A 144,179-nucleotide genomic window follows, 5' to 3' on the forward strand; every position below is an offset into this window, starting at 1 on the left:
GATCAGGAGCATTTAGAAATTAATCACCAATGATACATGGCTCAAATTCTCAACTCTTGAGAATATGTATCATCATCTTATTAATTTCTTGGACGATTCATAGACACATAAACAATATGAATGAAAAGATGCCCATTTATTATTCAATAATAATAAAGTCAAGTACAAATTTATGTCCCAGAATAAATAATGTGTCTGCCAGATTGGCTTCTAGGGCATACATCTAACAATCTCCCACTTGCACTAAAGCCAATCAGCCATATATCTAAGTCCCATCTTCTTAAGGTGGGCTTCAGTCTTCTGCTGACTTAGCTGTTTAGTGAGCGGGTCTGCCATGTTGTCCGCGGAGTCTACTCTCTGGACCTCGACATATTTCTTCTCAAGATAGTCGCGTATAAGGTGGAAACGCCGCTCTATGTGCTTGGACTTCTGATGAGACCTTGGCTCCTTAGCGAGAGCTATGGCGCCATTATTATCGCAGTAGAGTGTGATGGCATCTGATGGCATTACATCTAGCTCTGCAATGAATTTCTTGAACCAGAAGGCTTCCTTTGCAGCTTCAGAGGCGGCGATATACTCAGCTTCCATGGTAGAATCAGCAATGATCGGTTGTTTGAAACTCTTCCAATTTACCGTACCACCATTGCACAAGAACACATATCCAGATGTAGACTTTCTATCATCAATATCAGTCATAAAGTCTGAATTTGTGTATCCTTCTACCTTTAACTCCGATGCTCCTCCAAAAACCAAGAACAAATCTTTAGTTCTTCTTAAGTACTTAAGAATGTTCTTCACAGCTGTCCAGTGCTCTTCGCTTGGATTCGACTGATATCTGCTAGTGACACTCACAGCAAGGGCTATATCAGGTCGTGTATACAGCATGGCATACATGAGGCTCCCTATTGCAGAAGCATAAGGGATCCTGCTCATACGTTGAATCTCTTCAGATGTGTTGGGGCACATCTTCTTGGAGAGATGAATCCCATGCCTTAGGGGTAATATACCCCTCTTGGAGTTTTCCATACTGAACCTCTTCAGTACCTCCTCTATGTACATCTTCTGTGATAGGCCAAGCAACCTCTTAGATCTATCTCTATAGATCTTAATCCCCAAAATGTAGGATGCTTCTCCAAGGTTTTTCATGGAGAACTCTTTTAACAACCAGACCTTGACCAAGGTTAGCATGGGAACATCATTCCCAATCAAGAGGATGTCATCCACGTACAGTACGAAGAACACGACAGCACTCCCACTAACCTTCTTGTAAACACACGGTTCCTCTTCGTTCTTGATGAAATCAAACGATTTGATTGCATCATTGAAACGAGTATTCCAGCTCCAAGATGCTTGCTTTAGTCCATAGATGGACCTTTGCAACTTGTAGACCTTGTGATCTCCATCACTGAAAGTGAAACCCAAAGGCTGCTCCATATAGATATCTTCATCAAGATATCCATTCAGAAAAGCAGTTTTCATATCCATCTGCCATATTTCATAATCATGAAACGCTGCAATGGCAAGCAATGTTCGAATGGATTTTAGCATGGCTACAGATGAAAAAGTCTCCTGATAGTCAATGCCTTCGCGCTGACTATACCCTTTCGCCACTAGCCTTGCCTTATAGGTCTCTACCTTTCCATCCGAACCTATCTTCCTTTTATAGATCCATTTGCATCCAATAGGTACTATACCTTTTGGTGGATCTACTAAGGTCCAGACTTGGTTAGAATATATGGAGTCTATCTCTGACTTCATGGCTTCCAGCCATTTCTCGGAATCGATATCTGATATCGCCTCATTGTAGGTATTGGGATCCTTTACATGTTCCCTATCTCCCATGAGGAACATTTCCTCGGTGTCCTCTACTAGTATACCTAAGTATCTATCGGGAGGATGGGAGACCCTACTAGATCTACGAGGTGGAGGAGGTACTACGTGTACTGGCTCGGTATGAATAGGTTCTATAGGATCCATGACTCGTTGCTTTTCAGAGACTCTCTCTTCAAGCTCAATTTTTCTCCCACTACCTCTATCAAGGATAAACTGTTTTTCTAAGAAGACGGTATGTCGGCTCACAAATACATTGTGATCATCTGAGACGTAAAAATTGTATCCTAATGACTCTTTAGGATATCCAATAAAACGAGTACTTATGGTCCTAGACTCTAACTTGTCCGCCTGTAGTCGCTTGACGTAGGCCGGACATCCCCAAATCTTGAGATGACCAAGACTCGGCTTGTTACCATGCCATATCTCATACGGTGTGGTAGGAACGGATTTAGAGGAAACTCTATTCAATAAATAAATTGCGGATAATAAGGCATCTCCTCAAAGAAACATAGGTAGATCAGTGAAGCTCATCATGGATCGGACCATATCCAATAGAGTCCGATTCCTCCTTTCTGACACCCCGTTGAGTTGAGGTGTACCTGGAGGCGTCCATTGTGAGACTATGCCATTTTTCTTGAGATAATCCCGGAATTCTCCACTAAGGTATTCTCCTCCTCGATCTGATTGAAGAACCTTAAGGGTTTTTCCAGTCTGTTTTTCTACTTCATTTCTGAACTCTTTGAACTTTTCAAAAGACTCAGATTTGTATCTCATAAGATACGCATACCCATATCGTGAATAGTCATCGATAAAGGTAATGAAGTATGAATAACGACCCCTGGCTGACACATCAAATGGGCCACACACATCAGTGTGTACTAGGGTAAGTATTTTAGTGGTCCTCTCCCCATGTCCTACAAAAGATAATCTAGCCATTTTTCCTTGAAGACAGGATTCACAAAATGGATATGACTCAGAAGTCAATGGGCCGAGAAGCCCATCTTTCTCCATTTTGTTCATTCTGTCCTCTCCAATATCGCCAAGCCTGAGGTGCCACAAATACTTCTGATTTATCTCATCTCTGGATCTTTTAGATCCTATGGCATTCACCACTTGCTCAGACATATTTACAGACACATCAATATGCAAGTGATAGAGACTGTCAATCATGAAACCACGTGCAACTAATTTATTTTTGAAATAAATAGAACAGCAGTCTTTATCAAATGTCATAACATGACCATCCTGTGCTAAACATGAAACAAAAATCAAATTTCTGCTAGCAGCAGGGACATAATAATAGTCTCTAAGTAATAAACTAAATCCAGACGGTAATCGCAAAGGATAGGTGCCCACAGCTACAGCAGCAACTCTTGCCCCGTTGCCAACCCGAAGGGTCACTGCACCTTCCGCCAGCCTCCTACTTTCCTTTAGACCCTGCATAGTAGTGCACAAATGAGCACTAGAACCAGAATCTATAATCCAACTAGAAGTAGAAGAAATCGTAAGGTTAGTTTCAATTACGAGCAAGTCTAACATACCTTCAGAAGGTGTGTCCTTTTTGTTCTTCAGGCTCTCGAGGTATGAAGGGCAGTTCCTTTTTCAGTGGCCGTTGACGTTGCAGTGGAAACATTTTCCTTTTTCATCAGCCTTTTTCTTATGAACTTCCTTCTTAGGCTTTTTGTCTTTCTTGTGCTTCTTTGCAGGCTTCTTTTTCTTCCAAGTAGACTTTCTCTTGGAACCAGAAGTCAGCTCAGCAGCCAGAACAGAGCCCCTTGAACCTTTCAAGGCCCCTTCAGTAGTTACCAACATATTCAACAATTCGGTCTTAGTGCATTCAATTTTATTCATATGGTAGTTTACTATAAACTGACCAAATGAATCAGGAAGGGATTGCAGAATTAGATCTATCTGCAGTTCCTTATGCATGGACATACCGAGCTTCTCAAGCTCCTCGAGGTCCTTGATCATAGTAAAACAGTGATCGTGGACAGACTGCCCCTCGCGCATCTTTGCCTTGAAGAGCCTCTTGGACACTTCAAAGCGTGCAGTGCGGCTCTGCTCACCATACAACTCTTACAGGTGAGCCAGTATTTTCCTAGCAGTCTTTATGTTCTCATGCTGGCATTGAAGTTCGTTAGTCATGGATGCCATGATATAGCACTTGACCGTAATGTCGTCATCAGTCCACTTCTGATGCATCTCACGCTGATCATCAGTAGGACGTGCTGGTAGCCTAGGAATATCATTCTCGAGCACATACCCTATTTTCTCACAACTCAAAATAATTTTCAGGTTTCTAAGCCAGTCTTTATAGTTGGTTCCGGTCAGTCTGTTGGTCTCAAGGATTCGGATCAAAGGGTTTGAAGCTGACATTGTGATCTGTAGAGAGTAAAGATTCTAGTTAGACTTTATACTTGAACTTAATTTATTCTAGGGACTTTTAGAATAAATGTGCTCCCACTATTTTTTCGAATCCCTCATACTCTCCTGATGGAGAAACGAAAATCCTACGCGACTAGAATTTCTAGTGGGTACTGTGGTCTCACCGATTTACATGCCGCCTCACCTAACAGTTATTGGTGACATATAAATGGATGTGTGTACAACTCTTGTACAATGCTTCTCAAGCATATTGCAGTGGCACTTGGTCTCTAAGTGATGAAGACCTCACCTAACAGTTATTGGCCCCATTACTTAGTTAAGTCGGACCCACCGTATAACCGCAGAAATAAAGTCGTCATTGGGTCCTCACCTAACAGTTATCGGTGCCCAACCCCACCTTTACCCCACAAATCTCATGTCTAATAGAGAGGTTCAGTCCCCCGATGCAACTTGCCCACTGTGTCCAGCCGAGACAAATCAACACTGAAAAGACCTTAGCAGCTCTACTACGGTGGAAGACCTATGGATTTAATATTGCATAATCAAGTCTTAGTGTTTGCAACTTGAGTTCTTCATAAGAGGTAATCGAACAATTGGCCAGGTAAGCAGGTGGGAGGCTCCCCTTACTCAGAGAGTAAGGTCCTAATTAAGTAACCACCTTATAGGCTTGCCTAGACACCAATTAGATCAATTAATCAAATATGACTAACTCATGTTGGTTCACCCTCGACTGATTAGGGAGGTTTCGATTTAGGTCTCACTCGATCGCGTATTCACATCTCATGCAAATATAAATCTACCCGCATAAACATAAGCATTAAACATCCAGGCATTTATCAAAAATAAAATTAAATGGTGATGATCATGGATCCAGGATGGGGTCATTTTACAAGCACATGCACGTCAATTGGTTTGATCGTCTTCAACTCTTGACTCGATCTTGATCCTCTAGGTCCAATTGTGATCAACTCCTTGATCCATCTTCAATCAACCCTTGATCTCGATCCGTGCATGTTGAGCTTGTTGATGTACATATCGATCAACCATCGACGTGCAACACACATCACAGATTACATCCCAGATTGCTTTAAAAATTAAAATAAAATAAAAGAATAAATTACAACCCTTTTTTATGAGACACGCAGGTCTCTAATATATGAATTTAATATGCATGCAGGCATCTAAAAATTAAAATTACATGCATCACAGAACATCGCAGAACATTTCAGCACATTCAAAAGGGTTCATCCATGATCATCACTATACGCATCACATGCATAAAAATTATTTTCAGATCTGATATTTAACTGATTATTTCATCTCATGACTTGCTGATTATGCAAGATATGATTCTAAATAATTGTAATCACATTATCAAAGCATTAGAATCATTAAATTAAGCATCCAAAAATCAGCATGCAGAAAAATCAGCAAGCTGAAAATTCTGCATGCAGAAATTTTCAGCAAGCATAATCATTTAATTTTCAGATCTAAAATGCCTTTAAAAATTTAATTCTAATCTTAATCTACATAAACATGGCTCTGATACCACTGTTAGAATCCCTCATATACCATGAAAATTTCGAAATAATTTTCAGATTGCAGCGGAAAAACATATGCGGGATCCGTTAATCGCATGAACGTATTTTAAAATCTTTCGTTTGTAGATAGATTAGAATTAAATTATTTTAAACCATTTTAAAATTATTAAGAAGATCAGATCTTCACCTTGTGTGGGTAGATGATCTCCGCAAATCTGATTTACGTGGTATTTGATCAAGGCTCAGTGGAAGCCGCACACGCATCCGGCCTCTACGGGTATCCACGCGAGGTAATGATTCGATCGAAGCCTTTGGATCTCCCCGGGGTGCTAGCTCTCTTGCAGAGATGGCTTTAGATGGCTGATATCCTCTCCTTTGAATCAACCTTTAATTGGCTTGAGAGGAAGAAGAAGAAGGAAATGAGAGGGGGATGTTGCTGCCGTGATGCACAAGAAGAAAGGATAAGAGGAGGGGCCGAACCCCTCCTCCTTTTAGCTTTACATGAGATAAGGATGAGCTCCTATTTTTAAGGAGCTCATCCTTATCATCTAAATACGGCAGCAAGGAGGGGCTTACGCCCCTCCTTTTTCTTCCACGCTCTTCCCAAAGGGAGGGGCGTGGGCCCCTCCCTCTAGTCCATTTAAATCAGCCCCCACTTAATCAAATTAAGTGGGGAGGATTGGGTTCAATACTTGGGTTCAATTCTATTCCAAATAGAATTAGGTGCATGCATTTCCTTTTATTCCAAATCCTAATCCAATTAGGATTTAATTGAACCATGACTCTATTGAACTCTTCAATTCTAATCCAATTAGGAGTCATGAAATTAATTAGATTAAATTTAAAATTAATTAGGACTTAAGAAAATCCTAATCTAATCAGGACTTGTTCAAATTTCAGCCCTAAGACAATTAGGACTTTAGAAATCCTATTCCAAGTAGGACTCTAATTTAATTTGAAATCCTAATCCAATTAGGACTTCATGAATTCCACTCCAAGTAGGACTCATGATCAAGTCCGATTAATTAAATCTAATTAATTAAATTAAATTGCAATTCGACTGCAATTATTTCTTCTTCTAACCACTAACTCTTAGCGGGTTATCCATTTATCAATCTAATTGATTATTTGTGATTTCTAATCACATTCAACCATCGGATCGGTCAATACCTTTAATGTGTGTGACCCCATAGGTTCTATTCTGACTGGTAGTGAGACATATTGCGATCTCTATCATAATATCATTGAAAACTCCTTTCAATGGGTTGAAACAATTCCAACTCAACTCATCAGGGTTCATCGACCATAAGATGATCCCTGTGAGTCTCACCATCCACTAGTGACACCTAGCAGTATGTAGTAGCTACCCAGCAGAATAGAATGATGAACCTCTAGGTGCAGTTATCGTATGATACAGTCCTTCTATCGTGGATCCCTACAGACCGGAGGTCATGGATAACCCGTCAAACCCCGTCGTCTGTCATATATCTAGATTTATTCGACTTGAGTTCGATAGTGGAAAACTCTTTCTCCACTATATATTATTGCCCTGGCCAAGGTCTTAAAACTCTGTCTAATAAATCACATAGGATCACTCCTCTTCTATCAAGGTCGATAGATTCCATGTAAGTGCATACCCTACTCTTACAGTGAACCTACTGCAGCCAATCTACACAACAAGGACCCATATGACTAGAGACCATGTATATGTGCAGTCAAACTACAATAACCTCACTGTGAGTAGCCGAAGCACCGCAGGTCAAAGGACCAGTCACACTACTGCAACATCAAGTAAGTCACTGACGAGTGGATAGACATCCAAGTGACTTCTTGTCTTGGTCACGCTCAGTATCCTTATTCTCTAACAAGCACCTGCACTCTCACTTCAGTGTCCCTACACTGTGGACTCAAGTCTCGTCCATCCATAAGGAAAGCGATCTGTGCACTGATTGGATCGATCACCGTCCTCGTGATGATCCATTGATCAGGAGCATTTAGAAATTAATCACCAATGATACATGGCTCAAATTCTCAACTCTTAAGAATATGTATCATCATCTTATTAATTTCTTGGACGATTCATAGACACATAAACAATATGAATGAAAAGATGCCCATTTATTATTCAATAATAATAAAGTCAAGTACAAATTTATGTCCCAGAATAAATAATGTGTCTGCCAGATTGGCTTCTAGGGCATACATCTAACACCGGTCCATGATGAGCTTCACTGATTTACCTATGTTTCTTTGGGAAGATGCCTTACTTACCGCAGTATATCTACTGAATAGAGTTTCCTCTAAATCTGTTCCTACCACACCGTATGAGATATGGCATGGTAAGAAACCAAGTCTTGGTCATCTCAAGATTTGGGGATGTCCGGCCCACGTCAAAAGACTACAGGCGGACAAGCTAGAGGCTAGGACCATAAGTGCTCATTTTATAGGATATCCTAAAGAGTCATTAGGATACAATTTTTACGTCTCAGAGGATCACAATGTGTTTGTGAGCCGACACGCCATCTTCTTGGAAAAACCAGTTTATCCTTGATAGAGGCAGTGGGAGCAAAATTGAGCTTGAAGAGAAAGTCTCTAAAAAGCAACGAGTCATGGATCCTATCGAACCCATTCATACAGAGCCAGTACACGATGTCCCTCAACCACCTCGCAGATCTAGTAGGATCTCCCATCCTTCCGATAGATACTTAGGTATACTAGAAGAGAATACCGAGGAAATGTTCCTAGTGGGAGATAGGGATCACATACAGGATCCCAAAACCTACAACGAGGCGATATATGATATCGATTCCGAAAAATGGTTGGAAGCTATGAAATCAGAGTTAGACTCCATGCATTCCAACTAAGTCTGGACCTTAGTAGATCCACCAGAAGGTATTGTACCTATTGGATACAAATGGATCTACAAAAGAAAGATAGGTTCGGATGGAAAGGTAGAGACCTATAAAGCAAGACTAGTGGCGAAAGGATATAGTCAATGCGAAGGCATTGACTATCAGGAGAACTTTTCACCTGTAGTCGTGCTAAAATCCATCCGAACATTGCTTGCCATTGCAGCATTTCATGATTATGAAATCTGGCAGATGGATGTGAAAACTGTTTTCCTGAATGGATATCTTGATGAAGATATCTATATGGAACAGCCTTTGGGTTTTACTTCCAGTGATGGAGATCACAAGGTCTGCAAGCTGCAAAGATCCATCTATGGACTAAAGCAAGCATCTCGGAGTTGGAACACTCGTTTCGATGACGCAATCAAAACGTTTGATTTCATCAAAAACGAAGAGAAATCGTGTGTTTACAAAAAGGTTAGTGGGAGTGCTGTCGTATTTCTCGTACTGTATGTGAACGACATCCTCCTGATAGGGAATGATATTTCCATGCTAACCTCGGTCAAGGTCTGGTTGTCAAAAGAGTTCTCCATGAAAGACCTTGGGGAAGCATCCTATATTTTGGGAATAAAGGTCTATAGAGATAGATCTAAAAGGATGCTTGGCCTATCACAGAAGATGTACATAGAGGAAGTGCTGAAAAGGTTCAGCATGTAAAACTCTAAAAGGGGTCTCTTACCCCTAAGGCATGGAATTCATCTCTCCAAGAAGATGTGCCCCAACACATCTGAAGAGATTCAACGCATGAGCAAGATCCCCTATGCATCAGCAATAGGGAGCCTCATGTATGCCATGCTATGTACACGACCTGATATAGCCCTTGCTGTGAGTGTCACAAGCAGATATCAGTCGAATCCAGGTGAAGAATACTGGACAGCTGTGAAGAATATTCTTAAGTACTTGAAAAGAACTAAAAATTTATTCTTGGTCTTTGGAGGATCATCAGGGTTAAAGGTAGAAGGGTACACAGATTCAGACTTCATGACTGATGTCGATGATAGGAAGTCAACATCTGGATATGTGTTCTTGTGCAATGGTGGTACGGTGAATTAGAAAAGTTATAAACAACCGATCATTGCTGATTCTACTATGGAAGCTGAATACATCGCCGTCTCTGAAGCTGCTAAAGAAGGCTTCTGGTTCAAGAAATTCATTGCAGAGTTGGACGTGATGACATCAGATGCCATAACACTCTACTGCGATAATAATGGCGCCATAGCTCTTGCTAAGGAGCCAAGGTCTCATCAGAAGTCCAAGCACATAGAGCGGTGCTTCCACCTCATACGCGACTATGTTGAGAAGAAGTATGTCGAGGTGCAGAGAGTAGACTCCGCGGACAACGTAGCAGACCCATTCACTAAGCAGCTGAGTCAGTAGTACGAAGGGGGAATTGGCCCAAAAATTGGATAGGGGTAAAGACGCAGCCGGGCGCCGGCGGCTTATTCAAGTGCCCCCGAACCGCGCGAAATGGTCGCCTATTACACGGCTCACAAACTTCGCTCAAAGCGAAGCGAGAAGCTCCTGTATAGTATAGTAAGGGCTCGCCTCTTGCTTTTCGCACGTACTCACCTTTATCAGCTCCCTTGCTTTTGCTCCACCTCTATTTACCACGGACTAGGTCAGGTTCCGTTCCTTAGCATCAAATGAAGCAAGCAGATGAACCAAACGCAGTTTAGTTTCAAAAGCGCTAAAAGTCCGTCAAGAAAACGAACTTGATTGAGCTATGTCAGCAGGGGGGAAGATTGGCTTGATATATGACCAATTGGCTTTAGTGCAAGTGGGAGATTGTTAGATGTATGCCCTAGAAGCCAATCTGGCTGACACATTGTAAATTCTAGGGACATAATTTTGTACTTGACTATTTATTATTGAATAAATGAAAGGCATCTTTTTCATTCATATTGTTATTGTGTCTATGAATCGTCCAAGGAATTAATAAGATGATGATGCATATTCTCAAGAGTTGAGAATTTGAGCCATGTATTATTAGTGATTAATTTCTAAACGCTCCTGATCGATGGATCATCACGAGGACGATGATCGATCCGATGAAATCAGTGCACACATTACTTTCTCTATGGATGGACGAGACTCGAGTCCACGGTGTGGAGACACTGAGGTAATAGTGCAGGTGCTTGTTAGAGAACAAGGGTACTGAGCGTGACCAAGACAAGAAGTCACTTGAATGTCTATCCACTCGTCAGTGACTTGCTTGATGTTGCAGTAGTGTGACTTGTCCTTTGACCTGCGATGCTTCGGCTACTCACAGTGAGGTTATTGTAGTTTGACTGCACAAATATATGGTCTCTAGCCATATGGGTCCATGCAGTGTAGATTAGCTGCAGTAGGTTCACTGTAGGAGTAGGGTATGCATCTACAAGGAACCTATCGACCTTGATAGATAAGGAGAGATCTTATGTGATTTATAAGACTGAGTTCGTAAGACCTCGGCCGGGGCAGATTGCACAGTGGAGAAAGAGTTCTCCACTCTCGAACTTAAGTTGAATAAATCTTGACATATGACAGACGAAGGAGTTTGATGAGTTATCCATGACCTCCGTCTTGTTCGGATCCACAATTGAAGGACTATATCACATGATAACTGCACCTAGAGGTTCATCATTCTATTCTGCTGGGTAGCCACTATATGCTGCTAGGTGTCACTGGCGGATGGTGAGACTCATAGGGATTATCTCGATGATCGATAAACCCTGATGAGTAGAGTTGGAATCGTTCCAACCCATTGAAAGGAGTTTTCAATGGTATTGTGATAGAGATCATATTATATCTCACTACCAGTCAGAATACAACCTATGGAGTCACACACATTAAAAGCACTGACCGATCCGATGATTGAATCGTGATTAGGAATCACAAGTAATCAACTCGATTGATAAACAGTTGAAGAAGGAACAAAGGAAATTAATTAATTAGACTTAAATACGATTCCTACTTGGAATAGGATTCCTAGAGTCCTAATTGGATTAGGACTAGAAATCCTATTTGGAGTAGGACTGGGATTCTTACTTGGAATAGGATTCTTACTTGGAATAGGATTCCTAGAGTTCTAATTGGATTAGGACTGAAAATTCTATTTGGAGTAGGACTAGGATTCCTACTTAGAGTAGGATTCCTAGAGTCCTAATTGGATTAGGACTGGAAATCCTATCAGAGTCCTAATTAGATTAGGACCAAAATTAAATAAGTCCTAATTAGATTAGGATTTCTTAACTCCTAATTAATTATTAATCTAATGAATCAATAAGACTCCTAATTGGATTAGGATTGAAGGGTTCAATTGAGTCATGGTTCATTAAGTTCTAATTGGATTAGGACTTACCCAGATTAAACCCAAATTGGTTCACCCTTGGTCCAAGCCTAATTAGATTAGGATCTAACCATGAGTGACCTTCCTAATCCTCCTTAAAGGAGGATTAGGTTAACCATGAAGGAGGGGCACACGCCCCTCCTCCTTTTCCTTGCTTGGTGCGGCAAAGAAGAGGGGTCGGCGCCCCTCTTGGAAGTTTATCAAGGAGCTCCTACAAAGTAGGAGCTCCACATGCTATTTAAGAGGAGGCGTGGGGGCTGACCTAGGGCATCATTGAAGCCCTCTCCCTCTCCAATTCGTGCCCCCTCTCCTCCCCTTTCCTTGGTTCAGCCGCAAACAAAGGAAGAAAAAGAAAGGTGGCCTCTTCATCCTCCCTTCCTCCTTCCAACGCAAGGAAAAGAAAGAAGGCTGCAGGGGTTTTGTTCCTTTACTATTCTTCATCCTTCTTCTTCCTCCACCCAAGCACAATCAAGGGTTGATTAAGAGGGAGGACATCAGCTATCAAAAGTTATCTCTGCAAGGGAGCTAGCACCCCAAGGAGATAGAGAGCTTGGATCGGTTCCTACTTCGTGTGGATACCCGTAGAGGCCGGGCACTTGAACAGCTTCAAGCGAACCTTCATCCAAAACCACGATAATCAGTTTGCGGTGATCATCTATCCGCACGAGGTGAAGATCTGATCTTCTAATGTTTTTAAAAGTTTTTAATCCTTATCTATCTACGAACGATTTTAAACAACGTTCATGCGATGAACGGTTGATCCCGCGCATGCCTCTTCCGCTGGCATCTGAAATTTTTAAATTTTTCTGCGGCATGGGCGGGTTCCTAACAATACTTATATCCAATAACTTAAATACGCTTATCCTTCTGAGGTTTTTATCCAACACTTAAACCCATAACTTAATAGAGAGTTAGCTAAATTGTTAACTTAAATGGGACTAAATGTTATATTAGAAAAAATAAAAAAATGACCAAACTAGCTTTAAATGATATAACATTCATCTAAGGAGAAGAACAGCCGCGAAGCACCATGGGTCTGAGCTTGATCTTGATGAATTATCAGACGAGCCATGTGCTAAGAAAAAAACAATCTAGATCTCTCAAACAAATGGATGCCTCTAAAATTTTCTGCTGCCGAAAATTAACGTCAATAATTTTGTCGCTTGAACCAACCTATCCATGGTCCAAGCCAAGCTATGGAACCATAATTGATGCACCCTCTAAAAATAAGAGTTTTCACGCATGTATTAATTTGGATCTTTTTGATGATAGGCTGCTAGAGCTATTATAGCTCCATATGCAGATATATGAATTCTCATTCACAACGACAATATTAAGAAATCATGTCTACAATATTGAATAAGTAGAACTCAAAATTAGCAAATAATATACTAACATTTTCAATCTCTATGATGTGGTGGATGGGGTAGCGAAAATAAAATCTGATCAGAAAGATGGAGGCTAATCAAAAAGGATGCTTGTCAACAGATGTTGGTTGGAAAGAAGCTTGTTGTTGGTCGCTCGTCGGAAAGGGATGCTCGTGGTAGGGTGGCAAAGCAAAAAAGAACCTCTAGCCACTTAATCTCAAAAGAAGAAGACACTTGAAGATATAATACTTCGAAGAGTTTCGAGAGTCAAAAAAGTGAAAGAGGAGCCTTATTTTCTTGTAGAGGTAATTTTAATTTTTTACAACAAATTAACGGTTTTACTAACACGGTCGATTTAAATGGGCGAAGTGTAGATTTTTATAAAATATTGGATGTAAGTGTAATAAACATATACCTTAGAAAGATTTTTGTAAGGTTATTTTGGTCATTTTCAACAAAAAAAAATTGATGTAGCATTTGTGTCTTATTAAAAGTTAGCGGTTTGACTAACATTCTATTTAGTTATGGATTGAAGTATTGGATAAAAGTAAACCTTAGAAGGATAAATGTAGGTTTTTCATACTGTTGGGTGTAAGTGTAATTATCCCTAATATCAGGATAGTTTTTCTAATTTACTCTTTTTTCTAGGGTGGGCAGGTGTGGAGGTTTGGTGGTGATTGTGTGTTTTTTAAAAAAGAAACCAAACTAACCAAATATTGGTGCCCACTTAGGACTTGAACATGGATTTCAATTGGATCCTTACGCAATTCAATCCTAATTTATAGAACAGGATAATGGGCATACCATATTCATATTGATCCTAGGTCCGGTGGACTTTATAAATCCTTCCTACTGTTTGATTCTTGAATGTGTAAGTTTTGTCAAAGTTTAGACCCAAGCTCTCTAATGATGGCTTAAATTCGACATGAAAAGTATCCGGATTCAACGTCTTAGCACTACTACCTTAAAGCATTTTTAGAACTTCTGTTTAAAGAAGATAATAACCCACTGGGTGCAACATGCACTCAAGGAGAAAAGATACCGATCATGCCAAATCACAACATATAAAGTTGGATAACATGCAACCATACTAAGCAGAACATTATAAGATCTTTAGATGTTAAACAAACTCTCAAGTGAGACTTAATGTGAATAACCAAGTTTTAAAATTGAAAAAAAATTGAGAGTTTGAAAAGATCAATGATGGATAAATTTTACCAGCAACACATGAGATTCCTCGACAACAAAAAGACCCAGACAAGATTCCTACATTCATGTTTATTGCATCTGCCTTTGTCTACTATTGAATAGTACAACATTGCTATGATTTTTCTTTTTTTTAAAAAAAACACAAGGTGAGTCTTAGAACTTTCATTTTATTCCCCAATTTTCTAGTTTTTACATAAAAAATATTAAATACTATTAGTATGTATTATATGAAGATAACTTATTTTCTATATCTTTATTGTTAAGAAGTATTGCAAGGACACTACCACCATATTCAAATCAAAAACTATTCTCAATCGAAGAGAGTGCTAACCAATCGAACTAAAGATAATTGATCATCAACTCCACTTAACTAGAGGAGATATGAACTAATGACCTCCAGCAAAACAAAGCTCTAATATATACTATATTAACTAATCAATTAAAAAGCTTAAGGCTCCATTTGGTATTGTAGTTGGAGGACGAAAAGCTCTTTTGAATAATTTGAGATGTTTGGATGATTCTCTTACTCCACTAGTAAAGGAGCCACTAATAGCCACCAAATAAGCTCAAATAGATCTCAATTAAATCCTGAAAGAGAACCCTTCAAAACAATATTTAATAAATAGCATCCAAAATTTTCTACTGTATCTAACTTAAACTAACTAGCTTTACCATTTTATAGCAAAGTTCCTCTTCATGACAACCTTTAATGAAGGCTTTCCATGGTCCAATAGTAATTTTATTAGAACCCATACAATCTTTATGCTTCCCCTCATTCAATGCATAAATTAAAAATGATTAAATCTATCATTTCTACTACTGTGCTATTGCTGTGAAGAAAAAAAATTTGCTTCAAAATTTAGAAGTAGAATTTTTTTTGCTAGAACTAATTATATGACTTTAGCGATAAAAATTTGGATTCAAAATTCTTTGTCTAGCTTGGCTAAAAGTTTCTAACTTAGCCTTTATGCATGCTACCTTATTTAATAGCTATTCCAATAAATAAAAGATAACATAGAACTAAATCTTGATAAAATTCCAGATTTAAAAAATTCACCGTTTGATCTAATACTTGCATAAATTCATAGAAAAATTCAAAATCTAGGTCAAGCAACACAAAGGTTTAATTTTTAACATTGCCTATAATAGGGCACTAGTCTAATTTTTAAACCCCCATTCTTTAGACTTTTTAGAAGAATGATCTCTTAAATGACTTGTGAAATGATGTGTACCTTAATTAGCAAACTTTCCATAGGATTTTCTTCTTCCAAAATCCAAGATTTGAGGGTGGGAATAACTTTAATCATATTTTTTCCCTCAAAGACTTTGCAATCTTTATTTGTTCTTCTTTCAACTTTTTGAGGAATGATGAATTCTTTTTCTTTAGTCATTTTAAAAGTTTCTCTTGAAGAGTTGGCTAACAAAGGAAGGAGTCACCTCCAAAAGATCAAAAATCATCTCCAATCTTAGTAGCCGTCCAACTTTATTTGAGGAGTCATCCTCAAAAAGTAAGGAGATGATCCCCAAAATTGAGCAAATTGAACAAAGGTTGAGTCATCTCCAAAAGATCAGGAGCACAGTGTGTGAGGGCCCGTGCAGGCGTGTGTTTAGTCCCACATCGGTTATTTGCTGGGTAGATCTTGGGTACTTATACAGGATCAAAGAACCCAAACAATACCTTCCGGCTAGCCATTTTGGGTGAGGTCCTAGGTTGTTACAAATGGTATCAGAGCGGAACCCGGCCTAATAACCTATGTGGACTAGGGAGTACTGCAGCACGGATCTATTGGGGCTGACCACGGACTGATCGTGGTACTTGTGATTAGATTTGAATGAATTTAAACCTTAGCCTGACGAGGACGTCAGGGCTTGAACGGGGAAAGTATGTGAGGGCCCGTGCAGGCGTGTGTTTAGTCTCACATCGGTTATTTGCTGGGTAGATCTTGGGTACTTATACAGGATCAAAGAACCCAAACAATACCTTTCGGCTAGCCATTTTGGGTGAGGTCCTAGGTTGTTACACAGTGGAGCCGTTCAACTAAAGGATCAAGTATCACCTCTAGGTCACTAGAAATCGTCTCTTGGAATTGAGCAAAGTGACTAACGTGAAGGGTCGATATCACTGCTCTCAAGTCATTTCTAGCCATTCAATATTTAACTTTAAATACCTTCCGACAACCATGAGTCGACCCCTCTATGAAGGAGTCATCTCTTCACCAGCAAACTGAATGGTGTAACGGCTAGATACAACCAACCTGCACTCCATATTAGCTACATTAATGAGTGGTTAGAAGCTTCGAACGACTACAAGCGGCAATTCCAAGCTCTCCAATTTAAATGTCAAGCTTGCTCAACTTAATGACAACATGAAAGAATGTCATAAATAAGTGAGAACAATAAAAAAAGTCTAAGAGCACAAAAATACTTGCAAGAGCACTAAAAGCCAAGAAAAAGGATAAGTATTTGTTGTAGATCTCAACTCCTCTTTGATAGAAAAAGTATTCATTGAAAACTACAATAGTGCAACTAACCTCTAGAGAGGTTTTTCTATGTCGCAAAAAGTATTGTTACTGGATTATATTTTGTAAGATCCGGGAACGAACTCGAGGGATAGGCTAGGCTAATATCCATAAGTTAGCTCGTGTAATGAAGAGTTTCAGGGAGGAAACTCTACTGCAAAAAGATTAGCCATATCCAAAAGTTGGCTAGCTGTGTAATCATGGATATTATATAGTGAACTTCTCAGGGAGAGGATTAGGAAATGGATGTCGGAGTGGATTGCTTCAAACCACTATAAAAACATATATTCTTTATGTGTGGTCCTTTTCTTTTCTCTTCCTTCTATTGTTCTATTGGTTTGTGATTGTTTAATAGTTTATTGCTTATTACCTTCACTATACTACGCTCATGGTACCCAAGATAATCTAAGTTTAAGTTAATTTTTTTAAAGAAACCCTATTCATCCCCTTCCAGGGTTGCTAGCTTGGGAACAACATATTTTCTATAGGCCTACAATTTGGGTCAGGTTATATGCAATTCCACTCAGCTTACCAAAATAGGTTAGATTTATACTAACTTAAAAAGGTCTCATTATCAGGGATGCCACAGAGCCCAGCCACTATCGCCCCATTAGCCTAATGTACCACCCTCTACAAGATTATAGCCAAAATTCTAGTAAGGAGAGTTAGGGGGGTACTAGTTGAGTTGGTTAGCCTTGAGCCCCAGTGTATCTCTGATAATGTATTGATCGCCCAGGATTTTATGTGTGATCTCAGGCAGGCCTCAACGTAAGAGGGGATTGATGGGTATCAAGTTGGACATAGAGAGAGCATATGACAGAATGGACTGACACTTTGTAACATACTTCCTGAAGATTTTTGGTTTTCATCATCAGTGGATTTAGATGGGTTTTGAGCTATATCTGGGCACCCTCCTTTGCCATTCTAGTGAATGGCACGCCTATGAGTTTCTTCGAGTCCTCAGTGGGTCTGTGGAAGGGCTACCTGTTGTCACCATTGCTATTCATCCTGTGCTCGGATGCTCTATCACGAGCCCTTCATAGCACCGCCAAGACCCATGAGCTAGAGCCTTACACACCAAGGATAGGTACATTCCAGATTTCTCATTTATTGTTTGCTGACGACTGCTTCTTGATACCTCGCACGAGTAGGAGGTCGGCACGGACACTCTGGAGGATACTTATGGAGTATTGTAGTGCATCCGAGCAGCAGGTCAACTTGGCCAAATTGACCATATCTTACAGTCCGAAGATTGAAGCTCAGGTGAAAGGTGCCATCTCGAAGATTTTAGGTATTGATGAGCAGTACGGTACCATGCGACACTTGGGGGTTTCCATTATCGGGTCGGGTGATTGCGCAGGGCAGACTACTCCGAGTTGGAACTGACTTTTCGACAGCGCTTGGAGGGGTGGCAGGCGAGCTCTCTTTTCGTGATGGGTAGGATTATTTTGGTCAGGTCAGTGCTGAGCTCTATCCCCTTGTACATGCTTTCAAGCACCATTGTCTCAATTGCTTTTCTAAGGCAATTGGAGCAATTGCTTTCGAAGCTTTGTCTAGGGGGGAGGGGGCGAGCGCATGGAGGCGGTATCCATCTGCTTGCGTGGGAGGTTCTTTGTCAGCCGATGAGCATCCGGGGTTTGGGCATTCACTCTCTCCTTACTAGGTGAGAGGCTTTGGCATCGAGGCATGTGGTCAGATTTCTTTTGGAGCCGGATGGGCGATCTTTTTGCTCCGAAAGAGAGCAGATGGGATGCTGATCAGATCCATATCCTCTTCGGCGACGACTTAGCTGTGTGGGTCTGTTGGAAACCCTGGTGGTCGCATGCATATATTTTTAAAAAATTTACAGCGGAAGCAATGAATTAAACTATTTAATTCCTATGCATGCTAGAGATTCATATCTCTATAACAAAAATAGATCTAGAACTTTAAACATTTATTCTAAACAAGTAGGCATGATTCTATGTCTAACATGTAGTCATGCAGAATTTCAGCAACCCAGTTGATTTCTAATTTTAATTTTAATGAGATTAGATCTCATACCTTTTTGCTTTGAGAACTTTGATGATGCCTTGATCACCTTGTATAGCCGCACATGTGTCCGGCCTCTACGGATAGTCCACGCAAAGCTCTAGGAAGATTCACAACTGCAGGAGTGCTAGCTCGTGCAGAGGTGCTGCAGTGGCTGAAGTTTTCTTCGTCGAAGCACTCAACTTTTGATTCTTCTTCGAGAGGATGAAGGATGGAGATGAAGGAGAAGAAGGAGGAGAGAAGGGGGCTGGCTCTCATAATTTTTCCAGAATTTAGAACCCTTTCTAAAGACCATCTTTTTTCAACCCTAGGCATGGGGGTCCTTTTATAGCCAAAAGACCCCCCACGCCTCACACCTCTTTTGGCCAATGAATTTGGCTGATAAAATTTCCAAAAAATTCTGATGAATCGGCAGCTAAGAGATGAACAAATTCTCTTTAATCTTGTTCCAAGAATCCCAAAAAATTAGATGGTTATTTCACCCCAAACTTCAGCTGCATGCCACCCTGCTTGATGCGCCATGCCGTCCCTACAAATTAGGGATTTGATTCTTATCTTTTTAGGAAGATTTGAGGAGCCATATTTTTCTAAAAAATAGCCCTACACCTTCTATTTTCTCATGCCAAAAATTGGACAAAAATAAAGAGGATAGGAACTACTGCTTTTAGGGATAAGGATGAGGTGTCTTTCTTCTCCAAGAAAGAAAGCTAGGATCCTAAATTTTAGAAATTTTTCTCAATAATAAATTCTGATTATTTGGATTAATCCTCATCAAATAAGGACTCTTAATTGACTTGAGTCAAGCCCAATCCAATTGGGTCAAGTCCGATCAATTAGGTTATGCCCAATCGGCTCGGATCGAACCCGATCGAATTAGGTCAAACCCTAATTTATCCTAAATTGAATCTAATTCAATTTTGCTTAATTAAAGTCCAATAATTCAATCAAATTAAATTTATTAGTAATTGAATTACTAATTAATCCTCCAATAATTCAATAATTATTTTAATGCAACTTTTGCTTAGGATAATTTGTCAATCGAATTGACCAAATTATCCTTGAATGATTTCTAATCATCAATCAGCCATTGATCAACCTAGAAACTTCTATGCGTGTGACCCCATAGGTTCGAACCTATGGCCGGCAGCACAAGAACAACTTCTTGTACTAATCGAAATGACCATCTAGCAATGGTATCCAACGTCCGGATAGGCCGAATATATGCGAAGTAAATATTCTGAAATCCTGGACTATGGTTACCGTATAATTCATCCCTTTGACTCCTAATGCCAGGATAACTTAGAGCTCACTGTCAATCCTATAATTAGTACATCCATTGTGTGATTAACTTTAGATATTTCGTGACTCCTCACTGAGATTATCTTGGCCAAAATTTTGCTAAATTAATCACAAGACATTATCTTCTGTTTTCAGGAGGGGTTAATTCCATCTTGACTCACAACTGACTACGCAAGTACTTGACTGCACCCAGTGACCTTCCATCACTGAATTAGAAATTCAGATAGTCTGGTACCAAAGTACAGTGAGTTGCTTGCTAATCACTGTGGTGATCTCAGGTCTGAGTGATACTTATATCCATATCCACTCGGAAAATCTCTCGACAGTAGAGTGTTCCGAAATTGGTCATGTTTAGTGAAATGTACTCCTGCACTTCACCTGTGTGATATATCAGTGTCTCCACACTCCTTGGTTAAGAGGACAACCAACGTATATGTCACACAATGACCTAATCTTGATAATGCTATCGTCCTAGTAACAGCATATCATTTGATCGTCGAACAGTTTTAAGGAGTTGAAGATAAATCCTTCTTTATCATAAAATAAGTTCTAAGGACTTCATCATATAAGAGTTCATTTGAAGATGTACAATGAAATGATGAATAATGCCAAATAACACTTTATTAATTGTCATTTATTTACAAAATTCAATCATCAACATACTGACGATTGACATTTAGGATACAATTCCCAACAACTCCCACTTAGCCTAAAGCCATTGACATAGTATCTAATACCCATCTTCGACTTGTGTTCGTTGAATCTTTGATGTCGAGGATTTTTGGTAAATGGGTCAGCCAAATTTTCTTTTGTATCAATCTTCTGAAAATCAATGTCACCTCATTCGACGATCTCTCGAACTAGGTGTAGCGATGTAGAATATGCTTGGTCCGCTGATGTGATTTGGGTTCTCTTGCTTGAGATATGGCTCCAGTGTTGTCACAAAATACAGTCACTGGACCATCAATGGAGGGTGTCACTCCAAGCTCAGTGATGAACTTCCGCAACCATACAGCTTCCTTGGCGGCATCAGATGCTGCGATGTATTCTGCTTCACATGTAGAATCTGCCACTGTATGCTGCTTGGAACTCTTCCAGCAGATGGCCCCACCCTTAAGAGTAAAGATATATCCCGACACGCTCTTGCTATCATCTTGATCTGACTGAAAACTTGAATCGGTATATCCCTCAAGTTTTAAGTCAGAATCACCGTAGACAAGCCACTGGTCTTTAGTATTTCTCAAATACTTAAGGATGATTTTTACAACCTTCCAGTGGTTGCTACCTGGATCAGACTGGTATCTCTCTCACTACTCCTAGTGAGTATGCCACGTCTGGTCTAGTACATGTCATGGCATACATTATAGATCCCACTGCCGAAGCATATGGAATTCTATCCATACTCTCTCTTTCTTGAGGGTTGTCGGACAATCCCTCTTAGAGAGGTTAATTCCATGGCCATCGGAAGATAGCTGTCTTAGAATTAATCATACTGAACCTCTTGGATTGGGATAATCCAAGCAATCTTCTAGATCTATCTCTATAAATCTTCATTCCTAGAATGTAAGATGCTTCTCCAAATCCTTCATGGCAAATTGAGATGATAGCCAAACCTTTATTTCTTATAATGCAGGAATGTCATTTCCGATTAGAAATGTCATCCACATATAAATAAGAAATATAATAACTGAACTATTTGCCCATTTATAAATGCAAAGTTCCTCTTCATTCTTAATGAAGCCATATGATTTGATCACCTTATCAAATCGTATGCTCCAACTACGTGAAACTTGCTTTAATCCATAAATGGATTTTTGAAGCTTGCACACCTTAGACTCATCTGTAGATATAAAACCTTCAGGTTGCATCATATACACCTTCTCTTCTAAATCTCCATTTAGAAAAGCGGTCTTTATATCCATTTGTCAGATTTCATAATCTAAGTGTGCTGCTATCGCAAGCATAATCCGAATGGATTGACCATTGCCACAGGAGAAACGTCTCGTCATAGTCAATACCATAACGCTGACGATATCCTTTGGCAACCAGACGGACATTATAGGTCTCTACCTTTCCGTCTGCGCCCCATTTTCTTTTGAAAATCCACTTACACCCTATGGGTTTAATCCTTCGGGTGGGTCAACTAATGTCCATACATCATGACCTTTATAGATTTCATTTCGGATTGCATGACTCCAAGCCATGCATCAGAGTCATACCTCTACATTGCATCCATGTAGATGATTGGATCCTCATCGTTTTCATCAGTTTGATAGGATCCCCGTCCCGGACAAGAAACATAGTATCTGTCCGGCTAACGTGGTACTCTACCTGATCGCTTTAATGGTGCATCTAAGATGAGTGCTGGTTTGATCTAATCAAATCCGACTCAATTGGTTCAGTGGATGGTGTCGGATCTTCTACATGTTGAACTTCCTAAGTTCAATATTAGAGCTATTAGTTCCTTCACTAAGGAATTCTTTCTCTAAGAAAACAGCTCTATTGCTTACGAACACTTTTGTTCTTCAGCAAGATAGAAATAATATCTTTTAGTTCTTTAGGGTAACCGATAAAGAACATTTGTCAGACTTGGGTTCAAGTTTGTCTGTCTTCAAACGTTGACGTACGCCGGACACCCCCAAATCCTAAGGTAGAGAGTACCGGTTTCCGTCCCGTCCACATCTCATGTGGTATTTTATTCACAGATTACTTGGAACCTTATTAAGTATATAACAGGCTGACTCAAGTGCATATCCCCAAAAGGATATGGGCAGATCAGCAAACCACATCATGGATCGAACCATATCTAATAGTTCGATTTCTCCTTTCTGACACGCCGTTATACTGCGGTATACCAGAAGGAGTCTATTGGAAAAAAATTCCATTCTCTTCCAGATATGTCAAAACTCATTGGAAAGGTATTCACCCCCTCAATCTGATCGAAGAGTTTTAATACTCTTTCCAATTTGTTTCTACTTCATTACGATACAATTTTAACATTTCAAATGCTTCAGATTTATGTCTCATTAAATAGACATAACCATACCTCGAAAGGTCGTTGTGAAAGTAATGAAATATGCATATCCGCCTCTAGCATTTGTGCTCATTGGCCCACATACATCAGAATGTACTAGGGTCAATAAGTCATTGGCTCGTTCACCTTTTTCAGTAAAAGGTGACTTGGTCATCTTACCAAGAAGGCATGATTCACAGGTTGTTAATGATTCACAATCATTAACATTGAGGATTCCTCTTTATTTAACCTGTTCATCCTGTTCTTGTTAATATGACCTAGCCTATGATGCCAAAGGTAGACATCCGTGACATTATCTATTCTAGGGCGCTTATTGGACTTGTACATTACATGAACAGGCTGTGACAAAATGTAAATCCATTACTCAGAATTCCATTCATTACAGCAACACCATTCCAAATGATATTGCAATAATCTTTTTATTGATATTTCATAACCATTTTGGCCAAAAGGCCTACAGAAATGACATTCAATAAAAAACTTGGACACTAGTGACAATCACTAAGGACATTTACATGAGAGCTGAATACAAGTTTAAGAATTCTTAAAGCTAGAACTGGAACAGGTCTTCCATCTCCAACATTCAGGAATCTTTTTCCTTCTTCAAACCTCTCACTAACCTGAAGTCCCTGCAACGAATTGCAAATATTAAAGGACTACCGGTATCCAATACCCAAGTCGAATTATCACAAATAAAAAATTACAAGGCGTTATATATAAATATCTTGATTGCAACTGATTTTCCACTTTTTCTTAGGCCTGTTCGGATCAAGATGTAATGAAGAGACAATTCCTCTTCCAATGCCCCTGCTTCTTACAGTAGAAGACTCTGCTACTTGATCAGCCTTCTTCTTCTTAGGCTGACTCGCTCAGCATGATGTACCTTCCTTGATTTATTTTTTTCTTTCCTTTCTTAAAGGGACGACGACTCTTGGACGAACTTCACTAATTACTACCCTTTTAGGAGTTAGCATCCTTCTCAAAAGTTTTTAGTAAACCCAACAATTGTTGATAATTTACTACCGGTTTGTCATACGAAAATTGGTGAGAAATGGGCGGTACGAACCAGGAAGAGAGTTCAGTATAGCATCTTCCCCAATTGATCATGAAGAGAAAACCGAGAGTGCTCAGGCGGCTCGATCAACTCAATCATGTACAATACATGATCAGTCCTCGATGCCCTATCCTTCATCCGTCGCTGCTGAAAATAGCAAACTAGTTTGTACCTTTCAACATCGTCGAGAGTGCCAAAAGATTCGTTCAACACTTGAACATTTCTTCGGCTGGGCATTCTCGAACCGGCGACTGAACTCGTCGCTCATTGCAGCAGCATAATGCATCGACAGTGATACGGTCATGAGCCACTTCTGATAAGTTCTCTAATGTACCCCATGTATTACCAGTGGCTGCTCAGGTGCCGGATCGTTATCACATAAAGGATCCATTCATGCTCTAGCACAATCTTAAGTTTCCTAAGCCAGTTATTGAAATTGGATCCAGTCAACTTGTTATTATCCAACAATGAACGAAGTGAATAAACTAGTGGCATTTCTGCATAAAAAAAAATCGGCTATCATATATGAATTGACAATACCCTAAAGACTTGGACTTTAGTCTAAAGGTCCTCCCACTATTTTATACAAATTTGTAGCCTCTACCTCAAATTCGAAGAATTACACTTAAATCTTTAATGAGCACTAAAACCCAATTGATCGCATATGGCCCGAGTATGGCTCGGCCAACCCATATGCACCTATTGGTAGGTTCTGAACCAATTGTTTCACCAAACAATTTCTAGTGATAATTTTGTCCCAGTCTCTTTGGCAGGCGTGTGCGCCTCCACCGAAGATTCTGGTTAGGTCCAACATTAAATGATAGGGTTCCGTGTAATCAACTAATAGATGACCAAGCCCGAGTATGGCTCGGCCCACCTGACCACCTATTGAAGGTACACTCGACTCATTATATATCAAATGACAATTCCAATGCCCGATAAGCACTAGACGCGTGGGCCTCCAATGATTATCGAAACATTGGACTCATTATCATCTAACTTAATGGGAGGCTATGACCTAGTTATCCCCATAACTATTTCATTTTAAGGACCTAATAATTTTAGAGGATTAAATTAGGATAGATAAGAAGATCCGGTTAACCTAAATTCTCCCACTACTTCACCAAGTCAGATTATAAAGAATTAATTCAAACCGGTTAAGGAGGCACCTAAATCAGTCAAACTGATTTTTCTTACAGGCATGGGTTAACTCGAATCATTAAATGATCCAATCAAAAATGATTGACCAAATCGGCCAGGTAAGTGAGATCAGTGGAAGGAATATGCCATTAACTCGACAAAGACGCATCAGTGCAAGTAGCTTCCAATTAAAAACCACCGGTCGAGTCTGCCAAACTTACCTTAGACACCAATTGGTTAATCAATTTTGATTTTGACCATCCTAATGACTCGGGCTCAACCACGAGCCTAAATCTAGTTCCATCTTGGTCTGATCAAAGACATGGAATTGATCAATCTACAACTATTGTATTTGACCTAGAGTTTTCTTGACCTAATCTAGTTACTACTTAATTAGATTTGATCAATTAACTCTAATTAGACCATATTTGATTCTAACCCTAGGTTAACCCAATCTTAAGAACTTGATTTGAGCTAACCCAAATACCCCATGAATTATGCAATGTCATTGAATTGAGTTCACAATTCTAGATCTAAGTTTTCATCATCACTTAATTCTTAATTAAGTGTAAGTTTATGAAAATTCAGATCATTGCATTATTCTTAATTACATACTAACTACAAAGTTTCAGTTCTCAAAACTTATTTTTCAAATATGAGATTTGTAATTAATCATGTTAAAATTCAGATTTAATTCATGTTTAAATCTTAGATGATTTATGTCCATATATCACATATACAAACTCATATGAATTAACTTAAACAGCATACATCATATGCATTTGTTTTCAGATTTGATTTGTCATACAAAATTAGAAAATAAATGAATTATAAATTTTATTTAGATCTAATCTAAATAAATTTATGATTTCAGATTTATTCAGAATTTTTCAGAATTTAGAACCCTTTCTAAAGACCATCTCTACAAACCCTAGGTGTGGGGGTCCTTTTATAGCCAAAAGACCTCCCACACCTCACACCTCTTTTGGCCAACGAATTTGGCTGATAAAATTTCTAAAAAATTCTAGTGAATCAGCAGCTAAGAGATGAACAAATTCTCTTGTAATCTTGTGCCAACAATCCCTAAAAATTAGGGGGTTATTGCACCCCAAACTTCAGCTGCATGCCACCCTGCTTGATGCGTCATGCAGTCTCTACAAATTAGGAATTTGAATTCTATCTTATTAGGAAGATTTGAGGCACCATATTTTTTTTGAAAAATAGCCCCACGCCTCCTCTTTTCTCATGCCAAAAATTGGCCAAAAATAAAGAGGATAGCCACCACTGCTTTTAGGGATAAGAACGAGGTGTCTTTCTTCTCCAAGAAAGAAAGGTAGGATCCTAAATTTTAGAAATTCTTCTCCATAATAAATTTTGATTATTTGGACTCTTAATCCTCATCAAATAAGGACTCTTAATCCTTATAAAATAAGGACTCTTAATTGACTTGAGACAATCTCAATCCAATTGGATCAAGTCCGATCAATTAGGTTATGCCCAATCGGCTCGGGTCGAACCCGATCGAATTAAGTCAAACCCTAATTTAGCCCAAATTGAATCTAATTCAATTTGGCTTAATTAAAGTCCAATAATTCAATCAAATTAAATTTATTAGTAATTCAATTACTAATTAACCCTCCAATAATTCAATAATTATTTTAATGTAACTTTTGCTTAGGATAATTTGTCAATCGAATTGACCAAATTATTTCTGAATGATTCTTAATCATCAATCAACCATTTGATCAACCTAGAAACTTCTATGCGTGTGACCCCATAGGTTCGAACCTAAGCCGGTAGCACAAGAACAACTTCTTGTACTAATCGAAATGGCCATCTAGCAATGGTACCCACGTCCGGATAGGCCAAATGATTACAAAGCAACATTCAAGAGCCCTTGGACTATGGTTACCGTATAATTTATCCTTATGACTCCTAAATGCCAGGATGACTTCAGAGTTCTGTCAACTCTGTAATAAGTGCATTCATGATGTGATTCAACTTTAGAAATCCTGTGACTCCTCACAAGGATCACCCTGGCCAAGGTTTTGCTAAATTGAACACAAGGCATTATCTCATGTTTTCAGAAGGGGTTAATTCCATCTTGACTCACAACTGACTACGCAAGTACTTGACTGTACCCAGTGACCTTCCGTCACTGAATTAGAAATTTAGGTAGTCTGGTACCAAAGTACAGTGAGTTGCTTGCTAGTCACAGGTTGCGGTCTCAGGTCAAAGGGCTTATACCCATATCCACTCAGAACATCTCTTGACAGTAGAGCGTTCCAGAATTGGTCACGTTCAGTGAAATATACTCCTACACTTCACCTATGTGACATATCAGTGTCTCTACACTCCTTGGTTAAGAGGACAACCAACGTATATGTCACACAACGACCTAATCTCGATAATGCTGTCATCTTAGTAACAGCATATTATTTGATTGCGAACAGTTTTAAGGACTTGAAGATAAATCCTCCTTATCATAAAACAAGTCCTAAGGACTTCATCATATAAAAGTTCATTTGAAGATGTACAATGAAATGATGAATAATGCTAAATAACACTTTATTAATTTGTCAATTCATTTACAAAATTCAATCATCAACATGCTGACGATTGACATTTAGGATACAATTCCCAACAGGGTTTTGACCACACCTCCACCTCTCGAAGGGATGGTAGACAGGATGGTATGAAGCCAGACCAGGAGGGCGAGAGTTACAGTCAGTGATCTCCAAGTGATAGTGGACCCAGGGTCTGCCCGCTGGCTGGAGGGGCGCTGGATTCGGCGGTTATGTGTCCTTCCACATGTGGCTTTATTTTTGTGGAGGGTGGCATGGGGCATCCTACCTACCAGAGGGATCTTGGCTAGGGGGGTCGGGATACCAGCCGACTGTGAGAGATGCTCAGGGGAGGAGGAGACTAGCAACCACGTCTAGTTTACATGTCCACAGGCGCTTCAAGTTTGGGGCCTTGCCTTGGCTCACCGACACACCTTCACTTCTACAGAGATATTTTTGAGCCAATTGAGGGACTCAGCTTGGAGACCTGGGATGGCAGAGAGGGGAGTTGTATAGGTATATGTGGCATACCATATCTAGCTGGATAGGAATACGAGGATCTTCAAGGGCAAAGGATACTACCTGAGATTAGTGGTTGATAGAGCTTTTGTACATACAGCCGAGTTGGTGAGCGCTGCAGCGGAGATCTCACCTAGAGATGATAGGAACACCTGAGGTTCCTCTTTGGCTTTTGCAGCGCCTAGGTATACGACGGTATCGATGGTATTCTGGGAGCCCCCACCTCCTGGTTTCTTTAAGATGAACTTCGACGGTAGTGTATCAGAGGGCGGTAGCAGAGACAGCGTGGGTTTTGTGATCAGAGACCAGTACTCCAAGCTGATTGCAGCTGGAGGTCGGCACATTTTTGATGGGTCTATTCTTATGGCGAAGTTACGCACGGCATGGGAGGGCCTCGTCCATACCAGAGTGCACCTGGGTGCTACGCGGGTACTGCTTGAGGGCGACTCGACCACAGTGATCGGCTGGATCCAGAGTCGGCAGGCTAGGTCTGAGCTGCCCCCACTACTCCGAGATATTTGGCACCTTGTGGAGGAGTTAGAGTCATTTCAGACCTCGCATATATTTCGGAAGGCGAACAGTGCAGCAGACTGGGTTGCCTTCTTTACAGCCCACTACTTCAGGAGTGTATTTTGGAGTATTTCTGATCTTGGGCTGCAGGCATTAGATCATGTTTTATATTGTGGCTGGTCTGGACCTTCTCACGGCTGAGTGTAGTGAGAGGCCGACTTACCAAAAAGAAAAGTCTCAGTCTTATTACGTGGAAATAGTTCGCTCAAAAATTCAAAATAGTTTAAAAATTATTGTTACTCGAAGGTAAAAGAAACTTTGCCCCTGCATGTTTCACTAGACTCGTGGGCTCCAATTTTCTACAACTATTGCTTGCTTGTAATTTTATTAAGTGCAACACAAGAAGTAGCAAATAGTATATAATAAAACATAAAATTAGACCTAAGCATGTTAAGAATGTTATAGACCCATGCTCTATATTGCCCTCTCATTCTTGTACTTAGAACTTGGTATCCATGCGATGGTTCAGAGCTCAGTTGTAAATCAAAGTGAACAATTTTTGCCTCTAAAGAAAAGAAGTTTAAAGCCTAGCAGCGGATCAAAGGTGCATCCTTGGTCTCATAAGGAAAAAGAAAAAGAGCATCACATATAAGTTCCTACAATTTGTTGATTTAGGCACAGTCTCGATGGGAGAGTATTTTGGGCAAGGGGATACTTTAGCAATTAGCAGAAAGAAGGGGATATTTCAAGAACAAAATGGTAAAAGGTTTCAAATCGGAATATAAAGCTTTTATGTGTACAAGTTAAACTGCACGTGCATGTGCACGCGAAACTAATTTGCAGTAGAAGGAAAATTAGTTTTGTGATTAAAAAGGCTAACTCCAAACATATCTCAACGTAGTTTAAATCTAAATAAATAGTTATACCCATATTTATTTTATTTTGCTAAATTATGATAATGAATATTAATAGCCTCAAATTATATTTATAAGAGGCCAAGCCTCGAATGCCATCTAATTTTGCCTTAGGAATCCTATATCGAATGGTATACTGAGATCCCAATCCATGATCGGGATAAGGCCCAAAACGGTTGGTGAAGTGAGTGAAGGCTTGGCCAATTTACATGACATCGATATGGATGCAAGTAGAAAGCCCAATATCTTCATGGCAAACTGCATGAATCCACATGAGAATGTCTAAGAGCTAAAAAGCCACCATATTGGTAGAGATTTTAGAATTTGACAGCAATGTTCGATAGTGAGAAGCCTACAAATCAAAAAGCCTTTGTTCTTATCTTTACAGTCAATCTGGAGTTCAACTGATTAGGATACTATTCATTGAGACTGATAATCATTGACAAAATTTAGAATTATGGTTTATTCGGGGTTAAAGGATATATTGTTATGAAAACATTTTGGAAGAAGGATATTTTGAGATATATATTGGCACACTTATATAGTCTTTATAAGATTGGGGCATTTTCTTCTATCTAGGGGCATTTTGAGAAAGAAAAAAAGTTGTTTAGTATGTTAGAAAATTCAAATATTATAATTTACGAGATAGATCATTTTGAGAATAAGAAAGTTTTCATATACTTATTTCTACAAAATAGTTCTTAGGGCAAATGTCCTTATTCATATGTACGTAATAAACAATGGTTTATTTTTAAAACATAAAATATGTATTTTTAAGATAGTATTTATTAATGATATTTAAGATAGTAAGATTTAGGATTTTGGTTTTGTTTGAATTTGCCGTTGGTAAAAGAGCTTTTATAGCTTTTAGAAATAATACTTTTGAAAAATTAAATATTTATAAAAAATTGTTTGTTATTTAGTAATTATATTTTTGAAATACTTTCCATCACTTTTGATACCTCCACTATTTTTCCACTGCTGAAACCTAAGATTGACACAAGATGGGGGCAACTATGATGGGAGCCTCAAATCATGCTGGGAATGGTCGACAAAATACCAAGCTTGGATAATTAAAGGTTCAAAATATAGGATTCTAAACAATACACTTTCATTGCATATTTGAATAGACTAGGACAAAAAACATGCTCGAGTCTACCATATATTTTATAATTAGATGCTTAGCATGCATGAAAACTGTTATTTATCCATGCTAAACTTCTACGAAGAACACTGTCACTGGTAAGCTCTTAAGGTGTCCAAGAGAGAAATTCTCAGTATTAACATGTGTTGCTAGAAATTGGACCCGGGGGTGACCACCGGCCGAGGAGGAGGAGCTCCGGTGCGGGCGGTACGTCGGCGGGCGGCGTCCTCCGGGAGACCTGCAAAAGCGGTGGCGGGATTTCCGGCTCCGACCCTCCGATACTTAAGTCAGAGGGGGGTTTAATTTTGGAGAAAGAGATGAACTGTATGTAGAAGTCACAGCCAGAAGTTTGCCTCCTCCCCAGGGGGAGAAGTTCTCCTTTTATAGGAGGGGTGTCTGGGTTACCTGTGATGTGACGAGGCGAATTTAATGAGTTACCGTCATGATTGGGCGTGATCGTGTGAATTTTTTTTAATCAATGAATTACCATGGGTGACTAGACGAAGTTGAGTAAGTCGGCGAGTTGCCGTGGATGGCCAAAGGTTTTGAATAAGCTGGAGGTCCGTGGAAATCGTGCGCATTTAATGGTTGACAGTCGTAGCAGGGTTTGGTCTCTGGTTGATATGTCGTGCGTGGCTGGCAAGCAAAGTATGGTGTGGTGAGACTGTTGCAGGGCATGGCCGCAGTGCGTGGACGACGAGCTCAGCCTTCTAGGCTCGGCCTGCATGAGCTCGCCTGCATGGGCTCGGCCTGCATGAGCTCGGCTGTATGAGCTTGACCTTCGGAGCTCGGCTGCATGAAGCTCAGCCTGCATGAGCTCGGCCTTCTGAGCTCGGCTGCATGAGCTCGGCCTTCTGAGCTCGGCTCGGCCTGCATGAGCTTGGCCTACTTGCATGAGCTCGGCCGCTGTCGGATTTGGGTGCTTTAATTGTACTTGTGGTGTGGTCCATTTTTTCCAACACTATCCTCCGACTTTCGAGTTCCAGCTGCTTTTTGGCTCAAGCGAAGGAAGTAGTCCAGTCATCAATCATCTTGTAATATAGCCAAATGTCTATAGAGATGTATGTGCTAAGTAGGATGTACCTCTCGTGCAGTCGGAGATAAAGGTCTTAAGCCGAGCTATCCAAGTCGAGATAAACGACTCGCTCCGAGGTCGACTTCAGTGAACTTCTTTGGCTTGTGGTCGACTCAGCAGGTGCCCCCACTCAGATCAGGATTGTTGTCGTAGGAGGCGTCGAATGGCATTGAAAGTCGTCGAATGTCGTCGAAAGTCGTCGAATGTCGTCGAAAGCCGTCGAAGTGGCATCGAAATGGCGTTGAAATGGCGTCGAAGTGGCTGTTAGATGTATGCCCTAGAAGCCAATTTGGCTGACACATTGTTGATTCTAGGGACATAATTTTGTACTTGACTATTTATTATTGAATAAATAAAAGGCATCTTTTCATTCATATTGTTTATGTGTCTATGAATCGTCCAAGAATTAATAAGATATGATACATATTCTCAAGAGTTGAGAATTTGAGCCATGTATCATTGGTGATTAATTTCTAAATGCTCCTGATCAATGGATCATCACGAGGACGGTGATCGATCCGATCAGTGCACAGATCACTTTCCTTCTGGATGGACGAGACTTGAGTCCACAGTGTAGGACACTGAAGTGATAGTGCAGGTGCTTGTTAGAGAACAAGGGTACTGAGCGTGACCAAGACAAGAAGTCACTTGGATGTCTATCCACTCGTCAGTGACTTGCTTGATGTTGCAGTAGTGTGACTGGTCCTTTGACCTGCGGTGCTTCGGCTACTCACAGTGAGTTATTGTAGTTTGACTGCACACATACATGGTCTCTAGCCATATGGGTCCATGCAGTGTAGATTGGCTGCAGTAGTTCACTGTAGGAGTAGGTATGCACCTATAAGGAATCTATCGACCTTGATAGAAGAGGAGTGATCCTATGTGATTTGTTAGACTGAGTTCTAAGACCTTGGCCAGGCAGTAATATAAAGTGGAAAAAGAGTTTTCCATTAGCGAACTCAAGTCGAATAAATCTGACATATGACAGACGATGGGGTTTGACGAGTTGTCCATGACCTCCGTCCTGTAGGATCCACGATAGTAGGACTGTATCACACGTTAACTGCACCTAGAGGTCATCTTTCTATTCTACTGGGTAGCCACTACATGCTGCTAGGTGTCACTGGTGGATGTGGACTCATAGGATATCTTGATGATCGATAAACCCTAATGAGTGAGTTGGAATCGTTCCAACCCATTGAAAGGAGTTTCAATGATATTGAGATAGAGATCACAATATATCTCACTACCAGTCAGATAGAACCTATGGGTCACACACACTAGAAGTATTGACCGATCCATGTTGAAATCTGATTAGGAATCACAAGTAATCAATTGATTGATAAGAAGTTGAAGAAGGAAAGGAATTAATTAATTGGACTGAAACAAGAATCCTACTTGGGTAGGATTCCTAGAGTCCTAATTGGATTAGGACTGGAATCCTAGTTGGAGTAGGACTGGATTCCTACTTGGAATAGGATTCCTACAATCCTAATGAGATTAGGAACTTTGAATTAAAATTGGATTCCTACTTGGAGTAGGATTCCTAGAATCCTAATTGGATTAGGACTTCGAATTCAAATAAAGTCCTAATTGGATTAGGACTAAAATTAAACAAATCCTAATTGGATTAGGATTCCTTAAGTCTAAATTAATTATTAATCTAATGAATCAACATGACTCCTAATTGGATTAGGATTGAAAGTTCAATTAAGTCATGATTCATTCAAGTCCTAATTGGATTAGACTAGCGTAGATTGAACCCAATTGGCTAATCCTAATTAGATTAGGATTAAACCATGAGAGAGCACCTAATCCTTTTGGAAAGGATTGGGTTAACCAAGTAAGAGGGCATCAGCCCCTCTTCACTAGTTGGTGCGACATGAAGAGAGAAAGGGGCCGGCGCCCCCTCTTGGAAAGTAGTCAAGGGCTCCTAACTTGTAGGAGCCCTTCATCCTTATTAAAGGAGGACTAGGGCCGCGCCCTAGATGGACCTTTCTCCTCTTCATCACGTGCCACCCCTCTCCATCTCTCCTTGGTTCAGCCCCATCAGCAAAGGGAAAAGAAGAGGAGCGTCTCCCTCCTCTTGGTCTTCTTCCTTGGCTCCAACGCATGGAAAAAGAAGAAGGCTGCAGGGCTTTTGATCTTCTTCCCATCTTCATCCTTCTTCTTCCTCCTCTCAAGCACAATCAAGGGTTGATTGAAAGAGAGGAGATCAGCCATCAAAGCTATCTCTGCAAGGAGCTAGCACCCCGGTGAGATAGAGAGCTTGGATCGGATCCTGCTTCGTGTGGATACCCGTAGAGGCCGGACGTTTGAACGGCTTCAAGCGACCCTCTTCCAAAACCACGAATTCAGATTTGCCGGTGATCAATCTACCGCCGCAAGGTGAAGATTTGATCTTCCTAATAGTTTTAAAAGTTTAATTCTTACCCTAATACGAAAGGTCTAGAACAACGTTCATGCGATGAACGCGAACCCGTGCATGCCGATTCCGCTGCCATCTGATTTTTGTTTTTGAAATATCAGCGGCAATGGGCGGGTCCAACAGTGGTATCAGAGCCTAGGCTTCGTAGATTAAGGTAAGAATTAAATATCTAAAGGCATATTAGATCTGAAAATTGAATGATCATGCATGCGAAGAATTCTGCATGCAGATTTTTCAGGGTGCGTTTTTTGCATGCTGATTTTATGTGATAAAAAGATGATTCTAAATGCATTGTTAATGGGATTACAAAGTTTTAGAATCATGATTAGCATGAATCAGCGACCTATGTCAATGATACAATCAGTTAGTTTTCAGATTGAAATTATAATTGTTGCATACGGGTGATGATCATAGGATTCAACCCTTTTGGTATCAAATGTAATGACCTGCGATGTGATCTGCGATGTCATGTAATTTTTCAGATGCTTGCATGCATCTTATTTGATGTTTTGAGAGGCCTGCGTGCCTCCTAAAAGAGATGTAATTTATTTTTATTTTTATTTACATCTGGTTGTATTTCTGTGATGTGATGTACATCAACGATCAAGTTGAAGCAAAGGCATGAGATGAAAGGTGATCTAAGCGGTTGATGGCGATGGGATCAAGAGTTGATCAAGGATCGAATCAAGGTGCTTAGAACCAATTCAAGAGTTGAAGACCACTTGATCGATTGATGTGCATGTGCTTGTAATACGACCTAATTAGAATCCATGATCATCACCTATTTAAAGTTTACTTTATTTGATGCTGCGATTATAACTGCCTGTGATGTACCGTTTGCATGAGATGTGAATGCGAGTCGGGTAGATAGGTTTACATGTGATGTAGCAAACCCAATTGAGACCATAATCAAAACTCCTCAATCAGTTGAGAGTGAATCCGACATGAGCAAGGTCATATTAGATTAATTGATCTAATTGGTGTCTAGGAAAGCATGAAAGGTGGTTACTTAATTAGGACCTTACTCTCTGAGTAAGGGGGAGCCTCCCACCTGCTTACCCTGGCCATTGTTCGATTACCTCTTATGAAGGGCTCAAGTTGCAAACACTAAGACCTGATTAACCAATATTAAGTCAATAGGTCTTCCACTGTAGTAGAGCTGCTAAGGCCTTTCTGATGTTGATTTGTCTCGGCTGGACACAGTGGTCAAGTTGCATCGGGAGGCTGGACCTCTCTATAGACATGAGATGTTGTAGGGTAAAGGTGGGGTTGGGCACCAATAACTGTTAGGTGAGGACCCAATGACGACTTTATTCCTACGGTTATACGGTGGTCTGACTTAACTAAGAAATGGGACCAATAACTGTTAGGGTGAGGTCTTCATGGCTTAGAGACCAAGTTACAACTGGCAACATGCTTGAGAAGCATTGTACAAGAGTTGTACACTCATCCATCTATGTGTCACCAATAACTGTTAGGTGAGGTGGCATGTAAATTGGTGGGACCGCAGTACCCACTAGAAACCCTAGTCGTGTAGGATTTCCCGTTTCCCTACCAGGGGAGTGTGAGGGATTCGAGAAAATAGTGGGAGTTACATTTGTTCTAAAAGACCTTAGAACAGATTAAGGATCAAGTACAAAAGTCTAACTAGAATCTTTACTCTCTGCAGATACAATGTCGGCTTCAAACCTCTGACCCGTATTCTTGAGACCAACCGACTGACCGGCAACCAATTACAAAGACTGACTTAGAAATCTCAAAATAGTTTTGGACTGTGAGAAGATAGGCTACATACTCGATTCAGATATCCCCACACTACAGCACGTCCTACTGATGTTCAGCGTGAGTTGCATAAAAAGTGGTTGGATGATGACATTAGAGTAAAATGCTATATGATGGCATCCATGTCTAATGAACTCCAATGCCAGCATGAAAATATAAAGACTGCTAGGGACATACTGGCACAACCTGCAAGAGTTGTATGGTGAGCAGAGTCGCACAGCTCGTTTTGAAGTGTCCAAGAGGCTTTTCAAAGCGAAGATGCGCGAGGGCAGTCTGTCCATGATCACGGTCTGACCATGATCAAGGACCTAGAGGAGCTTGAGAAGCTCGGTATGGACATGCACAAGGAATTGCAAGTGGATTTGATCCTAACAGTCACTTCCTGATTCATTTGGTCAGTTTATAGTAAACACCACATGAATAAGATTGAATGCACTAAGACTGAACTAATCAACATGTTGGTAACTGCTGAGGGAGCCTTGAAAGGTTCAAGGGCAATGTCCTTACTGCTGAGTTGACTTCTGGTTCCAAGAGAAAGTCTACTTGGAAGAAAAAGAAGCCTGCTAAGAAGCAGAAGAAAAGACAAGAAGCAAAGAAGGAAGTTCAAAAGAAAAAGGCTAACGACAAAGGAAAATGTTTCCACTGCCATGTCGAAGGCCACTGGAAGAGAACTGTCCTTCATACCTAGAGAGCCTAAAGAACAAGAAAGGTGACATACCTTCAGAAGGTATAGACTTGCTCATAATTGAAACTAATCTAACGGTTTCTTCTACTTCTAGTTGGGTTTATAGATTCTGGTTCTAGTGCTCATTTGTGCACTACCATGCAGGGTCTAAAGGAAAGTAGAAGGCTGGCGGAAGGTGCGGTAACCCTTCGGGTTGGCAACGGGGCAAAAAGTTGCTGCTGTGGCTGTGGGCACCTACCATCTGCGACTACCATCTGGATTTAGTTTAATACTTAGAGACTGCTATTATGTACCTGTTGCTAGCAGAAATTTGATTTCTGTTTCATGTCTAGCACAGGAAGGTCATGTTTTTACATTTGACAAAGACTGCTGTTCTATTTATTTGAGAAATAAAATAGTCGCACGTGGTTTCATGATTGACAGTCTCTATCATTTACATATGGGATGTATCTGTGAATATTACCGAGCAAGATGTGAGTGCCAAAGGATCCAAAAGATCCAGAGATGAGATAAACCAAAGATATTTGTGGCAACTCAGGCTTGGCCATATTGGAGAGGACAGAATGAACAAATGGATAAAGATGGGCTTTTAGGCTCATTGACTTCCGAGTCATATCCAGTTTGCGAGTCCCTGTCTTCAAGAAAAATGGCAAGACTGCCCTTTGTAGGACATGGGGAGAGGACCACTGAATTACTTGCCCTAGTACATACAGATGTATGTGGCCCATTCGATGTGCTAGCCAGGGGACGTTATTCTTACTTCATTACCTTTACCGATGATTACTCACGGTATGGGTATGTGTATCTTATGAGACACAAGTCTGAGTCTTTTGAAAAGTTCAAAGAGTTCAAGAATGAAGTAGAAAAACAAACTGGAAAACCTCTTAAGGCTCTTCGATCAGATCGAGGAGGAGAATACCTTAGTAGGGAATCCGGGACTATCTCAAAGAAAACGGCATAGTCTCACAATGGACACCTCCGGGTACACCTCAACTCAACGGGATGTCAGAGAGGAGGAATCGGACCCTATTGGATATGGTCAGGTCCATGATGAGCTTCACTGATTTACCTATGTTCCTTTGGGGAGATGCCTTACTCACAGCGATTTATTTATTGAATAGAGTTCCCTCTAAATCCGTTCCTACCACACCGTATGAGATATGGCATGGTAAGAAACCAAGTCTGGGTCATCTCAAGATTTGGGGATGTCCGGCCCACGTCAAGAGACCTACAGGCGGACAAGTTAGAGGCTAGGACCATAAGTGCTCGTTTTATAGGATATCCTAAAGAGTCATTAGGATACAATTTTTACGTCTCAGAGGATCACAATGTGTTTGTGAGCCGTCATGCCATCTTCTTGGAAAATCAGTTTATCCTTGATAGAGGCAGTGGGAGGAAAATTGAGCTTGAAGAGAAAGTCTCTGAAAAGCAACGAGTCATGGATCCTATTGAACCCATTCATACAGAGCCAGTACACAATGTCCCTCGACCACCTCGTAGATCTAGTAGGGTCTCCCATCCTCCCGATAGATACTTAGGTATACTAGAAGAGGATACCGAGGAAATGTTCCTAGTGGGAGATAGGGATCACATACAGGATCCCAAAACCTACAACGAGGCGATATCTGATATCGATTCCGAGAAATGGCTGGAAGCAATGAAGTCAGAGTTAGACTCCATGCGTTCCAACCAAGTCTGGACCTTAGTAGAGCCACCAGAAGGTATTGTACCTATTGGATGCAAATGGATCTACAAAAGGAAGATAGGTTCGGATGGAGAGGTAGAGACCTATAAGGCAAGGCTTGTGGCGAAAGGGTTATAGTCAGCGCGAAGGCATTGACTATCAGGAGACCTTTTCACCTATAGCCATGCTAAAATCCATCCGAACATTGCTTGCCATTGCAGCATTTCATGATTATGAAATCTGGCAGATGGATGTGAAAACTGCTTTCCTGAATGGATATCTTGATGAAGATATCTATATGGAACAGCCTTTGGGTTTCACTTCCAGTGATGGAGATCACAAGGTCTGCAAGCTGCAAAGGTCCATCTATGGACTAAAGCAAGCATCTCGGAGTTGGAACACTCGTTTCGATGACGCAATCAAAACGTTTGATTTCATCAAAAACGAAGAGGAACCATGTGTTTACAAAAAGGTTAGTGGGAGTGCTGTAGTTTTTCTCGTACTGTACGTAGATGACATTCTCCTGATTGGGAATGATATTCCCATGCTAACCTCGGTCAAGGTCTGGTTGTCAAAAGAATTCTCCATGAAAGACCTTGGGAAAGCATCCTATATTTTGGGAATAAAGGTCTATAGAGATAGATCTAAAAGGATGCTTGGCCTTTCACAGAAAATGTACATAGAGGAGGTGCTGAAGAGGTTCAGCATGGAAAACTCCAAGAGGGGTCTCTTACCCCTAAGACATGGAATTCATCTCTCCAAGAAGATGTGCCCCAACACATCTGAAGAGATTCAACGCATGAGCAAGATCCCCTATGCATCAGCAATAGGGAGCCTCATGTATGCCATGCTATGTACACGACCTGATATAGCCCTTGCTGTGAGTGTCACAAGCAGATATCAGTCGAATCCAGGTGAAGAACACTGGACAGCTGTGAAGAATATTCTTAAGTACTTGAGAAGAACTAAAGATTTATTCTTGGTCTTCGGAGAAGATCAGAGTTGAAGGTAGAAGGATGCACACATATTGATGATAGAAAGTCTACATCAGAATATGTGCAATTGTGGTTCAGTAAATTGGAAGAGTTCCAAACAACCGATCATTATAGATCTACCTTAGAAGCTGAATGTTAAGCCGTATCTAAGGGTGCAGTGGAAACCTTATGATTAAAAGTTAATTGCAGAGTTAGGTGTAATGTCATTAGATGCCATAACACTTTACTGCGATAACATTGGCACCATAGCACTAGCTATGGAGCCATGGTCTCATCAGAAGTCCAAGCACATAGAGCGGCGCTTCCATTTCATACGCGACTATGATGTAGAGATGCAGAGAGTAGACTCCGCGGATAACGTGGCAGACCCGTTCACTAAGCAGCTGAGTCAGCAAAAGACTGAAGCCCACCTTGAGAAGATGGGCCTAAGATATATGACCAATTGGCTTTAGTGCAAGTGGGAGATTGTTAGATGTATGCCCTAGAAGCCAATTTGGCTGACACATTGTTGATTCTAGGGACATAATTTTGTACTTGACTATTTATTATTGAATAAATAAAAGGCATCTTTTCATTCATATTGTTTATGTGTCTATGAATCGTCCAAGAAATTAATAAGATGATGATACATATTCTCAAGAGTTGAGAATTTGAGCCATGTATCATTGGTGATTAATTTCTAAATGCTCCTGATCAATGGATCATCACGAGGACGGTGATCGATCCGATCAGTGCACAGATCACTTTCCTTCTGGATGGACGAGACTTGAGTCCACAGTGTAGGGACACTGAAGTGATAGTGCAGGTGCTTGTTAGAGAACAAGGGTACTGAGCATGACCAAGACAAGAAGTCACTTGGATGTCTATCCACTCGTCAGTGACTTGCTTGATGTTGCAGTAGTGTGACTGGTCCTTTGACCTGCGGTGCTTCGGCTACTCACAGTGAGGTTATTGTAGTTTGACTGCACACATACATGGTCTCTAGCCATATGGGTCCATGCAGTGTAGATTGGCTGCAGTAAGTTCACTATAGGAGTAGGGTATGCACCTATAAGGAATCTATCGACCTTGATAGAAGAGGAGTGATCCTATGTGATTTGTTAGACTGAGTTCTAAGACCTTGGCCAGGGCAGTAATATAAAGTGGAAAAAGAGTTTTCCATTAGCGAACTCAAGTCGAATAAATCTTGACATATGACAGACGATGGGGTTTGACGAGTTGTCCATGACCTCCATCCTGTAGGGATCCACGATAGTAGGACTGTATCACACGTTAACTGCACCTAGAGGTTCATCTTTCTATTCTACTGGGTAGCCACTACATGCTGCTGGGTGTCACTGGTGGATGGTGGGACTCATAGGGATTATCTTGATGATCGATAAACCCTAATGAGTTGAGTTGGAATCGTTCCAACCCATTGAAAGGAGTTTTCAATGATATTGAGATAGAGATCACAATATATCTCACTACCAGTCAGAGTAGAACCTATGGGGTCACACACACTAGAAGTATTGACCGATCCGATGGTTGAAATCGTGATTAGGAATCACAAGTAATCAATTTGATTGATAAGAAGTTGAAGAAGAAAAGGGAATTAATTAATTGAACTTGAAACAAGAATCCTACTTTGGGTAGGATTCCTAGAGTCCTAATTGGATTAGGACTGGGAATCCTAGTTGGAGTAGGACTGGGATTCCTACTTGGAATAGGATTCCTACAATCCTAATGAGATTAGGAACTTTGAATTAAAATTGGATTCCTACTTGGAGTAGGATTCCTAGAAATCCTAATTGGATTAGGACTTCGAATTCAAATAAAGTCCTAATTGGATTAGGACTAAAATTAAACAAATCCTAATTGGATTAGGATTCCTTAAGTCTAAATTAATTATTAATCTAATGAATCAACATGACTCCTAATTGGATTAGGATTGAAGAGTTCAATTAAGTCATGATTCATTCAAGTCCTAATTGGATTAGGACTAGCGTAGATTGAACCCAAATTTGGCTAATCCTAATTAGATTAGGATTAAACCATGAGAGAGGCACCTAATCCTTTTTGGAAGAGGATTGGGTTAACCAAGTAAGAGGGGCATCAGCCCCTCTTCACTTAGTTGGTGCGACATGAAGAGAGAAAGGGGGCCGGCGCCCCCTCTTGGAAAGTAGTCAAGGGCTCCTAACTTGTAGGAGCCCTTCATCCTTATTAAAGGAGGACTAGGGCCGGCGCCCTAGATGGACCTTTCTCCTCTTCATCACGTGGCCACCCCCTCTCCATCTCTCCTTGGTTCAGCCGCCATCAGCAAAGGGAAAAGAAGAGGAGGCGTCTCCCTCCTCTTGGTCTTCTTCCTTGGCTCCAATGCATGGAAAAAGAAGAAGGCTGCAGGGGCTTTTGATCTTCTTCCCATCTTCATCCTTCTTCTTCCTCCTCTCAAGCACAATCAAGGGTTGATTGAAAGAGAGGAGATCAGCCATCAAAAGCTATCTCTGCAAGGGAGCTAGCACCCCGGTGAGATAGAGAGCTTGGATCGGATCCTGCTTCGTGTGGATACCCGTAGAGGCCGGACGTTTGAACGGCTTCAAGCGAACCCTCTTCCAAAACCACGAATTCAGATTTGCGGTGATCATCTACCCGCGCAAGGTGAAGATTTGATCTTCCTAATAGTTTTTAAAAGTTTTAATTCTTACCTAATTACGAAAGGTCTAGAAACAACGTTCATGCGATGAACGTCGAACCCGTGCATGCCGATTTCGCTGCCATCTGATTTTTGTTTTGAAATATCAGCGGCATGGGCGGGTTCCCCAACAGTGGCATCGAATGCCGTCGAAATGTCGTCGAATATCGTCGAAGTGGCGTCGAAATGTCGTCGAAGTGTCGTCGAATGTCGTCGAAATGGCATTGAAATGGCGTCGAATGTTGCTGAAATGGCGTCAAAATAGCGTTGAAATGGCGTCGAATGTCGTCGAAATGACGTTGAAATGGCGTCGAAATGGCGTCGAAATGTCGTCGAGCACTTAGATGAGCATAACGGAAGAGCTCGATCACTTAGATGAGCTTGAGAGCGGAAGAGCTCGAGCACTTAGGTGAGCTCGAGTATGGAAGAGCTCGAGCACTTAGATGAGCTTGAGAACCGAAGGGCTCGAGCACTTAGATGAGCTCGAGTACGGAAGAGCTCGAGCACTTAGATGAGCTCGAGAACATAAGGGCTCGAGCACTTAGATGAGCCCGAGTACGGAAGAGCTCAGCTCGAAGGTAAGCATCAGCTCGAGAACATAGACGAGGGAGGGCGATGTCGGAGATGGAGGTACCTTTTAGAGACATTTTAACAGCTCCCAAGCTTTGAGGTCCCTCAGGACTTGGCTCAGCACCGGCTGGGAGTCGTTGGAGGCCGTTAAGCGGTACGCGTTGAGCTCTGGGCCGCGCCGCTTCCCCTCGAGGTCGAGGAGCTATGATTATGCATGATCCATGGCTACCCAAGAGCTTTTTTTTTCTGGATAGGCTGGACCCGATCTCATCGTTGCCTTGATTGGCCAAGAGTTGCGTTGTAGGCCGAGCTGACTCGGACCATGAGAAGATTTAACTTCATAGTACTTTCTTGGGATGGAATCTCTTGTGAATCTAGCTAGAGGAGTGCTCATCCTTTGGAAGGCATTACAAAATAAGGTGTCAGCCGGCTTCCATTATGTACTAAAATACTTTTTAAAGCCTTACAAAGATGAAGAAAATAGCTACAGCGTCGTCATAAAGAGGGCTCAACACCCTTTTGGTCTTCATCGGAAAAGGAAACAACTTTCGCAGTGCACGGATGCTTTGAGGAAGCTCTTCCTTCTGAGCTCGATGCTTCCGGTGTCCCTACTCGCCCGCCTTCTGATGGCATTGATGATGCCCGCGAGAGATCAGTTGTTGTTCCGCTCATCACGCGGCACTAGGTTTTGTTCCTCAGGCTCTCTCCTGTCGGCATGATCACGGACAAAACAACTCAACCGACCTCGGCGGACAAGTGCCTCGATCTTATCACGAAGCTCGTAGCAATTCTCCGTATCATGGCCGCGATCTTGATGGAAGTGGCAATACTTTTTCGAGTACTTCCGCGACTCTGTCGGTCGCATCCTCAATGGAGGTCGGAGGTAGCCCGGACCCTCAATCTCCATGAGGATCTCTGCTCGGATGGATGTGAGGGGAGTGTATGTCTGAAACTTTTGGAGGGAAGACCTCGGGCAAGCTAGGTTCTCGGGCCAAGGAGGCTCTTTCTCATGCCAGAGGAATCTACTGCTTGGTTGGGAGTGCTCCTCTTGGCGCTTCTTTTGCATCTTGGCAGGTCGTTCGGCTGCCTCCCGCCGAGAGGCCATGGCTTCCTCAGCCTTGGCGTACTTACGAGCTCGGGCCAACATTTCAAAAAAGTTGGCAGAGAAGCTCTTCTTGATGGAGAAGAGAAATTTGTAGGACTGAGCCCCAGTCTTCAATGCCGACATGGCGATTGACAGGTCGAGATCGCGAACCTCCCATGTGGCCGAGGTAAAGTGATTAATGTAGTCTTTTAAGGATTCTCCCTCCTTCTGCTTGATGGCAAAGAGGGAGTCCGAGGTCCGGCGCTTACGTCGGCTAGCAGCAAAATGGGTGGGGAGCTGCCTGCCCAACTGTTCAAAGGAGAGAATCGAGCTGGGCTTTAGTCCGGAGAACCAAAGACGAGCTGCCTTGCGGAGAGTTGCTGGAAAGGCTTTGCAGAGTAGAGCGTATGTGGCTCCTTGGAGTGTCATAAGGGTCTTGTAGCTCTCCAAATGATCCAGAGGATCGGATGAGCCATCATATGGCTCAATCTGTGGCATCTTGAACCTCTGGGGGATTGACTTATCCATGATCCATTGAGGGAATGGAGACTCTGTTGTAAAGTCAAGGTCGGCGTCTCGCTTCGGGCCTCGGTTTTGAAGCATCTATATCTGCCGCTCCAAGTCCTCGATTTTTCTGCCGAGCTCGGATGGGGCTCCTGTTGCAACTTGGCATGGGACAGACCCTGCCTCAGATGGGTGCTCCCGTACTCGAGGTGTCAGGCTTCGGCGCAAACTCTCAGGATAATGGATGCGCGACAAGCCCTTCCGGCTTGGGGGTCGAGCTCGGTGGGAGCTTCGGTGGTGGCGATGCTCTACAGAAAAATGACGTCGCAAGCGGCATCCCGAGGACCCATGCTCGTGAGGAGGGAGTAGAGGTTGATCTTCTACTTGCTGTAGGCCTTGGACGACCGTAGTGAGTGTTTGGACTTGTTGAACAAGCAGGTTGAACTGCTCTGGTTGGACTTGGGGGACTGGATTCGCCGGAGGTCTTGGTGGTGAGTTTTGGACAGAATGTCCAGGACTTGGTGGAGGACGCCGGGAGACGTTGGAGGCTCCTTTGCTTCTCAACTTCATGGCCACAACTCGGGCCCTTTCTCTAGCGCCAACTGTTGCTGGAAATTGGACTCGGGGTGACCATGGTCCGAGGAGAAGGAGCTCCGGTGCGGGCGGTACATCGCCGGGCGGCGTCCTCCGGGGGACCTGCAAAAAGCCGGTGGCCGGGGTTTCCGGCGCTGGCCCTCCAATGCTTAAGTCAGAGGGGGGCTTAATTTTGAAGAAGGAGATGGACTGTATGTAGAAGTCACAGCCAGAAGTTAGCCTTCTCCCCAGGGGGAGAAGTTCTCCTTTTATAGGAGGGACTGTTGCTGGTGGTCCAAACCGAGAACGATTGGCACGGCGGTGTGAACGGGGTTCCGTTTGAGTTGCCTTGGTTGGTGTTGAGTGCGCTCCACCTTCCACCGGGAAACCTGCAAGCAAGCCTCGCACCACCACTGGGGTAGTGGGGGCCCTCCGACGATCAAGTCAGAGGAGATTGGAGGATAAGGAGAGATAATAGTAGCAAGTAGGAGAATGCTCTGGAAGTTCTTGCTTACCCCCCCTCCTCCCCCAGCCGCATATATACCAGGCTGGGGGGTCTTTCAGGGGGGTTCGTCATCGTGGGGCACGATGGAGCTGCCACTGACACGGCCGTTACAGGGCGTCGTGGGGCAGCGCTGGGTACGGCCATGACAGGGCGTAGTGGAGCTCCGCCTTGTACGGCTGTTACAGGGGATCGTGGAGCAGCGCCAGATACAACCGTTGCAGGGAGTAGTGGAGCAGGAGGCTGCGGCGTGCCTCTGGGGAATAGCCTGTCGTTATCGAGAGATGTCCGACTCGGGGTCGGATTGCTGGATCAAGGGGCAGCCGACTCGGGGTCGGGCTGCGGAGACGAAGATATCCGACTCGGGGTCGGATCGCTGGATCAAGGGGCTGCCGACTCGGGGTCGGGCTGCGGAGCCGAAGATGTCCGACTCGGGGTCGGATTGCTGGATCAAGAGGCTGCCGTAGTCTTCCTGGGCGCGCGTGCCGGTCACGTGGGGCATGGTGGCTAAGTTCCCCCGTAACAGTAGCCCCCCACTTCCGAGCCCGGAACCAGAAGGGGAACGGGTGAAGGGAGTGATGCTTCGAGATTGCCGCCATCCCTCGGAGAGGCGCGCGCGCTTCGAGCTCCCCGCCTTCTTTATGGCGTATGGCGGTTGTTGCTGACCTGGCAGTCTGAGGATTTCGGCGGACATCCTTCCTTAATGCCGACTCTTGAAATTCTTCGGGCGCTAGGCCAGGCATCCGAGGGTTAGGCCTCAGGAAATTCTTCCGGCACTAGGCCAGGCATCCGAGGGTTAGGTCTCAGAAAATTCTTTCGGCACTAGGCCAGGCATCCGAGGGTTAGGCCTCAGGAAATTCTTCCGGCACTAGGCCAGGCATCCGAGGGTTAGGCCTCAGGAAATTCTTCCGGCACTAGGCCAGGCATCCGAGGGTTAGGCCTCAGGAAATTCTTCCGGCACTAGGCTAGGCATCCGAGGGTTAGGCCTCAGGAACTTCTTCCAGCGCTAAGCCGAGCATCCGAGGGTTAGGCCTCAGGAAATTCTTCCGGCACTAGGCCAGGCATCCGAGGGTTAGGCCTCAGAAAATTCTTCCGGCACTAGGCCAGGCATCCGAGGGTTAGGCCTCAGAAAATTCTTCCGGCACTAGGCCAGGCATCCGAGGGTTAGGCCTCAGGAACTTCTTCCGGCACTAGGCCAGGCATCCGAGGGTTAGGCCTCAGGAAATTCTTCCGGCACTAGGCCAGGCATCCGAGGGTTGGGCCTCAGGAAATTCTTCCGGCACTAGGCCAGGCATCCGAGGGTTAGGCCTCAGGAAATTCTTCCGGCACTAGGCCAGGCATCCGAGGGTTAGGCCTCAGGAAATTCTTCCGGTACTAGGCCAGGCATCCGAGGGTTAGGCCTCAGAAACTTCTTCCGGCGCTAAGCCGGGCATCCGAGGGTTAGGCCTCAGGAAATTCTTCCGGCACTAGGCCGGGCATCCGAGGGTTAGGCCTCAGGAAATTCTTCCGGCACTAGGCCAGGCATCCGAGGGTTAGGCCTCAGAAAATTCTTCCGGCACTAGGCCAGGCATCCGAGGGTTAGGCCTCAGGAACTTCTTCCGGCACTAGGCCAGGCATCCGAGGGTTAGGCCTCAGGAAATTCTTCCGGCACTAGGCCAGGCATCCGAGGGTTGGGCCTCAGAAAATTCTTCCGGCACTAGGCCAGGCATCCGAGGGTTCGGCCTCAGGAAATTCTTCCGGCACTAGGCCAGGCATCCGAGGGTTAGGCCTCAGGAACTTCTTCCGGCGCTAAGCCGGGCATCCGAGGGTTAGGCCTCAGGAAATTCTTCCGGCACTAGGCCAGGCATCCGAGGGTTAGGCCTCAGGAAATTCTTCCGGCACTAGGCCAGGCATCCGAGGGTTAGGCCTCAGGAACTTCTTCCGGCGCTAAGCCGGGCATCCGAGGGTTAGGCCTCAGGAACTTCTTCCGGCGCTAAGCCAGGCATCCGAGGGTTAGGCCTCAGGAACTTCTTCCGGCGCTAAGCCAGGCATCCGAGGGTTAGGCCTCAGGAAATTCCGCTCGTTGGTCGGCCAAGGCTGGCGCAAGCCGAGGCGACCGGTCGGGGCTTCAGGCTAGTCTGCTCCCGGGATGATCATCGGGTTAGCCTGGCATCCGAGGGTCGAGCCTCGGGAGATTCCGCTCGTTGGTCGGCCTAGGCTGGCGCAAGCCGAGGCGACCGGTCGGGGCTTCAGGCTAGTCTGCTCCCGGGATGACCATCGGGTTAGCCTGGCATCCGAGGGCCGAGCCTCGGGAGATTCCGCTCGTTGGTCGGCCAAGGCTGGCGCAAGCCGAGGCGACCGGTCGGGGCTTCAGGCTAGTCTGCTCCCGGGATGATCATCGGGTTAGCCTGGCATCCGAGGGCCGAGCCTCGGGAAATTCCGCTCGTTGGTCGGCCAAGGCTGGCGCAAGCCGAGGCGACCGGTCGGGGCTTCAGGCTAGTCTGCTCCCGGGATGATCATCGGGTTAGCCTGGCATCTGAGGGTTGTCAGGCCTCAGGAAATTCCGCTCGTTGGTCGGCCAAGGCTGGCGCAAGCCGAGGCGACCGGTCGGGGCTTTAGGCTAGTCTGCTCCCGGGATGATCATCGGGTTAGCCTGGCATCCGAGGGCCGAGCCTCGGGAGATTCCGCTCGTTGGTCGGCCAAGGCTGGCGCAAGCCGAGGCGACCGGTCGGGGCTTCAGGCTAGTCTGCTCCCGGGATGACCATCGGGTTAGCCTGGCATCCGAGGGCCGAGCCTCGGGAAATTCCGCTCGTTGGTCGGCCAAGGCTGGCGCAAGCCGAGGCGACCGGTCGGGGCTTCAGGCTAGTCTGCTCCCGGGATGATCATCGGGTTAGCCTGGCATCTGAGGGTTGTCAGGCCTCAGGAAATTCCGCTCGTTGGTCGGCCAAGGCTGGCGCAAGCCGAGGCGACCGGTCGGGGCTTCAGGCTAGTCTGCTCCCGGGATGATCATCGGGTTAGCGTGGCATCCGAGGGCCGAGCCTCGGGAAATTCCGCTCGTTGGTCGGCCAAGGCTGGCGCAAGCCGAGGCGACCGGTCGGGGCTTCAGGCTAGTCTGCTCCCGGGATGATCATCGGGTTAGCCTGGCATCCGAGGGCCGAGCCTCGGGAAATTCCGCTCGTTGGTCGGCCAAGGCTGGCGCAAGCCGAGGCGACCGGTCGGGGCTTCAGGCTAGTCTGCTCCCGGGATGATCATCGGGTTAGCCTGGCATCCGAGGGCCGAGCCTCGGGAAATTCCGCTCGTTGGTCGGCCAAGGCTGGCGCAAGCCGAGGCGACCGGTCGGGGTTTCAGGCTAGTCTGCTCCCGGGATGATCATCGGGTTAGCCTGGCATCCGAGGGTCGAGCCTCGGGAGATTCCGCTCGTTGGTCGGCCAAGACTGGCGCAAGCCGAGGCGACCGGTCGGGGCTTCAGGCTAGTCTGCTCCCGGGATGACCATCGGGTTAGCCTGGCATCCGAGGGCCGAGCCTCGGGAGATTCCGCTCGTTGGTCGGCCAAGGCTGGCGCAAGCCGAGGCGACCGGTCGGGGCTTCAGGCTAGTCTGCTCCCGGGATGATCATCGGGTTAGCCTGGCATCCGAGGGCCGAGCCTCGGGAAATTTCGCTCGTTGGTCGGCCAAGGCTGGCGCAAGCCGAGGCGACCGGTCGGAGCTTCAGGCTAGTCTGCTCCCGGGATGATCATCGGGTTAGCCTGGCATCCGAGGGCCGAGCCTCGGGAAATTTCGCTCGTTGGTCGGCCAAGGCTGGCGCAAGCCGAGGCGACCGGTCGGGGCTTCAGGCTAGTCTGCTCCCGGGATGATCATCGGGTTAGCCTGGCATCCGAGGGCCGAGCCTCGGGAAATTCCGCTCGCTGGTCGTGCGCCTGTCGCTTGCCGCCCGACGGGATTTCTCCGTGGCCAGCTGCGATCGTGTTTCTCCTCCTCTCCATGCGTCGCCTGGGGAACACCAGATGGGCATTAAATGCTAATTGAGGGGTTACCTGGGAAATCGGATCGCCAGTTGCTGCTTGCGAGGAGTGTCAGTTAAGCGGCCGCGATACGCGCGTTCTTCGAGGCGGATGCGGCCTGGGCGCGAGCGGAGATATGTGGACCTAGGGGTACAGGCCACCCGGAGTGTCCTGCACAAAGAATGCGATTAAGGAGAATAACGCTTAGGAAATCGCGGGAAGATATGCTTCGAGAGCCGGATCGGCTCCGGATTCAATGCGCCCGCATTTATTGGAGCCACCCGCATCGGAACGACCGGGGGGCCGCAGTTTGGCTATAAATATAGGTGCAGGTGCGATGGAGCCTGCCAAGCCGGAGCTGTTCAGGTTGCCATGGATCGTGGGCCTCCTCTCCGGCGCATGGTTGAAAGACCCCTACCGAAGGAACGGGAGGCGCGCCCTTCGCGACTTCCGCCAACTAGCCGTTTCATCTGGAATCAACAAGGAGGTTCTCCCCGGCGGAACTCCGCTCTAGGCGTTTCATCCGGAATCACGTCTCCCCTCCTTGAAGTTCGGCCTCCCGATTGAGCTCCGCACCAGGCGCTTGATCCGGGACCGCGCCTCTATATGCTCTTCTCCCTTGTATTCCTTCTCTCCCCTAACACTGGGGAGGACCGGAATATCCCTTGGAGGTGGCGTTCCCCTGGAGGCAGCGGGAGCTTCGTCTGCGGCGGCTCCTCGTCTTTTTCGTGAGGCGTGGATGGCGCCTCTGGGTAGGAGCAGTGTGGACTTCTCCTTCGTCCACTTCTTCTTCATCCGCGCTGGCTCTTCGTCTTTTTCGTGAGACGTCGATGGCGCCTCCGGTTGGAAGCACCCACTTCCGGTGGGATTGCAGCCGCTTCGGATGGAGGTTTCGGGATCCCAGATCTCCAGCTCCTCGGAGTCTCCACCTCTTCTTTACTTTCTTTACACCCTAATTCCCCTCTGGGAATTCCTTGTAATCACACGAGCACGCCGTTGTAACCAGAAATTATTGAAATGAAAAGTGTTACACATTTTTGAACCGTCTTTCCGGCATTGTCGTTCTACTGGTAATACATCCGCAGGTTAGCGGAATTCCAGCTCCTTGGAATTTCTCGACCATCTAGGGCCTCCAACTGGTAGGAGCCAGGTCGGTTTACCCAGCGAACCCTATACGGGCCTTCCCAATTTGGCGCTAGCTTCCCACCTTCCGCAGGTTGAGATGCTTTAGCTCGCCTTAGCACCAGATCTCCGATTCTGAAAAGCTTCGGTCGGGACCTTGGAGTTGTAATATCGGGCCACCCTCCGCTGATACATCGCCATCCGAACCTGCGCCATTTCCCTCGCTTCTTCCAAGAGATCCAGGTTCCCTCGGAGTTGCTCCGAATTGGCCTCGGGTCAGTGCGCGGCCACCAGTGAATCCTATGAGGGGGGTGGATGTTTTGTGCAACAATTGTCTGGACAAGCTCATCTTTTGGAAGGCCTCGTAAAACAAAATATCAGCTGAGCTTCCACTATCCACAAGAACACGCCTTACATCATAGTTTGCCATAGTGAGGGAGATCACCATGGCGTCATCGTGGGGGGTCTGAACCCCCTTTACATCTTCATCACAAAAAGTGATTACATTACCGACCCTCTGCCTCTTTGCGACGGCTGCCCCTGACGCTTCAGTCGAGCCCCCTGCGTTCCTCTCGGGCCGGGGGCAGCCCCCAGTGATAGTGTGGATCACGCCCGCGACGGGTCGATTCTGCTCCCGAGGCTCCTGAGGGGCCGGGTCGGCCGGACGCGGGTCTGCGGGGGGACGTCGGTCGTTCACATATCGACCGAGACGCCCTCGGCGGATGAGAGCCTCGATCTCGTCCCGAAGCTGGAAGCAGTCTTCGGTGTCGTGGCCGTGGTCCCGGTGGTACTCACAGTACGCCCGAGAGGGCCTCCTTCCAGGAATCTTCTTCATCTGTCTCGGGACCGGGAGGTCCTCCCGCCCCTTGATTTCCATGAGGATCTGGGCCCGGGGAGTCAGGAGAGGAGTGTACCGGTTGAAACGTCGGGGCGGAGAACAAGGGCGTAGGGCGTCGTGGTTCCTCGCCGGCGACAGGCTTCTGCGCCGACGTTGAGGCGTCGGGCTCCTCCTCTGGCGTGCCTCTTTTCGCCTTTTCTTCCCGAGCTTTGGAGGGATCTCGGCGGCCTCCTTGCTCCGGTGGGCGGCCGCCTCCTCGGCGTCCGCATACTGGTTCGCCCGGGACAACAGCTCCGGGAAGCTCCGCGGCAGGCGTTTGTCCAGGGAGAAGGTGAGTCTGCCCTTTCGGAAGCCACGCTTCAGGGCTGAAAGAGCCACCTCCTGGCTCAGGTTCCGGACTTCCAGCGTAGCCTTGTTGAAGCGGGTAAGATAATCCCGCAAGCTTTCTCCCTCGTTTTGCCGGACATCAAAGAGGGAGTCGGAGACCAGTCGCCGCCGGCTACTGACGGTGAAATGGGTGATGAAGAGGCGAGTAAACTGGTCGAAGGACTGGATTGAGTTAGCCTCCAAGTCGGCGAACCACGCCCTTGCCGGGCCACGGAGGGTCGCCGGGAAGGCCTTGCAGAGGAGAGGATCTGATGCTCCGTGGAGGAGCATAAGGGTCCTGAAACTCTCGACGTGATCCCGCGGGTCCGCCGCCCCGTCATAGGGCTCGATCGCCGGCATTTTAAACCCCGGCAGATTCGGGGTCCGCAGGATCCTCGAGGCAAGCGCCGGCTGGGAGGAGATCTCCAAGTCGGCGAAGGGATCTTTGGAGTGGCCCTTCAGGACCTGGAGTTGTCGGTGGAGATCGTCCACCCGCCGGTCCAGGGAGCGCGACCGATGGGTGGGAGACAAGGTGCACCGAGAGGGGGACCGACTGGAGCGCGGGTTCCTTGAGGACTGGGGGGTCTGGGAACGCGCCCGGGCCCGCCTCTCGTACCCCGCGCAGCTCCGATGGGAAGGTCCCGGCAGAATGGACCGTGCTCGAGAATCTTCCTCGCGCCGGCGCTCCTCCCCATGGGAGAGGAAGGTGCGCGGGTTGAGGAGGACAGGTGAGCGCTCAGGGAGCAGCGGCTCCTGGGCCCGCTGCGGCGCCCGAGACATCACACCCTGCAGGTTCTGCACTGCCTCCGCGAGGGTGCGAACCTGCTGGGCTAACTGGTCGAACTGAGCGGCTTCGACCATCTGAATGGGGGGTGGAACGGTGGAGTGTTGCTGAGAATGTGTTGGAGACGCAGCGGCCTCCCGGCCGGAGGCGCGAGAGGCCCCGCGACCGGAGGCATTGGAAGCTCCACGACCACCTCGCCGTGCCATTACGATCGCTCTGAGATTCGGGCCCTCCTTCTAGCGCCAACTGTTGCTGGTGGTCCAAACCGAGAACGATTGGCACGGCGGTGTGAACGGGGTTCCGTTTGAGTTGCCTTGGTTGGTGTTGAGTGCGCTCCACCTTCCACCGGGAAATCTGCAAGCAAGCCTCGCACCACCACTGGGGTAGTGGGGGCCCTCCGACGATCAAGTCAGAGGAGATTGGAGGATAAGGAGAGATAATAGTAGCAAGTAGGAGAATGCTCTGGAAGTTCTTGCTTACCCCCCCTCCTCCCCCAGCCGCATATATACCAGGCTGGGGGGTCTTTCAGGGGGGTTCGTCATCGTGGGGCACGATGGAGCTGCCACTGACACGGCCGTTACAGGGCGTCGTGGGGCAGCGCTGGGTACGGCCATGACAGGGCGTAGTGGAGCTCCGCCTTGTACGGCTGTTACAGGGGATCGTGGAGCAGCGCCAGATACAACCGTTGCAGGGAGTAGTGGAGCAGGAGGCTGCGGCGTGCCTCTGGGGAATAGCCTGTCGTTATCGAGAGATGTCCGACTCGGGGTCGGATTGCTGGATCAAGGGGCAGCCGACTCGGGGTCGGGCTGCGGAGCCGAAGATGTCCGACTCGGGGTCGGATTGCTGGATCAAGGGGCTGCCGTAGTCTTCCTGGGCGCGCGTGCCGGTCACGTGGGGCATGGTGGCTAAGTTCCCCCGTAACAGGAGGGGTTCCTGGGTTACCTGTGATGTGACCAGGCGAATTTAATGAGTTACCGTCATGATTGGGCGTGATTATGTGAATTAATGAGTTGCCGTGGATGACTAGACGAAGTTGAGTGAGTCAGCGAGTTGCCGTGGATGGCCTGAGGTTTTGAGTAAGCTGGAGGTCCATGGAGATCATGCGCATTTAATGGTTGATAATCGTAGCAGGGTATGGTCCCTCGTTGATATGTCGTGGCGTGGCGGGCAAGCAAAGTATGGTGCGGTGAGACTGCTGCAGGGCATGGCCGCAATGTGTGGACGACGAGCTCGGCCTTCTGGGCTCGGCCTGCATGAGCTCGGCCTGCATGGGCTCGGCCTGCATGAGCTCGGCTGCATGAGCTCGGCATTCTAAGCTCGGCTTGGCCTGCATGAGCTTGGCCTGCTTGCATGAGCTCGGGCTCGCTGTCGGATTTGGGTGCTTTAATTATACTTGTGAGGTGGTCCATTTTTTTTCCAACAACATGCATATTAAAAGTCCCACATCATGAATTTAGGATATGAACGGTTGAACTGGATAGGCTGAGAAAAGAGTTTCGAATAGTTTCTGATCGGGGTAAATATGGGGAAGCCGAGAGAGATCATATCTGGTGAAAATTTGACCAGGGGTATTTTTGGAATTGATGAAAAACAAGAAAATTTAGAGAAACAAAAAAAAAAAGAGTTTTAGCGTAAAAGAAATTGATATTTCTTTATATTTGTTAATATTCGAATTTCATCTATTTTTCCATTCATTTGGGGTTATAATTATGGCCAAAACTTAGAAAGTTAGATTGCGGAAAAAAAAACCCCAATATTTTGGGAGAAAAGATATAATCGAGTGTTATATAGTAAAAAAAATTTAACAATAGAATTTTTTTTTTCACATAGAATATTATCGCGCTTATATTGTTTTTACAATTTAGGAATAAGATTGAATTAAGATAAGATAGAAGAGACCGGCGGGCGAGCTCGGCCGCCCGGGCTCGCGCAAGCAGCAACTCATCGCTCCCGCTTAATCCCTGCCCACCCAAATAAACCCTCGCTATCTCCCAAGCCCCAGGATCTCCACTTCTAGTACCTCTGCTCGATTGAAAGGACGAAGCCGCTCCAATGGCGCTCGCGAACCCTTCTCTCCTCTCAACTCGCTCGATTTGTAGATTAAATCCTCTGTCACTCTCTTCTCGCACCCTCAGATTCGGATTCACGCCTTTCCGCAGGAAGCTAAATCGACCCAGTCGGAGGTTCTTCTCAGGCAAGTGATCTCCATTTTCTTCTTGCTAATTTTTTTCTTCTTCTTCTTATTTTCTTTTTAATTGTTTCTGTTCGTTGTCTCTCTTGAGCAGTTTTGGCATCCCAGAACGACATTTTCAGCTCTCCAGATACGGCAAAATCGTTTGATTTTTCATCGGAGGAACGGATATATAACTGGTAATCTATCTCTATACAAGCACTCTTTTGCGATTTCTTTTCTGTCCTTTTTTTTGTTTGAAACAATCTCGATTGGTAAGTCAGCTTAAGAGTTTCTCTTTTCCTTTCCGTGGGAAGGGGTTTGATCAAAGCTCGGTTAGTTTAAATGATTATAAACGTTTTGGTAAAATTGCACATTATCTTGAGCGGATAAGCATTCAAAAATGAAACAGGTGATGTAAAGATTAACACCGTATCACTGTGTTGAAGCAGTGTACAAGTATAGACAACATGGTCACGCCTTACGAGTCAAAAAGAATGTGAATTCGTTAGCCCCAACCAATACTTTTATCCTGTTGCTTTTGAAAATGTACTGTCACAAATATGTCACAATTGCTCTCAGCTGAAAATCTTTTCTTTCAGAAATTTCTCACCTCCCCGTTTAACAAAAATTTCTGTGACTCTATAAGATCATTGGTTTTCAAATTTTGTTGATTATTTTCGAGACATGGGTAGCCCATTCGAGCAACTTGATCCTCCTTTTTGAACCTAATAATAGTAAATCTTTTCTCTCATTTGTTCTTCTCCCTGTTGAGGAAGTCTAATGAATTTTTTTCTTGACTCTTGAAGGAAAATCATAATCCTAGATTTACCTCCTCATATGCTGCAAAAATTATTACTGCTGCTAAGATGCATAAAATAAGGAGTTAAGTTGAAGACTCCATCCTTCTTCCACTTCCCAGATTCTAGAATTTCGGTTAGTACTGATACTTGTCTGTTCAAGCAGATAAAGTAACAATTTGAGGCAAATTTCAAATTCTTATTAGTTAAGCCCCTTCTCAGTATAGACAACCCCAAGTTTTCTTGCACTTCTGTTGGACCCAATAATTTCTTTCTTCAGTGAAAATGGAAGATGGCTTAAACCAAGTCAAAACCCACTCTGCAACTGATACAAGCCTGACCTGGAACTAATCTAAGTTCGACCTGTAGTAACTAATATCTAACCCTCAGACAACTTGACCCAAACTTAACTCTTAGGTAATTAACTATCCTTGAAGTAGCCGTAACCTCTTTAAAAACTGTTCCATTTAAGTCAATTTTACCTTTCTATTATCAAAGTGACCTCCCATAATCCTAAGCCCAACCAAGAGATCTAGGTTTAATAGCTTAAAACTATCCTCAAGCTAAAGTGCTCAATAAGCTATGAGAAGCACAATTTCTTATATAATTTTTATTTGCTTCATACCAAGATCTGCCAAATCATGCTGAACCGGTTGGTTTGGAGCATACCGAATTGGACTGGTTAGAAACTGACATAAGCATGTGCCAAATCATGCTTCAAAGCTACAGTACAACTATTTAAAAACGACATGAAATGTGATGGCAAAGGTTAATCTGCTTTTATGTGTCTAGATGTATGCGTTCTGTGCACGTAAGCATGTGCCGATTGATAGGTGGATGCCACTGTGTTTGAGAGAGAGAGAGAACAGAAAAGCTATTCAGAAAATTGACCCACTTAGAATAAAGATTGTTGATCATGAATTTTTGCTATGTCATTATTTGATGATAATGTTACATTTGTTGCTTTTTCAACAGTTACAACATAGGTTCATATTTTTAATTTCTGGCCATTGTTAATGTAAGTTTGCTCATGCATTTGCTGATCTTCAGGTTTTACATTGAATGACAGTGCTTGTGAATGCTTTTTGGATGATAATTTTTATTTCTCATGACTTAATGGGTTATTTAGGTGGGATTCTCAAGGGTATTTCAAACCTAGCTTTGATCGGGGAGGAGATCCTTTTGTGATTCCAATGCCACCTCCAAATGTTACCGGTTCACTGCATATGGGTCATGCAATGTTTGTGACTCTTGAGGTTGGAGAATATTACTGCTAAGCTAACTCTATGAACTTTAACATTTGATAATTGTTATGAGGCTGAGTTCAAGGTCATATTTTATTTGTTTAATGGTAATGTATGCTACCTAGGGTATTGGAATTAATATCATGAACATGCTATATGGGAAAAAGAACTCGGAATTGTAACATCTCTTTATTGATTATCTTTGACTAACTACCTCAATAATATTTTTATGTGGATCTATGTCATCATATGTATGTATCTTTCTTTTTCTATTTATATTGCTAATATACTTATGTTTCTGTACTCCATACCAAGATTATGCTTCTTCATTCATTTGCTTCTATGATTTAAAATTTATTACAAGCAAATATGATGTCTGTTATTTTATGTTTGGAAACTTCATTCATTGGATAATGGTATTATGGTTTCAAATCCTAGTAGGATGTCCCCAGGGACATTGGGGATGCGGTATCATCCCAAGTTTCAGGATGGGACCATCCTGCCATCATTCCAGCATCATGATTGGCACATCCTGGACATCCCCCATCCCTTCTATTGGGATAGGGTAGGTCGGTGGCATGTCCTATTCCATACGAAAATTGGAATGGCCCTGCACCACAGGATTTATAACCTTAGTTGATATAAATATTGTATCAAACATTTAGGATCTGTTTGGCTATTTCTACAGGATTGAGCTTAAAATCCTGGAGGATTCGTGGCTTGGGCTATCTATTTAAGCATGGCTCTATATCAACCAAACTCCATGCAGCTCAAATTCTATGGAAAGAAAAAAAACTTCCATAAGTCTTTTTTTTTTTTGTTGCAGCTAAAAGGCTAGAATTTGGGCTGGGTTTGAACATGTTCTTAAAAAATGAAAGCTAGATGGGCCAACAGGCCCAATTCCTACGGCTAATCCTGTAGGAATATCCAAACAGGCCCTTATCATAGTTCTTTTTGGTCCACTTACCTAAAAGTTAGTCTTAGCTATCACAATAATTTGGCTGCTAGAACTTGAAATATCATATCAGAAGATGTTCTTTGAATTAAACACAAAAATGCACATACAAAATTTCAGTTCGAATAACCAATAGGCCGATTAGAATCTTGATTCTTGTAGAGCTAGCTAGGATTTTTTCATAGGATGCACTTTGATACTTGTTTGGTACTGCATATAGCACCCTTATTTGGTCTGTTGAGGACTAAGCAATAACCTGGTTGATTTGATGGATGCTATGGGCCGAAGTGATAAATAAGATATTGTTGCCTCATGGATCATTGGAGACTATATGGTAATAAATAACAGTCAATTTGCTTCAGATCTTGATTAATCTGAAATTCTGAACAATATCCCTTCCTTCCAATATTAAGATCCGAATTGCAAAGAAATCTGATGTGGCATAGCAGAAATTCTGTCACTATATGAAGAAAATTAAAGATAGAGGAAGGGAAAAGTGGAGAGAGAAGAAAAATAGAAGAGGGAAAAAAGAGAAGCTTGCAGCTTATATTTGTCTTGAGATGATCCACATACAACTTCAATAGGTCCCTAAAAGCAGGCTATTAATCCCCAACACAATTAGGATTTCTTAAAAGAGAATAAAATAAAACCAAATCATCTAGCCAAAACCTTTCTAGAATAAGATTTATTTAATAGGAAATAATCAGCTGATAACATGTCTAAATAGAGCATGTGCAAAGTGATAGAGAGGTTTGATGTGGGTTTCCTTTATGTTATAACTATTTCTATTTGTACTAAGTACTAAGTATTAAGCACTAATTGTTAATAATTGTTAGTATCATTGATATTATTATCCAAAAAATATTATTATCATTATTGTTGTTTTTATGGTACTTAATATATCTTATTTATTTTTTTATAGTTAAAAAGTGCTAATCACATATGCACTCATACATGCAGCTTGCACACCAAGGTTTCAAATACTACTGGAATGGGACGGTGTGAATGATACCGTATCATTACGATAGGTTTCCAACACCGATACATAGTGTGTTGGTATGGGACGCCATCCCTTACTATGTTTTGGTACTTGGTATTGTACCGTTCCAGCCAAAAAAGATCTGGTACTGGTAACCTTGCTGCATACTGTATATGCACTATACAGTGCCATGATCTGCAACATACTATAGTCACTTTTTAAGGATTCATTGAAAACCAACTATTAAGGTCGGCGAAACTGTCTCGAACTATCTGGTTTGAGGCGTCCTGAGCCATACCGGCTGTGGACCGAGACGGTTCCGACGACGAAAATGAAACCTACGCCGGAGGGCGAGAAGAAGGAAAAGAGGAAGAGAGAGAGATAGCAGGTGAGGGAGGAGAAGAGAGAGAGGAAGAAAGAGGAAGGTCGAGGCCGGCTTCCGTGGCCGGCCAACGGAGGTCGGAGAGTCACCGTGCGGAGGAGGGAGCTGCGGAAGAGGGGCTCGCTCCGGTCTCCTATTTCGTTCGAAACAAGGGTTGGAGGGGCCCCTTTTATTTTTGAAGATTTTAAGTGAAAGTCGGCAAACTCATTGCCGACTCTATTTATTTTTTTTAAATAAAAAATTAAGTGAGATCGACGATTGGTTTGCCAACTTTCACTTAAAAACCTCAAAAATAAAAGGGGCTCCTCTAACCCCTGTTTCGAACAAAACAAGAGATCAAAGGGAGCCCTTCTTTGCTGCTTTTTGGCAACTCTTTGGCCTCTGCTTCCTCTGCGTGGCGGCTCTCCAGCCTCCACCTCCTCCATGCGGCGTTTCTCCGGCCCTTTGCTGGCCTCCCTCGGCCTCCCCTTTTCTCTCTTTCTTTTTCTCTCTCGTTCTTCCTCTCTCCCGTCTCTTCTACTGTGTCGGTATAGGCCTGACACGGCATAATGCGGGCCCGTACCGACTCGTCCTGCCGGGCAACCAGTACGGTGCCCGGTACTAGTTCCACCGATCCTACCAACTATTATACCTACTGATTAGGGGTTCACTAAGAGTTCTTTCTAGTTCATAAGCACGAGACTTTCACTTTTAAACAAAGTAACAGTTGTAAATATTGTGGGTGATATGTACTACGATCAAAAGTAATTCGTTTGATTCAGCGAACATGCATTTCTTAAGAGATAGCTTACATTACACTAGTAGGTTCAGATTTTAAATAATTAACCAAGGCAAAGTTTTCAATCCGAACTTATCATAGAAGCATTAATAAGAAGAGCTTATTAAGATTATGAAATTATGATCACTTTTTTGCTTTCAGCTAAGATGGATTCTATTTGTGTTTGATGTGATCAAATATTTAATAAACTTAAATCGTGATGGAATCTTGATTGCAACAAGACAAAGTTCTTTTGAAATGTTTACAGCATATAGGTTACGGAAATTAATTCAGGAATTAGTAGAACAGGTAAGTGATCATTTACAGAATATATGCTAATTATTTGAGTATACTTACACTACAGATTTCCATTCCAAAGCCTCACACCCCACTCTTCTCCTTCTTTCTAACCGGTTTTTGTTCTCTAGTTCCTTTGTTCCCTTCTCTAGATGCTAGCTCTATAGGTTGCTGAAATTTTCTGGAGTTGCAAATATGATAGGTGGGCAGTGGCCTCCTACTTATAGGTGGTTGTTTTGATGGTGCCCAGCCCCTAGGAGACAGCAGCTAGGTCTTATTCTAAGATTCAGCAGGACGGCTGATTGGTATGTTGTGGCTGTTTTTAATAATGATAACCAAGTTGTTTTAGTATCATTGCTAGCATGAGGTGGCAGAGTAAGATGTAGCAATTTACTGGGCAAGCATGATGTGGCAGCTGTATAGAGAAAGCATGAGGTAGCAGTCCCTAAACAAGCATGAAGTGTGCACTCCCTAAATAAGTGAGAGATGACAGCCAATCGACAAGCATGAGGTGTCCTACCCTGTGAATATTTTCAATCCTTGCATTGTTTCTAATTTATAGTTAGGGTTTTATTAGCAGTGTTTTTTTTTTCCTCACTATTTTCTATGTATTTCTAAGGTAACTCCACACAATTAGCCTTGCTCTTAAATAGATTATATGCGTATGCACTGCTAAATGGTTATTGTATTTAGCCCAACTATACAAAGTAGTCATAAATAGGACAAAGTCAAGATCTTACATCATCTTCTAGTGGCGTGCTCAGTGAATCCTTGTTTGCGGCTCTTTATTACGATGGAACACCTATGCTGTGAGATCTTATGCCCAGCTTTAAAATATTAGCATCAAACTTTGTTTTTCGAGTTTATTCATACATCTACATGATTAGTCTTATCTCTATTTCTTTTACATGTTTGATCACCCTAAAGTCCCATTCTCAAACTTTTTTATGTTCTATATCCATATGGCATCAAGCAGCATTCGCCAAACTGACCTAAATCGGGCGGTTTGGCCTGTACTAAACCAAATTGACGCCAAGTTGGGACGGTTCGATTTATTGGGTCAGTTCAGTTTATAAAACCATTGCCCCTTGCCCCCCTCCCCCTACTTCGATGGTTCTCTAAGGTCTTGCTTGCTTGCTCTTTCTCTTTGCTTGAATGTTCGCTTGCTTTCTCTTCCCTCTTCGATGTCATGATGCCGGCAGGTGCTGTTGCCCTCAAGATAAGCCTCCCCCTCTCTCTCCCACCCCTCGCTCCCTCCCTCGCCCCTCCCTCCCTTCCTCTCTCCCCCTCCCTCCCTCCCCTTCTCTCTCTTCCTCGCTTCCCCTCTCCCCCTCCCCATAAGCCCCTCTCTCCCCCCTCCCTCCTCTCTTGCTTCCTCTCTCCTCTCTTTCCCTCCCCATGATTTGGTACACCCTGACTCGGTATAGTACGTACTTGTATCGTACCAAACCAGTCGTCGGATGGTACGAGCCTTGGACTGGTCCGGTAGACCTTTGCATCAAATATCTCTATCTCCATTTTGTCTAAAGCACTCTATGTCCATAGCAAATATTTATCTTTCTCGAATGTGGTCCATTAGGAATTGCAACCTCTATCAAGAGGAACAAGGTGTTATGTAGTTAGTTGAGTAGTACAATACTTCCCACTTATGTCAGCATTAGTGAAGCAAGGGGCAGTATCAATGTCATATAGGAATTAATAATTGTATTAGTGGAGCTCATGCTGTATATTATTTGGAAGATATAGATGCCTATCTAGATCTTTCAAAGATGAAGAGGTCAGCAAAAGTTGATGAATGAAAGATATATTTCGAGTTCTAGGGCTATATCAAGATTTTTCTATATATTAGCACTTGATGATATATGACAAGGTATGCCAAACCGGGCTGAACTATCCGGTTTACCCTGTACCGAATTGAACCAATGGAGACCCGGATCGATTCGGCCCTAAAATTTGAAATCTTCCTGAATTGCCCTAAACCTTTCCAAACCGCTCGGTTCGCACCGGTTTGAACCGGATCAGGCCTTCCCCCTCTTTAAAAGGATTCAATCATAGTCTATTGAATTGGGGTGAACCGTCCGGTTCATCCTGTAACGAATTGGTACCGTATAGAACCTTGATATGTGATAGTTTGGAGTGATAGTTACACAAGAAGAAACTTGGGAGAATACATTGGTATGAATCAAAGTTCGCCGTACCGGTACCGGTCGGCGTACCGGTGGCCGGCCGGACCGGTACGGTACCGGCCGGTACGCGGTGGTTTCAAAAACCACAGTGCGAGGCGCTGTGGTTCTAAAAAAAAAATCGTACCGATGCGAACCGGCTGGTTCGCACCGGTACGAGGCCGGTACCGGCCGGTACGGGCTCCGAACCGGCCTGTACGCACCCGTATCGGCCGGTTCGGCTAAAAAACCGGAAAATATCAGTTTTTTAGTGGTTCCGGTACCGGTCTAGGACCGGACCGGTACGGTATTCCATGGTATGAATGCTTTATGTAAGAAAAACCAATAAAAAATTTCTGCTAATTGTCAATTGGCTACACTATTTTTAACTCTTATGCTATGCATTTCTTCTTTTGAAGCATCAATTTGCCTACTTCCCTAGTGTTGCCACCAAAACCCGATCTGGAAGGTAGAAGGTCGCTAGCGGATTCGCATAAGAAGAAGAAGATCCAATCTGCGCCGGACGATCTGCCCATGGGGAAAGAAGAGTAGCTTGAAGGTCATTGGAGCTGATCCAACTAGAGGCCCTTCGATGCTTAAGTCAGAAGACAGGGTTTGGGGAATAGCGGAGAAGAAAGGGGAGGCATGGAGCAAAGTAGCGAAAGAGTAGGGAGTTTGTATATATGTCGTGCATACTTGGTACCTTGAGCCTTTTTTTATAGATGAAGAGTTGTTATCTCACTAGGGTTGGACTCTAGAGCTCGGAGTCAAGTGTAGAGCGGATTCTCCTTTCCTTATTTGGATAAGCATAGAAATCTGAGTCCAACTAAAATAGGTTTCCTTCAGCGCCACATGTCAGTTGATGGTTGGGCGATCAGATTTGGGCCACATCACCTAGGTAGGAAGCTATATCACTAGTCCATTGGACTAGCAATAGAAATATATCTGAAGGTGATGTAGTGCGCTATTTTGAGGATCCAATATGAATTATGAGCCTTTTCTTTCCCAAAATTTATAGTGTCTATATTGAATTGTAGGGTGACCTATTGAATCCCATGTATGTTTAGGGTATCCTAGGGTTAGGAAAATCAAGGGTAGGAGGGTTTATAGGAAGGTAGGGTTAAACCTGTAGCTGTCTAGGTTTTATGTTTATATCCTATTTTTGGGTTAAGATTGAAGAAAAGTAAAAGAAACAAAAGAAAAATGTTGAACATTGAAAAGAGAGTATAATGGGAGAGTAGAAAGAAAAAGAGATAAGATAGGGCCTCATGCCCTTCCTTGCATCACATGAGGGAAACCAAAGAGAGATAATCCAGATTCACTATAGAGGGCCTCATACATGACTTGAATCATTTAAGGGAAAACTCACATGGGAAGAAACTGATTTCATCCATCAACATTGTATTACATACCTAGGATAGGGGTAGCCATTAGTTATAAATGACTTAAAGTGACTCATGACAAGAATGCCTCTCCACTTGAATCTAATTACTAGTTAGCTCTTACTTCACACCCAAGTAACCTGTTGACCAAGTAAGGTGATTCATAGACCGAGTGAATTTAAAATTCAATAAAAATTGGTTGGTACTTGGGCAAATATCTGATGGTTAAGTAAAATAACAAAAAATAAAAGAAAATAATAGAAAAATACGCCCGACTAATGATTTTATTAAATAAAGCTAATAGCCTAATAGTAATGGGACTCGGATGTCTTGATTGTCTAAGACTCGTCTTAACTAAAGCAGTCAATTAATACTTCTAGTTCTTGTTTACTGTCATTCTAAGGCTTGACTTCAGCAATTGCATCAAGATCATTAGGTCCTTACTTTCTCTTGAGCTAAATTTTTGGATTAATATGTATGTATCTGCTCATATACTTATCTTTGTGAATATCTATTCAACATATAACATAAGCACTTGTTATACTACATCCATGGATGCATGTAGAAGTGTGCTGTCATACATGACTCTAGAACAACTCCTAAACTTAGAATTTTAAATGAATTTTCTCTTTTAGTATCAAAATATTATGTGTATGTATTTATGTGCTTATGTAATATGTAGGCATGTTAAGTAGGTAAATGTGTATGGAATTTTAGCTAATCGTTACACCATCAAACCCTCCCGTTTTCTGTTCATGTACTTCATCTCCCAAAATACACCACTAACGTGAGTGACCGTGTACTACTGTTGACCATTGTGCACATGGTTGTGCATCTCCCAGTCTCCTTAATTAACTCCCAATTGGCTTCGCAGATGCACACCTTCAAATGCTTCCTCCCCCTCATCCATGTTGAAGGTCACCACCATTTCCAATACCACCAAGTTCCATTGTCATGGCCCAACATCAAAGGTGGTGAATATTTGGCCATTGATTACATTGGCAGGGGATAAGGGCTGTGGGTAGTCTTAGGGGTGGTAGCATGGTAGGAAACTAGGTGAGATGTTGGATGTAAATGTTAGATCCCATTGCACTTATCACAAATCCTTTTGATGTCATGGTGGTATAACCGAAGGCAGTGGACATAGAAGGGAATGTAGTCGGAAATGGGTAGCAAAAATACAGGTGTACTGCAGTTGGCAGTCTGCCTCTAATTTGGAGGGCTGATATGGAAGGTGAAGACAATGGTAGGAAGAGAAGTGGGGAATGGGTCGACTGAGGTGAGGGGATTCATTTTTTCTCCTCCAATTTGGTGTTCCTAGGGCATAAATAACTTGGTTAAGCCATATGCTATACTTAAAAAAGGCTAGCCGGAAAATTTTTTTAGGGTCTTTAGCCTTGCTTAAGTGCCTAAGATCTCCCCAACACTCAACTAATTGGGGACCAAATGTATGCCTGCATGGGTCCTCTCTTTCCCTATTTAAGCCCTAGCATCCTCAGTAGGCAAGGGTCCAATCAGAAAGAGAAATACTAGGACTGTCTTGTGCTACTGAAGGCCCTGTGATGCACTGTTCCCTAGTCCATTGTGGTTATTAGTTGGGTTTTCTATGTTACCATTTGTAATGACCTAACCCTCACCCAAAAATGCTAACTAGAAAGTTATTATTTGGAGTTTTTAACCCTGCTTAAGTACCCAATATCTCCCCAAAGCCATCGTATATTGTTGTATTATATTGAGGACCTGTGGAGGCGTTTGTTTAGTCCCACATTAGTTATGCATTGGAGAGATCTTGAGTACTTAAGCATGCTTAAGGACCCCAAAATAACTTCTAACTAGCCTCTTACGTGAGGTTCTAGTTTGTTATGTGGGTTGTCTGACTAGATGATCCACACTTTCATTGTGTTCTACAAGCTTTAAAAAACATGGAGGCCGAAACTAAACAGTTTCAATTTTTCTCAAATAAGAAACGTTTAATAGTTCCATACCATATTTCAAAATAAATCTTTTGTTTTATTTTTATAGTCCATTCATTCAATATTACTTGATACATAGGTAAGTCTTGGAAGTATTTGACATTTTTCTTATCAATGCTTTTGATTCTCCAGATTATGATAAATGATGCAGATCATTACTTTGGATGTCCCTCTTGTTAGTTTAATGGCATAATGTGGTTGTTTATGTGCCATAAACATGAAAGCCAACCTATCTAGACACACACAAAAATACATCTGCATGTGATACCTCTCATATCCCTAGTAATATTTGAAATTATATACAAACCTTCATCTTTCATTCTTTACATATAAATAACTAAGAAATCAACCATTTGTAGAAACCACTACTGCTTGTATATCAAGTCGTTGCCTGTCCACACATTTAACTTGTTTAGTGGTTGCAACTTGCAACTGCAACATGTCTCTTAGCTGTTATATTTTTATTTTATTTATTAATACAAAGGGTTAAGTATTGTTGCCTGTTGGCTTGCTGGTTTTAGCATTGACCAAGCACAGAATGTGCTGTTTCAAACTGGCACTTTCCACACGTTGACATGACAACATGCCAAGTAGTGGCATGCAGCTGGTACTTCATCAAATTTGCATGCTAGTAATTAATTAGCATGGTATGTATTCTGCCACACCTTGCATACAAATCGATACTTCGATCCGTGATGAATACACATTTGCATCTTGTTGATTCGTTTTTAATGCATAATAGGTGACAACTAGGAATATGTGGTTTACTAGAGTTAGCTAGTATATCTTGTTACATTAGATAAGCAGGGCTGAATCTGGGAGAGTTGTCATTTTAGTCCATTAAAGAATACAAATACATCACCCATGGGTTCAAAAACTGCCAGTATGGGATGGTATGATCAGTACCATACTGTTCCAATGTGAAACTGGCATGGATATGGGTGTAGGGATGCCGAAATCCTGTGTATCACTACGTACTAGTGATACCAATCCATAATGGCAAGTACCAAAAAAATCGTACCAATTGTATTGGTGTGCTGACAATTTGTCATTTTTTTAAGCTATAAGTTCTGATACATACTGTTGCTACTACTATCATATTGTTCCGATGGAAAAATGGTATGGTTCTAGTACGGCATTCAAAACCTTGACATCACTTGTTTGCATTTGACAGTTCTGGATATCATGAATACCACTTTCTGGGTCTTTTTTTTTTTAAATTTCCAAGATATATAACTTATTGGGGAACTTTGGAGTTCTAGTGATGCTTTAAAACTGATATGTTATTTACGTTTATCTTGATTTTTCAGAGGGCTCGGTATTCAGTTTGATTTTTCTTATAAGTAATGTATGTGGATAACAATTTATTGGTTGCTGGACCTAGGAATTTGCTATGGATTACTACTATATCTTAAAGTCTTAATAATTATATGACATGCTCTGTTGGTGGAATGAATAAAATTTGGGTCTTATTATAAGAGTTACTGCAATACTCCATGTATTTTCATCAATTATATCTTCTCTAATGTGTTTCTCTGGTGTTCTATAACTAGGATATAATGGTGAGGTACTTCCGTATGAAGGGAAGGGCTACACTTTGGCTTCCTGGCACTGATCATGCTGGTATTGCAACTCAGGTACATTTCAAGTTGTTTAATGATATAGCTTAATCACCAAACATGTTGTAACTTCTTACAGTAGCTACCTGCTTTTGGCCTGCATATACTCTTTCAACATCCATTTGAATTTTAACTAGTATTATGTTCATTCTACCATAAAAGTTTGACTTACAATAGGCACTGCTCATATGTGTTTTTCACCTTTTAGTTTAAGGTTGACTTGTGGTGGTACACCCTTTTCCACATTCTTCTTCAAAGTTCATCCTGGTAGATTTGTATAGGTTCTTTCCATAAATTATCATATATGTTAACTTATCCTACCATTGACTTGCTGCATTGTTGGCATTAGTGATAATAATGTAGAGTTGGGATTATGTTCTTTTTCTTTGATGTTATATTTCAGTTGGTGGTTGAAAAATTGCTTGCATCCGAGGGCATCAAAAGGACCGAACTAAGTAGGGAGGAGTTCGCCAGGAGAGTGTGGGAGTGGAAAGAGAAGTAAGTACTTATATGGCAGAGTTTGGGAGTGGAACCAAAATCTACACTGATATTATTTGTGTACTTGGGATGCTTCTCTCTTGGTGCCTGAGTTATATCTCTTATTATATCATTTTAATGTCAATACCTATTGTATTGCTTTTGCTTCACTTGCCCTCTTTCATTGCATCAAGAATCAATTCTCTGCACAAGATAATTGCCTTTTTTTAAAATTTTTTTGTCATAAATATTAAGCAGCTTTAGTTTCTTCTGATTTGTTTATTTGTTGGTTGGACATTAATTGTCTGGGTATGGCTGATCTTGAGGCAACTTTTACTTGTAGAAAATGTCACTAGAATGTTTACAATCAACTAATTTTTTCAACAGATCTGGTGCGTCACCAGCTGATACTCTAGGAGTGTAGTGAATCTCCTCTTCCAGAAGAAGAGTTTAAGGACCTCCTTGATTTTTATCTGTAATATACTAGTGCAGGAACTACAATGCACATGCAGAGAGTTGGGATTAAATTATATGGCAGGTCGGGAAAAATATCAATATATATATATGTTAAATTGCAACTTGTTGTTTCTATTGGTGGTGATGGTTGGTAGTACGAATTGGTCTTGAAAACATTACGAAAACTATGAATCTGAAATTCTGAATTAAGTGATTAACAAGGGATGAGTGCCCATCTAATTGAAAAAAAAATTGAAATATGACAAGGCTAGTATCAAGAAATTATGTGTAGTATGAAGAAATTAAGTATGTGAAGTAATCTGAAGGTTAAAGATTGGAATTAGAACTTTCAGATGATGAGATGTTGGGTAGGCTCAATTTATGGTTACATTGCTTAAGTGTGACATGCTTGAGTAATTTGTTTTTCATTTGTAGAATTAGAATGTGCTCGCTCTGAAACTTCTCATAATGAACAATTAGATCCTGAATATGCATAATTTTGTAGTTTTTCGCTTTAAACTTTAAAAACGTGCTTTTTTTTTTTTTTTTGAAATGGAACAACTTAAGATACTAAGGATAAACACTGAAGAGAGAATAAATAATACTTATGAATGTAAATTTCTTTACTCCCCATTTGTGGAGAATGCACTTGTCAAAATTAAGGTGTTGACTATATGAGGCTATGAACAAACTAGTTGTGGAATTGTGGAATACTATCTGAAGAATCATGAAAAGTCTTTTCCGATCATTGTGAGTGGATTTATATATATGACATCCAATGTTGAATGATCTATCAGGGTCTGTATTGCTAGTATGCATTAATGTTAACTTTTTTTGTTGCTTGGAGACGATAACGAGCATATGTGGAGAACAGACCTGTCATTCATAGTGTTAAGGTGTTAACTATACAAGATCATGTGCAAATTACTTGCGGAATGCAGCAGCTTGAAAAAGTACTTCCTAATCATCTTGAGTGGATTTGTATTTATGATTTCTGATGTTGAATGATCCATCTGGATCTGTACTGCCATGTAAAAATTTAAAGCACCTTTTCCAGCCTAAAGTTTTTAAAGTCTGGTAGCATAATCCCCTATATCTGGTAGACCTACATCATGGAAGTTTTCTATAGGTCTGATCTACGACAATTTCATTTCAGACCTGTTTCTGTGTTGTGTTTAAAAAATCTTTTACTTCTCTTTCAAGAGTATGTGAATCACTTTTTAGTTGATCACAACTGCCCTTTTCTGATGGCACCTTGGTAGACAAATAATGTATTCCCTCACAGACAATTATTATGCAAACCTACTGAACTTCATGGTTATTTAATTGTCGCTTGGAGAAAATGGCATTAAGTTTTGAGACCTATGACAACAAAGTTCACAGAACATAACTTATTTGTTTTCTGTTCTTTGTTTTAAGTGCTAACAGTGATATGGATTAGGTCTTTTGTCAGATATACCAAGTACTAAACAGACAACATTTTCAAGACTCTTCTGTTTTGGCCATAAATTAAGTTTTCTATTTGCAACATAAATTTTCTGCATTAAATGTTAAAATATCTGACTTCTGGATGAATTATATTTTACTTTCAGGTATGGTGAAACAATCACTAAGCAGATAAGGAGATTAGGTGCATCTTGTGATTGGACTAGGGAACGTTTCACCCTTGATGAGCAGCTAAGTCGTAAGACAATCATCTATTTGTCTAGTTTTGTTCAACTAGTGTTTGAGGGCACAAACTTTTCTTTCTATGTATATGTTGCGTGAAATGATGCTTTAAATAGTTTCTGCATTTAAATGATTCTTTTTTAAAGAAAAAGTGGATGCAGCACCTTATTTCCTTCTAATAATCCCACATACATAGAGTGGATTGTTTGTGCCGTAGACCCTTTATCAACTATTTTTTCCTGAAGTAATAATCTTTATGAGGCCATAAGTCTCTCCCTCCCCGCCCCCTTTCTCCCTCCCGTCAGCCCCTCCCCCTATGCATTCTCTCTTTCTAGATAATGGCACGAGTGTGAAGTAGGACAAGCTCTGGAAGAAAAGGTTTTATGGTTTATGATGGGATTGAGACATGCGGATTGCTGGAATTTTGGGTTGAGATTTGAGAGTTGATCAAAATTAAACTGAGAAAGTAGAAATTTCCATGCAAATTGGTAGTGGATGCTGTGAATAATCTAAGAGCTTGAAACTAGGGTGGAGTTAGGGAATAAGGAAGTCTGCAAGTGCTTAGGAGTGGATTTAAGGCCTTGCTGTCCATTCAAAGATCAACAAACAATCCATTTGGAACAAAGCCTGCAGCAAATTGTCTTTGTATGAAAATGTTTCTGAGAAAACTGATGGGTTCAGATCTAATAACATATCAATAGATCTGATCAGATCTGATTCTTGTTGTTGGCTTCTAAAGAGAAATACAGCAAAAGGGGAGAAAAAATATGAAATAGAAAAATAAAGAACAATTTGAAGAAAACACAGAAAGATATAAACAAAGGACTGAAGGAAATAGGAAAAGGATGATATTTCCTTAGAAGTTTATGTGATTATTTGATTCTGTTTAAAAGAAAAGTGAATGCTGCATCTTGTTGCCTTATACATAATTCCATATACATAAATGATGAATTGGTTGCATGTGCAATAGGGGGCCCTTTTATTTACTAACGCTTTTTGCAGTAATAATCATAAAGCTTGTCAAATGCACCATAAAATTATTTAAGAGGTATATATTTTCTAAGAATAATATTAAAACACGTATTTTTCTAATGCATGTCTTCTGATATGTGTGCTTTGAGGATCCAACCCTCTTTTCCTTTCTGTCCGTTTGTCCGTCTCTCCTCTCTCTTTGTTGCATGTGTGAGACTTAAGCTAGGTTCCTATTGTTAGGATTGGAGTCTTGATCCTGGCAGTGCAAATAGATCACGGGGAACCAAAATTGAGGATTTATGTCATTAATCAATAGATACAACACTTTGAATCTTGGAAGAATGAAAAATTATTTGTTTTGAAGGTCACCTACCCATGCATCAAGGGGATGCAATTTTATAGATATTACAATGTGGCTCTACCATAAGGTCCGCAGTACTGGACCTAGCACTTGTGCTGGTAGGCTGGCGGTACAGTACGGTACTGTGCTGTGCTGTGCCGTTCCGGCGCATACGAACAAAGGAGAACTAGCAAGGGAGGGGGAGAGGGAGGAGAGAGGAAAAAAGAGAGAGGGAGGGAGGGAGGGAGAGAATGGGAGAGGGCGGCGGAGAGAGAGAGGTAGAGGGAGGGGGAGAGGGTGAAGGAGAGCGAGTGGAAGAGAGAGATGGAGGGAGGGACTAAGGGAGAGGGGGGTAGAAGGGAGGGAGAGAGAGGGAGAGGGCGGTGGAGAGTGAGAGAGGTGGAGGGAGGACTTTCGAAGCCCTCTTTCAGTTGCCGACCACTTATTATTTTTTTTTTAGAAAAGGGGCTGAAGCCTCTACTTATTTTCTAAACAGGGGCTCTGCCCCTACTTTAAAGCCGGAAGGCTTCGAAAGCCCTCTCTTCCCCCTCCCTCTGTCTCTCTTGCTCTTTGCCGCCTTCTTACCTCTCTCTCCCACCTTCCTCCCCTCCCTCTCCCTTCCTCCCTCCCTTTGTCTCTCTTCATCTCTCTTGTTCTCCCTCTCCCCTTCCCTCGCCAGTTTTTTGAAAAGAGGGGCAAAACTGTGTTAGTCCGCCTCCGGTACGATTGAGTATCCCTCGAACCGGATGGTTCGGGGTGGTGCAACCTTTCATCCTCTAATATATGGTTCATGGAATGTTATACATCTTTTTGTGCCACTATAAATAGAAATCCTTGGTTTACTTTGCTAGCCCGTGGGCCACCAATTTCAAATCAGTAGAGTTTGTAGGTTAGGTTATGATTGCAGGTTGATTTTCTTACGCTTGCTAATCAATGTTTTGTACTTTTGTGTATATGTTTTGCATTTCTTACCAAGAACACTATTGCTTTCTGAATATGTTTTCAATCTATTTTTATCCTCACTCAACACTTGTACATTTGGATGGTAAAATTAGCACTCCATGAATAATCCGACCCGTGGGCCACCAATTTCACATCAGTAGAGTTTGTAGGCTAAGTAATGATTGCAGGTTGATTCTTACGCTTGCTAGTCAATGTTTTGTGGTTATGTTTTGCATTTCTTAACAAGAAACACTGTTGCTTTCTGAATATGTTTGCAGTCTATTTTTATCCTCACTCAACCCTTGTACATTTGGATGCTAAAATTAGCACTCCATGAATAATCCTGTGCCGATTTCAAGGAGACTAGCAATGCGTATCTGACTATGCCAAGAATCCTTGGCTTCTGTAGTATCTACTAGACTACTAGTTGTATCTTTTCCTACATTTCTACCATTACTACTGTACCTACAAGATGCCAAGCACATCAACTTCTGTTCATTAATCTTTGATAGTGCTGAGACCAAGGTCCATCGAACCAGTATTAGAACCCGTACAGGTCGATGGTCGGTACGGTTCGGTACCGGTTCGGTACTGGTTTGGCACCGTTTTTGGAGTTTTCAAGAATTTTTAATTGGTAATCACTTTTTTTTTACTTTTTCAATAATTTTAAGTCTAATTTGATGTTTTTTTTATTTTTTTGATGTTTTTTGATGTTTCTATGATCCCGATTTAATTGAGATGATGCATCTTATTACTTTAAAATGATACAAATCATAAAATGAACAACATAAAATATTCTCAAATCAAGTAGCGACGTGAAAATTTAAAAGTAATATAATCAATTACATATATTTAAATTCCAACATACATACCGATATCTAAAATTGGTTCAAGTGGCGATGCCTCTCGTAGATATCCTGATCTGCATAGTCAGGAGACATGCTAGCCCACTCCTTTAATCAAGCGGCGTTGTAGTCTTATACGTTTAGTCCATAAGAAACGCACGCTGGGTTATAAGCACTCTCGGATCGCTCGTCGAAGCTCTGGCTCTGGGTGTCCTCTGGCTGATAGTACGACTGTGGAGGGGCTCATCTGATTATGCCGGACGTAAAATTCGACACGTAAGATGCTCCGGGTTGCATAGGATAGTAGCCATCGGAAGATACCTCAGATGCACTATATCTATATCTGTATCCATATGGGTCATAGGCTGCCTGTGGCCACCTCATCCTGCTGCCACTGATTATCCAGACTTGCCTGCATGGATGCTTGGATCTGTGCCTCTTCGTCATCTAGAGCGGACGCTTCATTTGACTCCCTAGAGTAATAGATCGTTCTGCCGCTCGACGATTCACCTCTGCCTTCTTCTTGGTAATCCTCTCCTTTTCGCTGCTCTGAAATCAGCGAAGTGCTTGTTTATCGGCTGCCGAACCTTCTATCGGCATTTCCAACACATAGATACGTCGGGATAACCACCAGCTAAGTACTGCTTCAACCTAGTTATCCCTCCTCTCTTGAACTCTGTGTTGCACCAATTGCACTTCCAATGGTGCTGGCCTGAGAGCATTTGCTCATGATCCTAACCATTGTTATGCTCTAGGTTCTTTTTTCTTGATGGCTTCATTCCTACAGGTTTATTAAATACGTCAGTTTATCAATTATTTAAAAATAGTAAAATTAATTTACGAAAAAGATGATTTTTTTATCTTAGAAAATAAATAGGACTTATCTATTAATAACCCTATTTTTTATTATTTTATTTATTTATATATTTTTAATAATTTTTAAATTTAAAAATATGTTATATTATCATAAATTCAAAAAATATGATTTCTACCTCAGAAATTACTTCTGAATTATATAATACGTAATACTAATTTTTCGTAATTTGTGGTATTATTTATATATTTTTAGTTATTTTTTAAATTTAAAAATAATTTTTAAATATTAATATTTTAAAAAATTAATTTCAGCTCAGATCCATATAGAATCCAACAATGGATGTTACATATATTTTTCTAGGTTCTCGTGCATGGCTGAAAGGCTACTTATTTTTTTATTTTTTTTCAAATTTAGGCCTAGTCCACTATGCGCATGAACGCATCAAAACTTGAATAAATGGACATCAAATTTTTATGAAGAGTCGCTTTCATGCTTCTAAATACGTTTCTGATTTTATATTTTTTTTAATTTTTATTTATTTTAAAAAATTATTTTTTAATCCAAGAATATATTTTTTAATTTTTAAAAATTTTATATAATTTAAAAATTAAAAATTTTTATGTCAGCATGTAGATCGTCCATAGATCTACAACTTATAAAAATTCAATCCCAAATCAAAAAATTTGGTATGATGTTTTCTTATTTTGCAATTTTTGAGCTATTTTTTCAAGTCCTCTATAAAAAAAGAGCAAATGAGCTAGGGCAGAGGAAGCACACTTTATTTAGACTTGGATCTTCTTTTTGATAGCCTGAATCAATGTTATTTTTGGAGTATTTGGAAAGTGAAAGAGGTGGAGAGAGAGCCGCCGCTTTCAAAATGAGGCCTTCCTAATTAACACCTGATGCTTCCACAGTGTCAACTCGGTTCAACACTAGGTTGGCTCGGTTCGACACCAGGTTGACTCGGTTCGGGCCGGTTCGGATACTTACAGGCCTGTTCCGGTCGATAATGGACCGGTTTCGGCTAGTACGGGGCCAGAACCGAATGTATTAGGTGAACCGACGCAGTTTTGCATTAGGTCAGTTTAGCACTGCCCGAACCGGACGGTTCGGCCCGGTTCGGCAGACCCCTGCTGACTTTTGGTGAATTTTGTATATATTTGTATTTGTCTTACATCTAGGATACATGCTTTGCTTGAACAATGCATTTCTTGCTAGTGCCACCTTTATGGTTGCCAACCATGCATTTTGCAGTTTTATCAGATCTACATAGCTTAACATGAATTGCCAAGTCATTAGCATCACACCTTCTTGATAACCATTCCTCATTTACTTTGGTGCTTCCTGGCTCGTGTGCCTTTTTATGTGCAGTAGCAATTCTTGTTCTCTCAGCAGGCATTTAGAAAACTTGCTTCATAAGATTTATTATGCTATGGTCTTAGCTTGTCAAGGATGTGAATTGTTAAAGATGTGTCATGCTAAGTGTTCTACTTTATTTTATGGGGACTTTGGCCTCCTTTTGTGTAGACCTTGACCTATATTATGTTTATGGATATAACTAATAGAAGCAATATGCCTAAATTTTCCTCAAAATTCTAATTTAAAATAACATTTGGGATCTTTTTTGAAATTTACAGAAACAAGTCTATTTACATTTTTCTGATTTTTTTTTATTTTACCGTCTGCAGAAGCGGTGGTTGAGGCATTCATAAGGCTTCATGAAAATGGACTTATTTATCAAGGTAAAGACATGAGAACTGTAACTTTCTTGACTGCAAAATTGCCTTGTAATAGTTTCTTAGAAAGTTTCTATTGAACTTGCTAGTTCCAGTCCTCAAGTAGGCTTCTTTTATTATTAGATAAGGTATACTTTGTTGAGTTGGAAGAGCTAGGAACTGCAGCCTTCTTTGTTTTGTGGAATGGAAGTTTATGATGAGAGGAATCTTGATGGCAATGATATCTGATGTCTTTCTTGTTTTCCCTTTATTTATGCATAGATTTTATAGCTGTCTTGTGACTCAAGACCATTTAAGGAAATCAATGTTGTTTTGTAATAAGGAGAGCATGTGATTTTTTTACCCTGAAATTTGGGATATATTTTATAATGTTCAAGGGGGCAATTTTCTAGGAACTCAGAAGGCTGGGTTGGTAGGTCATAAAGGAATGTGTTGACAATGTCTAGGTGGACTGTGAAGGTCTTTGTGGTTGTGTCTGCATCCCAAATTTATTGGAGCTGGTATAATCCCAAATTTATAAGGGTGAGGTATCATCCACGAAAAATGGACACATTAGGACAACATAATGGAGTGGTTCCAAGAAGCATTTCGCTTGTAAAATTCTTTATTGTTGTACTCTCTCTGTTAGGGAACACTTAGTTATCCTTACATTAAGTAACTTTAGATTACTTTCTGTATTTGTTAAGTTCAAACTCTGAGTAGATTCAGTTCATGTTGATGTTTTGCTAGCAACATTTTGACATCCTAACCCAAGATGCTATTTATAAAACTGTTTCTTTTTTCATCATGTCTTACTTTTCTTTCTTTTCAACAGTTGTAGTATGACTCTTGCAATAACTAATGAACATGATTACATTTAGATCTCCAAACCTTTTTCTGGTTACCGAGGTTTATACACCTCATTTCCTTATTGTATCTTCTTTTTTTTTTTTTTTTTTTTTGCTGAATAAAAGGGTGAGGGGGGGGGGAGGCGAACCACCCCCGCGTAGCAACCCCACACTACCACCAGGACATGTCCGATTCAGGGAGAGAGCACCCCCTACCCATCATCATGACTCAGGAATAGGGGGCACCCATGTTTACTCATCCCTTCCCCACCACATTGGGCGAGTACGTCATCCTGGCGCCACCTTGGTATCAGCCGACCAGTAGCGCTCCCAGACCCCGCGTCCAGGCGTGAGGCATCCGGTCCTCAAATTTAATCGATGCCCGCGCATTTCGAACTTGGAACCGCTTGGTTGGGAGTAAGTGCCCCGTTCCAACTGAGCTACCACCTTGGTGGCTTATTGTATCTTCTTTGACATGTTATTTTTCACCTTTTGGAAATACATGTTTTTTTTTATATCTTTCCTTCCTGCCTGGTGTCTAGTGCTAGGAGGCTCCTGGCTTCTTCTCGACTGCCTATAGGCTTTTAAAACATTGCAATTAATTCTTGTGAATCCTACAGTGCAAATATAAAATCACTCAAATTAATCAGTTCTAAAGACCAGCATTTTTATGCTACCTACTAATAATTTTGCAATTTTATCAGATGGCTTTTTGTGCTTCATTAATTTTATTAATTTGTTAGCTCAAAGTCCAGCACATGGTACACACTATATAATCTTTGACTATACCCGATGCAATTCTACCAGTAAACTTTATATGAGAAAGATAAGGTTTTTTGAAATTGATCTATATGCAGCATTTTATAAAACTTAAAAATGATTTGACTTTTGATAAGTTTCCAACCTTAATAACTTTCTGTTGTAGTTTTACTTTCTAAATGATGGACCTGCTTAAGTTTCCCTTTATTCTTCTCTGCTTAGTCATGTACTCTAGGTTTTAAATTATCAATTTGATTTCTTTTGGTATATAAGAATATAAGAAGAACCTTTCCTGTTCTTTTTCCTCGTTTCTGATCTTATTATATATAATATTTCACTTGCTGACCCTGGTGATTAAGTTTTGTTTCAAATAAGCATGAGTGAGTTAAATTATGTAATATATTGTTCAGGATCTTACATGGTCAACTGGTCCCCCAGTCTTCAGACTGCAGTTTCCGACTTGGTATGTCAACTTCTGAGTTTTGGTAAATCAGCTGTTTTCTGATACTGATGCTTCTTACTAACTGAATGCTTTTTAAGAATAGTCATTATCTTTCCAACTGGAGATAAGGTGTGTTGGAATCATACATTTAGTAGGTGGGAAAATATTAGTGATGATTCTACTGATTAACCTGAAAGATTAATTTGCTGATATGGGATACTAAATAATTTCTTCACTTTCTTTTTTATTTTAAAATGACAACTCCTGGAATGGCAATGCATGCTGTTCACATATTCTTATAACTTTTCATTTCAGTAAAGCAGTTAGTCTAATTTTTGTGCTGTTTGCTTAGGTTGTGTAAAAATTTTCTGACAAATTGCTGAGCCTTACTAAGCTTTCCTTGACCTTTCATCTAATGCTGCTCCAATGATGTGCATGAAATTTGTATCTATTGTCAACCTTGATGCTGTCCCGATACCTATGGCGGACCTGTGATTATGTCTCTATAGGTAGTGCACGTGCAATCTTTTGCAGATTTTTCCAGTGTTTTTCAGGAATACTTGTTTGATTGGTTGCAGTTTTTTCTTGTCTAAAAGTCACTAAAAGCATACCCTATTTTTTTGATAGGGTTGGTGTCTGAGATTTTATTGTTCAGTGTAGTCTTACCCACGATACGTTTTGGATATTGTTCTTTTTCAGGAAGTCGAGTATTCTGAAGAGCCTGGTACTTTGTTTTACATCAAGTATCGTGTTGCTGGTGGTTCAAGGTGATCTTCTAATATGATGCCTTTATTTGTGAATAATGGCATTTTTCAGTACTATTATGATAATTTAAACAAAATTTGAAGGTTACAATCAAGGTAGGCCAAACCGGACCGAACTGTCCGATTAGGCCCATACTGAGCCAACCTGGTGGGGAACCAGGTCGGTTTGTCCATTAAAATTGATTCCAGCGTCGAACCGGTCGGAACAGGTTTTGAATCGATCGGAATCAGCTGGAAAGGGTCGAATTGGTCGGTTCCGTTCGAACTCGGTGCGAACCATCTAGTTCGCACCGAGTCGATCCGGTTCGGAACCGGCCGCCCTCCCCCTTTCCTTCTATTAAAAGAACTTGCCCCCTCCCCCTTTCCAACACCTTCTCTGTTTCATTTAGTGTCTTAAGGCTTAAACGACTCCTCCTTTCTCCCAATTTGCGAAATCACACCGATTCAACGCGATTGAAGGAAGATCCAAGCCTAAGGTGTGCTTTCTCTCTCTTATCTCACCCTCTATTTTTTTTGGGTTTGAAAAAATAGCTCGAAATTTGCAAAATTAGGAAAGATCATGCCAAAATTTTTGATTTGGGCTTGATTTTATTATATGTCGTAGATCTATGGATAATTTATACAATTACATAATTTTTTTTGGATATTTTAAAAATTAAAAATATATTTTTTGAATCAAAAATAAAAAATATAAAAAAGTAAAATTTTTAAAAAATATGTAAAACCAAAAGCATATTTAGGGGCATGCAAGCTACTCTCCAGCAAAATTTGGTTTTTATTTATTCTAGTTTTGATGCAATCATGCGCATAGTGGCCTACTCCTAAATTTGCAAAAAAATAAGTAGCCTTTGATACATTCCCATGGGCCTAGAAAAATATATGTAGCATCCGTTGTTGGGTTCTATATAGATTTGAGTTAAAAATTAATTTTTTAAAATATTTATATTTAAAAATTATTTTTAAATTTTAAAAATAATTAAAAATATATAATTAATACCAAAATTATAAAAAGTTAGTAGCACATATTACATAGTTTAGAAGGATTTTTTGAAGTAGAAAACATATTTTTTCGAATTTATGATATTTAAACATATTTTTAAATTTAAAAATTATTAAAAATATATAAATGAATAAAAATAAGAAAAATTAGTATTATGTATTAGATAAATCAGATGTATTTTTTGAGATAAGAAAATGTTTTCATTGTAACCAAATTTTACTATTTTTAATTAATTGATAAACTGACGTACTTGATAAACTTGTAGAAATAGAACTATCAAAGAAAAAGAAGTCAGAGTACGACATTGGTGGGATCATGGGCAAATGCTTTTGGGTCGGCACCATTGAAAGTGCAATTAGTGCAACATAGATTTCAAGGGATGAGGGGTAACTAGGTTGAAGGATACTTAGCTGGTAATTATCCCGATGTATCCATATGTCGAAAATGCCCACTGGAGGTTCGCTAGCTGATCAATAAATACTTCATTGATTTCAGAGCAACGAGGAAGAAGATTCCAAGAATGTAGAGATGGACAGCCGAGCAGCTACTTTTCTATCACTACATAGAGTTAGAGGAGGCGTTCGCTCTAGATGACGGGGAGGCACATATTTAGGCTGTCATTCTGGCGAGTCTGGATAATCAGTGGCAGTAGAATGAGGTGGCTGGGTATAGGGCTTGATTTGGGTCATACTACGAGTCGAGCTTCGGTTCTGCGAGCTGCGAAGGCCGACACTAAAGGGAGCATTGTCGAGGACTTGATAACGAGGCAGAAATTCTAGTAGCGGGCCACCACGGTAGTGAAGGCTATCAAGCCATTATATGAAGTGCTTCGGGCCATGAACAGTGAGAGGTATCCTAGATGGACTTCTTATATCATATGATGAAGAGGGCAAAGATTAAGATTAAGGAGGCAGATCCGATGTATGCCTAGGAGTACATTGACATCATTGAGCGACGGTGGAACTATCAGATGGGTAGGAACTTGCATCTAGTAGGTAAGCAAGAATATTGAAAATTAGACTATTCCTGTACTTATACAATTTTACTAAGACTAACGAACTCTATCTGCATAATACTATATGAATCAGAGGTTTCCGTACACCGTAGCTGGAATTTATATGAATGAATTTTTGGCCGCTCTACGTAATATGATTTACAAGATGGAGCCTGATCTAGAAGTCGCAACCCTATGTCTAGAAGAGATAGGTTAATTTAAGTGAAATATACAAGTTAACTGGGATCTTCAATTATTAACATATTACAATACGGTTTTTTTCATAGATCAAAATATTTAGAGAGGGCACTAATAGTTTTGGAGTCTTGACAATTGTCGTAAGTAAGAAAAGTATGAATACAGGTATATTACCCATCAAGAGGAGATTTATCTAGTGTTAAATGGTTACTAATATGATACTATCCTATATATAATTTTTTTCAATATTTTTACAGCTGAATGGTGAATTCATTTTGGTTTGTCTGCGAAAAATTTTAAGCAGCTAGCTATCCGGATCCTTTTTCAGATGGTCTCCTCGAGTGGCTGTGAGCGCAACTGGTCCACCTTCGTCCTCAAACACTACAAGTAGAGGAACCATTTGACACAAAAGTGCCTCAACGACCTTGTATATGTTCACTACATCTGAGGTTGAAGCTCAAGTGCATTTAGGAAGAAGTGAAGCTAAAGTACACAAAGTCGATCCATAGTGCTTTCGTTGATGATGAGGATGATCTTATATCGGATGGCTTGTGGGCCAGCAGTAGGAGCCGAAGCTTGACGAGCGAGGATCACCTCTATGACCGGCTAGTTTCATCGCCAGCGAGGCTAGGGTTGATGTAGGGCATTGGGCAAAGAGCAATATTTCATGCTTCCTTTCAACTGATCAACCATAGGAGAGTCGGTCACGACTCTTTGTCCGAGACTTTCTTTCAGAGATACGATCGACAGATGCTTAAACGAGGCCACTATGCTCGCCGGTCGACTTGGTCAAGGAGGCGATATACATCCTCCCAATATAGCAAGGTAGAGAGACACAAAGGGTAAGCAGGCAACGAGTGGCACGAAGGGTAAAAAGACAATTGCCCAGTACACCAAAAAAAATAAAAAGCACCTGCAACTCTAATGAAGAGTGGAGAAGCCAGTTCACTCAGATTCAGAGACCAGGAGCAGCAGTTCTAGTGATCATGGATCTGCTGGCCAGCGAGAGTGGAGGATATGAAATTACCGTTTATGAGACAGCTGCAGGGTAGTCTTCGTTTCACCGGTGAGCTCCAGTTTATGGATGCTGCATAAAATAGGGATCATGGCGCACGATCTGATGGAGCTCGTGAGGATACGTTTGCATATAGAAGACGAGCTCCTCGAGTTTATTCAGGAGGACACGATGCAATTGCAGATGATCTCGCATATGAAGTAGGATCCGTAGACATATCAGATTTCGAGTCGTATATTGATCCTAATATTCGCAGCCATAGGAAGCCTATGACCTATACAAATATGGATATGGATATGGTGCATCCGAGGCATGTTCGGTGGCTACTATCATACGCAGCTCGAAGCATTATGGGTTGGATTTTGCTGCCGGATTTTTTGGATGGGCCGCTTCTCAGCCGTTTTATCAGCCATTTTATTAGCCAATGGACACCTCCTAGAGCCAGAGCTTTGGCAAAAGATCCGAGAGTGTTTATAATTCGGAGCGTGTTTCTTATTAGATGAACATATAAGACTACAAGGCCGCTTGGCTGAAGGGTTGAGCTGATGTGCCTCCTGACTATGCTAATGATTTCGATATCTATAAGAGGCATCACCACTCGACAAGATTTTAGAGATCGATATGTATTTTGTACTTTAAATATATATAATTAATTATATTATTTTATTTTTTTGCCTCATTACTTGATTTGAGGATATTTCATGTTGCTTCTTGTAGCATATAATATCTCACTAATTATTTTATGTTTTGTATTATTTTAAAACAACAAGATGTATCATTTAGGTTAAACATCAAAACACATCAAAAAACATAAAAAGAACAACAAAAAACATCAAATTAGACTTAAAATTATTGAAAAAGTTGAAAAAGATTGATTACCAATTAATTGAACTTGAAAAACTCAAAAAAAATTGACGAACCGGCACGCCTAAGCATACGGTGTATCAGTACGGTACCGAACCGGTACGGTACCGACTCGTCCGCCGACCGGTACGGGTTCCGGTACTGGTTCGGCGGACTTTGGTTATAATTCTCAGCAATTGCATTATAATTGTTATTATGCTCATATTTAACCCAAGTTGCTATCTCATGCATCAGTTATGATCTTATAATCAAGCTGTGAATTTTATAGTTTGAGATTGAAATTGGCTGCTATTCTTGTAGTTCTTTTGCACTACGGTAATAATAAAATTATAAAATTACTAAAATTTTTAACACATTTTTTTCTGTTATTAGCATTGATCAGTTGCATGTTAATTTTGACATTGTGATGGGGTTTCTTTCAAATTTAGATGCATCTAAAATCTATCATGGCTATGCTTTTTGAGTATTACTTGTAACTAGCAAATGGGCACATGTAATGCACATTAGAGAATAGATAATATTAAGTAGAAATAAAATAGAAAATATGATTTTAGATGGATTGTTATTAGAGAAAAGTTATTTAGTAAACATGGAAGATCTTTTAGATGCTCAAACAGACATGGATTTCGCTAAGTCACCTTTTTGATTGAGGATACTCTTAAGTCAGTTTTAAATTTGATTGGAGAAGGAATGGAAAGTGAGGTTCCTTTGATATATAGAAAGTAAATTTCATGTCACGGTATTACAAAAAGGAATACAATTGACATAAGAAAGGATCAATGTTTTGGGTATTTTAGAATTAGGTGGAGGACCTTTGGGGGAGAAAAAGTGACAAGCAGGATCAGAAAGGAAATATACTTCGGTTTCAAAACTCCCTTTTTGTAATATAGTATAGGTATATTTTATTTCTAAACTGATTTTGGTATTCATGTTTCTTTATTTTCTGCTGTAGGAGTGACTATTTAACAATAGCTACCACTCGTCCTGAAACATTATTTGGTGATACAGCGATTGCAGTGCATCCTGAGGTAATGTGGTTATCTTGTCTCAAGCAGTAGCCTAGTTTTGACAGGGAATTCCACTTTTTGCACGGTATGGAATTGATTGCTCACATTTGTTCCTACAGCAACCTTCCTAGAAATCATTGTATCTTGTTTTTTCATTATTGCCTTTGTCATCTGATTATCCCTAACTTATTGGTGCTTTTTGATTATTATGTTTTTCTGTATTTAAAATCCTTTGTTTTCCTATTCAAGCAAGATACTTATGTGGGCATTTTATCTTGTTTCTTATCTAATTTCATAAAAGACTCTTTAGTTTTAAAGATCATTTATTTCTCTGTATATGTTTCACGTAAATAATTTTTCACTTTGAAATTTGAACAGTCTCTTAATTATATGCTTTTCTCATTGTGTTTCAGGATGAACGTTATTCAAAGTATATAGGCAAGCTGGCCATTGTACCTTTGACATTTGGCAGGCATGTTCCTATTATCTCTGACAGAGTAAGGATGTTGTCTTATCTTTTCCTGTCTATTTCTGATTTCAACCATATAAATGCAGGTTCTACTTATAATCATGTTTTCCATCTCTCCTAGTTAAGCCAATTTCCTTCCTAACAGTATGAAATGCCATAATATCAATATTCCTCCTTTTTCCACTGGAATCTTTTCTCTGCATTCTATCCTTTGCCTTCACAAATAGAGAGGGCAAGATAAAATAGGCCGGGCTTTAGATTTTAAAAAGTAAAAGTGGACCAGGAAGATATGTGATGGAGAAGGAAAAATGTCGTTCAGTTTTCTATTTTATTGTATCTTTTCTATTTTATTTTCTAGGTAAGTCTAAAGTGGGTATATATCTAGGAAGTTTTTGATAATGGAGTTTTAGGTTACGAGATCTGTTTAAAGTTGACTTATGAACTATCTAGAGTTTTACGTTTATTGTCATTGTAGGCCAGTTAGGAATCCTTTTAAGATTACAAATTGTTCATCATTGTTTCAAAGTTGGTTAAGTATCTTTCAGAACAAAGCATGAAAAGGGAGGAAAGCAACTGCCTTCAATCATCCCGGTGGAAGCCTTGGAGGTATTTAGGAAGGTCATCTTTCTTGCCTTGGGGCCTTGGGCAATGAAGATACGTGAAACACATGGAATGCATGTGAGTTAATTAAGAAGACACAAGTTCTTTGTGGATGGCTATGATTCTATCAAAAAGATTACCATGGGGCTTGTTTTCTTAACGTAAAATTGATAAAATTCATGCTACGTTACATCTATGAAATTATTTGTTGTTGCCTCTAGTAGTTTTGAAGAGCGTTGGTCCCACGTTCACCAGGGTTCGGAGGTGCCTGCCTTGCTGCTTGGGCAGCACAATTGCTTAGGTGCCTAGCTCTTTCTAGGCCATCAGGAGAAGCAATTGCCCAAATGCCTAGGTGAGTGCCTGTAGGGACCTCCTTTGTTTCAAGCTGCCTTATTCGTTGATTTATTGAAGGAATTAATTTTTCTAACTAATATTTGTTTAAGTAAAAGAAAATATATTGTTAAAGAGAGGAAGAAATCGAGTCCATTTATGACACGTTCCTTTGGATAATAATTTGTGCTATAACATGTTATGTTTCTAAGAAGTTCTAAATATATCAATAAATAGAAAAAAAAATAAAGTAAAAATAGAATAATTAAATCAGTTATTTCATTATTGCAAGATTACTATTTTTCGCTATGATTTTCGTTGATGTGCTTTTTATGAACTATATATGACTATGGCCTTGTTTCGCATGGCTAAAAAGCATTCCTTGGAGTTTTTTAGGTGATTTTGAGACATTTGGTAAAAATTTTGAAACAGCTTCTAGCTCCTTCAAAAATTGAAAAAGGTCTCATTGGGAAAAGCTCCAATTTGTAGCTTTTGGACAAAAGCTCTACTTGAGATGTGTTGGCAAGCTATCTTTTCATAAGAGACCTGGATTCAAGTCATGCCACCAGGATTTTTTAAAAGTTAATTCAAGAATAATTTATAAGTTAACAACATTTCATAATAACAAATTTTCATGCACAATACAATATAATATAATTGTCATCAATATTATTCTACTATAATAATCATATTATATTATGTAATATTGCTATATTATAAAAAAATAACAATATTATAGTATAATACTATTATATATACCAAAATAGTATTTGTTGCTGGTGGTCCAAACCGAGAACGATTGGCACAGCGGTGTGAACGGGGTTCCGTTTGGGTTGCCTTGGTTGGTGTTGATTGCGCTCCACTTTCCACCGGAAAACCTGCAAGCAAGCCTCGCACCACCACTGGGGTAGTGGGGGCCCTCCGACGATCAAGTCAGAGGAGATTGGAGGAGAAGGAAAGATAATAGTAGCCAGTAGGAGAATGCACTGGAAGTTCTTGCTTACCTCCCCCCTTCTCCCCCCAGCAGCATATATACCAGGCTGGGGGGTCCTTCTGGGGGGTTGGTCATCGTGTGGCACGATGGAGTTGCCACTGACATGGCCGTTACAGGGCGTCGTGGGGCAGCGCTGGGTACGGCCATGACAGGGCGTAGTGGAGCTCCGCTTTGTACGGCTGTTACAGGAGATCGTGGAGCAGCGCCGGATACGACCGTTGCAGGGAGTAGTGGAGCAGAGGGTCGCGGCGTGCTTCAGGGGAACAGCCTGTCGTTGTCGAGAGATTGCCGACTCGGGGTCGGATTGCTGGATCAAGGGGCAGCCGACTCGGGGTCGGGCTGCGAAGCTGAAGATATCCGACTCGGGGTCGGACTGCTGGATCAAGGGGCAGCCGACTCGGGGTCGGGCTGCGAAGCCGAAGATATCCGACTCGGGGTCGGGTTACTGGATCAAGGGGCAGCTGACTCGGGGTCGGGCTGCGAAGCCGAAGATATCCGACTCGGGGTCGGGTTACTGGATCAAGGGGCAGCTGTAGTCTTCTTGGGCGCGCGTGCCGGTCACGTGGGGCATGGTGGCTGAGTTCCCCCGTAACAGTAGCCCCCCACTTCCGAGCCTGGAACCAGAAGGGGAACGGGTGAAGGAAGTGATGCTTCGAGATTGCCGCCATCCCTCGGAGAGGCGCGCGCGCTTCGAGCTCCCCGCCTTCTTTATGGTGTATGGCGGTTGTTGCTGACCTGGCAGTCTGAGGATTTCGGCGGACATCCTTCCTTAATGGCGTCGATTCGCCTTTGGGGCGCGAGCGACCAGAAGCTTCATTCGCGCCTGAAGGAGGCTGAGGCTGCTCGCATTGCTGCCGAGGCGAAGCACAAGGAGGCTCAGGCTGATCTGCTGAGGGTCTCCTCCGAGGCGGATGACCGGATTGTGGCGAAGGTCTTGGAGGCGAAGGCTCAGATTATGGAGCGGGCAGAGGCGGCGCTGGCCGAGAAGAGTGCGGAGATCGGGCGTCAGGCGGTACAGGCTTATCGTCAGTCCGCCGAGTTCACCCGTGATATGTCGGAGGCGGTACAGGCCTATCGTCAGTCCGACGAGTTCGTCCGTGACATGTCGGACGCGGGGTCCGACTCCTTTGTCTTAGGCTTCGAGGAAGGCCTGGCAAGGGTGTCGGCTAAGTACCCCGAAATTGACCTGAGTGGGATCTCCCTTCTCGACTCCCCTCCGGCGCCATTGCCTGCTGCTTCTCCAACCGTCTCCCTACCCCTTGCGGACGTGCCCGACGTTCCCGACCCGGGGGTTCCTCCAAGCTGACCTTCTGTATTTTTGTTCTTTTCTTTGTGTGTTGGCGTTTTGCCAAGTTGTATGGGTCTCGGCCCTGAAACAATGAAAGTTAATGCAAATAGAGTTTCTTCATGTCACTTTCGTCCTTCTTCTTTTTAACTCTTGGTAGCGTCTCGCTGACTCCCGACTCTTGAAATTCTTCTGGCGCTAGGCCAGGTATCTGAGGGTTAGGCCTCAGGAAATTCTTCCGGCACTACGCCAGGCGTCCGAGGGTTAGGCCTCAGGAAATTCTTCCGGCGCTAAACCAGGCATCCGAGGGTCAGGCCTCAGGAAATTCTTCCGGCGCTAAACCAGGCATCCGAGGGTCAGGCCTCAGGAAATTCTTCGGGCACTAAGCCAGGCATCCGAGGGTCAGGCCTCAGGAAATTCTTCCGGCGCTAAGCCAGGCATCCGAGGGTTAGGCCTCAGGAAATTCTTCCGGCGCTAAGCCAGGCATCCGAGGGTTAGGCCTCAGGAAATTTCGCTCGTTGGTCGGCCAAGGCTGGCGCAAACCGAGGCGACCGGTCGGGGCTTCAGGCTAGTCTGCTCCCGGGATGATCATCGGGTTAGCCTGGCATCCGAGGGCCGAGCCTCGGGAGATTCCGCTCGTTGGTCGGCCAAGGCTGGCGCAAGCCGAGGCGACCGGTCGGGGCTTCAGGCTAGTCTGCTCCCGGGATGATCATCGGGTTAGCCTGGCATCTGAGGGTTGTCAGGCCTCAGGAAATTCCGCTCGTTGGTCGGCCAAGGCTGGCGCAAGCCGAGGCGACCGGTCGGGGCTTCAGGCTAGTCTGCTCCCGGGATGATCATCGGGTTAGCCTGGCATCCGAGGGCCGAGCCTCGGGAAATTCCGCTCGTTGGTCGGCCAAGGCTGGCGCAAGCCGAGGCGACCGGTCGGGGCTTCAGGCTAGTCTGCTCCCGGGATGATCATCGGGTTAGCCTGGCATCCGAGGGCCGAGCCTCAGGAAATTCCGCTCGTTGGTCGGCCAAGGCTGGCGCAAGCCGAGGCGACCGGTCGGGGCTTCAGGCTAGTCTGCTCCCGGGATGATCATCGGGTTAGCCTGGCATCCGAGGGCCGAGCCTCGGGAAATTCCGCTCGCTGGTCGTGCGCCTGTCGCTTGCCGCCCGACGGGATTTCTCCATGGCCAGCTGCGATCGTGTTTCTCCTCCTCTCCAAGCGTCGCCTGGGGAACACCAGATGGGCATTAAATGCTAATTAAGGGGTTACCTGGGAAATCGGATCGCCAGTTGCTGCTTGCGAGGAGTGTCAGTTAAGCGGCCGCGATACGCGCATTCTTCGAGGCGGATGCGGCCTGGGGCGCGAGCGGAGATACGTGGTCCTAGGGGTACAGGCCACCCGGAGTGTCCTGCACAAAGAATGCGATTAAGGAGAATGACGCTTAGAAAATCGCGGGAAGATACGCCTCGAGAGCCGGATCGGCTCCGGATTCAATGCGCCCGCATTTATTGGAGCCACCCGCATCGGAACGACCGGGGGGCCGCAGTTTGGCTATAAATATAGGTGCAGGTGCGATGGAGCCTGTCAGCCTGCCAAGCCGGAGCTGTTCAGGTTGCCATGGATCGTGGGCCTCCTCTCCGGCGCATGGTTGAGAGACCCCTACCGAAGGAACGGGAGGCGCGCCCTTCGCGACTTCCGCCAACTAGCCGTTTCATCTGGGATCAACAAGGACGTTCTCCCCGGCGGAACTCCGCTCTAGGCGTTTCATCCGGGATCACGTCTCCCCTCCTTGAAGTTCGGCCTCCCGATTGAGCTCCGCACCAGGTGCTTGATCCGGGACCGCGCCTCCATATGCTCTTCCCCCTTGTATTCCTTCTCTCCCCTAACACTGGGGAGGACCGGAATATCCCTTGGAGGTGGCGTTCCCCTGGAGGCAGCGGGAGCTTCGTCTGCGGCGGCTCCTCGTCTTTTTCGTGAGGCGTGGATGGCGCCTCTGGGTAGGAGCAGTGTGGACTTCTCCTTCGTCCACTTCTTCTTCATCCGCGCCGGCTCTTCGTCTTCTTCGTGAGACGCCGATGCGCCTCCTGTTGGAAGCACCCACTTCCGGCGGGATTGCAGCCGCTTCGGATGGAGGTTTCGGGATCCCAGATCTTCAGCTCCTCGGAGTCTCCGCCTCTTCTTTACTTTCTTTACACCCTAATTCCCCTCTGGGAATTCCTTGTAATCACACGAGCACGCCATTGTAACCAGAAATTATTGAAATGAAAAGTGTTATACATTTTTGAACTGTCTTTCTGGCATTGTCGTTCTACTAGTAATACATCCGCAGGTTAGCGGAATTCCAGCTCCTTGGAATTTCTCGACCATCTAGGGCCTCCAACTGGTAGGAGCCAGGTCGGTTTACCCAGCGAACCCTATACGGGCCTTCCCAATTTGGCGCTAGCTTCCCACTTTCCGCAGGTTGAGATGCTTTAGCTCGCCTTAGCACCAGATCTCCAACTCTGAAAAGCTTCGGTCGGACCTTGGAGTTGTAATATCGGGCCACCCTCCGCTGATACATCGCCATCCGAACCTGCGCCATTTCCCTCGCTTCTTCCAAGAGATCTAGGTTCCCTCGGAGTTGCTCCGAATTGGCCTCGGGTCGGTGCGCGGCCACCCGAGGTGAGGGGAGTCCGAGCTCCACGGGGACAACGGCTTCCGTGCCATAGGTTAGGCTGAAAGGCGTCTCCCCGGTAGGGGTCCGATGCGTGGTCCGATACGCCCAAAGGACATTCTCGAGTTCTTCGACCCAAGCTTGCCCCGTCCGACCGATTCGCGCTTTGATTCCTTGGAGGATTGTCCGATTTGTGACCTCGGCCTCGCCGTTGGTTTGGGGATGCGACACAGATGTGAACCGATGCTCGATCCCGAACTCCTCGCAGAAGTCACGGAAATGCTTGTTGTCGAACTGTCGGCCATTATCCGAGATGAGGACCCGAGGTACCCCAAATCGGACAATGATGTTCTTCTTCACGAACTTCCGGACTTGCGCCTCCGTGATAGTGGCCAGCGGCTCTGCCTCCACCCACTTGGTGAAGTAGTCGATTGCAACAATCAAAAATTTCCGCTGAGCTGAAGCGACGGGGAATGGTCCGAGGATATCCATTCCCCACTGGGCGAAGGGCCAGGGTGCAGTGATTGGTGCCAAGGGGACAGAAGGGACTCTCTGGACGTTGGCGTGGCGCTGGCAGGCGTCGCATTTCCGTACATGATCCTTTGAGTCCTCCAACAAGGTAGGCCAATAATAGCCTTGCCTCATGATCTTGTGCGCCAAGGACCTAGCCCCCAAGTGTGATCCGCAAACGCCTTCGTGGACTTCGCCGAGGACGTAGGCCGCTTCCGAGGTGCGGAGGCACTTTAAGAGGGGGGCGGTGAACGAGGTCCGATACAGCCTCCCTTCATAGAGTACGTAGTGGGCGGACTTCATAACAAGTCGCCGAGCTTGATCTTCGTCTTCAGGGAGGATCCCTTCGGTGAGGTAGGCGACAAGCGGGTCCATCCAAGACGGCTCCGGATCAATCGCCATCACCGCTCCAGCCTCGCCGATGCTCGGGGCATCCAGGGTCTCCAGGTAGATCGCCCTCGACAAGTTGTGCGCGTCTGCGCTCACTAAGCGGGACAACCTGTCGGCCCTGGCATTTTCACTTCTTGGGACCTGCTGGATGTCGACACTGCCGAGGTCGGGAATGAGTGCTTGCACCTTCCGGACGTAATTCTGCATGGTCGGGTTCCGGGCTTCGAACTCCCCATGGACCTGCCCGACCACCAGCTGGGAGTCGGTGAAGACCTTCAGGCGCCGGATGCCGAGCTCCTTGGTGAGTTTGAGTCCCGTGACTAGGGCCTCGTACTCCGCCTCGTTGTTGGTCACTGGAAATCCGAACCTCAAGGCATACTCGGCTATCACTCCATCAGGGCTGGTGAGGACCAGCCCGGCCCCTCCACCTTCGGGGTTCGACGACCCATCGATGTGAAGCGTCCAAATCGGGAGGTCGAGGCTGGGTATTTCCGGCGACCTAGGTTCCGCCTCCTGCACCGTGCACTCAGCGAGGAAATCCGCGAGCGCCTGGGCCTTGATGGCGGGTCGGGGCTGGTAGCGGATGTCGAACTCACCAAGTTCTACTGCCCACTTCACCAGCCGTCCCGCATTCTCAGGATTGCTGAGGATCTGCCGCAGCGGTTGATCGGTCAAGAGGGTGACAGAATGGGCCTGGAAATAGGGGCGAAGCCTCCTGGTCGCGGTCAGCAGCGCGAAGGCGATCTTTTCAGCCTTCGTATACCGCGTCTCGGCATCCCGTAGGACCCGGCTGATGTAGTACACAGGCTTCTGGAGCTTTGCCTCTTTCCGAACCAGTACCGCACTGACTGCGGTTGGGGAGACCGCCAGATAGAGGTAGAGCATCTCCCCTTCTTGCGGCTTGGACAGCAGGGGAGGAGACGCCAAGTATTCCTTGAGCTGGTCGAATGCTGCTTGACATTCGGCCGTCCAGAGGAAGTTTTTCGGGCGTTTCAACACCTTGAAGAAAGGTTGGCAGCGTTCGGCCGATTTTGCCACAAATCGTCCGAGCGCGGCGACCCTCCCAGCGAGCTCCTGAACCTCCTTCACTTTGGTCGGAGGGGACATATCTTGGATGGCCTTGATTTTGTCCGGGTTGGCTTCGATCCCCCGCTGGTTGACGATGAAACCGAGGAATCTCCCGGCCGAAGCGCCAAAGGCGCACTTCGCTGGGTTCAGCTTCATGCAAAACTTCCGCAAGGTGGCGAAAGTCTCCTCCAGATCCGCGATGTGCTGGTCTGCATGGCGGCTCTTCACCAGCATATCGTCCACGTACACCTCCATGTTCCGGCCGATTGCTCTTTGAAGATTTTGTTGACGAGGCGCTGGTAAGTGGCGCCAGCATTCTTCAGACCGAAGGGCATTACCTTGTAACAGTACAGCCCCCGGTCTGTTATAAAGGCAGTTTTCTCCTCGTCCTGTGGAGCCATCATTATCTGGTTGTAGCCGGAGAAGGCGTCCATGAAAGACAGCAGCTGATATCCGGAAGTCGCGTCGACCAGTTGGTCTATCCGCGGAAGCGGAAAGCTATCCTTGGGGCATGCCTTGTTCAGGTCGGTGTAGTCGACGCACATCCTCCACTTTCCGCTCGCCTTCCGGACAAGTACGACATTTGCCAGCCATTCGGGGTAGCTGACCTCCCTTATGAATCCTGCCTCCAAGAGCTTGTCTACCTCCTGGTCGACCACTCGGATCCGATCCGGGGCACAGTGTCTCTTCTTCTGCTTTACTGGTCGGTGGGTTGGGTCGACGTTGAGGGCGTGAGAAATGACCTCCGGGTCGATCCCAGGTACATCGGCCGCCGACCAGGCAAATACATCGGCGTTGGCTCGGAGGAATTCCACCAACCGAGCCCGAGCTCCCGGGTCGAGATTGGTGCCGACCCGGACCGTCCGGTCCAGGCGACCTTCCTCGAGGGGAACTTCGATCACACCTTCGGCCGGCTCCCCGTGCCGCAAGGCCACCTCGTCTCTGGCGTCGAGGGACTCGACGCTTAAGGCTTCTACGGGCTTCTTCCCTTTGAGAGTTGCTAGGAAACATTGCCTTGCGGTCGGTTGGTCACCTCGGACCTCTCCAATCCCGGCCGCCGTGGGGAACCGCATGAGCAAGTGGTACGTAGAGACCACCGCGCGAAGGGCGTTCAGTCCGGGTCGTCCGAGGATAGCGTTGTAGGCCGAGGGAATACGGACGACCAAGAACCCGAGCCGCACCGTGGCTTCTGCGGGTGCAACGCCCGCAGTCACAGGCAGCTCAACGACACCTTCGGCCGAGACAGCGTCACCAGTGAATCCTATGAGGGGGGTGGATGTTTTGTGCAACAATTGTCTGGACAAGCTCATCTTTTGGAAGGCCTCGTAAAACAAAATATCAGCTGAGCTTCCACTATCCACAAGAACACGCCTTACATCATAGTTTGCCATAGTGAGGGAGATCACCATGGCGTCATCGTGGGGGGTCTGAACCCCCTTTACATCTTCATCACAAAAAGTGATTACATTACCGACCCTCTGCCTCTTTGCGACGGCTGTCCCTGATGCTTCAGTCGAGCCCCCTGCGTTCCTCTCGGGCCGGGGGCAGCCCCCAGTGATAGTATGGATCACGCCCGCGACGGGTCGATTCTGCTCCCGAGGCTCCGGAGGGGCCGGGTCGGCCGGACGCGAGTCTGCGGGGGGACGTCGGTCGTTCACATATCGACCGAGACGCCCTCGGCGGATGAGAGCCTCGATCTCGTCCCGAAGCTGGAAGCAGTCTTCGGTGTCGTGGCCGTGGTCCCGGTGGTACTCACAGTACGCCCGAGAGGGCCTCCTCCCAGGGATCTTCTTCATCTGTCTCGGGACCGGGAGGTCCTCCCGCCCCTTGATTTCCATGAGGATCTGGGCCCGGGGAGTCAGGAGAGGAGTGTACCGGTTGAAACGTCGGGGCGGAGAACGAGGGCGTAGGGCGCCGTGGTTCCTCGCCGGCGACAGGCTTCTGCGCCGACGTTGAGGCGTCGGGCTCCTCCTCTGGCGTGCCTCTTTTCGCCTTTTCTTCCCGAGCTTTGGAGGGATCTCGGCGGCCTCCTTGCTCCGGTGGGCGGCCGCCTCCTCGGCGTCCGCATACTGGTTCGCCCGGGACAACAGCTCCGGGAAGCTCCGCGGCAGGCGTTTGTCCAGGGAGAAGGTGAGTCTGCCCTTTCGGAAGCCACGCTTCAGGGCTGAAAGAGCCACTTCCTGGCTCAGGTTCCGGACTTCCAGCGTAGCCTTGTTGAAGCGGGTAAGATAATCCCGCAAGCTTTCTCCCTCGTTTTGCCGGACATCAAAGAGGGAGTCGGAGACCAGTCGCCGCCGGCTACTGACGGCGAAATGGGTGATGAAGAGGCGAGTAAACTGGTCGAAGGACTGGATTGAGTTAGCCTCCAAGCCGGCGAACCACGCCCTTGCCGGGCCACGGAGGGTCGCCGGGAAGGCCTTGCAGAGGAGAGGATCTGATGCTCCGTGGAGGAGCATAAGGGTCCTGAAACTCTCGACGTGATCCCGCGGGTCCGCCGCCCGTCATAGGGCTCGATCGCCGGCATTTTAAACCCCGGCGGATTCGGGGTCCGCAGGATCCTCGAGGCAAGCGCCGGCTGGGAGGAGATCTCCAAGTCGGCGAAGGGATCTTTGGAGTGGCCCTTCAGGACCTGGAGTTGTCGGTGGAGATCGTCCACCCGCCGGTCTAGGGAGCGCGACCGATGGGTGGGAGACAAGGAGCACCGAGAGGGGGACCGACTGGAGCGCGGGTTCCTTGAGGACTGGGGGGTCTGGGAACGCGCCCGGGCCCGCCTCTCGTACCCCGCGCAGCTCCGATGGGAAGGTCCCGGCAGAATGGACCGTGCTCGAGAATCTTCCTCGCGCCGGTGCTCCTCCCCATGGGAGAGGAAGGAACGCGGATTGAGGAGGACAGGTGAGCGCTCAGGGAGCAGCGGCTCCTGGGCCCGCTGCGGCGCCCGAGACATCACACCCTGCAGGTTCTGCACTGCCTCCGCGAGGGTGCGAACCTGCTGGGCTAACTGGTCGAACTGAGCGGCTTCGACCATCTGAATGGGGGGTGGAACGGTGGAGTGTTGCTGAGAATGTGTTGGAGACGCAGCGGCCTCCCGGCCGGAGGCGCGAGAGGCCCCGCGACCGGAGGCATTGGAAGCTCCACGACCACCTCGCCGTGCCATTACGATCGCTCTGAGATTCGGGCCCTCCTTCTAGCGCCAACTGTTGCTGGTGGTCCAAACCGAGAACGATTGGCACAGCGGTGTGAACGGGGTTCCGTTTGGGTTGCCTTGGTTGGTGTTGATTGCGCTCCACTTTCCACCGGAAAACCTGCAAGCAAGCCTCGCACCACCACTGGGGTAGTGGGGGCCCTCCGACGATCAAGTCAGAGGAGATTGGAGGAGAAGGAAAGATAATAGTAGCCAGTAGGAGAATGCACTGGAAGTTCTTGCTTACCTCCCCCCTTCTCCCCCCAGCAGCATATATACCAGGCTGGGGGGTCCTTCTGGGGGGTTGGTCATCGTGTGGCACGATGGAGTTGCCACTGACATGGCCGTTACAGGGCGTCGTGGGGCAGCGCTGGGTACGGCCATGACAGGGCGTAGTGGAGCTCCGCTTTGTACGGCTGTTACAGGAGATCGTGGAGCAGCGCCGGATACGACCGTTGCAGGGAGTAGTGGAGCAGAGGGTCGCGGCGTGCTTCAGGGGAACAGCCTGTCGTTGTCGAGAGATTGCCGACTCGGGGTCGGATTGCTGGATCAAGGGGCAGCCGACTCGGGGTCGGGCTGCGAAGCCGAAGATATCCGACTCGGGGTCGGACTGCTGGATCAAGGGGCAGCCGACTCGGGGTCGGGCTGCGAAGCCGAAGATATCCGACTCGGGGTCGGGTTACTGGATCAAGGGGCAGCTGACTCGGGGTCGGGCTGCGAAGCCGAAGATATCCGACTCGGGGTCGGGTTACTGGATCAAGGGGCAGCTGTAGTCTTCTTGGGCGCGCGTGCCGGTCACGTGGGGCATGGTGGCTGAGTTCCCCCGTAACAGTATTATCATTTTATTATGTTATTATTATATTATTAAAATGTAATCATATGATAAAATATTGCTATATTTTATAATAAATTTAAAGCTTATTATTTTAAATATAAAAAAATAATTTATAAATTAAGAATATTTTATAATAACAGTTTTGCTAGTACGAATAATCAAGGATCGCCCAACCGGTACCGTATCGAATACTGGTCGGACCGGTTCCAAACTGGCCAAAAAGGGTACAACGCGCGCGGCACGCTGTGGCAGATCGAACTGGACTCGGTGCCGGTTCGCACCGAGTCCTGGCCGAACCCGACGGAACCGGTCCGGTTTCGTCCGATTTGCTCTTGTATCGGCCAGTTCCAGCCCGGGGCCGGAACCATTTTGTGTGCCCGTACCGACCCGGTCAGCGACCCAGTCGGCGCAAATCGGCTTGAACCGCGCGGTACGGCCGGTTCAACATTCCTTGCAAATAATTAGACAATTGAAAGCATTATATAATATCTTTTGTCATTATTTTCTGATGCTTATAGCACTTTGTCAGATTGGTTACCAATTAAATGTTACAAGTTCCATAGCACTTCAAAAATATAGTTACCAAATAATAAATATTTTTTATTAAAATTTCTACTACCGAAAGCTCTACAGACAAAAATTCTACTACCTATAGCAATGCCAAACTAGGCCTATATTTATGAAACATACGATTTTATTATTTTTTATGAATTTTATTTACTTGGGTGCTCTCCTCGTTGCTAGATGTTCCACATAGTCCTGTAAAAGGGTCAATGCCTAGGACCAGCTAGGTGATTTGACAATCTTGGTTAGGGTTATTTTGGGGAGGGTTACTGCTTCTTATTTTTCCTATTTCATTAGGGCTTCTTTCTATCATGAAAACAAAAAAGAAAAAGAAAACTCTAAAAGAGGAGTCTCAAGAAGGGTGTTTTTATTGAAGACGAATGTGAAGAGGTGAGAATGACTTCAAATGCAAACATTCAGCTTTTGCTTGGGGCATTTAGGTAATATATAGAGAAGCTGTTGATTCTGTGGAGATGTTATTGAGTCGATCATCATTAGCATTTATTATTTTGTGCTAGGATCACAATCTTTAATGTTCCTTGTACAGTTTCTTGATTCTTATACTATAGCATTATAGCACTTCTTTTTTTTTATTTAATATATTTGTATATATTTACTTATACCTGGTGTTCTGTTGACCTTTTAGCTCCTTTTTTTAACTGAAAAAATGCAGTATGTTGATAAAGAATTTGGAACTGGAGTTTTGAAGATAAGCCCAGGGCATGATCACAATGATTATCATCTCGCTAGAAAGCTTGGTCTGCCCATACTTAATGTTATAAATAAAGATGGGACTCTAAATGAAGTTGCTGGGATGTATTGGTAAGTATTCAGTTTAAAGCGCTGTAGATTATTGAGCATATTGTGTAACAACTTTACCTTCTAATTGTTGATGATCATAATTTCAGTGGGCTAGATCGATTTGAGGCTCGAAAGAAAATATGGGCTGATCTTGAAGAGACAAGTCTTGCAGTAAAAAAGGAATCTTATACATTACGAGTTCCCAGATCCCAGCGTGGCGGTGAAGTAAGACATATTTTCTATATTTTTAATCGGTCTGTGGGGAATTATTCTGCCCCCTTCTTTTTTACCTTTTCTGTTTCCTTTTTTTAAATTATGGGTTTGGCCGAGTTGTTCATGAACATTGATTTACTTTTTTAATTAAGGTAATAGAGCCTCTAGTCAGTAAACAGTGGTTTGTTTCCATGGAGCCTTTAGCTGAGAAGGCCCTTCATGCAGTTGAAAAGGGACAATTAACTATTCTTCCTGAGAGGTTTGAAAAGGTACTCGCTTCTTTTGCTAATATAATTGGTCATAAAACTGATACTCCATTCAGTTAATAGAAACTGTACATTTCTCTTAGCATGCCTTTTCTGGTGGTTTGTTTTAATAGCAGAACAAATTAAATTTTCTGTTTCCTATATGCTTGCCCAGTGAGCATATTGTAATGCTATGGAAACAATTTACTTTATTACGAAAATATTCTGCTTTAAATTATTACTGATGATGTATCTAGAAAGCTTATTGTATTGCAATGAAGACCAATTTTCTTTTCTGACTTGTTAATCTTCTATGTTGTTTGTTGACTCTAGACATATAAGCACTGGTTGACAAATATTAAGGATTGGTGTATAAGTAGACAGTTGTGGTGGGGTCACAGAATCCCAGTTTGGTATATTGTGGGTAAGGTTTGTGAAGAAGAGTACATTGTTGCAAGGAGTGAAGAAGAAGCACTTGTAAAAGCTCGTGAACAATATGGAAAATCTGTTGAAATATATCAAGATCCCGATGTTTTGGACACTTGGTTTTCAAGGTTTGTTCTTGTGCTGTAACAAATTACCGACAAGTCTTGCTTTTAATTATATGATATATGTATGTATGTAAAGAAAATTCTTTACAACATTTCCTGCCAATATGCTTTTAGTTGTCATTGTTTTGTCCACTCTTATGTTTCAAAGTTGATTAGTTTTTTGTGGTCATCTGTTATCTAAATACTGGATATTGGTGTAACTGACATGTGATTTGTCTCTTAATTTCTACATTTTCATGCTTGCATATGACCTTCATGAACTCAAGAAGATCTCCAGATAGCACACTGTAGCTTCAAACATGTAACATGGATCTTGCAATTACCCATGTTCGGCTAATGCTAATCTTTTTGTCCCAATGCTATCAGGTTTTGAGTAGTTCTAGTTTTAGCATTCATCTAGGAGTTAAGGTATATTGAGATTAGCACATGAAAAGTGAACTTATTTAGATAATTAGGAGTATAGAGTTCACTCCAACTTGGTATATGTCTCACTAGCCTCATTTTACACCTAATATACATAGATCACCCTTCTAGTTGGCATATCTTCACAATACTGTTGTCTTTTGGCATCATATAATTGTTGCTCGATATGTGAAGTCACTTTTATTCATCCTCTGTTGCTAGTCTAGTACATAAGTGATAAATTCTTGGTGGACAGAAGCATAGTAAAAATGTGTTATTAAAACTTATTTAAGTGTGAATTTCTTTGTTTTTTTCATTTCAATTTTACCTGTGGACTGACAATTCATCATGTTTCCAAAAGCCAATTTCTTGTTAAAATCCCTTGACGACTTTATCATAGTCTGGTTAGCCAGTTGGTATATTTAAGATTAGAGCCCACATGTTGATTGTTAATGGCGGAACTTTAGGTGCAAGAAATGTTAATCCTTGAGTTGGTTTTCTGTATTTTCAGTTTAATTTGCTGCCTTTTCAGTTTTTGGGGTTGTACATTCGAGTTTAGGAGTTTAGAAGAGCTATTATTATGATATTAGGTATTTGATTGATAGATGGTCGAAATCGGATCTTATCATACTCCGTTACATAAATGCTACCTCCCTGCACTGGAGGCCCACCAAGTGACCTGTTGGCCGGATCAATGATTTTACACAAAATCTAAGTGGTTGAGGATAGTTCTTCTTCCTCGGTCTTTCCCTTTCTGTTAGGCCAGCCATGGACATCAGAACATGGAACCCCTAGCACTCTGGCTAGATCTTCTTTTATTATGGATTATGTGGTCAGATTTATCTTCTACGTTATGCTTCACCTGTACAGCAGGTAGGGTGGTCATAGGTTATACTTCACCTGTCAAACCAGCTTCACTTATTTTCTTGAGCCTAGGATTGCCAGGCTTGGCTCATTCTTAAGCCAAGCCTCAATGGGGCTTGAGCTTAGTTTTTTGCCAGATAGATGAGTCTAAAATGAGATTGTGATACAACCAAATCTAGCTATTCATGATTCACTTGGTTCATTTGTCATGCCCCTGATCTGATGACATGAGCTAAGGGACATGGCAACTGCCCACATGCATAAGGTTCGCCCTCCTGAGCATGCAAGGTGACAACCTTCTAAACAACAATTACAAACCAATTCTGATAACCATCCAACATACAGAGGCTGTGGTAAAGTTTCAAAACTGTCTATTCTAGATATTGCCACGTGCTATGGAAAAGAAGAAAAAAAAAATTGGTTAACAGTACCACAAGGTAATGATCTAAAATAAATCCTCAAATTACTCTATGGTTCCACACAACAACATTTACAGGTGTCCAAAGGCAAAAACGAAAGCAACAAGGTCAGATCTAGACTAGGTCGACGGGCCTTGCTCTAAGCTCACGCCCATAACACTACCTGCTAGCTCTGAAGCCTCAGTCACGGAACAAGATAAATAGAGAAACAGTTAGCTCAAAGCCCAATAACCAAAACCAACTAGTGGGATCAAGCAAGCATCTGATTGATGTTTCTGACATTGTTTGTGAGCTTTGCTCAAAGTAATTGTGGCAGCTCAAAAATTTCCTTGTAGATGGTTATCCATCGCAGCTTCTTCAACTTTTAAATGTATGTAACCGATTTTTCGAATCATGCCATACATAATATTCCTTGCAAGTGTTAAAATCTTTGGACTGGATTAATGAATGAACTATGAGGTGCCATATTTTGGAATCTGGACTCTTTTTGCTCAATTGGGTGTCAACATGACCTGAAGCTTCGACTTTTTCATGCGAGTCCAGCACAAGTAGAGGTCGAGTCCACAAAATCAAGCAAATCCAATATTGTTTTAGTTTTTACTAGTCCTTATAATTACAATCAAATTGATAAAAATATCATAATTTTCAAAGCATAGCAGGCAAACAGGATTTGCTCCTATTTATTTTTAACAGTATCTAGAAATTATGTGTTCATCTTGTGCTTCTTGTTTAAATTTCTAGGTATCATTATTATACAATAAGAATTCATCTGACCCTTAGATACTATTATTCAATAAACTGCTCCGGCTGTCTTGAGTGATAACTATTGAAGGTTGACTATGCTCTGTTCATGACATTTATATTTTTGTTTCAGTGCATTATGGCCTTTTAGCACCCTTGGCTGGCCAGATGTATCTACTGAGGATTTCAGGCAGTTTTATCCAACAACAGTCCTCGAGACAGGGTCTGTACTTTTATGCTAGATTTTGTGCATTATTTTGGGTGCAACAATTTCTCCAAATCTGTATCTAGAAGATTTTATAACTTTATTTTAAAACTGTTGTCCATGAATTAATGCTTTATTTTTATGTCAAGCATTTTCCATGCTTATTATTATGAAAAGTTGCTTCTCCATATCATTTGCTTTGGCAGCATTGTTGGCTGGTTGAAAATCTGTTAACTAAAAGCTTTTAAAAGAATTTTCTTGACTAGGATTGCCATAAGTTATAAAACTTTCATGCCTAGAGCCTCTTTAAAGAAAGTAAATTTTATGGGACTTTATCTTTTTTTCTTTTATTGCATATGATTGTAATGCAGTTCATTTTGTATATTCATGCAAGACATATTATGAAGTAATTTCCATCTAAACTGGAATTATAAATTGCGAATGATCAGGGGTTGAGAATGCTCACTGATTTTAGTGAATTTTTTTAATTTTAGTGGATTGGGTAAAATAGTTAAGGAACCATAACAAGAAAATTTGGTTCTAGTTATATCCCTTCCTGACCAGCACCTTTATTTTAAATGTATGAAGGCGCTTGGTAGATTCACTCTAATCTTACGACATGCAAGATCCTTAGCTTCTAAATTTGGTATGTTGATCACTATAAGTTGATCTAACTTTATGCTGTGTTTCGACAGACATGACATTTTATTCTTTTGGGTAGCTCGAATGATCATGATGGGGATTGAGTTTACAGGAAGTGTTCCCTTTTCCTATGTTTATCTGCATGGGCTTATTCGAGACTCTCAAGTGAGTATGGACATATAAGTTGTATGGATATATAATGTTGAACTTTCTTGTTTCCATTCTATATATACTTCAGAAATGCATCTTTAGAAAAGTGAGTTTAAACTGGCCAGCACATACTGAGTCTTTTGTTTCCATTATTAGCGTTCTTGCTTCAATGTGCTTTAGAGTATGATGGACTTTAGTATATTTTTAATTATTGAACACTATTCATCAGATACTGAGTACTTTTCTGTACTCTAATATTTCAGACTCAAGACTCGTGCTTAAGATTGGTCTCTTTCTAATTGTTACAGTTTCATGAATTTGCGATATTTATTTTTTTTGGCCACAGATGTTCTCAACTTTCATCACATTCCTGAAGATTTTATGGGTTTTCCACTGTTTTTCTTCAATAAAGTTGTCTTGTGGTTTGTATGCTTGTTAATTTGATATTTATATGTTTGTAAGATTTTATGAGCTTACAAAGAACTGTTGAAACTCTATTTCTATGAAGGCAGCCAAAACCTTTTTTTCCTTGGGGGGCATGCATGCATGAGGGGGAACAAATGTCTTGAAGCAAGCATTGAAATTTCTTGATGACAAAAAGATGATACAACCAAATTGCAGTCTTTTTTTCAAGGGGGTTTGGGGAAGAGGGGGCATTGTTTGAGTTTGAGAAAAAAGTGTAAAATGGGGTGGGTGATGTTAACACAAATTTTTAGCTCTTCAGGATATTATGTACACATATCATTGTTGTTTGCTTTTAGGAATACTTGGGACTTTAGCTGCTGCCTATAGCAAGTTTTTGTTTTGGTGATTAGTCTATATATTATGTCTCAGATCTTACAAGAACTCATAAAGAAAACAAAAGCCTGAGCCTGTATATTATGTCTAAGATCTGTTATCTTGGATTTTGTAAGTTTACCTGGTTGCTTGCTGCAATTATAGCTATATCTAGCTTTTTCCCTATTGGCAGTCATAAATATTCAATTTGCTCGTGTAAGACCATATTGTCTATGTACTCAGATGTTATCATTCTTTGATTTAAAAAAAATATTTATGATATTTTGTTCAGGGGCGAAAAATGTCTAAAACATTGGGAAATGTCATAGATCCTATAGATACTATCAAAGAATATGGTACAGATGCACTGCGTTTCACACTTTCTTTGGGGACAGCTGGCCAGGTTTGTTTTGAATTTGGAGTTGCTGTATGTTGCCTGGTGATATTTGTGATTTATGTTTGTGGGGCTGTATCCTTTTGCTATAAATTTACTTGCATTCTTTTAGGACCTCAATCTGTCCACTGAGAGACTGACTTCCAACAAGGCTTTCACGAACAAATTATGGAACGCTGGCAAGTTTGTCTTACAGAATTTGCCTGGTAAAAGTGATGTCTCTGCATGGGAACACTTGTTGGCATATAAGGTACTTCCCCTCCTATGCATTTGTTTTGTACTTGCATATACTAACATCCTGAGGATTCATTAGTGGAATGGACTCAACCCACACTCTGAGACTTCAATTTGTGTGATTGATGTTTTTTGAGAACTAATCTGTATCATTGATGTTGAAAGTCTTAAATATTTTGTCACAATAGATTGGTGTATTTTGAGATAATGGACCGTACATATGATGCAAGAAAAGGATTGTCTCTAGAACGCTTTCTTTGAAGATCGTTGTGGAAGATTAGTTATCTTGGTGTTATGGCTTGAGGAATTAAAACTTTTTAATTAAATCACTTTTACATGTAAATGAGAAGGCCAAGGTTTTCCTGTGAAGGATTTTAACAATTCTTTTGTTTACTGGGTGAGGATGGAATCTATTTCTGCAACCCATACCAGATTCTACGAAATAAAGGTGAATCTGTAACCAAGGGTTCTACTAAATAGTGGAAGATGATGTTTGATCATAAATAAAGGATACTACCTTATGAAAAGAAGATCATGGAGAGGATGAAACCCCATTGGGATCTTCACAAAGTTTATTCCTTTCTTCCTCTCCATTACTTTTCAGGTTACTTTTTTGTTTTCTTAAGTTTTCCTTTTAGATTGTATGAAGAAGCTTTGAAACTGGAAGAAAGGTATAAGTTCAGATCATCAGTGAATGAAAGGAATTAAAGAATTTATTCTCTTTGCAGCGAGATCCCATGGACCTAGGTTTAGGAACGCCCCTTATTCCTAGTTAGTTGTCTATATTCTTATTCCTTTCTGTCACCGACATAAACATTAAGTTCTGGAATTTTAAATCTCTGTTAGATTCATCTCTTTTACTTATTTTATTCTTTGCTTCTATCCATTTGATCAGCCCTCAAATTCCTTTTTTCTTTAGTTCAAGCTTCACATCCCTGACATACTTAGATGCATAAATCTTAGGTTAACTATTAACCTCTCATTCCGTAGTTTTCTTAGAAAATTAACCTTGTTACTTCATTGTTAAGGAAATTTTAGCTCTGGAAATTGGGACATTGATATCTACTTATTGCAGCCCTAAGCCTCATCTATCATTGTAACACAATACGTCTTTCTTACATTGTCAGTGTTGGTTACCTCTAACCGCTGGAAACATGACACAGTATATGCTGTCTATTACTTATTTAGGGCTTTAATTTATTTAGTTTAGTTGTTTGAGCTGGCTCCCTGATTCTGATTTTGGTAAGAAAGATTTAGCTCTAGACACATTGTTGTTGTTGTTGTTGTTTATTACTATTAAATTATGCATATTATCAGGTTAAGGTTTAAAGTTGACAGTGCTATTTGTGAACCTCGAGTTTTTCTTGAATGAACTTAGATGTCTTTATCATTTATCGGACTTCAGGCAAAAGCTTTCCAAATCTATGCTTTCTTCTATTTAATCACTTCTTTCCAAATGTATCTTTGTCCTTGAGATATAATGCCTATCCATCCCTCTTATATGGTGTAAGCGCTGGGTTGTTGTGTGATCTATCAAAGTCTGAAAATTTTCTCTGAGTAGCTCTGGACCTGGAATCAGTTGTTAAATTTATGCTGGATTCCTGGGCTGGTAACAGAGTGTAGAAATCTATAAGGTGACCAGAGAATTTCTTGCGTAGCTTAAGCTCATAACAGGGATTTAAAAGTCAAGGTACATATACATACAGGTCACCTGAGAGTTCAATGCATACCTTGGTACAGGTTTGATATGTGGTGGTCCAGAGCAGTATCTATTGGTTCAAAAGAGCGAAAGGGATAAAAAAGTTGTATTAGCAGCATGGATTTGATGTGCCTTAGTACAGGCCGGTACTAATTGATATGCCTCAGGACAGCACGATATGGGATGGTTCAGGCCTGGTTCTCTAAAATCAGGGCATATCAGAGGTCTTGTACTGGTCCCTGGGCAGTACTCCAATCTTTGGTTCATATAAGCAAAGTGCAATCCTTTTAGATTTCACTAGACTCAAAAAAGTTACAGATGAAGAAAAAGAACTAGTTTAATACATTTGTAAGTCAAAAATTTATATAGCAAAGAGTATATTGAAACATAACCCAATATGTTCCCGATAATTGGCCATGTGCTTTTAATATCTATCTATCTATCTATCTATCTATCTATCTATCTATATATATATATATATATATATATTGAATTTCTTGCATTCAGTTTGGGTTCCTCTATTAATCCCAAGTTCTGTGTTTCATCCAGTTTGATACAGAGGAATCACTTCTTAAATTAGCAATACCAGAATGCTGGGTGGTAAGTTCGTTGTTATGTGTTTCTTTTTATTTCCCAGTTCTCTTATGATCTATTAAAAAGCATGCTAAACTCTAGGTCTCAAAACTTCATGAGCTCATTGATATTGTCACCACAAGCTACGACAAGTTTTTCTTTGGAGATGCTGGTAGAGAAATCTATGACTTCTTCTGGGGTGATTTTGCTGACTGGTAAGATTATTCGTTCTGTACAAGAATAGTTAATTTTATGGGAGTCATATTGCTTCCCTCTGACAGTGTTGATTATGTCTGCATTTCTTTTGGTCACTGATAACGTTATAGATTTCTTCTGATTTGATTGCATCATGTTTCATTAACCCACACATTTGATTATAGTAAAGAGATTAACAGAAATAAAATGGTATATTTCAAACTTGTAACTGATTAGGAATATGCTGCTGCATGGCGGACATTTAAGAATGCTATAATGGTTGTATTGTTTTGTGTGAAACGCCTCTGGAACTTTCATCCTTACACCAAATGAATACTGTTCTTATTAGAAGCTTCACCATAACTTCTTAATTTTCTTAAAGCTTTTTGATAATTTTACCTGGTGGCATTTGAGAACTTTTGTGAAATTAGTGTTAATATTCTGTGGTAAAATTGGTGTCATTTGAATTATGGATAAGGATATGAGTGGACCTTTAGTCAGCTGGTAGTGCAGCTTGAGTATGCGAGTGGCCTCATTCATTTTAATGATGAGGATATAAGTGGCATCATTTAAATTTTCGTTGAGGATATGAGCGACCTCATCTAATTAAGGCTTTCAGCAATGAGGAACTTCTGAAGAATATGTTATCTTATTTCTGTTTGAACTCTTTTCAAAGTTGTGTTTTGATCATGTTAGAGCATCCAATTCCTTGTTGAAAATTTTGATTTTGGTTTTCACTCTGAAATGGTTTCAATGAAACTACAGATGAACTTTCCAATGGTAATTTGATTTATATATCACATTTTAAACACCATTTGTTTTGAGTGGAAATTTGAACTTTTTGGTGAGGGTAGAAGTATTAAGCTGTGTAGCTCACTTCATCTATTAGACAATCCTTTCAGAGTGGCTGGTGAGGAGTATAGTAGATCTTTTCAAGGAAAGAAAACTTTGGTGTTTTGCAGTTGCTTTTGAATCTAGTAATTTTTTTAAGAAATATTCATGTTTTCTTTGTATTTCTGAAGTTATAGTATTATGTATAATATGCTAGGTTCAAAGTTCTGTAACAGACATTTAACTAAGATTAATGATTTATAATACATTTTTAGCTATGCTCTATTTGATCATATGGTTTCTTTTAAGGATGATGCACTATCAGTGATACTAATGATCAACCACATTTACAATAGATACACTCGGGATTTCAAATAAGTTTGCATCCTAGGTTATGAAAAATAGGGCTCATTAAGATCTAATTAACAGGCAGATTAAGGATTGTTTTCACTTTGCAGATTTCTTGATTTGTAAAAATTGTCTCATGGATCCCACTCTGTTAATCCTTCCTTGCATCCGGTACTTTCCCTTGATTTTGTCAGCATCTTTATCTTGTTGCTAGCCTGTTAAGCATCTATTTTACATTTATGGAGGTCAAGTTTTGAGGATCACTCTCCTCTTTGTATCTTAGGTCTTCACCGATTGCTGGACATACTTTTACATGTTCAAGATCATTCAGCTTGCTTATTGACTTATCATCAGCATCTCATTGCTGTAGATGTTGTTTATCAGTTGCCTTGGTACTTCATAGTGCTTTAACTTGTATTCTTAAGCATCATCTCTGCTTATCTTTGACTTATCAGATTTGCCATCTTTTATGCAGCTTCTTCCACTTGCTCCTCTTTTTCCTATTTTACGTTCTTCATTTTCCACTGAGAGAGTTGTATTTACCTCATGGTCTTTCTTTCTCTTGGCAGCCTTGTTTATTTTTAACCTTTGTATGCATATTATAGCACATAAATGTCTAATATACTATGTTTTTTTTTTTTGGCTTATTTTACTCAACCATATGTGTAGTTTATGTTTATAGAGCTTGAACATCTGTTCATGCAAGCCATGATATGTTGTCTTAATAGGATGCGGCCCTCTAAAATGATTATATTTTGCTCTATACTCCTTGCTAGGCTTTACAAATTTCAATTTCTGTTGGTAACTCTAGATTACTAGTATGTTTCTTCACTATTAAATTATGCACATTTTGTAGTGTTTATTTTCAGTATGCACATTTACAGACGTCGATATTGATTCATCTTTAACTTGGTAATATTAACTAACCACTTGACCTCAATGTTTAAGAAATTAGGGAATGGTTCAACCATGTTAGGCTTGACACCTCTCATGCACAGACTGAACTGTGCACATAGAAGGATAAATAAGCCTAGGCATGCAACAAATCAAGATGACAACTAGGTTAGTTAAATAAATAATTGACTTTAAATTGATGATTTTGCTTCATACTCATAGGCTTGAACATACTTTCATGCAAGCTTGCCATACTGATAGGATTCAGCCCTCTAAAATGATTATTTTTTGCTCTATACTCGGTTTTACAAATTTCAATTTCTATCGATAGCTCTAGATTAATTGTATGTTTCTTCACTATTAAGTCATGTAAATTTTGATGTATTTATTTTCGGTATGCACACATTACAAACATTAATTTTAGTTCATCTTTTACTTGGTAATGTTAACTAACCACTTGACCACAAAAGTTTAAGAACTTAGAGAATGGTTCAATAATGCATATTAGGCTTGACACCTTCTCTCATGTGCAGCATGAACCATGCACATGGAAGGATAAATTAGCCTAGACATGAGATAAGTCAAGATGAGAACTGTGTTAATTTAAACAAATAATTGACTAGGAGGGGATTTGAAATCAGATCCTCCAGCGACCTTTCCATCATCACATTAACTAGTCACTTGACCCAGATCTTAAGATGTTCGGGAATGGGTCAGTTTTAACAAGTAATGTAGTTTTGTTCGTTCCATTGTGGCTTCTAGCCTCTCAATTAAGCTGTTAATCGTTCTTGTTATTTTTCATCTTACTCTACATTTTTTTTGACTTATTTCATACTGTCCAATTTTTTCCTGCTTTATGCTGAGTAGTTTTACTTCTTCTGTTTACTAGGTATATTGAGGCTAGCAAAACTCGCCTCTATCACTCTGGGAGCCATGCAGTTGCTTCTATAGCACGAGGTGTTCTTTTGTATGTTTTTGAAAACATACTGAAGTTGCTACATCCTTTCATGCCATTTGTCACTGAAGAATTATGGCAGGTAGAGCTCGATGTAATAAACAGATGAGACGGACTAGTTGGTCAATATTTGAAGCATATACAATGAAATTGGTTATCCAGATCTGTGGAATTGAATGCTTGTTTACGTTCTGCAGCCCTCAAATATTGGTTTAATCTTTCTTCCTGCTGTTTTATTAGAATCTCATGCATCTTATCTCAATTCTCAAACCTGAAACTTTATCAGCTACCATGCCAAAGCTCATTGCATGCTTAGATCCTTGGAACAAGGAATCATGAAAAAAACTTACCTGGTGCTATGCTAATCATCCATATTTTTGATTGGACTGTACTTTTATTTTTCAATTTCTATTTATTTATTAAGAATGATTTGTTGGATAGGCAAAACTATCATATTGTTATGGATCGGATGCATGAGAGGATGTTTGTCATATATGCTGAATCTTCATATGTGTGTTTATGGGCATGTGCCCTTGCATCTGTGTCATAGCGGGGCATTTGTTGATGGTATCTGATGGATGTTGTAGACCTAAAATCTGAGAGAAAGCTATGTTATATGCACTCTATTAGCCTAAACATATGATGTTGCACCATATGCTATTGCACTTAGTTTTAACATAGGTCTTTACTGATTTATGCATAACAAGAATGTGGTTCTTATGCATTCATTCTGAGTGCATAAAATGTTACTTCAGTGGTCCAAGTTTGTCTATGCTAGCGGTTAGAAGGATGTCTCTGTTTCTAGTTCTAAATTTTTGGCACCTTATTTTTTTTCGTATTCTTGAAAATGATGCTGTTTTCCATGACAGAATCACCAGTCATGATGTTTTAGATCATTAGGCCTAATCTCTACATCTGCCTTCAGTATATCTTGACACCGCCATCTGATTTATGTGCAGGCATTGCCATATCGAAAGCAAGCTCTTATAGTATCTCACTGGCCTGAATCATCACTTCCAAGGGATACCAAATCAATCAAAAGATTTGAGAATTTACAATCCTTGGTAAGTTCCCCAAATCTTAAGTCTAAACCTTGAAGGTTGTATGTCTTTCCTTTGAATTAGTTTTTCCATTTTTCTATCGGTGACTTGTTTTTTTTACCTTTACGTGGTGCCCTAGACTAGAGCTATCAGGAATGCACGAGCTGAATATTCTGTTGAGCCGGCTAAACGTATATCTGCTTCTATTGTTGCAAATGCTGATGTCCTTGATTATATCTCAGTAAGTGTTGGCTTGCTTTCAACATCTTTAGTGCTTGCTATGTGAGATAAACAATTGCACTTGATCTGAGCAAAATATTTTAATTGAGGCAGCAGAAGCATTTGTAGAAATCTCTTTCATGTTGCAGGCATGGCAATTATGCGGTTGTCATCTGGCCCTACATATATCTTTGTTCATTTATTCCAGAATGTCTGCATCTGGATATACATGTCTCCATATAGCTGACTTGTGTTAAAGGCATTTCTATAAATTAAGTTCGCTAAACCGGTATCGGAGGTTGTACCGGCCAGCCACTGGTTCAATATGGTACTGGTCCGTATCGTGCCATTCTGGGGTGTACTAAAAACAGGGAGTGAGAGGGGGAGAGGGGGAAGGAGGGAGAGAAAGAGAGAGAGGGAGGGAGGGAAGGAGAGAGCAAGGCGAGAGAGAGGGAGGGAGGGAGAGAGAGGAAGGGCTAGAAATCCAGGGTGGAGGGCCACTGTGGATGCGAGGGAGAAGATGGGGAGAAAAATCCTCTGTTTCGAACCCTATCTCTCCCTGGCGGCGAAGAAGTGGCAGCAGTGGAGGGAGCCACCATGGATAGGGGGAGAGAGATGGGGAGAATCATCACTTGTTTCTCAAACCCTAGCTCTTTGAAGCATCAAAGAAGCAGCTGAGGAGAGAGCCGTTGTAGATGCAAGGGAGTTGGGGGGGGGGGGGAGGAGAGACAGAGAAGGCGGGAGGCTTACCGGTGAAGCGAACGACAATCCAGCGGCAAAGGGGACACTCAAAGCATCGAAGATGAACAAGATAGCCCTTTCGTTCCATCAAACGGGGTGAGGGGGGATGAATGTATTGTCGAACCGACCTGACCTGCTGAACTGTTCCAGGTTAATCTCAGTTCGGTAGGGCCCAAACATCCGATTCAGATTCGGTTCGGCAATAATTGTTGTAAATATATATGTTATTTCACTATTGACTTTTTTTAATAAAAAATCTGTTTCTAGTGTTTTTCATGGATTTTGAAACTTGAATGTTGATCTTTTCATATCTGTCTGTTTTGGTGTGCCAGAATACTTTATATGATTGTATCTCTGCAAGTAGGCATGCACACGTATCGACTTATCATTACCTTCAAGCTTTGGATGTCCATTTTCTGCATGTGCCCATGTATGTAGATTGCCAACCCCAGATAGTTGAGAAAAGGCTACATGGTTATGGTTATGCTCATGTACATAGATAAGTATGCCTGAATATGTTTGGATAACTGAAGATATCATCTGTTTCTCTGAATGGTTGCTGTATAAAAATGTATACACCTTTTCTATGGACCTGCATGTTCATGGAGATTATATGTTTTCCATTTGTCTCTCTTTATAGATGTGCTATGTATGTAGTGGCAAAGGCATCATTTGTATTTGTACCGTGTTCATAGCACGCATGCACTCGCATGAATCTAAACCATTTATATGCTTTATGGATAATTATGATATCTGTATATTTGCTCCTAACAGAGTGAAAAGCAAGTCTTGGCTCTACTATCTAGGCTTGATGTACACAATATTAATTTCACAGAATCTCCTCCAGGTATGTTTGAATGTTTCTCCTCCTAGCTCGTTTTCTTTCAAGAGCTGATTCCTTTAGGGTGCTGAAACATCTGCACCTTTTCTGCTGCAAACCTTATCAGATGATGCAAAACGATCGGTTCACATTGTGGCTGGTGAAGGTTTGGAGGCTTATCTCCCTCTTGCAGATATGGTGGATATATCAGCTGAAGTCCAGCGGCTCTCTAAGCGCCTTTCGAAGATGCAATCAGAATATGATGCTCTTGTTGCTCGCCTCAATTCCCCTAAGGTATATAACTCTGTCGTTTTGTTTTTCAGTTTGTTAATCCAGAAATGCATTATTAAACCTTCTTTCTAGTCATTTAATTACAATTAAAGCAAAACATTTTTGTTTTGTGAACTCATGGAAGCATGCTGTTCTACCTATGTGAGTACATCCATTTCTCCTTGGAAGTCATCAAAGATGAGTTTTTAAGTCTGTTCTTGTATGCATGCCTAAATGCATGTAAATGAGTATATGCACTTTTATGAAGCATGCCTTCATATGTTGCGTACCCACATGTGCTCATTACATGAGTATACATTATGCTGCAGTTTGTAGAGAAGGCACCTGAGGAGGTTGTCCGTGGGGTAAGAGAGAAGGTAAGTGATGCAGAGGAGAAATTAATGCTCACCAAGAACCGTCTTGCATTTCTCCAATCAACAGTTCCTGTATCGGGATAGTTTATGCCGTCAAACTCGATATAATCCTTATTCACTGAAGGAAGCTGTTGATTCTATGCTTCTATAGTTTGATTGCTGATTGCCTTCCCATGTGGGTTTGTAATTGGGATACATCAGAAAGTGAAGCAGCTACTTTGTATCCAGAAGAATGGGAGTCGTCAGGAGGATCCATGTTATTCCATTTCTTGCTTCCATGGAAGGCCCTCTTCAGTTTTGAAGGTGTAGTTCAAAAAATTTTGCATTGTGACAGTTCGGTACAGTTACAAGTACTATTGTTTCAAATATCTATCATCATTTTTTTTAAGAAAGCACCAAAAGTGCTTGTAAACTTGCAAAAATAAAATTGCAAGAATTTGTCATTTACTGATTATTGTGAACAATAATAGAGAATGAACAGAAAGCCATCTATCTATATGTATAATTGTAGTAGGGAAATGTTTATGCAGGGGGAAAAAGAACAAAGTCTGTAGACATAAGGAATTTTATAGATATGGAAAGGTTGTATTACTTCATTTTGTTGATGCTGAAGCTCAGGATTGTTCCATAAGGCTGCATTTGGTTTAGGAATAAAAAAATGGGAATAGTCAAATTTATGCTTATGGAATTTTTTTTTTCTTTTGTTTTTTTTTTCCAAAAAGAGAGAAAGGGAGGGTGACCTGCCTGTGCTATAAGTACCCAATTTTGAATTCTTGGGGATGCACCATCTAGGCCCGGACTTGAAATGTTTGCTTTTTCATGCAAAGGGATGCTTCCAGGAACAGTTATTCCATGAGGCATCTTCTTGGAATAACTTTTGAATAATATTTTGTTTTTTGCCTATAAAAGTTAAAAGCATATGTAAAGATGCCCATGTGCCAATAATTAGCTTATGATGGCTTTCTCTCAGATTAGTTATGCTTGTCATAGGCAAATTGAATGACAGTTATTCCTTGGTTATGACTCATGCTGGTAGTCAAATGGCAAAAGGCTTTTTTTTTTTTTTTTTTTTTGGTACATCGGCGGCTCACACCTGACGAGTGTGAAGATGGCCAACGAAATCAGAAAATAAAATGCTATGCAAAGGCATAGGCACAACCCCGTGGTCTATTCAGAAAAAGCCTTCCGAGTGATGAGCTGCGAAGGAAGCAACCCAATCTGCAGCACCGTTCGCCTTTCGATATACATGCATGATCTGGTAGGAGTCAGCCTCCTCCAAAGCCCTGCGGATATCGTGGAGCAGCGGTCGGTCCTCAACTGAGCACTCTTCTTTTCGGATCCACTCGATCACCGTGGTCGAGTCCCTCTCGAGAAGGATGCGACCCGCACCTAGTACCCGCCTCGCATAGGAGACACCCTCTCAGGTCGTCCGAAGCTCCGCGGTCACCACTGAGGAATCAAAAATCCTCCGCCTATCTGCCGCCACATGTCTGGCGTTATGATCTCTAATGATAAATCCCACACCTTCATAGCTTTTGTTCGCTGCTATGCTGCCATCGAAGTTCATCTTGAGAAAGCCAGGAGGTAGGGACACCCAGAATACCAATATCATCCTGGACGTTGCAAGAGCAGAATGGGGGCTCCAGATGTCCCTGATCAACCCAGTAGGTGAAGCCTCAATAGTGCCGGTAATCTTCGCCGCATGTCGTAGAGCTCGGTCCACCACCACCCTCGAATGGAGGCTATCGCCGTCGAAAACCCGTGTATTCCTCTCCATCCACCAGCGATAGGCCAAGTAGGCATCACGAGTCCCCATCTTCTCTTGTACAGACCCCCGGACCGAGGCCTCCAAATGTCTTAGGAACTCCTCAGTGGACGTTCACATCTGCCTCTAGTCAGGCTGAGCTGAAGCATATCTCCATGTCTGACTGGCTCTTGGGCACCCAAAAAGACCATGGTAGATGGTCTCCTCCATTGCCTGACAAGCTCCACATCCGGCAGGGACCCTCACTCCTCGCCTCACCAAAACTCCATTGGTAGGTAGACACCCCCAAGCCACCTTCCACAGGAACAAGGCCACTCGGAGGTGAATGTGCATCCTCCAAATCCAGCCGCAGTCCATCTGTCACACTGAGGACCCTCTGCCTATCCACGAGAGGTTTCGAGCACTCACAGTCGTCTTCCCTGTCCTGCTCCACACTCTCCTATCTACTGCCTCCCCCTCTGGGGTTGGTAGAGCGAGGACACGCTTAGCAAGGTGCTCCCCGAATACCTGCCGAACAAGACACTCGTCCCACCTCCACTCCCCCAGGGCAAATAAGGCACATACTCTGCGTCCCTCCATCCAGCCATGGTCAATCTCGGTGGGCCAACTCTACAGTGCTACCTCAGCCAGCCATTTGTCCTCCAGAATGCTGATCGTCCGCCCATCCCCAATCTCCCACCTGATCTCCGGTATCACTCCCAGGGCACGGGCGCAGATCTTTCTCCAGACAAAGAAAGCTACTCGGCTTGCACATAGGGCGAAGTGGAGGGCAGGATCCCCGTACTTCGCCCTCAACAATGAGCCCCAAAGGCTCTCAGGCTCTAGAAGAAACCGGGCTGCCATCCTGATCACCAGTAACTCCCTGCGCTCAATTAAAGAATGGATACCAAGTCCTCCTTTGCTGGTCGGCTGGCAAATAGTCTCCCATGCCACCAGATGGACGCCGTCTCTACCTCTCTACCATCCCCAAATGAAGGTGTGAAACATCCTCTCCAATCTCCGAATCGCTGCAAGAGGGACCAGGATATTGGAAAGCAAGTAAGTGGGGATAGAGCTCAATACTGACCGTACCAGAATGACTCGGCCCATCATCGACAGTGCACCCACCTGCCAGCTCTCTAATCGGCAGGTGATGCCCAGCTCCATGGATGTACACTCCTCCTGGCGTAGGCGACGTCTCGTAATAGATACCCCGAGATATGTAAAGATTCCTTCCTGCTCTCCAATCCCTAGAAGGCTCATGGTAGAATGCTTCCCCTCCTGCAAAAGGGTTTTTTCAAGCTTTATGCCTAATTTATGACTGAATCAAATGTATAGAAGTTTAACATGTTGAGCAAACCAAATGTCTATCATGCTATATATCTCAGTTAATCATGCAAAAGTAGAAAATAATCTTTACAAGTATAGTGAGTTTTGCGTACCGGTGGGATGTATTTTATTGACGCACTTTCAGCCGATGTCTGGACAAGATATTTAACCTTTCATACCGTGCTGTGCTCGAATTTCTCTAAACTTTCATGAAGTCAAGAAACTTGGGAGAGAATTTGATAGAACTCGAGATGAATTGTACCACTTCCTTGCTCCCCCACTACCTTCTACCTGGTGTGGTGCCCCTTCTAAGGGGTTCTCTTCCATACCGTCAATGTATTTAAAATTAATTCTAAAAAATATGATTTGCTATACCGATCCAAAATATGCCACGTATCGGTTTGGTATTGGTATTCGAAATGAAAGGTTTACCGACATAAAATATGCCGTAAAAAAATCATACTATGCCGTATCAATACAGTATTAGTATGGCACTAGTACTCTGATATCGAGATGGTGAATTTTATTAAAAAATATATATTTGTTAAGCTTCTAAATGTCAATTTAATAGAAAACATATGGCAAGCATTTATAAGATGCTGAATTGCCTTTCTTGTCTTGGCCCACTTAGTGCTCCTCTCCCACCTAAGGCGGTGCTCCTCTAAGAAGTTCTCTTTTATATAATAAATATATGAAAAAATGGAATCCAAAGAAGTGTATATTTGTTAAGCTTTCGGGATGTCATTTTAAAAGAAAAATTATGACAAGTATCTACAATAGATTCTGAAGATCCTGACTATGATCAAATCTGTAAGTTCCAGAACAAAATGGGAACCACAGTGCGTTCATTAGAACTTTTTTTAAAAATTATATTCATTTACCTCTAAAATTTTAAATTTCAGGTTTCATAGAACAGTAATACAAACTTGTTGTTGGAATACCAAAATAAAAAGAAAAATACTCTAAAATAAACTACTTTATCTAATTAATGAAAACTTAAAAACATTAAAATAAAAATCTAAACTAAATCTGATACTAAAATAATGAGCTTCATTAATAAATTAAATGTATAGCTATTACAGTGTCCTGGGAAAAGAGTAAATTCAGTGGACTCTACGACTTGCAATTAACCGAATCAAACGAAATATGAAATGCCATTTGATGCCAAAAAAAAAAAAAATAAAAAAAAACAATAAATATGATGGTTCCTCTGCTGCCCTGCGATCCTTCCTTTTCCCCCATCCTTTCTCGCCAAAAATTAAGGGGGAGAAAGTAAAGTTTCCTTCCGCTCTTTCCTATCCCTAGTTAAGATCTCCTGTGGTTTATTCTATCATGTCGCCACCATCATTTTATCCTCTGAGTCCTGCTCATCATCTCATCTTCCATGCATGTTTACAATTCTTTTTTTTTTGTTTTGATTGTGAAGGGAGGTATTACCACCCAGATTTTTATTAATGAGTGTATATGTACTTATGGTTAAGTTTATGGTACAAGTGGGCTGGCTCCTTCAGGTATCCCTGATCGGCCAGGATACAATTGGATGAACAAAAAGCATATGGGGCGGGCACTGTAGAATATCTTACCGGGAGAGACTCTTGTTTTGTCGAATTTTCTCTAGTGCCCATCTTAAAGAAAAAACCGAAAAGTCAAAAATAAGAATAAGACTCCTGCTACTAACCGAGTTTGTCAATCTTATAACTTAATATATATATATATATATATATATATATATATATATATATATATATATATGAGATGATTATTTGCCGGGTATATATTACCTAGCCATGCAGTATATACTAATAAAAAATGTATTATGAAAATTGTGTATCAATTTACTTGAAAATTGATCATTACTAGGTGTATATCATCGGTGATGTAGTGTATATTGGTGAATATGATATTCTGAAAACTATATATTAATTTACTTGGAAGTGTGTATTGGATTGCTGGACGACCAATTTGCTAAATATGTATCATCTGACCGTGTACTGTGTACTGGTGAACACCATATTCTAAAAATTGTAAAATAAATAAACCCTTTTGGTCACCATGTTTAATTTGGTTAAGTACAAACTATTGTCTAATTAGTCTAACGTGTGTAACTGAAAAATTATGCCTGCATTTTAGTCGACACTCAATCTAGTCATACACACACCTAATCTTCTTAAGAAACAGATCAAAACAAGTATTTAATCAAAATTTAACTTATAATTTTGGCATCATTACGCTCTCGCCAATTACAACCTCGATTTATTGACGCAGGAGGCCATAGGTATTATTTCTATAAAACAATCCTATTTAATACTTAATATTTTATTTGGGGTTTTCTAGCTGTGTATCATTTACACTTTGATTCCTCATACCAAAATAGGCATAAATATGATTTTCTTAGATATCAAATAATTTCTCACTATTTCAGTGGAAACTATAATATAGATGCATGTAAAATAGTTATCTCATGGCATGTCAATTACTAAAATTATTAAGAAAATTCTAAATATGTTTTTTATAACTTTAAAATTTGAAATAATCTGATTATTTTATGACATACTATTACATGTTAATTCATTGTTTGGACAATCAAAACTGATAAATATAAGTCATAAAGGTGCAATAATGATCAGCAAAATTTGCTATAATAAAAACTACAACTACCATCTCGTGCCCCTTAATGCAATCCATGATGTACAATAAAATATTCAAATCAAAACATCCTTACAAAGGTATTGTGGCATCTCATGCCGCTTTCTCCTAGGATTTTTTTGTATTATTAGATTACTCACACAAAGTTCTGATTTATAAGATAAGACAAAATCCCAAAAGGTGAACCTGTGCGTGGGATCCATAGAGATCTCTCTGTAATCGAATCCAGGTCCTCTGGTTGTATGGCAACGCTTTGGAAATGGCTACGTGAAAAGGTCGGAAAAGGGGGGGTGGGTGGGGAGGGAGCTGCCTTTGGAACGGGCTATTTAGGAACGAAAGTTCGACTGTACACCGTACACAAAGGATACTTAGACTAGAGTGAGAGCCCTTAGAGACTAGGCTGCCAAGAATGCTAGCTATGGAGTATGTAATTTCTTAGGTACCTATTTAAGACCTAGGCCTAACACATCTCTAAAAGTTGGCTTCTTTTGCTATATTGGTTAGGGTTGTAACATGTATGCATATGTATATGCACACATATATACAGAAACACATACATATATACATGAATACAGAGATATAATATGGCTAATAAATTTATAAATTAATGTTGAGTAAACTTGCGATTTCTAGAGCTTTTTAAATATTTGTCAGCAGACTTGGTCTTGTATTGTGTCACACTAATAAAGGCTTACACAAAGATACGTACCCATACCACAGTATATTAGAATTATATACTACAATATTGGTTAATATGAGTTGGCCCATGGTTATATTACACATAAAATCCGGTCCACCCAAAATTGGTTATTCATTTGTTTTGGTTTCTATGTCTCTTAACTCTACCAAACCATTTTGCAAATCAACATGCAGAAGTTTTCAGATTTTTATGGAACTAGATTTTGTAATAGAAGGATCTAATTGATTGGTTAAATGCATAAGAATCAGAAATTTTAAACTAATCCAACATAGAATGATCAATTGGATTTTCTTTTGTATGTTGCAACGTTCTTCTTTTAAGATGTCATGGCACCACATTCAGAGCACATTTTAGCTTTTGGACTAAGGGGCTGTTTAATTGCCTGCATCAAGCCTCAAATTGTGCAACTTAGTTGCAGGCAGACAGTGTTAGGTTGCCTATAATTGGGTTAGATGCAGGCAACTAAATTGCCAACTTATATCATATCACGGGCCGGGCCTAGGGCCTAAATTCTATTCATTTTTATTCGGACTTCGGGCCAGGCCTATTTAAATTTGATCTTTTGTGTGCCCAAGTCCGGCCGATAATCAACTCTAATCTTAATTTATCCTCTATTTACATGTTACAAATAAGGTATTTTTATAATGTTCCATAATTTTCACAAAGAACATCTACTTACATCTAACATATAAGGTGTTTTTATAATGTTCAATCATTTTCACAATAAAACTTCAATTTCTCATCTTTTTAAATTGATCCATCTAGATACTCCTTTTAGGGTGATATCTATGAAGAAATTTGCAGATTATATGGAAAAAAAACTTGTTCCTCAAAACAACATGTGCTTTGTATGACTTAAGAAATTGTTCGAATCTTCCAATCAATCTTTGTTGACCGGTACCGCCGGGGGTTGGCAGGGGGAAGTTGTGCAAAGTGGATTCAAGTAAGGCTATGAACAAATAGACTAGAAGATATTTTTGGGTGGGAGATAGCATCTTATGAGCATCTAATAAAATAGCAGAATATATGTCTCATTATTACATTTAATATAAAAATATGCATAAGGATTTAAAAAAATAATACTATTTTAATACTACAATTGTATTAAGCTTAAGTTGTGTAGCAAAAAAAAAAAATTAACATATAAAAGAAAACTTCCAACTAGAGTTTGGCACCTTATACACAATTTCTAGCTATTAAAGGAACGATATAAGCATGATTTGTGATATCTAAATCTTTTGTTCAAACTTAATTCTCATGCAGTAAGACACCAGGGTATATCAAAATCCAAATCCGTATTCTAACTAGAGTGGTGCATGGTACATGAAAGTTTCTAGCTATCAAGTGTATGATGTAAGCCTGACTCATGATTTGTAAATGCTTGATTTAAGTTCTGTTATCCTACAATCATATGCAACAAAGTATTTAAAAAACGTTAATTGAATGGTATTCACTAAAAGATAAAACAATCTTCTTAATCGAACAATCGTTATAACCCAAGTCAAGATAGGTTATATGTAGGCTAGAAATTATGGAATTAGGATAGGTTTGGGTTGGCTTGTCATGTTTTAAAGATGGATTGGATAGGGGTAGATTAGGTACTACACAATATTTGTAGTCCTTAACTATACCTGATATGCCTAGGTTAAAAGCTTAAAACAAATTGAATCAAACTTGAGCTAAAATTGAGACCAAAACCAATCATGTCTAGGTCTAAATTTTGGATTAGAAGGTAGCTTATTCTAACCCTAAATGCTACGCAACTTATATAGACATTCAAGCCAACACAAACTGGTAATTTTGGAAAATTAAGATATAAAACTTTAGCCATTTACATTAAAAAAAAATACACATTAACATATATGGCCTCTTGATGTTTCCTAAGCTACCCATTCCAACACGCTACGCCCTAAGTGGATAAACACTCAGATGAAAGCAAGAACATTCCTATAGTCAAGGTGAAGGATTTTATAGAATTCCAGCATCTACAATAGCGACAACAATGAAACATACCAATGGAAACTTACATAATGAAGTTTGGGAGAAGGGATCGATCATTTATAGAAAAGCAACAAATGAATGACAAACAACATTTTAAAGGCATATAGGCTGTATGTCGTAACCGTCATACTTTTATATGTCATAACATGCATGTCATGGCAATAAGTTCAGTAATGCATAAACAATATATATTAAATTCATGTCACAGGTTCTAGAATAATTGTCACCAGTTGTAGTATTTTTGTAAAGTGATGAGCATCCTAAATATGCAAGTCAAGATAGCTTGCCACAACAAATTTAGTAACATACTCAGGGTGTGGACAATAGAGTTTCTTGTGGAGCTAAAAGATTCAAGATAGGTATAAAATAATCTTTGCTTTCTGAAATATCAAACAACTTCTTCAATTAGAGAAGCATTCAAGATTAAATTATTCCCAAAGACAAGTAAATCATTTGAAAGAAATCCCAAGAGCAATGGTAGTAAGAGCCTCTAGCGAAACGCCTGGCATTGAGAGAAGGAAACTTGGGAGGTCACCTCCTTTATTATTTCATAAAGGTGAACTTGTGGGTGGGATCTTTAGAGGTCTCTCTCTACATTTGCAGGATCCGTCCTTTGGTTGTATAACAACCCTTTGAATTTCAAAAAATATTTTTCTTTAGGATTCTATACATGCATATCCTGCTAAATATTAAAATTAGCATGTATATTTGTTTTGTGTGTATACCCTTCATTTTTTTTTTTTTTGCATGCACGTCCACACCATTTAATGCTATTAAGAAATTAGTGGTTTAAAATTAAAAATGACTGAAATATTCTTAATAGATGGATATGCAAAAAGAAACATTTATAAGGGTATATATACAAATAACACTTTGCGAGAATATTCATGCAATTTCATATATTTAGGAGGGTTTACATGCAAAAAATTTTAATTTTATTTTTTTCAATTTCAACCTATTTTAACACTCAGATTTGTTTAGTGCTTGCTTTTTAATATTTTCCGTAAAATTATTGCTTAAGAAAAAGATTGATTCAATAATTAGATAACAAAAAGAGTTATGAAAGTTCTTTCACTAATCATGAGATTATTGTACTTTATTCTTCTTCATTTATGACAACCGCTATATCATATTTCATCAAAACATAACTTATAATATTTATTGCTATAGATGCGTATACTATATGAGGGTATGTATTAGAAAATAAAAAAAATTAGAATATTTTGAAGTCACACGATAGATTACAATGTTCAAGCTTTCTTACTACTGCTATGCTCATGGGTGGAAGAACGACATCAATTATCCCCAAACAAAATCATGGAAGGACTTCTAACTCTTTAGACTTATTAACAACCTCCGCGGCTATGTGGTAGAAGGCCATCCCTTATGTTGTGTACCTTAAGCCACTTTTTTTTGAGCTTCAATTTTCTAGAAAAAGAAAAGATTTGATGTATAGGCCCATATTGTCATAGTAATTATAAATCAGTTACTAGCCTGCACATGAGAAAATTTTCAATTATAGAAAATAAATATTGCAAATCTCATACACTAAAAGGTAAATATTACAAATCTCTCACAACACTTTTTTTTAAAAATAATTTATAAAGCTAATAGCAGGACCTGACCATCTTCATGGTAAAAAAGATACAATGAAGGGTTGTCTATGATGAAGAAGGAAGTCGAGAGAATAGTTTTGATTCTGGATAGAGAAGCGAAAGAGAGGGTCGAGAGAGATCAAAAAAATTCTCGAAAGAGGTAAAGATATTTTTTTCCAATAAGATCTGTTAACTTGTTACTCACTTCAGGAATAAAAAGATACTTTCATCATTTTAATTAATTTTTAATTTAAATAATATAATTTTGACTAATTACGTTAGCTGAATTGCTACGTCAAAGATTTTCAAACAAAAATAATATTTTGTGAGGGCATGTACGTAAATATTAATTTAGGGAGCATTCATGCAAATTCTAATATTGCAAAACAAAAAAAAATTTATATATACCCTTCTAAATATATGAAATTGTATGAATACTCTCCAAAATTGCTATTTGCTTGCATACCCTTATAAACTTTTCCTTTTGCATGTAAAGTATATTTTCATTATTTTAATTTAAACCACTAATTTCTTAATAACGTTAGATAGCATGGGTACATATGCAAAAAAAAAAAAGGCTATACATACAAAATAAATGTTTGATGAGGGTATACATACAAATATCAATTTTGGGATGGCATTCATGCAAATTTCTATATTTAGGAGGGTATGTATGCAAAAAATCCTTTCTTTTATTCCATTTTCCATATGAATTTAGTAGACTTTAGAACTTCCACAAATTATATCAATATCCATCAATACATTAGAATTGACCTTGTAGAGATGAGAATTTATTTGAGGTCCCTTTCATTATAGTCCATACTAACTAGTCCTTCCACCATACCATATTCCTTATGAGCTATAAGGGATGGAATAAAGTCAATGTCAAATCCCTATCTTAATATAATCTCATTATAATGATTTTCATTTGTACTCCAAACAATTTTGAAAATTTCTTTTACACATTTGTGCATATATAATACTAAAACAGTTTTCTAAATTTTCAAAATGTATCAGCTGGATATCCTTGAGTCCATGCATTCATATGAAAATTGCTTGAATATCCTTTTTTATTAACAGAATGATGGATCCTTTATTGAGCATCTAATAGAATTTATTCAACACATATATAACTCAAGTGCTCGTATATAGCCTTTAAATATTTCAGTATCACCGTTTCGCAACATCAAAGTCATATAAATGTTATATAAATATATATTGATCTCTCAAGTCATAGGACAATTAGTAAATTGTAAGTGAACTACCCTTTGATACTAAACTGACAATTCTATAGGGTGTTCTAACCGGATCCCATTCAATGTATGCACTTCTTACATTGCATCGACTTGCCTACTTAAGGTTACTACCTCAATGATGGAGCCAAGTCGTTCTATATTTGATAGAGGCATAACAAATATGGGCTGTAGTAGCGTGATGTCTGGTCAAACCCATAGCTTAGAACTATTTTGGGTCTACAAGGAACTAGAGAAAAACTCAAACTCCATGTTCTTGGTTCATTAACCATTAACATTGTTCTTGCACCCAAAAAAAAAAAAAAAGCATTAAAATAGTTCTCCTACAATATTGCCCGAGGAACCTTATGATCACACATATAAAATAAAAAACTTGTTAATAATATTGTATGTGACATAAAAGCAGCAATAATAATAAATTCAAAATTAGTTTCTGAGGGCATGTTTCCAACAACAGGAGCAACAAAGCAGAGCCGGCATAAACAGAAACAAAAAGCAACATTTGAATGGCATGAAAGCATTTCCAAATAAGGAAAAACTGTGCATTTCTGACGCATCCAATCCCTATCATGTACCAAGACAGGCTTCTGTGCATCCACAGACTTAGTTTTGAGATTTAAAAAATATCCCTTTGGGAAATCACTTATGTGCGATCACTGTACATTTAATCAAACATCATCTAAGCCTGTGAAGAACATTTGGGTGTCAAAGCATTTTCAAGCATTACCATAAACTTGTTTCCAACATTTAGCCGAGGCTGACCTCAACACAAATTGGAATGCACCGATGTTTCTGAGGATGATTTCTTCCACTAGCAAAATAAATGTTCATAATTTCCATTAGGTCGGGCAATCTATTTGATGTACATTGTCGTCTGCTAGTTCTTGTGGATAATAGAAAGGAGGAAAAAATTAAATGCAATCTTTCTGTGCATGCAGGAAAGTTCCTAGAAGAACAATTGAGTTCTGGTTTTGGATCCTCAGATCTGATCAGCGCACCATTTGCCAAGGCCTTCAACCTTGGACTAACTGAAGATCATTCAGTTCCAAATTGAATAGTGAAATGACCTTTTTTGAATCTCCCCTTGCCAACCGAAGAGGATAGCCAACACATGAACAGATACATTGATGTCCCATGCAAAGTCCAGTCCAGGAAACATCACCCAATTTGAAGAAGGCAGAGTGGCTGTTCGAAGAGCACCCAGTGATCAGTCATTCACCATCAGCAAAAGGGAAGAAAAATGATCAAATAAATTTCTACAGATTTAGAAAATTACGGATATAATAATTGTTCGCAAAGCATTTCATATGCAGCATCTTTAGAATGAGAAGATATACATAATGGCCTAGCTAATTCATATAGTTCAACGAAAAGAATTTCATAAGAAGGTTATATAACAAACTGGAATTATTGTATAGCTTAGACAGCGTTTACTAATGAACAAAACAAAGGAGACATCGGACTATGTGATGAAAGTGTAATTTTAAGCCCACATTTGGCAAAGTTCAAGAAGTCAAATTGATTATCGGTTGTCAGAATAGTGAAAAAAAAGTAAACAGCCAAAATAGACTCAGATTATTCATCTATCAAGCAGGAGTTGAGCCTTAACCTCTTTTTAAACAACCTTACAGCTCTTAATATTGCATAATAATTTCAAATTGCATGTCTCTTGCACACCTTGTTCATCCTTATAAGGTATTGCCAATCAATCAAAATCTTACACAGTTTTAAAGAGTTTGAACCATTGCTTCCAGAGTGTTCAACAGTAATGCACAACACTATCTTGCCTTTCTTTCTTTTACAAGTAGAGTCACCAATATCGACTAAAACATAAACATTATACAGAAAGGACCAAGTAATATTCATTCATTCCCTCTCTAGATGAGCAGGTCAACCAAATCAAAAAAGATGTCAGCCAGAAAGGATAAAAGAAATCAAACAAGTGAAGGAATGAGCAATTTTGTGGATTTGAAAACTGAATAACCGGTATAGAAAATTCCACATATGAAAGCCTAAGAGTTCATTCCTCATGGATGAGGCTGCAAAAGAAGGAAAATGCAAATCTAATGCTAATGCATTTTTGGTGCATTGATAAAGATCATAATATTTGGTAGTAGAGCCAGCCACAAGTTGGGAGGTCCAGACATATGAACGCTACCTGAAAAGATTGGGGAAGGGGTTGGGGTGGGCGAAAAGGCTACTTAGTAATGAAAGTGCGACTGCCATACATAAAAGGCTATTTAGACTAGCGAGTGAGAGCCATCAAAGAGTGGGCGACCGAGAATGTCAGCTGTGGAGTATGTAATTTCTTAGGTACCAAGTCCTATGCCTGACACATCTCTGAAGGCAGGCTTCTTTTGGATATATTGGTTAGGATATATATATATATAACATATACATACATAGATATAGTATGGCTAATAAATTGACAAATTAATGATGAGTAAACTTGCCAATTAATTTTAGAGCTTTTTTAAGTGTTTGCCAGCAGACTTGGCGTTGTACCATACCACTCTAAAAAATACTTCTCATATGTGCCCATACCATACTAGAGGATACTTTGGGGTAGTAAAAAGCATCTTATGATCATTTGATGAAATAGAAGATACCTGTCTCATTGTTTCATTTTTATAAAAATATGCCATAGGATTTAGGAAAATTATTAGAATTAAATTGATTTTAGATAACTAGTGACAGCAATAAAAAGTATCAATTTAAGATAGTTCATAGCATTAGGAAAAACTATCTGCATGAGAGAAAGCAACATTCTAACTAGAGTTTGGCACCTCATATACAAGTTGCAGTTCCAACATTTTAACTAGACTGTGGCATAGTATGTGCAAGTTTCTATATATCAAGGGCATGATGTAAGCATGACTAATGATATGTAGATCCCTGCTTAGGGCTGAAAACAGATTGGATATTGATATATCCATATTTTTTAATAAATACGGATACTGATGCGGATATTAAATGAATATCAAAATTAGTATTCATATTTGTTTTAAAGAGATATGGATATGAATCAGATATTATACATATCCATATTTGTTATAAACAGATCGGATATTAAACATATCCATATTTTCTTACCTAAATATGGATATAAATCGGATACTTTTTAAGATATTAATCAAATTTGAGCAAAATTTAATGATGAAAACTAGCAATAAAACCATGATCATAAAGAAAGATTCAATTAAAAAAATAATTTTAAAAAATATTTATCAATAATAAAAACTAACAATTTCATAAAGAAAATACCGCTCAAGGTTGTTCATCACCAAAGTAGACGGGATCTATGGTGCCTACAAGGCATCTCACGGTTGTCACCAAGTGGAAACTAGAAAATAAACAGGACTTTCGAATCTCTAATTGCTTGAAGACGATGAAGAGAAAAGACGGACGAAATAGATGAACGATAGGTTTAAGTCTTTCAGGCGTGCAAGGTGATTCGAAGAATTTTATTCGAATTAGGTATTCCATATTTGGGTTACTATCTTAAGTGAAGGTCATCCGATATCTGGGTTCTTTTTAGTTTAGGTTTGGTCAATTACTTAATTGATTTGCTGATTTAACTTAACTTAAACTTCTTCCTTTCACTTATCATTGTTATATGGATATCCGGACATGAATTAGAATCTGAAAAAATCAGGTATATCTGTATCCGTAATTGACTATACAAATCCATATTTGAATCCTCGGACCAAAAAATCAACATCCGAATCTGATCCGAATCGAATATAGAAATGGATACAGTCGAATATAATCCGACCCACTTTCAGCCCTATCCTTGATTTAAGCTCTATTATCGTCCAATCACATGCAATAAAATATGGAAAAAGGATTTCAATTGAATGATACTTACTAAAAGAGAAAACAATCTTCTTGATCAAACAATTGTTATAACCCAAGTCAAGACAAGTTATGTTTAGGTTGGAAATTATGGAGTTGGGGCAGGTTTGGATTTGCTTGTCGTGTTTTTAAGTTGGATTACTTTGAGGTAGGTTAGGTACTACACAAATCAATGGGTTTGTGTACCCCTAAACCATACTGATACACCGAAGTTAAAAGCATAAAACAAATTGAATCAAACTTGAGCTTAAATTGAGACCAAAACCAACCAAACCATCAAATAAATTGTATAAGATCCAGGTCTAAATTTTGGACTAGAAGCTAGCTTTAGTCCAACCATAGATGTTACTCAACTTGTATAAACATTCAATCCAACACAAACTAGTAATTTGGGAATAGTAGGATATAAAACTTTAGACATTTATATTAAAAATAAAAACATCTATATTAACATACCTGGCCTCTTGATGTTTCCTAAGCTACCCATTCCAATAGTTTGTGCTCTAAATGGATAAAAGATTGGTGAAAGCAGGAACATTCCTGTAAAGGTGAAAAATTTCACAAAATTATAGCATCTACAACAATGGCTACAACAACGAAACATACTAGTGGAAACATGCATGATGAAGTTTGGAAGAAGGAGCTTGTTTTATAGAAAAGCAATATAAGAATGACAAAAAACATTTACAGCATATAGGCTGTATCATAACTGTCATACTTTTATTTCTCATAGCATGTCATAGAAATAAGTTTAGTTACGCAAAAACAATATATACTAAATGCCTGTTATGGATTCCAGAATAATCTTGTCACCAGTCACATTATTTTTGTTAAGTCACAAAAATACTAAATATGCAAGTCAGAGCTTGCTGTAACAAATTTAGTAACATATTCAGAGTGTGTATAATAGAGCTGCCAACGATACTAAAAGATTTAAGCTAGGTGTCAACCCATCCTTGTTTGCCAAACATCAAACCATTGTTTCAATTAGAGAAACATTGAAAATCAAAGCATTCCTGAAGGCAAAAGCATTGGAAAGAAATCCCAAGAGCGTGGATATTAAAAGCCTCTAGACACCTATGCTGAGTTTGGAGTAGACAATCGAATAAAGTAAATGGGTAATAAAGTTCAAAAAGATGGTAGCATGGGCACATGGAAGAAGTTTGAGAGTTGCACTAGTAGAGTATAATGTGATGAAATACTGGCCTCTGTGCGCCACAAAGTTAAGAGGAGGACCTGATAGGTAGTGGGTTGGATTTATGAGTAGGATTCAGATAAGTTGCAAAATCTAAACCTTGATGTTATTTGTGAGAGAATATCAAAGAAAAGCTTTCACAAAATAGGTTTCTGCCAATGCTACGAATATGCATAGATAAGGTTAAAGGCTGCAGTTTGTTAATGCTAATTGTATGATTCTGTAAGTTAACGTAGTTGAATCAATATCACTCTGAACATAATAATCACCTCCATCAAGAAGAAAAGGAGGACAAGAAAAAGATATGCATGATATTTGAAACAATATAAGCTTCATAAAATAAAGAGGGTTTGCTATTGAAATTACGTCATATTCTCCCAAAGATGTACACTGAACTACTGAAGTGCCACTATATTCTTGAGATGTTGAAATATTCTAGTTTCTACGATAGTAAACATGAATACAATGGCAAACTTTATGTCATTTGATAGTAAAGTAATATGTTTTTCTTCAATTACTAAAGCATACATGAAGACTGAATTTAGGTATGAAGCATGACTATGATGTAACAAGTTCTTATGGCCAATGCTTTACACACGATTGGCATCACTAGCACTTGGAGACATTAACAGACTTTCTGTTAGCAGTTAGCACAGACATATACCAAGACCATTAATGCAACACAATCATATTAAAAGAACGAATGCATAAGAATCATGTGCATTTAATAACCAAAACAGGAGAGGAATAATTAACCAAGGCCAATGTAATACAATGCAAGCACACCATTCATTTCAGGCCTATGCATAGCATAGTCTTAATATTTATATCAAGTGCATGTCATCTGATGGATACAATCAACCCCCATGCACCATTAGTTCCACTTAAAACATATGAAGGCTAGGTCAGGTAATACAACATATATGATGGATCATCCTCTTATACATCCAGTTCATACCAGTATGATGATGTATCTTGCCTAATTGTTGTGGATGTGGCATAATCAATACAAAGCATGGCCCATATATAAAGATATGAATTCGTAAGTCATCCAAAAAAAGAAAAATCACTTATGATGCCTAGTTTTGAAGGTCTATCTATCTAAGCATATGATGGGTTGACATTATAACTCAAAAACAGAATACTACTTCCAGATAACTATATCACCTTGAAATTACCTAAATGAGATTTTCCCACCTCTTCTCTAGAAGGGGAGGATAAACGATAATTTATTTAATCAAGTAGATAATTACAGGTAGGTGACGGCAAAAAAGATCAGCCTCAAAAGCTATATCTAGACTCAGTCAAGTGAAACAGCTTAAAACAACATAATCCACACAAGGAAGAAGGGAACCAAATTCATGGGAAATATGCTGTGTTGAATTCAAACACATTTTGCAATGAAGGCTGCAAAAGGAAAAGACGAGGCTGGGTTCTGGGAAGACGGGTATTATAACATTAACTTCAATTGAACAGGGCATCAGGTGCTAAGATAGCATCATTGCTGTGCACCGAGTTCTCAGCTCATTCAGTCTTTCTAATTGACCGAGCGTGAAGAATTTTTATTCTCTGAAGAAAGAAATAAAAGAGACATGATATTGGATTTGGGAAATTCATTTGAGAAATTGGCCAAAGGATCAGGAGCCTGCTAGTGTTGTATCAGTTCCCTATTAGTGGTCTTCGAACATAATTATATATTATAGTTCTTCAAATAGAATTTTGGTGTGCTGGAATTCTTTTTCTCTTAACATTGTGAGTTAGAACTTTAGTATGCACAAGTGACTACTGCACTTGCTACTACTACCGCTACCAAGGACGCGGTTCGGAGAGTACCGAGCTATACCGAGGGCTGACCAGTGCGGTTCCAGCCCTTGGTTCGAGAAATCGGCGGGGGAAGGGAAAAGAGAGAAGTAAAGAGAGAAAAAGAGAGAGAGAGAGAGAGAGGGGAGGGAGGGAGGCAGAGGGGGCTTGGAAGACCTCCTCCACTCACCCGCAGGGGGCGCTAGGCGGAGCCCCTATTTCTGCCCCGGTTCTTAAATTTTTTCATTTCTTTAAGTGAAGTTGGCAAACTCTGTGCCGACTTTACTTTAAAAAATTAAAAAAAGTAAAAATCAGGGTCGAGCCCTTGTTTCGTTCGAAACAAAGGCTCCTCCCCGCGCCCTTTGCAGACAAGTGGAGGAGGAGATGAGGGATTCCGAGACCCCTCTCTCACCCTCTCCTGGCATCTCTCATGCTCCCCCTCCCTTTTCCTTCCTCTCCCTCCTTCCCTCTCTCTCTCCTTCTTGACCCTGAGCCCTCGTTTCGAACGAAACAAGGGCTCCGCCCAACGGCCCAAGCAAAGGAGGAAAGGAGGGCTTCTAAACCCCTTCTCTCTCCCTCTCCCAACATCTCTCTCCCCCCTCCCTCTCTCTCTCTCGTCCTCTCTCTCCTCCCTCTCCCCCTCCCTCTCCGATTTTTCTTCATCAGTACATGCTAGAACAGCATGGCATGGTATCATATCGTACCATACCATCGGCCTATCAGCATGGCTGCCGGTTTCGGTACTGCAGATCTTAACCGCTATTTAGACCCTAGATTAGCTCTCCTTTTATTTTTACCACCCCTTGACCTAAATTTTCTCTTAGATGGGTGCTTGTGCATATTGCATTTTTGGAGCTTTAATTTGTTCATTGACTTTCTGGAGCTATTGCAGCAACTATGCAAGGGCCAATGTCTTCTTATTTAGAGTACAATTAAGTGTGAAATTTTTGTAAAACTTAAGTACCATTTGCAATATGGTGTCAATTTGGATGTCAACATCCATCATTGATCCAAAAAGCTCTAACTCTTGAATGTAGCCAATCAACGCAACTATAGGATCAGGTCCACCTTTTGGCAGCTTGGCATGTTAATCAACACCCTAAGAGTCTTAAGGCGTGCTAGCCTTTGCTATCTACAAATCATTTCTTGAACATTGTGAATAATATCGGAAGTAGCCTGTATCTTTTCATTCTAAGACAACAGAATATCTAACATGCTAGCCAGAATATGACATTTTCTCGTTTATTGGTGTAATCAAGGTTTTAAATCTCGTGGGATGAGGTTGTCCTTATTTTTTCATGAAACAGGGCATGCCATTATCCCACCCATCCCAACATTTGGGATAGGAAATATCCCAAAATGTGCCAATCGAGATGCTGGATTAATGGCAGGATTGTCTTGTCCCAACACTCAGGATGGTACCCCATCCAGGTGTCCCATGGGATGTCCCACTGGAACTTGAGCTCTTGGGTGCGGTCCTAATTTTCCAATGCTTCCTTCGACTAATGTATAATATCAACACCATCATGATATGTTAGTCTACCCTCTGTCAACACCCAGCTGAGGCTATCAGTAGATAATATCAAATTCGACTAATGTCTCCAAGATGCAGTAAGGTCCAACCAACTTGTCTTCTCTCAAAATTTTCATCAAAGGATTAAAATTGCCCATACTCATTTCTATCGAGAACCTCAAAGGAATTAAAACTAACCATATTCATTTCTATCAAAAACCTCAATCCATAGTTACCCAAACTCATGCATGCATTGCAAAAGGGGATGAACTTTAAGGTGGATAGCAACTATCCTACCCATTCTAAGTAATCAGCAACATCCCAGATATCACCATTGATGTGATGGACCTCGATTTTGGACTCTCGACTTCGCCTGATATCTTAGGATCACTATCGTACCCATCAGTTAAGCATGATCCATCATCTCAATCAAGAGTCAAAATATAATGGTGAGCTTTGCATAGGCATGTACTCTTATTCGATGTGCTCCTTCCCAACTCACGTACAACTACAAGCCTACTAACAAAAATCGAGTTAGCTTCTGCATGGACATGCGGTTACCAACTGTATGCTAGCACCTTATAGAGCGGACAATGGATAGCCATGGTGACTCATACATGTACCTACCCTCATATATGCTTATGATTAAATGCCGTTGAGGGATTTAGTGAGCTTCAATGATCTAATCACCAAGATAGCACCAATAAAGATATACATATATATACATTCATATATGTACATATATAGATACACACACACATATATATATATATATATATGGCATACATGAAATAACAGACGTCATATCGTATATGAAATGCATGACATCTATATGGCCAAAACCGTAGGTAATCAGACCAATAAGCAATTTTAAAGTAGTAAATCAAATCCACATATGGCAACGACGGTGCCATAGATTCATTTAATTTCAAGGTTCGCCGTACCGGTACCGGACCCCGTACCGATGCCGCAATAGATAGGCATACCGAGTGACGGTACGGTACGGTATATGGTACACCAGATGTACCGGTATCGGTACCCACCGATACTGATACGGTACGTCCGGTACCGACCGGTACAGCATACCATCATTCAACTATAGAAATCTAATTTATGCATTAGTTGATCCATGCCACTATGCCACCTTAACGCATCCCAATTATACATAAAAAGGATGGCCTATTGGTAAAAAAGCAAGTGCCAATACCTTTACAATGGCCTTATAAAGCATCTAGAAATTGAAAATTCAAACCATCAACAATAAAAAAAATTATATACATTCACATTACATTCCATCACCATATTCACATACAAATTTAATGTATATCATGTACAATAACATGCAATCATAGCCCAACTTTAATGTCAAAATTGATAAATCAAGGATTTTAAAGAGAATTGAAATGAGATCGACCCCCTTGAACAGAATTATACTGCATTGCAATTATTCCTAAATTAGTCCCACCAATCCAATAAAAAAATTTAAATCATCATCCCATGATGCTAATCATAATATGTTTTGTTATCAACATCATCCCATGAATTTAAAACTGTGTAGTTCATGAATTACTTGAACAAAGACCTAAGGTTTAAAATAAATTTTATCCCTTTAATTCGAATATAAAATAATTAGACTATCATGGAACATAAGTGGCAAAACTCAGCTAATTTTCCAACCAAGTAAATATGCCATGGAACCAGTCTGGGTAGCAACTTTCGCCATTTCGGTATTGGACCCTGTTGGCACGGTATGGTACAGAGTCTTTTCGATATACCGAGTATCAGTACGCCTCCTGTACGGAATACCAGTTCACTCGGTATCCTCCTATACCGGGTACCGGTATCGAACCAGTATGGTACGGTACGCCCCGTTATGCTAAGTTCAAGCCGGTGTGGCGAGCCGTGCTAGGTAGTCTTGTAATTTTCAATCAATCCAATCATCTGATCTATAATAAAATTAAAGAAAAATATCCAAATTAATTTCTTTTAGTCTAAGACTAATCTAACCCATAATTGCTAAAATAGCCTATATAATCAGCTCTAATCTTATGATAAGTTTCTGGGTAAACCGGTCATCATATGACCTAATTGGGTTGTATTGGGTGACTTGTTTATGATAAATGACATGCTGAAATTTAAACCTGATAAACTCTGGTATAAACCCTCATAAATTCAGTGATCTAGAGGTCCTACTAACTAATATAAGAAAATTTAATTTTGACTTCCCATAACTGGCCTTACTCAAACTTGCGACTTGATTAGAGTACCTGCGATATGCTTTACACGTTCGCTTCCAGGACGTCACGCCCGCGCGTCTCATGACTGTAATGGTTGGGGTTGGCTCTGCTCGCCGGTTGTGCTGCGTGAGCCTCCAGATGCCTCCAAGCAAACGAAGGTTTTCGGGGTGATCGCCGCGCATCCTTCCCATGCTCCGTGACAATGGCGGTGCCCCGAAACAAAGGGGCCACCCAGTCGCGGTCGCTAGGGCAGGGCCGTATCCCGGCATCCCCGCCGGGATACGGGCCGTTTTCCCGCGGCAAGTCATCACCAAAAAGAGGGGCCGGTCTTCGTGCCAGGGTATCCCGATCCGAATGCCACGAAAATTTAGGGAAGCCTTTTTCTTAAAAGAGTTTCTGCGACCGGTGAGCGTGACGTTTGGGAAGCATGAGCAACCCATGAGCCCCGTACCGACCCATTGGGATCCTAGGCATACAGACCTAAAGGATGATTGTCATACCGTCCACTGTCGTCACTTCCCCAGCATAATTAGATTAAAAGCAAGTGAAAATACCAGCCATTAATACAAAAATGTTGCTATATGCAGTAGGTCAATCCTCTTTGAATTTACATCTCTTCCTTTTTCGATTCCAATTCAACTTGAACTATACCAAGATCAAGGATTAACAATATTAGAAAAGTTCGAGATCTTGGAAGAAAACATACAACTAAAAATTGTTGCAAAAAACTGCTATCAACCAAGATGAAAAATAGGGCTGCACTCATACTTCGCTATTTCCAGGTATCATGCACAATAGATGCATTTGCCATCCATATTTATTTACTATTATGTAAAATTAACCCCTTAGGCATCCCCCTATGGTCACGATAGTACATGAGAAAAAGACAAACCATTCAGCCTGATTAGCCCCATCAGTGGAGAGCCAATAGATAATAAAAAATATGTCAAGACTTTTATAGAAGTTCGAATAAAAATTCTCTGGTGCACGCACAAGAGATCACCTAGGAACCTCTTCTATTTTTGCCCTGTAACCCCTAGCATGGATCTTAAAGGGGCAACTAAAGAGGCAAGATGGAAGGGGACTTCTACTAACAGAGTCCCTCCTGTCTTCATTATTTCCAAAAAAAATGAGTTCCTTCATCCGTCTCATAGCTCCCATATCTCTCTTCTTTCTCCTCCCGAATCCCTCTCGGTCTCTTTCCTTTCCCATCTCCAGGCGATCTCCTAGATGATCTATCCAGGTGATCCAATACATATCTCTAAGCAAATTGAAATACGGTTCCCAAAATATGGTATTCACCAATACATAATTTATGGCCAGCTAATACACCTAGCAATAGTTTCTAGAATACGGTGTTTACTAATACACAGTACATGACGAGCTATACATACCTGAAAAAATAATCATCCAACGACTCAATACACACCTGCAGTGGTAACGATACACAATTTTAGGAACAGTGTGTTCACTAGTTTACACTCTATGGCCGGTTGATGCACACCTGGATAGATTGCCTAGGGAGAGATCACTTGGGGATGGGTAAGGGAAGAGATCGAGAGGGATTTGGAAGGAGGAGAAAGAAGAGGGATCTAGGGACAGACGGATGGACTCACAGTTTATTTATTTATTTATTGGAAATGATGGAGACAGGAGGGACCCTGTTAGTATGAGTCCCCTTCCGTCTGGTCTCTTTAGTTGTCACTTCAAGACCCATGCTAGGAGTTACATGGCAAAAAAAATAAGAGGTCTCCAAGCAAACTTCTTTGGTGCATGCACCAGAGCATTTTTGTTCTAGAAATTGGACCTAGAAGGAAGAACGTCTCATAGCTATTGAGTGAGTGTGTGTGCAAGCGCTTGTGCATGTGTGTGCATGCATGTGCGTGCACGTGTGGGCATGATGGAGGGAGCTTAGATCTCACAAAGCCAAATATGAAGTGTGTATATTTAATAAAAGAATTGCTTTATTTCACATTTTCTTTTGTAGATGTTGAAATAATGTTAGAAAGAATGAGAGAGCTACAAACACAAATTATGGGCCCAAGAGGGTTCAAACAATTCCAAGATACAAGGCATTCCGTGAAGGAATGCACATTTGATCAGATCCCCTTTGCCGTGGAGTCCAATCTGTTATCACTATTCAAAGTATACTTTGAGGGCACCTGCCCTTTCTAAGAATGCCATCAATTTTGAAGAAGAAAATTCCACTTGTTACATAAAGTCAGACCTTTTTTCCCAACTCTCGGAGCTATATCTTCTTATCATTCAACCTTTTCAAGGGGTCATGCTGGTAAAAGCTTCTTCTAAATCCTTTGACTCAAGATCACCAGTAATCTCCACAAGAGCATTCCCCATCTCTGAAATGATGAAAACGGCTAACATCTCTGACTATAATCTCCCGGTCCACAATCTTAGATATAAACTTAATAGCCACATGGCAATCATCACAAACTCGTAAGTTCTTCATGACTCGAATTGGAACTCCTTCAGGCATGCTCAGAATAGCAAATGCAATAGCCAGCTTCTCACTGTGATGAGCCAAACTGCACTCTTTCTCTTCATCATCCATGTCATGCAGAACTGTGCTGGTGTCTGGCACATACCCATACTGCCTCATCTTTCCTATCAGCTGGTTCAAGCACACTTCGATCTCTCCCTGCATAGGATGCAACCTGTCCCCCGTGGAGAACTGGTGCACCTGGCCCCTGAGCTCCACCCAGCTGATCCCAGGCTCCTTTCTCACCCTTCTCTCCCTCATAGCTCTTCGAATCTCAGATACCTCACCCCACCTTTTGGACGTAGCCCGAATGTTTGAGAGCAACACATAAGAAGCAGAATCCTGCGGCTCCAACCTCAGCACATGCTCTGCTACCTGCTCTGCCATCTCCGCATTCCTGTGGGTCTTACAGGCAGATAACAGCGTCTTCCAAATGACTCCATCAGCACTTACAGGCATCGATTTGATCAGAGCTTCAGCCTCATCCAGACATCCCGAGCGCCCAAGCAGATCGACGATGCACGTATAGTGCTTCAAAGTAGGCTTTAGTCTGTACTTCTGTGTCATAAGCTCAAAATATTCCATTCCCTTGTCCTTCAAACCACTGTGACTGCAAGCATATAGCAAGCTCAAGAACGTGACCTCATTCGGTTCAGTCCCTTCTTCCACCATCTCCTCAAACAGCTTGATTGCCTTCTGCCCATGTCCATGGAACCCATAAGCTGCAATCATCGAGCTCCACAAAACAAGATCTGATCCATTTGATTCAGAAAATACTTTAGCAGAGTCATCCAAGCATCCGCATTTTGAATACATGCTCACAAGCGAACTTCTCACTGCCACCACCTGATCAACTCCGGCTTTAGTGGCCTGCGAATGAATCTGCTGGCCCTGCCCAAGAGCCGCCAAATCCGAGCACGAGCTCATAACACTCACAAAGGTGACCTGATCTGGCGCCAGTCCAGCAGCCTTCATCAGACTAAAATAGTCAAGAGCTCCCTCGGGGTCTCCATTCTGCACCCTTCCCGCGATTATGGTGTTGCAGGAGACAATGTTAAGTGCCGGCAATCCTTTTAACACCCTCTCGCCCTCCTCAAGGCATCCGTTTCTCATGTACATGTGAGCCAGCGAGCTGCCGACGCACATATCACATTCGAAACCAGAGTATATCACACAGGAATGAATCTGCCGGCCCGAACTGACATCTTTTATCCCAGCACAGCACCGCAGGACGCTGCCCAAACTGAACTCGTCCGGTCGCAGCCCCTGCCTCCGCATCTCGGCGAACAGCTCCAATCCTTGCTCGTCGAGCCCGAAGTGAGTCAGCCCTGTTACCATGGCATTCCAGGTGGCGAGGTTCCTCTCGGGCATGTCGTCGAATAACTCGCGGGCATCCCGGAGGTCCCCGTTCTGGAGGAGGCCGCCGAGGAGGATATTGTAGGACATGACGTTCCTCCTCGGCATTGCGCCGAACAGGGAGAGGGCGGTCTGGAGCAGGCCGATTTTGGAGTACATGTGGAGGAGGTGGTTGGCAGTGAAGCGGTCGTTGGAGGCGCCGGAGGTGATGATGAGGGCGTGGATCTGCTGGCCATGGCGGAGAGGGAGGAGGCAGCAGGCTTGGAGGAGGTGGGAGAAGAGGTTAGGATCCGCAAATAGCTCGGGGAGGAAGCCTTGCAAGGCTTCTCTGAGAGAGCCTTTGGAGCAGAGGTGGATGAATGCTTGTTTAGATTTAACGGAAGATTGGCTTCTGGGTTGGCATGGGCTGCAGCAGAAAGTTTTGGAGAGGAGTTTGGTGAGCTTTAGAGCGGGCAGGAGAAGGTGTTTGAGTGGAGGCTTGGCCATATGACCCTGGCCAAGGCCGTCTCATTCGTTCATTTCGTTGTTCTTTTATGGCCAAGGCCGCTTTTTTGCCAAAAAAAAGAAGAAAAAAAAGTCACCCCCCACCCCGCCTTTTATATGTACATATATTTGTGTGTGCGTGTGGAAAGGCCTAGGCCATTTCCATGCCCTCAACATACATTGGCAGTAAGTCGATATACATCTTGATGAAACAAAATATCATTGTCATAGAATCATACAACTAAGGTCTTATGTGGAACACAGTGATCTATATCACTATTTACGCCATATCTTGATGGATGTTTAGAGTTCTAAGATGTATTGTAAAAATGACAGATGGCAACATCGCAGATCATTCCAAAACAACTATGTAAGTGCCATGTGGCGTTATCAAAGATAGGTCGGTTGACTTAGACAACGAAGGGTATCAACCATGAACAAATTCCAGCCGAGTAGTCCGAAAATATAGAAAGCTAGCCGATTGAACAAAATAAGCCGTAAGTGCACGCTAGAAGGGCCAACTACGCACTTAGGCAAACTTACTTGCTATTACGCTATTGGCTGAGTATGGACCTCTAAGTGTTAAGCAATGATGATGAAAAATGTCGGCCTAGTCAGTTTAAAAATGGTTATCAAATAATATAATGTGAAAGCTGAAGGAAAGATTCAAAATTTAAAGCTAATCTGATAATTGACGTAGAAGAAAATGAAAATAGTGGCAGTAATCAACCAGGACATACGTCCAAATGAAAGAGATTACACTTATCTAAGCGACTGGTATATAGAACGTGGTGATCAGGGGCATATAAATGTGAGATCGAAAAGGGAAAAACAAGATCCATCAACCTAATCATTAACCAATTTTATGTTCCCTTCTATCTTATTATTTTTTAATCAATTTTCTTTTCTATCTTTAGTTCTCGGACCAAATGGGCAACATTCTAATAGTTGAACTTTAACCCTTAAAGTTCAAGGCAATTGGACCCATCTGCTCCTCTCTATTATTCTGTAGATGATTTGTGGCGTACTCTTGCTGTTATCTAACCCGACCATTGACCTATTCTTCTACCCATCTCATCTCGAGAGGGAAATAAGATTTTTGGTGTACCAGATGGAACCTTGACAACTAATCAGAATGCCGCCAAAGAAGAGGAGTGATATATAACCATGTAGTTTGGCTCAAGCTGAAAAGCCCTATTAATAATGCACACCAAGCAAAACTGTTGGAGCGCAATCCACAAGCATGCTGACAAATAGCTAGGTGTGGTGCATTACCCAGTTCAAACTCATGAAGGGACCATGGTCTTGAAGGTTAGGCTCCACCTACTGGGTTGGCCAGGGATATCTGGGGCACCCATTCTGCTCTTGCAGCGTCCAGAACGATATTGATATCCTGGATGCCCCCATCTCCTAGCTTTCTCAAGGTGAACTTCGATAGCAGCATAGCAGCGGATAGGAGCTGCGGAGGAGTAGAATTTATTATCAGGGATCATGACGCCAGACTCGTGGCGGCAGGTGGGCGGAGGATTTTTGATTCATCAGTAGTGACCGCGGAGCTTAGAACGGCATGGAAGGGTATCTTCTATGCGAGGCGGGTACTAGATGCGGATCGCATCCTTCTCGAGGGGACCCGACCACGGTGATCGAGTGGATCCAGAAGGAGGTGTGCTCAGTTGAGGACCGGCCGCTACTCCACGATATCCACAGGGCTTTGGGAGAGGCTGTCTCCTACCAGGCTACGCACGTATATTGGGAGACGAACGGTGCTGCAGATTGGGTTGCCTCCTTCGCGGCTCATAACTCGGGAGGCTTTTTCTGTATTGACCACAGGGTTGTGACTATGTCTTTGCGCAGCATTTTGTTTTCTGATTTTGTTGGCCACCTTCACACTCATCAGGTGTGAACCGCCGATGTACCAAAAAAAAAAAAAAGAGGTTAGGCTCCACATGTGGAATCCTTCCAATGAATGGCAAGGCAACTCTATGATGTCACCACACAATTTAGATTTCCTTTAAATGAAAGTCAGAGAGACCTCTTGGAGGCAGTGACTAGCCGGGTTATTACGATAATGAGACCATTTGTTGACCAAGAAGAAACCTCATCGAGTGCAATCCCCAAGAAGGTTGAAAGGTGGACACCAATCCCACTCATCACAATACTCTCTCACGAGTCTCCAGTTATACAAATACCTAATAGCAACTCAAATATAACCAGCAAGTCAATACACCCAAATTTACATTATGGGAGTGCGAAGATTCTAGAGAAGGCTGATCTCCAGAGGCTCATGTCATATGACAAGGGAATGCTGATTTTGGGATAGGCTGCCGGAGAGGCCGATAAGGGTTCGACTAATTAATGGATTCAAATGTAAGTTATAGCCCCCATTATCAAATTCATGAGAACTATTAAAACTCGAGTGGGACTCAAATAACTTTTAGAGATTATAACTTAAGAGCGATTTGGATGCTAAAATCCAACCGACAGTAACTTATTTACAATCTGTTACTATCAGACAATATGCTAATTGTCATCCAATGAATTACAAGTTGATTCGAACATGAAAATTAACTACCGGGAGGGTTTCTGCCATTAAAATTGGGGCAATGGTGATCTCATCACAAGTAATTGCTTTCAAATAGCAAGTTCTGTTCGCAACCTTGGACTATACTAATATAAGTTTGATTTTCTTGACATAACTTTGTCATCCAACTTTCGATTAATGCGTTTCAATTTAATTCAAAAGTTTACTTGACAACAAATGTGCTTGTTACATGCCAAAATTTTATTTATGCTATTTTTGGTGAATTTTCAAAGTTGCTACTGCTTGCAACACCTTGAAATATTCATGGTTATCGATCATGTTAGGCTTCTCCAAGGTCACCACGATGCTTTAGTGCTGTTTGCTTGGCCTTGGCACAATTTCTAAAGCAAGGATTTTTTTAGCATGCATCATATGTCAACTTCTCAAATGGCCATATTTCTCTACTTGGGAGAATAGCTGAAAAGAGCATTCTTCTATTTTTGATGGGAAACTAATTGAACTACAATTCTCTCTTTTCCCCTCTTTATCTTTTTGTATCATCTCCACACCAGTTGTTCTACTCATCAATTGTAAATGGAGAGAAAATAGAGACCACAATACCACCACCCTCCCCAAACCACCACCTCAAATCCATTGGCCGCGCAAGCCCTTAGAATCCCACTCCTCCCACTAAACCATAGTCATTCCAAGTTCCAACCCTGGCACCCACTGCCAACCACCACTCCTTCCCACACCCCCTCAACCAACCTTCATGCCAAACTACCAGAGAAACACTCCTCATTTCCTGAAACCACCCCGAGCCTCTAGAGTAGGAAAGTGGATCAAGGTCATCCCTAAACATGCAGACATCGACATAAGGTCCCACTTACTCACATTCTGAAAGAATAGCCACCTCCATGAGTGCAACAGATCAAAACAGCACAAAACGTGCACTACTACATTGTTGTTGCCCATATATGCAGCGTAAAAAAAAAGGGAAAAAGAATAAAACTTTTCAAAAACTTTTAACTAAATGTAACAAAATTAAAAACTTGATAGATGAATATAAATTTTAGTAGCAAACTAATAAATATACTAAAGATAAATGAAAGTAAAAAAAACAATATAAGCATACGAAATTTATAGTCGTTCGGTGCCAACCTTACACCTACGTCCACTCTCCAAGACTTTATTCTTAAGAATTTCACTATAATCTTTCTGAGATTATAGTCTGATTGTTTTACACGGGATTGTAATCAACCCAATTGATTTTTTTAGAAAATCAACTAAAACCTACACTAATTGTTTTACTCGGGCTCACAATCAATCCTGTTGATTTTTTCACAAAATCAACCAAAATCTTTACAATCCAATTTAAGGTTTGGTGGGATTTTTTCCCTAAGTTTTAATCTCTGAAATTTGTTACAGCAAAATATAAAAAGAATTAAGCACAGAGACAATAAAGTATAGCTCCTAAACAATAAATATAAAATAGTAGATGGACCTTGACTCGGTTGGTTGGCTTGATTAAACTTCAATGCACTTCACCAACTCTCAACTCGAAAAGATGTGATCGTTGAGCTTGTTAGAACCCGCCCGTGCCGCAGAAAATTAAAAAAATTCAGATGGCAGCGGAAGAGGCATGCGCGAGATCAACCGTTCATCACATGAACGTTGTTCAAAAACCGTTCATAGTTAGATAAGGATTAAAAACTTTTAAACTAATTGGAAGATCAGATCTTCACCTTGTGCGGGTAGATGATCACCGCAAACTGGAGTTCGTGGTTTTAGGATGAAGGTTCGCTTGAAGCCGCACAAGCGTCCGGCCTCTACGGATATCCACACGAAGTAGAGGACCGATCAAGATTTTCTTGTCTTTCCGGGGTGCTAGCTCCCTTGCAGAGACTTCTTTTGATGGCTGATCACCTCCCTTTCAATCAACTCTTGATGCCAGAGGGAGGAGGAAGAGGAAGAAGGGATCAAGAAGAAGATCCAAGAACCTGACTGCAGCCCCTTTTAATTTCCCTTGCGTTGGAAGAAGGAAGGGAGGAGAGGAGTGCCGCCAAGCCTTCTTTCTTTTCTTCTTTGCTTGCGGCTGAAGACCAAGGAGAGGGAGGAGGCCACGGCACAAAAGAAGAGGGAGTCCTATCCCTAGTGTGCCGCCTCATGTCCCTTTACATAAGCATGTGGAGCTCCTAACTTTTAGGAGCTCCAGATGATTTTCCTTAAGAGGGGCGCTGGCCCCTCTCTTCATGCCGCACCAAGGAGAAAAAGGGGGAGGGGCATGCGCCCCTCCCTCATGGTTAACCCTAATCCTTATTAAGTAAGCATTGGATGCCCTAATGTGGCTAAGCCCTAATCTAATTAGGCTTAGTCCAAGGGTGAACCATTTGGGTTTAATCTAGGTAAGTCCTAATCCAATTAGAACTTAATGAACCATGACTCAATTGAACCCTTCAATCCTAATCTAATTAGGAGTCATCTTGATTTATTAGATTAATAATTAATTGGAACTTAAGAAGTCCTAATCCAATTAGAATTTATCCAATTTTAGTCCTAATCCAATTAGGACTCTAATTTGAATCCGAAGTCCTAATCCAATTAGAATTTCTAGGAATCCTATTCTAAGTAGGAATCCAAAATGAATTCAAAATCCTAACCTAATTAGGATTGTAGGAATCCTACTCCAAGTAGGAATCCCAGTCCTACTCTAAATAGGATTCCCAGTCCTAATCCAATTAGGACTCTAGGAATCCTACTCGAAGTAGGATTTGTGTTTAAGTCCAATTAATTAATTCCATTGTTCCTTCTTCAACTGATTATCAATCGAATTGATTACTCGTGATTCATAATCACATTTCAACCATCGGATCGGTCAATACTTCTAGTGTGTGTGACCCCATAGGTTCTATTCTGATTGGTAGTGAGATATATTGCGATCTTTATCTCAATATCATTGAAAACTCCTTTCAATGAGTTGGAACGATTCCAACTCAATTCATTAGGGTTTATCGATCATCGAGATATTCCCTGTGAGTCTCACCATCCACCAGTAATCCCTAGCAGCATGTAGTAGCTACCCAGCAGAATAGAATGATGAACCTCTAGGTGCAGTTGTCGTGTGATACAGTCCTCCTATCGTGGATCCCTACAGGACGGAGGTCATGGATAACTCGTCAAACCCCATTGTCTGTCGTATGTGAAGAT

The 144,179-nt window shown here is 41.8% G+C and overlaps 2 protein-coding genes across 4 annotated transcripts; one reads left to right on the forward strand and one right to left on the reverse strand.

Annotated features, from left to right (window-relative positions):
* Positions 1–54,844: 54,844 nt before the first annotated feature.
* LOC103697510 (valine--tRNA ligase, chloroplastic/mitochondrial 2) lies at positions 54,845–112,843 on the forward strand. 2 transcript variants are annotated; one of them, XM_039126030.1, is made up of 27 exons: positions 54,847–55,136; positions 55,228–55,312; positions 57,042–57,168; positions 67,597–67,680; positions 68,066–68,160; positions 70,188–70,279; positions 75,868–75,921; positions 77,912–77,964; positions 78,643–78,710; positions 83,731–83,806; positions 84,199–84,282; positions 97,324–97,472; positions 97,559–97,676; positions 97,817–97,933; positions 98,243–98,463; positions 101,020–101,109; positions 101,787–101,898; positions 102,953–103,063; positions 103,167–103,304; positions 105,537–105,587; positions 105,663–105,775; positions 108,718–108,865; positions 109,743–109,847; positions 109,963–110,064; positions 111,558–111,630; positions 111,731–111,897; positions 112,203–112,843. In XM_039126030.1, the coding sequence occupies exons 1-27, from the start codon at positions 54,995–54,997 to the stop codon at positions 112,329–112,331; spliced, it is 2,904 nt and encodes a 967-aa protein (XP_038981958.1). In that variant the 5' UTR covers positions 54,847–54,994; the 3' UTR covers positions 112,332–112,843. The 2 variants fall into 2 exon arrangements, with proteins under 2 accessions (XP_038981960.1, XP_038981958.1); XM_039126032.1 differs by lacking the exons at positions 111,558–111,630; positions 111,731–111,897; positions 112,203–112,843 and adding an exon at positions 110,192–110,426 and having other exon boundaries at positions 54,845–55,136.
* Positions 112,844–124,081: 11,238 nt separating this feature from the next.
* Positions 124,082–138,533, reverse strand: LOC103697509 (pentatricopeptide repeat-containing protein At2g41080). 2 transcript variants are annotated; one of them, XR_005511749.1, is made up of 3 exons: positions 136,343–138,533; positions 127,827–127,910; positions 124,082–124,700 (listed from the first exon to the last, which is right to left on the reverse strand). XR_005511749.1 is itself a non-coding variant. In XM_039126033.1 (1 exon), the coding sequence occupies exon 1, from the start codon at positions 138,452–138,454 to the stop codon at positions 136,439–136,441; it is 2,016 nt and encodes a 671-aa protein (XP_038981961.1). In that variant the 5' UTR covers positions 138,455–138,533; the 3' UTR covers positions 136,062–136,438. The 2 variants fall into 2 exon arrangements, 1 of the variants encoding a protein (XP_038981961.1); XM_039126033.1 differs by lacking the exons at positions 124,082–124,700; positions 127,827–127,910 and having other exon boundaries at positions 136,062–138,533.
* Positions 138,534–144,179: the final 5,646 nt, after the last annotated feature.

Source organism: Phoenix dactylifera, chromosome 4, assembly GCF_009389715.1.
Source record: "Phoenix dactylifera cultivar Barhee BC4 chromosome 4, palm_55x_up_171113_PBpolish2nd_filt_p, whole genome shotgun sequence".
NCBI classification, from domain to species: Eukaryota; Viridiplantae; Streptophyta; class Magnoliopsida; order Arecales; family Arecaceae; genus Phoenix; species Phoenix dactylifera.

What these genes read in the sequence shown, in the direction of transcription:
- LOC103697509 (XM_039126033.1), bottom strand. Translation starts at nt 138,454, where the DNA reads ATGGCCAAGCCTCCACTCAAACACCTTCTCCTGCCCGCTCTAAAGCTC.
- LOC103697510 (XM_039126030.1), top strand. Translation starts at nt 54,995, where the DNA reads ATGGCGCTCGCGAACCCTTCTCTCCTCTCAACTCGCTCGATTTGTAGA. An exon ending in TTCCTATTATCTCTGACAGA is followed by an intron (nt 84,283 to 97,323) that starts GTAAGGATGTTG and finishes GAAAAAATGCAG; the next exon opens with TATGTTGATAAAGAATTTGG. An exon ending in TCACTGAAGAATTATGGCAG is followed by an intron (nt 108,866 to 109,742) that starts GTAGAGCTCGAT and finishes ATTTATGTGCAG; the next exon opens with GCATTGCCATATCGAAAGCA.